This window comes from Lepidochelys kempii, chromosome 2 (genome assembly GCF_965140265.1).
Source record: "Lepidochelys kempii isolate rLepKem1 chromosome 2, rLepKem1.hap2, whole genome shotgun sequence".
NCBI classification, from domain to species: domain Eukaryota; kingdom Metazoa; phylum Chordata; order Testudines; family Cheloniidae; genus Lepidochelys; species Lepidochelys kempii.
The window spans coordinates 203,238,236-203,382,414 of record NC_133257.1 but is presented as its reverse complement, the minus strand read 5'-3'; the positions used below and the strand labels follow the sequence as shown (position 1 = coordinate 203,382,414).

The window sequence follows — 144,179 nt, the reverse complement described above, 5'->3', positions numbered from 1 at the left end:
GACCTTTCCGTTGCATTATTTTTATTAATTTATTTAGTTCACAGGCATAGAAATGTCCTGTCTGCAGATTACGCAGTCAGTCAAGGCTCTTTGACAACTATTTCTTCTTTATAAATTCATCCATATTCTATCTGCAGGAACAAGGGGCCAATTAGATTAGTCAGCAGCAAAATTCCCACTTACTTCCAGGGGTGTAGGATTGGTTCCAGGAGAAATGCAAAAACAGGCCCATGAGTACAAGGTCTCATAGCCTTACAGCTAACAATATGCCAAACATACTACAAAGTATAATTATATTGAAGATTTCAAAAGGTCTGGTGGTAAGTGTCTAATGTAGTATAGAAACTCTGCACAATCTATGCTTATACAATAGCCATTTCTGTTTTAGCTTCGATGTTCTATCCAGCCTGTACTCAATACTTTTTCCTTATGTGAGATACCGTGTTCAAAAGCAAATGATAGTGCTCAACTATAACAACTTTAGTGAAGAATAAACTTAAATAAAAGAAGTAAACATAGGCCAGGGATTTTTAAAATGATGCCTAATGCACCCAAATACATGGCCTAATTTTCCCTTTCCTTGCAGTCCATGGGACAGCTGGGTGCACAGAAGATCTGGAAATAAAGTAACTTATTTAGATGCCTGTGTAAGGACACAGATGCCTAACTTTAGACACCCAGTTTTGAAAATGTTGGCCTGTTTTTAATCATATTTGTAATTCCCCTTTAACTTAAAAATGAATGTATTAATCTCATTCAGAAGGAAATGTTTTGCTAGATTTAAATTAGAAAACAATTATGAACAGCACTGACTAAATACAGTAGAAACACTTACCCAACTCCGCTCCTAAATAGCAAGAAAAATAATAGGACAACAAAGAAAGTTACAATAATAAATACAGTCACTAAGTCCCATCAAACAACATGGAATTTAGCACATCAAAAGTAAAACCTTTACCTATTATTAATTATGACAGTAATTTCTATCTCACAACATTTCACATAGCAACTGTTACCAAGAAAATCTGCATTTTGTGTTAAAGGTGCATCATCGCATGTGCTCGAGCTGAAGCAAGAGTTGCTACAGTTGCACCTTCATCAGATGCTTAAAACTGTAATGCTCACTGTCCTGGTTACACATTTAAGATTTAAAAAGTTTTAACTGTTAAATATCACATATTATGCCTCCCTTAGAAAATATCTCCTTTGTGCATACCTACCATATATTTTGATGATGGAATTCATTAGTAAGTAGTACAATCAATGTTTGAGCTGCACTGTTCCTCCATTACTGATATTCACAACAGTGATGTCTTGGAGCATCTTTATTTCAGGATTGGTTTCAGAGTAGCAGCCGTGTTAGTCTGTATTTGCAAAAAGAAAAGGAGGACTTGTGGCACCTTAGAGACTAACAAATTTATTTGAGCATAAGCTTTCATGAGCTACAGCTCTCTTCATCGGATGCATTTATTTCAAGAGTTGGAGACCATGTACTGTCATGAGCCCATCTAATTCCATAGGATTATCAGTGTCAAAATCAGAAATCAGGTGTAAGATGGTGCAAGCTAGACTTCATGAAAGTTAGGCTCTCTTACACTCAATTTGAACCCCTTAGGCTCACACTGTCAGACCTATTTTCACCCCTTTACTGATATGTAAGGTACTCCAAAGAAGGTGAAAACAAGGGGTTATCTGCTTCAACTGACACCTTCTTACACACTCCTGTTAGTTGCTTTTCTTGCTAAACTTCTCTTTTCTGGCCTCATGTTGTGACTTAAAGCATATTAGACCAAATTCAGCATTGATGAATAAGGACGTTGTAAGTTGGTAAGCGGGAGTCCGTGGATGTGAGTCTCAGTAAATAAGTAAATCTAGAGGGAGTCATCATTGGTGTAACACTGAGCAAACCTCAAAACACTTAATATATTTATGCTTGTGAGGCACTCGGATAGTATGATGATGGGGCCTCAAAAGTACCTAGCTAGACAGACGGATGATGAAAAGCCAGAAGGTGTAAGTTACTCCAGTTTAGACTGATACCAACTCTCTAAATTTGGCCCTCAGTTCATGCAGATAAATAACTATTGGAATATATGTTTATGCAGTTAAATTCTGTTAGGCTTGTATTTTAAAATGTCATTGTTACTTTTTTTTAATGAAATTCCTGAGAAAATTTTTCTGGTTGTTAAGCAGTAACATAACTGTAGGTTACTATAGGCTTGTTTTCTGCTATGTGCACACCTCACATTATCTCTGTCGAATCTGGGTTCCTTTAGTTTTCCCCCTTACGTTTTCTTTAGATATATACACAAGGACTGAGGACTTGGCCCCCCCGTGTAAGTGTCATTCCATTGATTTCAGTGGAACATTCAGCGCAACATTGATTTACACGGGTCAAAGTTGAAATGTTGTTGTTGGCTATATATGTAGTCCTGTTTTAAGGTTGTGTGTGATGAGAGTAATCTGTGAATGGGTGCACAGTCGCTTTGCATTTGAGTTACACTGCATACCCCAAGACAGCTTCTCTTTATTTAGAGATGTTTCAACTATCTGGTTTTTCCACTAATTAGGCAGTTAAACAAAGCTTAAAGGAAAAGCTACAATTTTTTTTGTTTTTACTTAAATTTTTATTGTTGTTTTGCATGTTTGACAACAAGCCATCCATAATGCATACATAGTAACAGGATAAGTAATACTCCCAACAGTGCTAAGTTTGTCAGAAAAATAGTCTCCTCCCAAGGCTGATGTCAAAGCATGTACATAGACCAAAGAAAGATCTGCTACCTGCACAACTTTTGCAGAGTTCTCTAATAAAGCCCTCCTTAAAACAGGTTTCAGAGTAGCAGCCATGTTAGTCTGTATCCGCAAAAAGAAAAGGAGGACTTGTGGCACCTTATAGCCTAACAAATTTATTTGAGCATAAGCTTTCGTGAGCAGTCTCTTGGGGAAATTCTGCAGTGCTTATTCAGTCCTCTCTCTCAATCTAAATGCCCACTGGAAGGTTCTTTGAAAATCAGATCTAACTTTATTTAGGTGCATAGCTATGAATTTAGGTGCCTAACATTTAGACACCACGTTTGAAAATGCTGAGCTTCACACACCAGGATCAAAGAGAGAGACACTGATGATAGAAAAGACCTATTTAGATCTTCTTATCCAATCTTCTGCCAATGTCAAACTGTTAATAGCCTGATAAGAAGTTGTTAAGGAAACTATTAGCTAGTCATGGGTAGAAAGACAAAGTTCTGTCATGAATTAGAAGCCACTTAAGTGACAGAAAACAAAATGTAGAAATAGCCAACTTTCAATATGGAAGGAAGTGAATATGATTGAATTTATCATAAGTAAGTTCAAGTTGATGTGCACTGGAAGGAATAGTTTAAACTATTCATACATATTGCTGGGTTGTAGCCAATAAGGAAGAAATATCTAAGCATCATTGTGGACAAAATAGTCTATGATTAGAGATGATGGAATACCAGAAAAAATGACTTGTTGAACAATTGACAAGTAAAAGCAAATGTAGTCAAATAATTAATGTGATGAATAGTATTGGGCCAACTGTAACTACAGAGGTTTTACACCTTACTCTAGCCCGGGCCGCTACTGGAGATGGGCTAATGGTAGTAGTCTGATACAGTATGGCAATTTCTGTATCACTCTGTTCTCTATTGTATGTCATTTAATGCTTTCATGAAGTCCAGTTTTCAATTATTTCAGTAATGGAGATTTCCTTGGGAGCCTCTTCCATAGTCAAATAGATCTCACGGTTAGGAAACATTTCATGATATTCAGGCTAGATTTAACCAAACTACCTAAATCTCTTGAAACATCCATAATGTAAGTGGAAATCTCTCAAGGACATTCTTGTGTGATTTCTGTATTTCCTGCTGCTTTCTGAGCCCAAATCGCTGTGAAGACAGCCTTCCCCAGGGTGCCTTGGCAATTCTGCTTTACCCAGTTTAGAGACTGATTTTTACAGCAACTAAGAAGTGAGAAGGAAATGTGTCAGGGAGTAATCACAGGGGCCTGCTGAGCCTGTCACTCAGCTACTTACCATCTATAAGCCTAAGTAGGCACATGTCTCTTTGCCTAAGGAGTTTAAGTGGTCTATGGCTATGTGTGTGCAATGTGCTTCATGAATTGGTCCCCACACCTGAAACCTCCCATACTGAAGAGAGGTTATGCTGGTTTCATAAGTGTCTGTGTGGGAGGGAGGGGTCTGCCTTCACAGCCCACCTCCTGACCTGTTTCTCAATCACTTCCCATCCCTTAGAAATGGTCTATCAGCTGGAAAGATTGTACTCACTGAGCATTAGCCTTCCACCTGTCTTGCAGGAATAACAGCTTTCCTTTTGAGTCTGACTGTACCTTTATAGGCAGTGTCCTGAACTGGAGACTTTGTGGAGCCCCCTACCTCAGTGTGGGATCAGGAGGCATTGCGATCATATCCATTTTCTCCTGCAGCTTCTTGGCATGCGATGTACCTACTGTATTTGGCAGCTTGTGCTTCCAAAGCATATCAGCATGTTCTGGAGCATAGAGTTTTTAAAGTACAACATTAGCCCCACATGTCCCTTTTGGAAAAAGTGAGGGTCAGGTTAAGTAATCTTTGGATTTTAAGAACATAAGATTGGCCATACTGGGTCAGACCAGTGGTCCATCTAGCCCAGTGTCCTATCTTCCAACAGTGGCCAATGCCAGGGGCTTCAGAGGGAATGAACAGAACAGGTAATCATCAAGTGATCCATCTACTATCGCCCATTTCCAGTTTCTGGCAAACGGAAGCTAGGGACACTTCAGAGCACGGTTTTGCATCCCTGCCCATTCTGGCTAATAGCCATTGATGGACCTGTGCTTCATGAACTTATCTAGTTCTTTTTTGAACCCTGTTATAGTCTTGGCCTTCAAACTCTGGCAAAGAGTTCCACAGGTTGACCGTGAGTTGTTTGAAGAAATACTTCCTTTTGTTTGTTTTAAACCTGCTGCCTATTCATTTCATTTGGTGACCCCTAGTTCTTGTGTTTTGAGAAGGAATAAATAACATTTCCTTATTCACTTTCTCCACAGCAGTCATGATTTTATAGACCTCTATCATATCCCCCCATAGTTGTCTCTTTTCCAAGCTGAAAAGTCCCTGTCATTAAATTTCAAAAGTATTTGCTTATGAACGTTGAGTGGTTAGAGCTGATGGGTACCTTTTGGCTTCCTTCTGATTCCAGGTGGAGTTCTCCATGATGTGAGCCAACAGCTGCTGCCTGAATAGAAGGGAAAGGACTACTGCTCCAAAGGCTCTCAGGACTCTGCTGGGCTATGTACCTTCCAGTTGCAAGCCCATGTGCCCTCTGGGTCACCAGGTGGTCTGGCAGGCATTTTCAAATTCCACACTGTCCTCTAGGGCTAGCCAAGGCTTCATCTTCAAAGTTTGCAACCATTTGTCTGTCGGCCACTATACATTTGACACTAATACCTGAGGCAATTAGTACTCTTACAAACCAATGGTGAACTGCAGTTATAAACTGAGTTTAACATGTGCCAGGCACTGCTTCTATGAAATGTAAATAAGGTTTACAACAGCAATATTTTAGTGAATAGGGAAGGGAAATGGACTCTCTCTGCAGCTGAGCAGCTTGCATTATGGTTGAAAGTAAAGGAGGGCTCTGGATTTTTGTGTTTTCTTTGTTTTTGTTTTTTTTTCTCTGTGGCACTGGAAGATCAATTTCTTGGCCAGATGGAATACAGGAGAGAAGCTCACACTTCTATAATTCTCTTTCACAGACAGTGAGTTTGTAAAAGAATTATGGGTTTCTGTAAATTAGGATAAATAACCTCTCTGAACTACACTGTAGTTACATACAAAACCATAACATGTCCTCCAGCAATCTCTTTGCAGAGCTCTGGCCTACCTTGGAACTGCCAGTGATTGACTGAATGCTGTCACTGCTCAGAAGCATGGAAATAAATAGAAATACTTGTGAAATCTTCTAACAACAACAAAAAAGTTCATGACATTTCCCTCCATCCAACTCCTGACATATTTATCCTTCAAAAATACATTTGAAAAATATGGGAGTGATTCTCCACTCTGCTCTGCATTCTGTATACTATAGATTTTGTGCAGTTATGCTGTCAAGTAAATTACAGCAGTCTGTACAGCCTCCCGTCCTCTTTCTCTTTCAAGGAGACCTAATGACTGATGCCTCAGCAGGAAGTTGTGGTGATGCTGATTCTGTAGGTGGCACTTTCTTCTCTGAGTTCATCCTGAACCAATGCCCCAGGAACAGGGCCTGAATGTTTGATTCTATAGACATGTACTGGGAAGTGGTGTGGGGCTGCATGCCCCCAGTGGGAGTGCAAGCAGGTTTTGTTCTTTAAGTCTACACCATGTCTATGTGAGCTCCCGGCCACACAGAGTTTGGTGCAGCCACAGCTGGTGCTGCTAGCTGACAGCCTGTACACAGAGCAAAGCAACACTACTCAGTAGAACATGAAGACAGTCTGACCCTGCTGAAATGACAAAAGATTTTTAAGAAGACAAAATATACACTTAATAGCCACAGAAAGCTCCCAAGGCACGTTACAGACTATGCCTCATCCTGCAACTGGATCCACCTCTGGCCAAGTGTAGGATGGACCTGTCTATCAAGTACATTTCACCCAAACTCTATCTCCTGCAGCCATAGGTGTCTTGCTCACTGTGGGGCACAGGGGCATCATTAGCTATGGAGATGTGGGGAGCAATTGCCACCCCCTGCCTTTACCCCCTCCTTGCCTGCTGGTGCTGCAAAGTCTTCAGACCTGGAGGGGTTACTGTGGGGCAAGGTGGGCTGGGGCTCCTAACTGCTGCATTGTCAGTACTGGTCCCCTCTCCACAGTGGCAGACAGGAAGAAGTGGCGTTGGCCTGGAGCTGAGTGCAGAGTGAACTGGGTCCCAATCCCTGCCGCAGGCTGGCCATTGGTAAGACACTCCTGCTGGCCTTCTCTATTCCCTGGGAGAACACTGGCCTGCCACCTCCCTACCCTCCTCTGGGCTGGGATTGTCCTGCTTACCCCCATCGGAGCAGCCATGGCCCCCATGAAGGAGGTAGAAGTGGGGATGCTCAAACAACTTTGCCCCTCCCCCTGAATTTTTCTGAAATGATGCCCCATTTGTTACCAGATGGTCCCATTACTTTGGGGTATGCTCATTTATTAGGGTTACTCTTCCGGGCGGGGGGAGGTTCTGTAATTCTATTAATATACTGCTTATGTCACTTGTGTGTTCATATGGAGCTCTGCTTCTCCCTTCTGCAAGTCCCCTCCCAGTGTCCATCTTGTACTTGATAGACAGGTCCATCCTGCAGTACGTAGGTTCCTCCAGTCCTAGAACTAGATGAACACACACTAACAGAGCAAGTCTGAGTGGACTGGGTCAATCACCACTCTCAAGCTGATCCCCTTGTATGTTCCTGTACTCAATGGGCTGGGTTAAGCAGCACTTTCAAGCTGTCACCCTTATGTGCCCCTGGCCTCAATAGGCTGGGCTGAGCAGCACTTTCAGCTCCCCCCCTTATATGCCACAGGTTTAACACGTCCCTATCCCACCTTCACGGCGCAATTGTACTGGTAGTAACCCACCTGATGAGCAAACCCCACAGTATTTTTGGGCGCTACAGGGATCTTTAGCTTAGGTAAAAGAAGCGCTGATGCAGAGTAAATGGGGGAAGCTAAAAACACAAAAGAGTAAAGTTCAGAGAGAGAGAAGCAACCAGCTTAACCATAAAAGTTATTTATTGAATAATAGTGATAACTGCACAAGGAGAGCTAAACCAACATAACATACACATAACTACACAAGGAGAGCTAAACCAACATACATTATTAAAGGTTAATACCTGAGATAGAAAGGAAAACAGAGAGAGAGAGAGAGAAAGAAGGGGATCTCACCCACTCCATGAGGCTTGAACTGGTCGGGGTTCCCAGGTGATGGTGGTAGTTCAGGGTCCTGAGGGCAGGAGACAGGCAGAGGCCCCAACACGATCAGTCAGGAGAAGATGGAGTCCCAGTGGAACTGATCCATAGTTTGGATCTAAGCATCAGAACACTGACTGGAGGGTGAGTAGGGATTTTTGTAGAGAAAATACAATGGTTCAAGGGAGAACACTAGATTTGTTTATGGGTAAACTGATGACTCAAGGGTTTTCTTTAAGCTAGACAATAGGAGCTGATCACTCGTGGCTATGGGTGGTGTTTTCTTCCAGGGAGCTCACAATGCAACTAGGCTGCTTCAGTATTTTGGATATCAATCAAGGATTTATTACTAGAATTGGTCTGATAATTGCTGAGCTGGGTGTGCGCAGGCATAGGTTCATTAACATCTGGAGCAGAGATTCCCATGATGCAGTGCGTCCCTGCTTTTCTGATCCTAGAGTTCAGTGCGGTTCTCTGTTCTCCATTCTGTATGCAAATTGAGATGTCTCCCTGTCCCATGTTTCATGCAGATGAGACGAGGGGAGTTGTCTCTGTTTTCCATTCTGTGTGCTAATGGAGAGGTCTTAATCTTGTCACCCTTGTCAGGAGGGGTCTAGGTGTGTCTCCCACCCGCCCTTCATTGCTCTCTGCAAGCCTTTTCTCTTATTGGTTTTGGTTCAAGAAGAGACGGGTGGTGGGGGGTGTCTTTCATGAGTCAGACAGGCTAGATACTGTGCCCTGGTTCCCCAAAAACACAGAGCTGACTGGTATCACTGTTGGGGTGCCTTGTGTCCTTGGGGTACTCAGGAGAACTTGTGGAGCACAACTGTGCCTGATCCCTGTCGTGAGAGGGTAAGGAAGGGGAAGAATAGAGGGAAATGAGCAAGGGGGAGTAGACTGTTCCTAGAGACTAATCCACCCTTGCAAGCTCCAATCCCAACCCACCCTGAAATGCTGAAGGTGAATGGAGATGCTGTCACTTGAACAAGATGTAAAATAATGGTTCTGACCACTTGCGGTCATTAAAGCTACCACAAGCATTTTCATGACCCATAACTTAGCCATGGCTTCCTGGTTAAATTCCAACTGGTAATTATACTTTTACTCAGCTAGGAAACTGTTCAGGGAAGGGGCCATCTTGCTGTTCTAGATTTAATCTTATTTCTATTAATCCTGGAGACCCTTTCTTAACGCCATTGCATCTTATCAACATTCTTCCTGTGACTTTCTCCATTTAGGGCTTGTGTTCATAACACTGCCTTATGGTACATGTGCTCTGTAATAAAACTCTAATATTGTGGGCAGATTAGCTGTAGAATAATAAGCTTCATTACAGCTGGCCGTGACGCCAGCCTTTTGCTTTTATCAATGCATTAAGCGCTCTTCATCTGCAGTTATTACTTAAAAGAGGGCACAGCAGCAATACTGTAAGGTTGAGAAGGCACTTCCATTTATAATAAGCCTGTTCCTTTACATGTACTGTGATTCAGTCATGGCAGAGCTCACTGCAGAATCCGCCCCATTCACACAGGACTGTGCGCCGAAACCAAAGCTTTTGTTTTTAAAAATCACATAATTCCAGCCTTTTCTTTCTGTCAAGAGCCTATTAAAAATGGTCATCCAATGTAACGCAATGCACTGATGTCTGCAGACAGCTAGAAACAGTGTTGGGCCTGATTCAGTTACTCAGTTCCTGGACTCAAGACAAGGAGCGGGGTCATAAGAGAGCCATTCAACCCCTTGTGGTAGGCCCTCTGCATTGTTCTCAATGTTCTCAACAATGGAGCTCGCATCTGCTGCCTTAAAGCAGCTTTAAGTCCACATTGTGCTGCTGGACTTACCAATGGCTAAGGATCTAGCCCAGGGTCTCTGTAAGCACCCTTTCCCAGGTGCTTATATTTTTCTTATAACTTTGCTATCTTTCAGTTCTCTATTGAAGATCAGCGCTTTTAAAATGATCCTTTATGTTGATATTTCTTATGGATTTGGGGGTTAGTGGACCATTTGGGATGTTTGACTGTGAGTAAGGGGTGGTTTTTGTTTTGTTTTGTTTTGTTTTAAACCAGTGACCATTTTTTTACGTGTTTTTAAAACGAGCTGAAAGTTGACTTTTTAAAAGTCACTTCAAAGTTGCTATAAATGTAAGCCCTACTGGAAAGCCCATTGAAGTCAATGAAAGTCTGAGTTGGTATCAGGCCCTGATCCCTCAATGCTTAGTGCTTTTGGAGAAATTTGGAGTAGAATTAACAAACTTATAACACTTAGAAAACTGCACCTCTGAAACAGCTAATATGAACCACTGTTGGGAGCCCAAAGACTCATTACAACGATTTCCCAACCTGCTCTTAAAATCCTGGTTATGAGCCTAAATCTGATGCTAATTAGAATAATTGTATTTCTTTCATCTTGTCTTTTATTCCTGGGTCAAACAGTGTTGTCGTCAATTCTGGCAACAAACACTTTTCTTTCCAGAACACGTCTCTTATCCTGCAGTCTTTGGACAGCCTAAGAGCTGTGCCTTGTGCCAGTGTTACTGAAGCAAGATGCCCTTCATTTTTCAACCAGAGTTTGAGCGTATGCCAGTGTTACGTGCACAAATCTGATTTATGGCTTTAGCTAACTGAGTGCATGTGTTTCCATCAGACTTGACTTCAAATAGGTGTACAGATTGCCTGCCAAATATATTGGTGGGTTCATCACCAGCCTTGCCTATCATCACATGAAAACTCCTCCTGTTACAGAGCATGCTTGAGCTTAGAGTGAGTGGAGAGCCAGTGGGATTGAACCACTGACTTCAGGAGGCTTAATAGCAGGTTGTTTTTCTTCTGCAGCTCACTAGAGGATTTGGTTGTTGACTGACAATCCTGTTCCAACACAGGGTAACAATCTCTGGGTTTCTAAGACCTCTCTCTTTTTCTTTCTCTCTCCCTCTCTCATTTGGTCAGTTCTGACACTTAAAATATACCGTGTTTTCTGAAAGATTTCTACCAGTATGAAAGCAAGCCAGTGGCTCCAACTGGAAATTCCCCTGCAATTAGTCATCTATCCCAAAATGGAAGAAACTTTCAAAGTGTAACATTTGGGGTGGGGATGTTGAGGGCATTACTTGGGAGTGGTAGGTGACTGGATGGATGTAGAAGGGCAGGAGTCTAGGAGAAGGTATGAGAGTTTCTGACAGGAGCAAAAGACTTGGAGGAACTTATCCTGCGGGTAGAGGACTGTGGGGCACAGAAGAAGGGCATAAAACTGTGCTGTCTGGTCTCAGAATGGAAAGGATGTGTGAGGGGCAGGAAGAGAGGATGGATGGAGGCAGGAACAGGAGACTGGAACTTGGATGAAGGGGACTTGGTACTACCTTTAGGCCCTCCTGATTCTGGACTGCTCCAGGGACTGGAAGAGCACTGCAATGTAAACCCAGGGTACATGGGACTGGAGTCCGCAGGCTCAGTGTTTGTAAGCCTGGGTTTGAGCATCCACACTGAATAATGACATTAAGTTTAGAATTTCTCGACCTGTGCCTCACACCTGTGCTCACATGTCCACACCGCACTATGCAGACCTGAGTCACAAGCTTCCTAGCACTCTCTCCAGCTCTAGCCATTCTAGCCCTTTGTTCATGGTGCACTGTGGGAAAACTTGACTCTCCATCCTTTAGCACTTTACAAGAAGTTGTCTCAGTCTGCCAGCATTTCCAGCTGAGCCATGTTTGGGGCTACATGCTGCTGCCAGATGGAATGAGGAATATGGATAAGGCACCTTTCTGAAGAACTTGTCCTGCTTGGGCTTTCACACTTATTTCAGAGAATGGACAGAGCATCCATGAGATACTAGTGGATGTTTTTGTGGCATTTTCTGATCTACTGAAGGCGCCTCTCAGAGGCGGAGGAAGAGGAGGACAATGCAGACATGGCAGGCTGATGCTATTCTGAATCTCTGTATAGCTGCTGATGTCCCCTATCTAGCCTAGTGCTTCTGGAGCAGGGCCACAAGAACAGATTGGTGGGACCACAACCTCATGCAGACCTGGGATGAGCAGCTGTGGTTAAGGAACTTTCACATGAAGAAAGCTAGATTTCTGGAGCTTTGTGAGCAGCTTTCCCTGGCCCACCAGTGTCACAACACAAAGATGAGGTTGGCCATGCCAGCCCAGAAGTGGGTTGTTATAACCATCTCGAAGCTGGCTACCCCTGACAGCTTACAGGTCCATTGCTAACCAGTTTGGTGTTGGAAAGTTGACTGTTGTGACTGTAGCAGCAGAGGTTCCAGAGACAATCAGGAGTGATTTTATCCAAATATGGTGGGGATAAACAACAGCCCTGAAGCGATTGCTGGTTTTGAGAGAATGCGGTTTCCAAACTGTGCTGGAGCCATTGATGGGACTTGTGTGTCCGTAGTTTGCCCCCCTCCAGAAGCACACGAGTTTATAAATGGCAAGGTCACTACTCCATAGTTATGCCAGTGCTTGTGGACCCCAGAGGCCCATTTATGGATACCCATATGGGTTGCACTGGAAAAGTTCATGATGCCAGGGTTTTCCACTGATTGGGAGTTTACTGGCCCTATTCTCACCAGATGAGATAGTTATTCCATTTATGACCAAGCCTCACTGTTGTTCTAGGGGATCCCATGGACCCCTTTGGGCCTCGGCTTATGAAACCATATCCTGATCTCAGAGGCCCTGGCAAAAGAAGGTTCAATTACACTAGTAGGTGTAGAATGGTGGTTGAATGTGCATTTGACAGATTGAAATCCTGCTGGCGCTCTTTACAGAACTGTTTGGAGTCCAGTGTCATCAATAGCATCCACAGGATTGTGCTTTGCTATGTTCTTTGCAATCTCTGATTCCAAAGATGGGTCACTGGCCCTTGAGTGGCCCCATGACAATAATGAATGGCTGAACTGGTACAATCTGCCAGCAAGTATACCTGTCATAGCTGGAGAAAAATCTAGATGAGCAACAGACATCTGGAATGCTTTGTGCACCCATATTACGGTGCAAGGGAAGAGGGAGAAAGGGATGTTTATTACTGTAAAAGTTGCTGTACAAATACATGTATGCTACAAATGGTGTGTGTGTGGTTGTCATGAATTGTGAATGAGATGACTGCTTATACAATGGGTGGGGGAGGGTTGTGTGACATGAATTATGGCTTTTCATTATGGATTGATCTGAATAGATAGATTGTGTTTGGATGCAACTTTCTGGTTATACCTTATCATGGCTTTACCTTTATTCTTTGAACTACACATTATATGAAGTGATGGTAATACACTTCCGGATTGAAATAAAACCTTTATTTGTGAACATGGCTGTACAAATAAATAAAGAATTGTCAGGCAGGCCAGTTGCCATCAGACCACCAAAAGCAGTAGTTAAATAAAGTGCATAACACAAACGTTAGACTGTGAAATCAGTGCAAACAATTTCCCTACGTTTGCATGTCCCCTGCATCCCTGTTTCTGTGCCCTTTCTAGTGCATTTAGCTTAGACTTGGTGCCACTGCAGGGAGGTGGAAGACTGCATGGGGTACATTTAACCTGTTGAACTAGTGTTCGGTTCCAGTTGCATGGACCACCTACCTGTGCTATTGTCTAATGCGTTTCTGGTCTGCAGTGCATGGGACTCAGTATGTGGTGCAGCAGCCTGAACTCTTGTTGCCATTAGTGCAAGCTGCCTCTCAAACAGCTCCTTCTGCTGCACTCTACCTTCCTCCTACAAGCAACATTCCTGCTCCAGGAATTGCAATGCAAGTCTCTCCTCATATGCTGCAATTCTCTCCGGGTGCTCTAAAACCTCTCTGTGCCTTTCTACTGGCCAGGAATCCTTTTCCCAAAGACAAGGGCTGGTGGTTCTGTGCTGCTCTTTACGGCCTATGGTTTCTCAATCTTTTCAGGCATTCCACATTCTGGAGGTCAGATCAATCCCGGAGGTTCCTGCATGGCAAAGGGACCTTCTAGTCCAAGCTAGCCATGGCAAGCCAGCTGTGTAGGGCAAGAGGTTTTCAAGCTTATGATGACTGAGCAACACACCTACTGGGGGAGTGGGTGGATGATCTACAGAGAGAGGCCTTAAAAATATGCCCTTCTCTGAAATGTGACTACTTATCTGGAGCTATCAGCACCTGGAATTGGGTCAAAATGCAAGGGGGAATCAAAATGGATTACTCCCTCCCTATGGCTTATAAAACAGACCGTGCTGCCTACATCTACCTAAGGACTACACACAAACACACTCCATAATATAGACTTGCAAAGAACTGCATAGCCTGCATCCTTTCCTCCCCCCTTCTTCAACCCCCCCCCCAGCTTGTAATAAAAATTGCATTGGGTCATAAGCCAAAAATTCCTCCCATTCATGTATTATTAACAACACACATGGAGCCAAACATTTAATCAGTTTCCAAGTATTTCTGCTTCTGTGTCTGCTGCTGGTTCTGTGGTGGGCTGCTCCTTCAGGGTGGGGTCATCCAGGATGTGCTGCAGCTGCTCCTGTGGCAAAATTTCCTCTGGGACAGGTGTGAGCACCAGAGTCATTTTGGCAGCCTGATCCGGTGCCTATTGGCTCCCCTCTGGTGCTGTACTAGATTCTGGGGTCAGATGGTCGCCATCCTGACTGACCAGGCTGTCATGAACCGCTAGGGCCTCAGTGCTTGGCACAGTACCCAGCACCCAGTCAAATGCCGTGTAAAAGAGACAGGATGACAGGGAGTTCCCATCCAGGGCATTCCGATGGTCGCTCTTGAGCTGCTTAATCCACTCCCTGTGCTCGTCCCTAATGCGGCCAGCTTGTCCTCTAGTTCTTTGTACATGTTATTTCTAGTTCTCTTACTAATGTCAAACATCTTATTCGCCTGGCACCAGAGATTTGCCAGAATCTGACTGTGCTCCCGTAATCAAATATCTGCATGGTTGGCAAAGGACTTCTTTTTGTTAGTGCCCATGGGGCTAATGCAGGAGACAATTTGCTCTGGGTGCAGGACAGTGGTCAGAATAAAATGGAAGGGTTAAAGGTAGAGCAGCTGTACTTGACTCAGGGCGGTTGCTTCCATTTCCTGGGAGTTGATTTGCCACTCTTGGGATCGAAAGGATAGGATCACTAGGCCTAGGTCTGTGAGAGAGCATTGGTGGACTCTCAGGACCCAGGCCCAAGCTGCATCCATATTGCAACATGATGCATTTTGGCCCTGAGTCCCAGTGGGACTCAGGGTCTGACTCTCCCCATCCCACCTCACCCCCCCCCCCAGATGGGCCTTAGGACCTGGATCCTAAGGACTTACTGGTCCAAATCAGACAGCTTTTTGTTTAAACAGAAATAGGTGTTGGGCTTGAGCCTGAGCCTGGGTTTACATTGCAGTGTAGACATACCCTTAGATATCTCTGGTGACCTAAGTTATGGCAGCCTCTTCAAGCTGCCTATGGGGAGCAGCACTGCACAGAACCTCTTCAGCACTGTGTGCTGTGGCCCCAACCCTGGCAAGTCCCCTATGCCAGGGCTTTTCAAGGGGCTTTCAAGAGATTTAAAGCTCTGTCTGCAATGCTTGCACCAGAGAAATCCCATCATCCCCCTTGATGCACACTGGGCTTTTAGGGATCCTTTACCACACTCTAGCACTTTCATGTGGCATAAATAGGCTGGAGCAGAGTCAAGGATCGTAGAATTGAATATAGGTGTATATGAAATCTATATAAATACAATTAAGGAGAAAAAACCAGCAAAAATAAATGTGATGGACATGGCATAATAGCATGTAAAGGTAGAAAGCATGGTTACTAATCTATTCCACAGGTGAAGTCATCCTTAAAGACCCATTTCTCCCATGCTGCCAGCAAAAGTGAATCTAATTAAACGTCTTAAGTTATCTCTGTCCATTCCCCTCTTTCTCCTAAACACCATCTATCTTTCTGTTTGTCCTTAGACTCTGAGTTCTTGAGGGAAGAACCTTCCCTTTTTGAACATATGCAAGTTCTCGGCATATAATGGGAGCTACCACAAACAAATACTAAATAATAATGACTGGGGCTGGTCCAATTTTTAGTGTTGAAAGAATTTCGGCTGAAAAAAATACGTTTTAAGTTTAAATTGAATTTTTTTGGTAGGAAAATGTCAGTTCCAATTAAAAAAAATAAGTTTTTCGGCAGGAAATTTTGAAACCAAAAGTTGAAAACAATTTCCCCCATTCCGAAGGACATGGAAAAACCAAAATTTTCCCAACAACAAAATTGAAAATGAAGGGTTTTTTTTTTCTTTTTTTTCAAAATTTCTCATTAGAAAAATTTGCTTTTCTAAACCGCTGTAATTATACTACTTTGTATGAACCCCGTTGTATCACATGCCGCGGATAATATGCAAACTTACTGTTTGGATCCAATATGAAGCCCAAGGTACAGAAAATTGGCCTCTGCAGCTTGTGGTGGCGTTTACGGGGCAGAGAGCTAACTGATGGGAAGCTCTCCACTTTCTGGACACCCCTGCAACTCAGTGCCAAAGAATTAGTGGGGAAGGGGTCATAGCTTTTGCAGCAGGCTAGGTTTCTCTCTGGTTGAATCAGGGCAATTGTGGCTTTTCTGGCCCCCAATATTTTGTGCTGGATTGGGACCATCAACTGAAGTCTGGGCATAAAATAGGAAGTTGTTCTCATCTGGCCTGAGACAATAGTTATCCATCGTACCATCCATCGTACAGTCCATCCAAGTGCCAGTCACTATCTGTTTTATTAACTCCCATAAAGAACTTAGGTTTAGCTTCCTTTGAACTAAGCTGGGGTTTCATTTGATTTCAACTGCGTAGCCATCTCCGTGTAAAGATGAGGCAGGACTAGTTCCATGCCAAGAAGCAGCCCACCCTTGCTGGAGACAAGAAAACAAACATTTTAACAGTGTAATCAATCTTATGGAGCAGATGGATGTAGTAATTAGAGCAAAAACAATTTTGCCAAGACTATTAAAATTTCTCCAGTCTATCAGAAAGAGGGTGTTGCCACTGGTCAATAATTTTCTCATTATTGCAAAAACATTATTACTCGTTGACTAGTTTGTGGGAAATGGAAAAACTATTTTTGGCTTTCTGACTTTGTTTACAACAATGAGACTGAGACTTGCAACCCAAAGGCTTAAAAAAAGTATGCATTTTTCTTGAATTCAAGGTGTCTTAAGCCATAAAATAATGCAGTATTGGTAGAGTGTTTTTTTCATTGTGCTCCTCCGCATGCTGTTTGGATGCATATTACAAAACTTAAAACAAACTGTTGCCAACCAGTCAGCTTCACCCATTTTTCTCCCACTCATGCGCATTGATGAGATAAGTATCATAGCTAGGGGCCCAAATTTTTAAAAGGCCGGAAACCACTTCTACTTAGAAGCTGATATACCAGCTGAATAATGAACTGGCAAATCGTAATGAGACATGGGTGGAATTTTGGAATTAAAAAAATAAATTACACAAGGAAGAAAGATATATTAGGGCCCACAGTTATACAGGAGTATTATAGATTCCAGATATCCATTTATTTTGTATCATAATGACACTATGTAAATCCATCGTAAGCTCAAACCTTGAATATTGCACACAGGTATGGTCACCCCATCTCAAAAATAATATATTAGCATTGGAAACAGTAATATTAGAATTGGAAAAAGTACAGAGAAGGGCAGCAAAAATGATTAGGGGTATGGAACAGCTGCCATATGAGGAGAGATTAAAAAGACTGAGACTGTTCATCTTAGAAAAGAGAGGACTATGAGGGGGATATGAGAGAGGTCTATAAAATCATGAATAGTGTGGAGAAAATGAATAAGGAAGCATTGTTTACTCCTTCCCCTAACATAAAAACCAGGGGTCACCCAATGAAATTAATAGGCATCAAGTTTAAAACAAACAAAAGGAAGTACTTCTTCACACAACGCACAGTCAACCTGTGGAATTTGTTGCCAAGGAATGTTGTAAAGGCCAAAAATATAATTGGGTTCAAAAAAGAATTAGGTAAGTTCATGGGGGATAGGTCCATCAATGGTTATTAGCCAAGATGGTCAGGGATGCAACCCCATGCTCTGGGTGACCCTAAGCCTCCAACTGCCAGAAACTGGGACTGGACAACAGGGTATGGCTCATGCAATAATTGATTTTTTGTTCATTCCCTTTGAAGCATCTGGCACTGGCCACACTATCAGTAGACAGGATACTCAGTGAGATGGATCATTGGTTTGACCTAGTGTTGCTGTTCTTATTTATTTATATTTTCGTTTGTTTTTTCCCCTCCTCCTTACTTCATTCTGTTTCTTTTTCTGCCATCCTTCCAATTCCAATGAATTCCTTTCCATCTGTATGTGTTATTTCTATTGTGTTTTTGCTGTTTTATTATTGTATATTTCAATTTTTGTGCCTGTATACACGTGAAGTGGTACAAAGACATAAAGGATATGTATAACAGCAAGCATGTGGCCCGTGTGTTCTCCTTGTTAAGGGTGCTCATCCAGGTACTGTAGTGTCCTTGAGGTAATTTTAAGTGAGGGCAGCAATTTAAGATAACCTACCACAGTCCTCTCCTTCCTCAAACAATTTCCCACTCTGCAGTTACAATTCCGCACACTTTCAACTGCCTGGGGGAAAAAACAGATGAGCCCATTTATTTCTTGCATTTCAGCCTAACAAATCACCCAAGTGAGGCTCTGGCAGATCACAAGAAGGGGCAAATTCCAGACTGAGGGACCGCACCATTGGGAATTCCCTGCTGTCCACTGCTAGGAGTTCAATGACAGTGGCAGAGAGCAAGAGTATGCAAATAAACAGCAACTGCTACAGGGGTCTGCAGGGGACAGAGCAGGTGCCTCAACTAGCCAACCAATTCAGGGCTTCGTGTGTAGTGGACATATATGTATGTGTACTGCATATGGTAAACAGCCTGTTACCAGTGATGAAACAAATCAAATGTCATGGCTATGGCACAAGATGGCTATGACTTCAGAGCCATACAATATAACGCACCAGATTTGCGTGTGCTTGGTGCAGAACCAGAGGGACTGGGGCAAAGTGGCCTCAAGGCATTTTTGCACAGCCTTGATCCCAGGGCCAGTTAAGGACTAGGCCAGTCCCTGGCACGAGTTAGAACAGCGTGAAGGTTGCTCGAATTTTTCATTGGTTGCCCATGACCCTTACTGGGGCTATTCCAGCTGCTAAGGATCAGCTGAATGCGGCAGTGTCCTGGCCGCTCCCCTTTTCCCTAGATACAACTCCTGTGTTGGGAGATTAGAGGCGGTGGCTCAGTGCATATGGAACATGGAAAAAGGTGGAGAGATGTAGCTGAATCTTAATCCTTGTCAGTATAAGTACTAATTATTTGGATTACAGCAGCACATTTGCACCAGTGTTTTCTTTAAAGGGTTTATAACAGATGAAAGTTTGCTTTGAGTTGAAATATGGCATGCCAGGACTCAGAGCAGGTGCACAGTTTTGTTGCCATTCTTAGAAATGAATCATTTTGTCAATATTTTTTGTTGCTTTCAGAAAAAAATGCAGGTATGTAATTAAAATAGTTTCCAAAACAGAATGCAAAAAATACTTATTTACTCATTGAACAGTAACAGTTCTCTCTTTCAGGTAAACCACACATGGATTTACAGTTAGTACGAGGGACATGTTTATTAAATTGTAAATAGACTGCAATTCTTCCAAAGGAGAGAGATGGAATGGCACTAGCTTTTACAGTGCAGGGCACCCGAGAAATATCTACAGTAAACTGCAGTAGCCTGTCACATAAACTATAATATTACCATATTATTTCTTATCCAGTAGTCTGTATGTAATCAATCATTTAAAAGACTACATTCAACTAACGTTAAAGTTACGACACAGTGACTGTCCAGGGCCCATTTTAAGAGGGAGAGAGAAAAATGTAGCAGCTCTAGAACTGGTCTGTTTCTCTGACAATTTTCAAGAAAGAAAGCTCATTGTTTGAATCTGTTTTTCATTAACTAACTGAATGGTAGTTGTCAACAGGAAAGGGAAGGGGCTACCCTCTCCTCCCCAAATTTAGTTTGTTTGGGGTTTGTGGGCCAAAAAAGGGGGAAATGTTAACAAAAACAAAAGTTTTCATTTCAGCCCAAAAGCTATTCTTTGACGAAAAAATTCAGCCAGTTGTAGGTGGGAGCAGTCTCTCTAGCAGGGTTAGGAGGGCAGTTTTGAAAGGTATTCCTACATTTTGGTTTGACTAGGAGCATTTGCAGTGAAGAGTTGTAGGAATTGAAGTTCTGATGAACCTGCCTGTAGGAATGCAGGATTCTCTGTCCAAAAGCCTCTTTGTGTGTGTGTGTAAAGAAGCCTTGTTTGGTGTTGGAGTTGTCCTCCATCTTATTTTGTACCGTACTGAGTGTACTTGTGTTCTAAAAATGTCCTTTCCCCTCACAAATGTACCATGTAGAGATGTATCTACAGCTAGATGCTTTGTAACCATTTTCACAACTGCCAGCTGGTGCAACTTACAGCAGGCCCCAGGTTGCACAAACTCATGCCAGGATTGGGGCAAAGAATCAGGGAGCTGTAACTGGTTATTGGGTTTCAACCTCACCTCCTTTACCTTTCTGGGGCTGTCCTGGGAGTCTGGGAGGGAGGAGTGCCAGCTGGGTGAGTTTTAAGCAGGAGGCAGTGATAGACTCACATTCACAAGAGCAAGATGTTCTGGTTTAACTTGGATTTAAACTTGGAGAGTGGTCAGTTTGGATGAGCTATTACCAGCAGGAGAGTGAGTTTGTGTGTGTATGGGGGTGGGGGGGATGTGAGAAAACCTGGATTTGTGCTGGAAATGGCCCACCTTAATTATCATGCACATTGTAGGGAGAATGGTCACTTTGGATGAGCTATTACCAGCAGGATAGTGAGTTTGTGTGTGTGGTTTTTGGGAGGCGGGTGAGAGAACCTGGATTTGTGCAGGAAATGGCCCAACTTGATTATCATGCACATTGTGTAAAGAGTTGTCACTTTGGATGGGCTATTACCAGCAGGAGAGTGAATTTGTGTGGGGGGCTGGAGGGTGAGAAAACCTGGATTTGTGCTGGAAATGGCCCAACCTGATGATCACTTTAGATAAGCTATTACCAGCAGGACAGTGGGGTGGGAGGAGGTATTGTTTCATATTCTCTGTGTATATATAAAGTCTGCTGCTGTTTCCACGGTATGCATCCGATGAAGTGAGCTGTAGCTCACGAAAGCTCATGCTCAAATAAATTGGTTAGTCTCTAAGGTGCCACAAGTACTCCTTTTCTTTTTGCAAATACAGACTAACACGGCTGTTACTCTGAAACCTGTTATAATGTGATGATGTAACCCATGAAGGGCAATATTGTGCCTAGACTTGGTCAGATATACAGTGTAGGAGATGGTGGGAGAGACAGTTTCCTCCCCTGCTTGCACTCCTGAAAGGGCCTAGAACAATCTGCAATCAAAGACAGTGCAAAGCTGGTACCAGCCTATCCAAAATAAATGGGGAAGGAGCAGGGCAAGCAAAGGACTTAGGCCCCATTTCTGAGCCCCAGGTCCTAGAGCAGGCCGTAGCAGCGGTTGCACACTCCGCAGCAGAGCTCCAGAAAGGAGACACCAGCCTGTGCGCTTGTCTACATGTGGATGCTACATCAGATTAGTTTGTTTGCTCTGAGTGCAGTGAATTAACTGTAGTGAACTGAAGTACGACTACACCACTTTGTTACGTTGGATTAAAGTACTTTCCTCGTTACACATTGTGTAGTCCAAATCACTTTTTCTAGATCAGCCCCTACAGTAAACATGCCGGCCATGCAACGTGTTTGAATGTTAAACTCTCTAGTGCTGACGTCTTGAGCAAAGTGGGGGAAGATTCCTGGGGAAGAGGAAGAACAAGCTCTGGAAAGAGGGTTTGGAGGCGGCAACCGTGGCTGATGGTTGTGGGATTTGATACTGTAGGGAAAGAAAACTTCATAGCCTTACCTCTGTGGTACAAACAGCACTTTGAGCACGCTAGAGGACAGGGAAGAAGGTTAAAAGCTGAGCAGGCAGAGAAGATCCTAGCTCCACTCAACATGGCATCAGACAGTGGATAACCAGAAACAAGTGATTTAACCCCCCTCTTCCCCCATACAGTTGTATTTAATACAGAACATAATCCTGGTACAGCTCTGTGGTATTTTCAGGCTGGCTGCTAGTAGCGCTAACCTCCACTGCAGTTTCAGTATGGCTGTCCGCATGGGATTCTTGTACAATCTCTGAATCGGGTGCGTCGTACGGTTCTTGGCTGCCCAGAAAAACCTCCTTTTGTGTGGTCCCCATGATATGTGGGCCAAGTTCGCTTTCCATGAGAGTCAAGGGGGCTCGCTGGAAAACTGTCACTTGCAACAATGCAGTCCAGTTCCTCATAGTATGGGCCAGTAGTGGGATCATTACTGGAGGTCCTGTTCTCCTCCCATGTCTTCAAGTATTTCTGCCAGAGCTCCTTTGCTTGGACTCTGCACAGGCATGGCTCAGGGAGGGATCCTCATCTTCATTTGTTCTGACAGGGTTTTGTAGATGTCTGCATTACTGTGACTCTTCTGGAGATGAGATTGGATGTGCAGCTCTCCAGAGAGGGCAGTCAAGTCCGGGTCCATGCAGAAGCAAAGCACGCATATCTACTCTAATGGCTATGTGATTCCAGGTGTGTGAACTCATGGCTATGATTGACTGACTGCCAACACTTTATCAGCAATGTGACAAGAGTGCCCTGGAGCAGCTGAGACTATACAAGTACGGGCAGGCTGATACAGATGTGAAGCAGCGCAGTATGGGATAGTTGGAGGAGGACTGCCAGCAGTAGTGAGGAATAGGTTCACATAAATTCTGAAGTGAACAAACTCCCTGCAAAGTTCCTGTTCCAAGGGAGATTACTGACTGTGACCTAAGACACCAAATAACTGGCTTTAAAAAAAAGATTGAGTGCATGCAAGTTACTTTAAGATGAACAACCTGAAGTTACTCTGATGTAACAGCCCTGTGTAGAAAAGCCTTTAGTGTGTCTAATCTAATGACCCTTCCACTATGGGCATGTGAGGCATAGCATAATATTAAGTAAAATGATGCAGCGCAAAGTCTCTGCAATACTTGGACATACTAGGGTGTGTTGTATATGCTAAATAACCTTCAACACTGGATGATCGAGTAGGACCTTCTGGGCCCCTGACTTACAGTGACCGCTGTTAACTGTGGGAATTTCATAGCAGAAAGGAAGGTCGGTAGCAGTGTTTGATACTTGCCCAGTGTACAATCTTGGCATTAACTCAGAATTTCACTATCTAAATCAGGCTCTCCATTGAGTTGGGAGCTTTCCTTTCCCTTTGTCATGCCCTCCTAGTTCAAGAAAGAAATTCAGCAGAGAACCTTATTGAAAAACCCTTATTGTTTATAATTATTTCCTGCATCTTCTCTCAAAACTTAAAAAAGCAGCTCTTCAAACACAACTTTAGAAATCCCGTATGATAAGAAAGGGAGGCCTTAACTTGGTAATGAGCCTTCAGTATATGTGACTGTGAACACTGATTGACCAAAGCCATATTTGGAGCCTTTTTTTGTTACATCACAGCCATATAGCAAGTCCAAGGGCATGCACACCTGGGACTATATCACAAACATGTAAATCCTACCCTGTAGCATAGGGAAAAATGGGGGAAAAGGCAGTAATAATATTCCATTTTCTGTCCTCCTTTTTATTGCCTTTTTTTTTTTTTAAGTCAATGCTCAGCTTTTGCTTTGTAGCTAAAGCCCTTAGTTTTATCAATCTCCCTTCTCTCCGGCCTACTGTGTTTTGCAGGCATTTGGCCTTCTTTACAGCTTAATGTTATTCACAATAAACATTTTTCTTAGTACATTTTAATGATACAACATCCGAGCCATAGTTGTATCATTGCTAAGCTTTAAAGATCAACTTTAGTTCCAAAGCCCAACGGGACTGTTTCAGTGTTCCCAATTCATTTTCTTAATAGTACTTTGACCTTAAAGCAGCTCAGTTACTTGAAAGATACATCAGCTGGGTGGGAGGGGGGGGAGGACAAAGGTAATGGGGAAAAGGCAGTGCAGTTGTAAACAAGCACTTACAAAAGCAGCATACAGAAAACCCAAAAGGAGAATTTATTCACAATAGGAGGGAAAAGCAGTTTATAAACTTGATGGTATTTGCTCTTATCCTGCTATTATGAGGTGTGGTATCTGCTGTCTAAACCAGGACATTAGAAATACATACATAGTAATTTATAGAGTGCCAGGATATATGTTCCATAAACAACTGCCCCTCCCATCCCAACCACACCACAACATTTTAAATTATGCAGCCATACGCAGCCGTTACTGGTACACTTCACAGGCAGGTGAAGGCAGCTGATGTCACTCTTCACACTAATATGCTCAGGACCTGATTCTCCTCAGACTAAGTCAAGTCCATTGATTTAGCTAGTTATTCCTGATTTACACCAGTGAAAGGCCCTATCCACACTAGGGATTTGTCCTTATGCCAGCCAGCTGTGTAGGGATTTGAACTAGTAAAGCTTGCCCCTCCTTGAAACCAGGGGGAGCGCCACTGGTGCAAACAGTGGCTTCCTTGGTCTGCAGCTAGACTGATTGCTGGCTGCCAGTTGCTATCCACTCCCCTCAGTGACAGCACAATCAGGACCCTAAAGGGAGCACCAGGAGACCAGGAACGCACACATTCTTGTGTCTGACTCATTTTAAGCATGCAGAGCAAAAAAACCTGTTTTGCTATCTACCCTGTCTCTCCTTAAAGAATCTAATATTGTTATAGGGGGAAATTTTCACAGACACAAATGACTGACTGCCAGTTGTAGCTTGGCAAATTATAATGGGGGAAGATTTCCAAAGTTTTAGTTATTCTAGAACGATTACATTGAGTTTGCAAACTCATGTTAAAAATGGAACTCACTGGGGTTTTTGGACTTTTTGTTTTGTTAGGCTAATGAACTATGTAGTATTGTTCTTCAGCTGTGGAGTTTGATCTCACCTCCCCAGTACAGATCGTACAAGCCTAGGCATGAATTCAATGCCTATTAGTTATTACGGCTCTAACAACCACCTTATTAATGATCATTAAAACTGCTTTTGCCTAGTAAGGGATTGTTCTACACAAAGGCCATTTTTCCTATTTATTTTGTGACTAATGTTTATACCTTAGTGTAAGGAACAGTGTTAGCATAATTCAAGTACTATAAAATAAAACCAGCTGCATCCATTATACGTGCATTACTGCCAGGAATTGTACATATGTTTTTGCCTGATAGCCTCTTGACTCAATAATATCCTGCTATCTCTGCTGGGCAGGCAAGTTTTTAACCAAGAAAAGACAGGTTATGATTTTCATAATCAGACTGTGTTTCTTTTTAAAGTATGTTATCCAAATTCAAATTCTAAGAAGGTCATCTTAAAAAAGTGTTTGTGATTTTAACAATTGAAAAGAGTCATCTTCGAAGTGGTGGCAAGAAGGTACAACATGCACTTAGAGCAGAGATATTTCTTTAGGATATACACATAAGCAGACAAACCCTGCCATATCATACCATACAAACAATTTTAATTGTGTAGTTACAGTCAATAACCACTCCTAGTCAGAACATTTCTGCATAAAGAAAATTGTGATACACATATAAAAACAGCCAGCTGTAACAAAATAACTGGTGTTTTCATAGCAATAAACTCATAAAAAAGAAATACACCTTTATACAGAAAATTTATACAGCTGTAGCTTTAAAATTGATTGTAAACCAAAGGAAGACACATTGCAAACATCAATTATTTTCACATTAATTGCATAAGTTTCTAAGGTGATCTATTAGTTTTATTTACCTAAGCTTATTTGCATGATAGTAAAAATTGCATACAACAATAAGAGTGAAGCTTATAGTATGAATTGCTTGGATAACATAGAGCACTTTTTATAGGCAACTGTGTAAAGCACATTTTCTCTATTTAAAACTTTTAAGACACTTTGTTTTACTGCCCATCAAAATACATTTATAAATAGAAAAAAAAATCAGTATGATAACAAGAGAAGCAATATTACATTTAACGGAAACTTCCCCCAAAAAATTAATTACAACATGACGCTGCAGGATCTACAAATAAATAGACTAAATTGTGTTTCACATTTTCTTTTCATTTTTTTAAAATCATATAACAATGAGAATAGAAAAAAAATACAGTGACCTTTATTTCCAAAACAAAAACAAATCTGAATTACGGCAGTGCCATATAATACAAGGCATTTGTTGGCATATGTTATCTTTAAACTGCATTCCACAGTCTATAGTTCTTTTGTAACATACAATAGACCAAGAGTAACAAACTTTTCTTTTTTTAAATAAACGCGAGTTTCCAAAGACCAAGTGTGGAGTGTTACAGTAATAATTAAAAAAAAAAAAAAAAGAGAAAAACAAATCACAAAGGTTGTAATGCTTGTCTGAAGGCTCCAGAATCAAAATCACTGGTATCATGCTTATTGGGTACACCACAGTGTAGCCAGTGAACACAAATTAATATCAAACAATCCTCAACGCTTCATCTGTAGCTGCAAAGCAGTTTGTAAAACAGAGTAAAACATCTAGTGCAGTCTGCATTATTCTTTTCTTTTTCCCCCCAACTTTTGTGCAAGTTTTGGAAGATTCATTGACCAAACAATGAATGAGAGGTTTCTGACACAACGCAAGATGGAATTTTCGTTTCATTATTAAATACCAGTGGCACTGTTGAATGAAAATAATACTTTTTAGATCAGTCTTTCAATTCAGCATTAATCTCTGTGTTCCCTTCTACTGATAATTCTTCTTCTAGTTTCACTGAAAAAAGTGTGTTTGCATTTTTGTCTTGGATGCTATCTTCTAAATCCTTAAGCAACTCTTCCTCCTTGTATTCTGCAACATCCACCTCCAGCCCGGAATTGTCCTTCAGCTTCCCATGGTGCTTGAGATAATATCGCTGGTTCTGAAAGAACTTGATAATGGTGTACTTGGGTAGGTCAAGCTGAGCTGAGAGAGTCTGGATTGCTTCTTCGTCCGGATATAGGCCTACGTCTTGTATGAAACTCTGTAGGATTCCCAGGGCTTCAACAGAAATCTTTGTTCGTGGTCGGGGTTTCTGACGATTTTCATCCTCTGATTCAGCTGGTGATGCCACCGTTGGTTGCCTTGGTGGTAGTCTGGGACCTGGCTGCTGTTGCTGCTGCTGCTGTTGCTGCTGGAAGACAAAATAAATCATTTGGTAAATGTATTTTTGCTGATATTTTTATCCTACCCCCCAAATCCAGATATCGAAGTTAAAAAGAAAGGCCCTGGAGATTTGAAAAAAGACTTACTACTGCCCAGTGAGTCAGAATTAAAATACAAATTAGTTCCCCTCTCTGTGAACGGGTGGTGGGAGAAGGGGAGGAATATTGGTAAAATATTCAGGTCTGGTCTAGATTACGATTTGACGATATGGTGGTAGGACATGTTAGGTAACACTTTCTAACTAACATTTTAAGAGTCAAGTGCAGACGAGGCACGCTAACTTGAATGTCTGTTAAACTGGCAGAGTTAAAGCCTAGAGGTGGGCCTAGGATTTAACATGTTCGAGTCTACACTAGACTTGAAAATGTGTTCGCTAATATATTCTCTCTTATTCTGACATGGCATTTTAAAATCCTAGTCTAGACAAGGACAAAAAAATAAAAAAAAATAAATAATCAGGAGCTTGGAACTCCTCATTTCTAATCATCACCCTGACAGTACCTTTTTGTGTGACCTTGGGAAGGTCACTTAACCTGCCTGTGTTCCAATATCCCAACACACAAACTGGGAATAAACATACATACTTACCTCAATTGAGTTAATATTTATACAGTGCTAAGATACAAAATGCTAAATAAGTTGCGTTATTATTACTAGAAGTGAACATCCAGCATTCCAAAATGTCAAGCAATAAAATGACCCAGGATGTACATCACAGAGGAATATGGCAAAGCAAATCAGGATGTAAATAATTAACAAGAGTTTAAAATGAAGGTTTGGAAGCAAGGAATTCAAAGACATTTTAAAAAGGTGATGCACTGAGCCCTAGGGACAGAAATGTTTTTCTCATCACCGGCTGGAGCACAGCACATTATAAGATCATGTTTAAATCAAAAGTGAATTTGTTAGCTACTGCTTTGGCTGAGAATTATGTTCCTTTACAGCACAAAAAGAATGGTTTAATAAGATATTTTGGATCAGCAAATTTCTTGTCATATGGTGCAATTTAAATAAAGTAATACTTCTTGTCTTAAAAAGTGAACATTAGATAGATCTAGATTTTCTCTAATAGAATATTTTAATTGTTCTTATATAACGGTAAATTTAGATACAGACAGTGGCGAGCTGGAGCCAGCTCGCACAAACCGGTTGTTAACCCGCTTCCTTGCAGGGGGCGCTGAGGCTTTGATTGGCTCCGGCTGAGAAGTGATGTAATTCCTCCTCCGGCCGCCAGGGGCGCTGCGCTGCGGGATCCATGTGGGCTGCCGCCTGGCGCTAACCACAAGCCCTGTTGCTGTTGCTGCTCCCCCGACCCCTGGACCTGGGGCTCCCACTGCTGCCTGGTGGGTCCCCGGCTGTGTCCTGCTACCTGGGCTGTGTCCTGCTACTCGGGCTGCTCTGAGCCGCTCTCCCCATGAGTGCCTGCAGCCAGCCCCTGCCCTGTATCCAGCCAACCCGTCTCCAGCCATCCCCGCACCCCCTGCCCGCAGCCAACCCCTGCTGCACGCACCCCCTGCCACGCCCCTGCCCTGTCCACAGCCAGCCCCTCTCCAGCCACCCCCGCAACTCCTGCCCGCAGTCAGCCCCTGCCACACGCACCCCCTGCCCTGCCCGCAGTCAGCCCCTGCCGCACCCCCATCCTATATCCAGCCAGCCCCTGCCGCACGCACCCCCTGCCCTGTCTCTAGCCGGCCCCTGCCCTGCCCGCATCAGCCCTGCACCCCCTGCCGCACACACCCCCTGCCCTGTCTCCAGCCAGCCCATGCCGCACGCCCTACCCTGTCTCCGGCCAATCCCTGCCGCACGCACCCGCCCTGCCCAAAGCCAGCCCCTGCAGCACCCCCATGCCCCCCATCTCCAGTCAACCCATGCCGAACCCCCCTGCACCCTCCGCCCTGCCCTGCCCGCAGCCAGCCCCGCACCCTCCGCCCTGTCCTGCCTGCAGCCAGCCCCGCACCCTCCTGTCTCCAGTCAGCTCTGTACCCCCTGCCTCCAGCTAGCCCTGGCCCATGCCCTTGTCTGCAGCTGGCCCCACGTCCACTGGTGCCCTGCAGTTCCCAGGGCAGTAACCCTGCACACCTGCTTCAATGAGAAGGGCAGGGAGCAGCTGGGAGCCACAGATGTGCACACCGTAGGGTGACCAGACAGCAAGTGTGAAAAATCAGGACGGGGGGGGGGGTAATAGGAGCCTATATAAGAAAAAGACCCCAAAATCGGGACTGTCTCTATAAAATCAGGACATCTGGTCCCCCTAGCACATCCCCATGGAGTGGCGGAGACCCACACATGTGAAACGGAGCTCATTTCTAGTTCAGGTCCATCTTTTTAAAAAAGAACTTTAGGTAGTGTTAACATACACCCGTATCTTCCTGGACATGCCCAGCTTTTTGGTTCTTAAATTGCAGGAAAATACGGAGGTGTGGTAACCCTATTGGTACAAAAAATACATACTGTGGCACATCCCTTAAACCAGAACTTTTTATACGGAACCGATTGTTAAGATTTTGGCAGCTCATCACTGGATACAGATACTATAATTATGGCCCCAGTCCTGCTAATATTTATGCACATCAAGTAGTCCCATTCTTGACTTAAGTCCCAAATAGACGTATGCCCCTACTCAAAGTGCTTAACTTTATGCATGTGCTTAAGTCTTAGCAGGATTAGGGCTTTTCAGAGTTCACACATATATTAATTATACAATTGATGCATCTACAAACAATTACAGTATATAAAAAAATCCCTACCATACTGTAAATACAAATTCAAAATACCCAATCTTGCAACCCTTATTCACACAAGTAGTCAGACTGATACAGTGTAATGCAGCTACTCATGTGAGTAACATTTGGAAGATGAAGGACATAATTTTTATCAACAAAGCAAGCCAATCTGAGAAAGCAGCGTAATATTAGAATATTTATACCGTGCATAAGCTTTTCCTTTTATCCCCCTAAGAAGTAATGTTATTAAAAACAAATGCTGCTTTACTACTTAATACAGATATTTCTCTCTCTTTTTTGCTAAATCAAACAGTAAGTTTCCAGGCTTTCACAATTATTTTAGTACTCAATATCCTAAGGGATTGTCTTGTTCAGTTTGTTTTATCTTTAATACACACTCATGTTGTTTCTGGCTGCTGGATAACTCCATTCTTTGTAAATTTGTAAATATTTTTCCATATTGGTAATACAAGTGATCCACTAAGCCTCAGTGGAGGTTGGGAACTCTGAATGCTATGGGTATTTTCTGCCCTTTGGGGCAGCAGTTAAAGGCTGACCTCAGATCTTTGAGCTGACAAAGCTATTTAATTCCTTTTTGTTAAACAGACACATATTGGAACTATTCTACTACGTTTTGTGTGATAGTCTATCTGGTTCATGTGTTGGGATGCAGTGGAGCAGAGGGAAAACTACCTCCCCAGGTGAATACTGAGGCCTACCATGGCTAGTTCAATGAGCGTATCTTTTCTAAGTATATAGATAAGCTGTTTCTCGGTTATCTGGGAGTGGGTCCTGAAACCCTCTCCCTGACACATTTAACTCGTGCCAGCTCACCTGTGGAGCAGCACCCAGCCAAGGTCCAGTGGTCAGCAGGCCTGGTAAGAAAGCGCCTCTATGCTCTGCTTTCACAAGGGTGGTGGGAGAGGGGCTCTAAAGGAAAAACAAATAAACATTGACTCATCCCAAGTTTCAACTGGGAGTAAATGGGATGAGGAATTAGGTCTGGTCCCCCTCCCTCCATTTCTGCTTGAAGTGAACCATTGCTGCTGAGTATTTGAGTCTATGGTACTTGGATTTTAAAAGACACCACTTAAAAATATCAGTTCCTTCCACTTTGTAGGTTATGTAAGTATCACAACTGAACAGAGTAATGCCATCTTTCTAATTCTGACCTCTAACGAAACTACGTGAGCCTAGGTAAGGATGTCTAAGATAAGTAATCAATTATTCCTCCTCCAATCAGATACATTTGACCCATCAGGTCTATGTAAGTAAGTTTGTGTATGTTCACACTCTCCTTTTAATTGTGAAGGAAGATAGCAGTGCACTATTATCTTTTACTGAGAAACCTCTGTTTAGTCTGGCAGGAAGGAAAGAAACACTGATTTCCTTTGCTGCATTTAAAGCTTTATTTACTTAGTGCTATATTGGATTGGCCAAGGTAAACTAACCTGAATCTGCTCTGCTGGAACATGGATAATGTGGGAAGGTCTGTCACCATGGTGATGAACTGCATTGCTTTCTTGTTCATAAATGGCATCTCGTTCAGGCTGAGGAAGACTGAGGAACCTTCGGATCATTGAAAGATTCTCCCATAGGGTCCTGTTTTCTGGTGAGGGATCTTCCTTCCAACGTAACAGTTCACAAAGCCACCCCTTGAAGATAACATCAAAGTATCATTTAATAAGGGACAGATTTTACTCTCATTTACACTTCATTTGGAGTGAATGGGGTTTTACAGGGACAAACAAGGGCTGAATTTGTACTTTTACATTGCCTCATTTCCCTCCCCGCCACTTTTCTTTGTCAGAAATTACTTTCATTTTAAATTCTGGAGGCCTCTCCTGAAATCTAAAGTAAACACTAAATGTGTCAAGAGTCTGTTATGTTATTTTACTATCACAAAATAGGAATTTTTTGCATAACATGTTTTCAGTAGTTTCACATACTTGCTATATATTAAACAAACAAATTGATCAAGGCAGTATCCCTTACATACTCCAAATATATAGTTAGTGTTCTGTTTCATCTAACTCCAGTATGTTCTTTCTTCTGTTTATTTTCTTTTATGTAAGCCAATATCCATCTCAGGGTATTAAGAATGTATTTTAGTAGCTAGTAGATGTCGTCTTCTGGCTGCCGCGTCTTATTTCTCCCCCCCCCCCCCGAATTCTAGTATGATATTTTTTCTTATTCAGAGTAAAAATACTTCAAAAATATCTCGTCTGTAGTTCTGCCTCATGTAAATTGTTATGATAAAGGAGTTCTATAATGTCCTTTTAAAAGAAAGGAATCCTTTGAGTAGACATTAAGTTATATCTTCTTCCTCATTGCTACATACAGAGGTGGCTCTGCAGGTGAACTTACCCCATATGATAACTTTATCTATTTCAGATCCTTTCCCTTTAAAACAGACTTTAAAATCAGATTCACAAGTTTGTTTGATATTGTGGATTTAAAAGGGGATATGTTCATAGGTATGCACAGGAACATGCCCTTCACACCATTTCCAGATTATAGCAAATTGTCTAAGAATGCACCCACTCCAACTCAGACATGTTCTAGGCAAACAGACTAAATGTATGACAAAAGACTGTCCCATGAGAAATGTAGCAATTGCTAATTTGCTTCAAAGACAGACATACAGTTTTATCTTGAACATTTAGCAACTGGTTTCTTATGGTACCTTAAAATTAAATCTGGGGTACTTTCTGCCTTGGTATTTAATGTTTGAAAGGAATAGCGCAGACACCAACTGGCTAATATAGTGTGCAGCAACAAAACATTACAAGTACACCGGACCCTCGCTAGAACGCGCGTATATATAGCGCAAATTTGCATATAACGCGGTCGCAGCCATGGATCCCAAATGTAATTACTTTAATTGGAATTCATTTTAATGCGGTACCATGCATGGATCCCAAATCCAGTGTTCTAGCAAGGGTCTGGTGTATATAACGTTCACAATTCTTTTTTTAGCTCAAGGATTTTTTTTAAACTAGCTCTATAAAATTTTATTTCTTAATGTTGTAAGTAAGATAATGTGATATTTTATTAGACCAACAAATAATACATTCAGAAACCTTTAGACCCCTTCTTCACATACTCGTGGTTTACCCAGTTTACTATATTTTCTGTAGATACACTAACAATGGAAATTTAGATGTTCTTGGTGCCATACATACTTTGTCCAGAAGCTAATTTCAAAGTGTAGTTTTTAAAAAAACCATTAAAGAAGAGAAAACAGTAGAAGTAAGTGATTTAATTCATCCTGTGTTATTTGGAGGGCTGAAAATTTAAAATATATGGTCTTGGTCACAGGTGGCAGATTAAACAATGGATACGGAGGAAAACATATGGAAATAATGAAAAATAAATGCTTTAAATAAATATGGTGGTAACACAGTTGAGAAACCGAAAACTTAAATAGGGCCAAATCCAGATTTGTGGTGAACAGGTACTCTGGGTAGAGAAGATAATGTATTAGAAAACTGTCCTTTGTGGAAAAGATGGGATAGAAATCCAACCTATTGCTCAAAAGAGTGCTAGTGAGAGAGAACGGCTACTGTGGTGTCCAGTGTAACATAGGCTAAGAGATCTAGTCTAGGAATCTGATTAGGTAATGTAGCCAGCTCCTTAGCACATATGCGATGATGTCCACCACATGCTAGATGGGGTTGAAGACATTTCCTTTTTAAAGCAGCAGCAGCAAAGTGCACCTAGCTGTACATTTCTCCTGCCTGTCTTAAGGCATCATGCTGTATGGAGGTAGGTTAGTGCATGGACCACACATGCACTCAGCATGATGCCGCTCCTTCCAGTCTTCTGTGTATTTCATAGGCAGAGGGACAGTATTCTGCATTTTTTTAAATTATACAGCATCAGTTAAATTGATGGATAATGTAGGTTTTTTTTTAAAAAATTTCAAAATCCAATATTAATTAAAATTGTGAAATTTGTAATTAAAAACAATGAAAATTGTCTTTCAAATATTTGCAGCCTGCGATGCTTCCCACCCAAAATGTGTGGCATTGTGCTAGTGATCCTGAAGCAGAAAATGAAACTGACAAGTCTGTTTATATCATAGGAAACGAAAAAGAAAAAGAAACAAACTGCAGTTATCTAAGGTATAAGTAACAAAAGCAAAGACATTTGTTTTTTAGCCTGACACTGTCCATTAGAACCTGGGCATATGTGGTGAACATGTGGACCACAGATGTTCTTTAGGAAAGATTCATCACAATTATGCTGGCTTAACAAATATTTCAGAAAGAGAGCTTTGATTCACTTAAAATATTTTTTCCTCATATTGTCACTTCAGTGTTTCTATACATACTAGATTGATCCTTATTTTTATTAATTGCCCATGACTAACATAACATTTCCAGTAGTTTGCTATTAACCTTTGCCCTGAAATAATACCTCTAATTCCTTATCTAAAAATCATTTGATGAATTGTTAAGTTGAAGCGTGTCTCCTTAGCTTTCCAAGGAAATGCAGTGATTTTAAGAGACTGAAATCAGATGCTTCTTACAAACTATTTCAACCTGCAGCCATAGACTGCTATTCTAACAAAAGTGTCTATTTTTCCATTTTATTCTTCATGTATTTTAAAAGGAGCAGATAGACATTTTGTTGCAACATCTGTGTGGCAATATGGAAATAACCAATTTGTTTCTTCTAAAATTACAAGGGTAAAAATAATTTACTGGACTGATTTCTACTATGTATTTCTGAATACTTTTATAAAGCCTGATTTTATTAAGGTTTAAATGATGCAGGGGGTGAATCGGCACTAACAGAAGTTGTATGATCTAGCTCCCACAGGGGACCAAAATCACTGTTCCAACATCAGTTCTTTTAGACTAAAAAGTCATTAATATTGTACATATTTCCAGGTTCAGTGTTCTGTACCAGATACATGCCTCCATCACAAAATTCAACACACAGAGAGGATGTGAGAAATGATTTTATAATATTTAGAAAAACAATTGGATGGACTTTGAAAACAAAAGATGTCATGGTTTTGAATCTGTTTTTACTTGGAGCAAAACATGAACAGATGTAGTTAATGTAGCTTTTAAATTTAGAAATGAACCCAAAAGGGCCAAATTCTGCCCTTCTATGATAGTCTAAATCTGGAGTAATTTTATTGACTTTAATCAGGTTATTTCTTATTTACACCAGTATAACTTAGGGCAGAATTTGATTCACAGTTTTCATGTTTTATAGCTTCTCAAAATTATAGGACTATAAGATAATAGGCAAAAGACTTACTACTCAAATCAGATCACAACTGTTCTTTAGTGCACACAAAGCACAGTGAAGAAGCAGCAGCTTTTCAAAAATTAGGCCAATTCAAAAACAGCAAGCCTAAAAAACTAAAACATCCTTGGGAACAACCTAAACTTTAAACATAGTATGTTTGCCAGGCAATATTACACTGAATATAAAGAAGGTATAAGACAAAATATAAACATTTAGCTACATATAAATACACTTGTAGAACTTTCAGAATGTTACTACTTTTCAAACTGACAAAGTTTAATGTGACACCTTCTGTTCTAAAACCTTTGTTTCTATTCAAAATCACGCCTTTAGCTGCTATCAATCACTATGCTCTCCCTACTACTTAAAATACTAACATGGGCCCTGGATGAGCTGAAAATGCCATGCAGATGAATTCTGAGATAATATGTTCAAACCTGTTATATACAACACAAATCCTGTAAAGTTATGTATTGTAAACCTACATTTATTGAGAACTAAAAGTCTTAAATCCATCTGCCACAAAGGAAATACTGATATGCACTTTAGAGTAACCAAGAACCATCTGCAAAGGTCTTGCTACAGTAAGCAAAAAATTAAAGATGCTAAACCTAAATATTATTAAAAAAAAAAGTCTTCTGACTGACTTTTGGTTAGGATGTCATTAAAGAAACATAAGACATTAGAAAGCAGAGAAACTGCCAAACTATTGCAGGAAAAAAAGGAAAACACACGCAAAAAGATAACAACAAATGTTATAGTCCACAACATATACCATTGTATGCTTATTTTAAAGAAAAATTCAGCAGTTCTAATCTCAATAGCCCAGTGATGTATTTTTCTGAACATTTTAATTGTATCTGATTTAAATACAAATCCTGATCCTCACCCTTACTCTCACCTCCCACTTTCTAGCAAGACAATTTCTGATTTCCTCAGCACTTTCTTTTTTGAAGAAGTTGATACAAGTCAATTAAACATGGAATAGGTAAGCACCAATTCTTATTATACTCAAGAACGATTGCCTTTCTGCAACCAATCAACATTTGCTATGCAATTCCCTCCAGATCTGTGGCAGGGCTAGGAGGCTCACCTTATTTTTGACTGTGCCAAACGTAACCAGTCTAGAAGGAAAGGAATTCAGTAAAGAGCAACTAAACTTCTTTGTTTGGTAAATCTATTAATGGTAAAAGGAATAAAATGACAAATACTTCTTACTGTATTAACTATCAAGGAATCAAATATATATTAAAAAAAGATTAGCTCTAACTTGAATTCTAAATGGCAAAACATTTTATATCATGTATGCTAAGATATGAAGAAGGTTCTTTCATATATTACATGCAGGAGTATTTTGTTGCAATCTCTGGGGTATATACACTATAAAAATATATGGCATTAGAAGAAATCAGCCTAAACAGGGAGGTATTTGATACAAAAAACATTTTAGTGGAAAGCATGAATTACATTTCTGCATCCAGTATGAACAAGGATTAAGTACATTATCCATTAAACAGTACTTCTAAACTCAAAAAATTCAGTATTGTAGACTAAACTACAGTAGGCATTTTGAATGAGCACATTTTCAGCAATAACTATAAAGCTAGCAATTTATCATTCAGCAAATAATTTTCTACTTTTAAAAGAATCTGTAAGTGTTACTTATGCTAATGAAGACCGTTTTTAATCTGCCCACAAACATGCTAATAGAGGGCAATTTTTTTTATTTACAAAGCTGAAGGCACTCAAGTGTAATTTCATATCAATGTTCTATAAACTGGGTAAAATGGGCTCTTAATCGTCTGAGCCACCAAAATCCTTCACCTTTAACACAAAGGCTTAAAGACAGAACAATAGATGCAAACTGATGAACTAAACTTCTAAAACTGACTTTCTCCCTTCAAATTCATTCAACTTGCTTTACAAATCTCATCTTTGTTAAAATGGCTTTGTTCATTGCCATTGATACTTCCATTACTTTTGCAGCTATGAAGGCAGAACCCACGTATAGGAAGGAAGAAATACAGGGTGGAAAGCACTATCACAGTGAATGTCTGTTTTCCTCAGGCTTTAACTTGTGAGCTGTTCATTGTGCAGGAAGGTTGCTTTTGCAAAAAGAAGTCATAATACTTTGAACAATGAGATACATAATGGTGGCAAAGGAGTACTGAAAGCATTTTAAATTATTTACTATGTTAAAAGGGTGAAATGGTACTTTAAATACATCAAATTTCATCATCTGGGCCATTTTTTGGTGGCAAAGTGGTATTGATCTTTCCAAATGCTTAAAATTAACTATTTCCAGAAGGTCATTATTTGATTAAAGACATTAAAGTTGAGGGCAAGAAATGATGCACTTTGTCTTCTTTCCCATTCAAATAATCATGTAATTTAATCAGAACTATCCCTTCATGTCCTGTAATAAAAATGTTTGTCTTAAGATATTGTTCTTTACCTAACATATTAACCTTTAAATGTTATGAAGTTCTTAAGAATAATCTTTGCTAGAGAAGATTCTTCCATAATGTAATGAGAGAAATCCCAACATTTAAATTGATAAGGATAAATTTCCTCTGTACATTGATTATAAAATGCATTAAACCCTTCAACTATGATTTCTCAGTGTTCAACAGAACCTAGAAATTCAGAGTTCTGAATAACCAAATTTTACATACAGTATTTTGAAGCAAAAATGTACCAACTATTAAATATATTGCTCCGTTAATAAACATAGTAAAATGGAACTATAAACTTGAAGTTATATAAAAACATTTCAGTTGGCATTAATTTTGTATTTGAGAAATATTCTATTTTTACTAAAGAACATGTAGTAGTAAAAATTTAAGGTTCATCACAAATTCATTTTTGGGCTGAGGCCATTTAAATTTTACTTGTTACTGGGTGAAATCCTATGGGTTTATTCAGGACGTCACACTAGATGATCACACATGTTCCCTTATGGCCTTAAAATGCATGAATCTACTTTTGGAATTTCCTAAAATCTGAAAGCCTATTTCCAGATAGAAGCAGGCCTGGCTGTAGTCCTATTGATGGTTTGATGTGGAAGGAAAAGTCAGACCCAGTTGTCCCTTACCTAGGCTTTTCTCTGGTGTTCAGATCTAGGTTTTACTTGTCAAATAAGGTTACCTTTCTCTGGCAACTTTGTAGCAAGCAGGAATGGGAAAGAGCTCCTTCTCTTGAGATGGCTAGTTGGCTATGCTGGAGTAAGGAACACATGCTTGTCTTGTGTGTGTTGTCAGATATCACTTTATCGAGCTTCCTCTCACACAAGATTCCATCTAAGAATTTAAGGCTCAGAGGATTTAATTTGAATAATTGACTGCTGACCAAGCCTGTTTAAGCCTGGCCATTGAGTTAACTGCCCTGGCTTTCACTGCCAATCTATCCACCACTAATACAGTAGGGATGTTTTCTTTACTATTAACTTGTATTCACCCTGGTTTCCACTCCTTCCTAATGATTCTTTGATAGAGGAGTAGGAAATTGTTTTAGCTTTGGATGGGAGACATTCTGTATTTATCCTGCTCATCCTTTTACAGATGCATCTTGTTTCTGGCCATCACCTTTTCTCTCTAGTTTCAGACACGTTTTTGAGGATTCTCAGAAAGGGTTATTGTTATCCAAAGCTGATAGTTTCTCTTCTTCAAAGGACTGAGCTAGAGCTTGTGAAAGGAGAATTTGCAGGGATTTTTACTTTTGCCCTTTGGGGGACGGTAGGTGTCCCCATCAGAGGAGAGGTCACTTTTCTTGCATTTTAGGGGGCTTAGACCTGGAGCTGGGGGCAGACAGGGGTCCATCTGTGTGCTTTTTACTCTCCAAACTAAATTGAGAGGAAATGTAGATGAAATTCAAGAAACTGGGATGGCACACAGGGATTTTTATCTATAGAGGTGAATTGTACTAAAGGAAAGGTGGACTTTTGGACTAGCCTTGGAGACTCCTACTTGGTGAAGATGTTAATATTTGCAGTCTTGAGAGCAGAGGAAAATAGACCTTCCCTTGTGGAGGTCTCTCTGGAGGAGTACTAGCTAGTGTCGAGGGATAGAGAAGCCACAATAAGCCGTAAGCACGGCAAACCTCTTCCCTCGGCAAAGTGAAAGTCCATGAGCTGGAAGCCATCACGACAGAGCTCCCCTCCTGTGTCTCCTTAGAAGGTCTCCTCATAGACACAGCACATCTCGACTTTGGTTTGCTCTATTTGGCCTGCTCTGATAATTGGGGAACTAGGAGAGGAGCCTGGCAAGTAGTCCCTGTTTGAGAAATAAAGCCCCTGAAACTTTGGCTCCCAGAGAAAAAGCGTAGCAAAAATGATTTTGCTTGCTGTGACCCCCCATTCAGCTTTAGAAGATAGTCAAGGTGCAAGAGGCAGAAAAATCTGCTGTGAGGGCAGAAGGGGCAGGACCAAGTCCTGGAAACTCATGGACAAGCCTAAAACTAGTATAGCACTTAAGGAAGCATAATGTAACCGAAGTACCTCAGTTGGAGAGTGTGGTCAGGATCCAGAAATGCTCTGTATGAAAACAGGGAAATGTGGCTGCACAAGTACATAACCAGTAACACAAAGGGTTCATAATTTAAAAAAAACTGATTAAAACAAGTTCTCTTACAACTTGGCTTTTTGTTTAAATGTCTCAATGAGATCTAAAACAAACAAACTAAGTTTGAAGTTTCTAGGATCTTCAGTATATGAGTTATCCAAATTTGAACTACTATATTTTAGTCATCTATTCTCTCATACTATATATTACTCTGCCTGTACAGTCACTCCCTTCTTTCCTGTATCTACATACATTTGCAGCATTTGTTCCAGCACTGAATTTTCCAACTGGAACTGTACCCAAATAAATAAATATATATTTTTTTGCAATGCCAGCCTGTTAAGAAAATGACAGGTCATACCTCATGTTTTAGGCCTTTGTGGAAACAAATACATTTCACCTGCTGTTCAGCATGATTTACAAAGTTTGTTTAACGTAAAAAAGCATATATATGATCTTGTTGACTGTCCGTTTGTTTACCTTATGAACCCACTACAGCCACATCCTCCCTAGTATACTATACTTCTGGGCCACTTTTAATAGTATGTGTGGACAGGAGATGAGAATCCTCTTAGGGAGCATATAATATTGTCCTGGTCCCCTTTACAGGGGGATGCATTGTAAAGGCTGTCAAAGTTCTGTGTGAATTTGAATTAGATTTTTTTTAAGCTCTTATAAGAATAGATGAATAGGCATAAAATGCTTTCTAGAGAAACTAAGGTCTATTACATGAAGGGCAATGGGCTACTTGATTTTTTGGAAAATGGAAATAGGCAAACAGCTTTCATGACCAAAGTTTTCTAATACTGCACTAGCGTGTTTTTGCCAGTCAGAGCCTTTTTAATGAGTTTATTATTGTCTTTTCAAAGTTTATGAAATTGGTTTGTGTGTGTCTGCAAAATTCACAATTTATTCATTTCTGACTGCTGTTCTGTCATTCAGTAAATAGAGATTGCTCTTCAGTATATTATATGACCTCTATCGATCTAGCTGAACAAGAACTTCACGCTTCCTCTTGAGGGTAGGCCTTCAATATAGCAGGGATGAGAGGTGTCACCACAAGACCATCTTACAAATACAATTTTAAGAGAGACAACCTGAGGGTTTCTTCTCTGCTCTTTAGACTTTCTCCAATCCAAAAGAGGACTACCGCTGTTTCTTTGTTACATAAGCTGACTGATTCCTTTGCATCAGCTACTGGGATTTCCCCAACCCTAAATCAGGAAATTTGAAACTGATCATATGGAAGCGTTAATGGCATCTATGCACTTATTTTACAGTTTAACGGAATCACTAGAACACAGATTGGTTACTTATTCATTATTAACTCTTCAGTTGGACCAACGCAAAGTTTTCATGTTTTAGGATTTTTTTTAAAATGATCACTCCTGATAGTTCTGTCAAAAAGGTTGGTTTCTTTATTTATTAGATTGGCTTTTGTTGCCAGAGGATCAGCAAAAAGGGTGAGCCTGGATGTGATCAGCTGTGATTAAATAAATAAATAAATAAATAAATCAATATGTAGCTGTCAGTACAACAGATGGGAATTAGTATAAAAGAACTTATAGGGCTTGTCGGAAGAGAGGTAAACTTCAAAGATAAGGGATTCATTTTTTTCAGCTAGGGAAGGATGAAGAAATTGATGTTCCTGTTTCTCGAGGTATCATATTTAAATCTATTAACCAGTCACATCATCTTGCAGTTCTAATCGGTTACAGAACCCTCCCTGTGATGTGAAAAAACCCAGCTAACAGTGGTACATAAAGGTATTTTGTGAACCCTTTTTTCTGGCATACTTCAAAATAAAAATTTCCCCTCCAATCCCATGTGTGCATCTTTAACACCTGTCCACCAGAAACTTACAAAAAGGCCACCAACTTCAATTCATATTTGTATTTTTTTTAAAATAAAAATATATAATTTTTAACAAAATAAGGAAATGGAATATTAAAGTAGAAAATTCATTTATAGCCAGCAGGTGAGAAAGAAAAGAAAGAAACGGCATTTAATTAGCTAGCTGGCTATTGTCCTGATCCTGCAAGCTACTTTGTGCAGGCAGACCCCTGTGCTTACTTGGATCCACGATGAAATCAGGGTGAGCGATACCGGGGGCAAGGACCCAGCCTCATAGAGCAGGATCAAGGCCTAAAACTGTATCAGATATGTACCCTCCATATACACATGCACTTATGGGAGAAAAAATTCTGTGCCTAACTAAAAATGTAATTATTCAACTCGTTTTGTACTCAGCTATAAAAGTAATCTAAATTAAGAGCTGCCCCCAAACTTAGTTCCCTATCTCTCAGCCTCCTCCACTTTTCTTTTCCAACTATATTTTTCTTCACTTCAGTACAAATAGCAATGATAGGCACAAGCCCTAATCAAAAATATAATAAGCATTCTTTTGCAAACCTTATATAAAATGCAACTATATTCATATGTAAAAAGACAAAGAAAAAAAGGAAAAATAATAATGGATTGTAAAAAAAAAAAGGTAGGTGATGCTTTATTCTTCTTTCTTTTCCATCATTTTTTCTTCCACACATACAATACAAACGGCACTGTAAGCACCAACTACACGAGACAAAAAGGTGTTTAAAAATCAAAACAACAAAAAACAATTGCCAATTTGTTAATAAAGTCAGCCTTAGTCTGGTACATTACCCTTTACACTGTAGGGCTATAAAATGGGTCACTGGGTTTCACAGAAGGGTGACTGGAAAATACAACCCCACATCCCTTACATATACTGAAGAGAAGTTGCATGTAAAAGGGCCTGATTTCATGGCAATAGCACGGCTTCCCTCCATAGAACTGAAAAAAAAAACTACCAATATGCTTAGTGGCCCCTATATTTATTTTTCAAATGTGCCATGAATTTTTCTTTGGCTGCTAGACCTACAGTTGAGTTAACCAGGAGTCTTTAAACAGAAGGGGTCTGGCGATTTTTTCAAACCTTTTTACCACTAACAACTTACAAGTGAACAGCAAATGTTTATTATTAAGTTACTTATAGAGGTTGAACATTTGCTTCTTTGGAAAGGCCTTTGGTAAACAGACCTTGGGGACAGAAGAGCCACTTTCAAAAAATAACTCACATGTTCTTCTTAAAAAGAAAAAAAAAAAAACGCACAAAAAGCCCTAAAACGAAAAAAGGTTCATAATCCTTGTTTCTAGAAATTCATTCTTTCCTCATAGAAAAATGAACTACCATTTGAAGAATGAGTCCAGATCCCTACAATTTTCAAAAACATTTTAAACTACAACTTTCAGTTTGACTGGGATAATTTTCCGGTAAGTTACATCACCCCACAAAAAGAGCATATCCCAAAACATATTTCCATTCACCACTTGCCATATTCTTGACCCAAGTCTCAATTTTTTAAACAGCTCCATATATGCATATTTAAAATTAGACATTTAAATATTCCTGAACAAATTCCTTCTATATTCCCTTTTGGAACAGGGTATATTCAGTGGTTTTCAGTTTCTGAATAAATGGCACCTCATGCTATTAAAATATGACAACATCTCAGTTAAGATGATGAGGGTAAAAGTTGTAAGAAAGAAAACGTTTCTCCAACTTCTCCTCCAGGTTCTGCTGATATAGACATTTTACTACAGCCAAGGTCAGAGAACTTAGCAATGCCAGCTGTCTCAAGGCCCCTTAGAACCTCTTTAAAATGAAGATCTTAGGAGATGGTGAAGCTCCAAACAGATGAGAAGGCGACAGTGATGAGAACATATATCCCACATATGACAAGGAAAAGGCCTCTGCTTATCACATGGTGCCTGGGAGAGTGGTAAGCTGGGTCAAAAGTAAAATAAGGGGAAGGGTCTGTTCTCCTTCCTCCTGACTGGCCAAGGCAGGGAAAGCCTACGGGAACTGTCTCCCAATGTTTTCAAGTACTTTGCTTCTGTTTGGTGAACTCTAATAAAAGCCTGGAGGAAAGACTAATGCTTGGATCTTTATTTCCCTTCCCTAGCTAATGAAACTGCCTACCAGCTCACACTATCACTTCTGGATGTCTTCACAAATGCATCTTCCTCTAAGATTTCCTCCACTGAGTCACTTGTCCGGCGGTACTAAGCCAGGTTAGTTTCGTTCCTTATATTTATTTCCACCCAATGGCATTTATTTTGAGTTTCATGCAAAAGCGAATAGTTCCAGTGATGTCTGGTAATAAATCTTAAAATCAGGAGCAGCTAGGTGTCACCTGAAGCTGAACAAAGTGAATCTCTTTTCTTAGGCCAACTCCTTCCTCATATTAAATCAGGGTAGCAAATCATTAATTAAAGGTGAACCAAAAATGAAGTTACATTTGAGCCTTTCACAGCCTGTTTGTTTTTGTGTTTAATGTAGTTGGAGGAAGTTCCTGTATCTACAACATTCCCCATTACATACCAGAGACATTAATATCCTGATTCAGTAAGGTACTCAAGCATGTGCCTAACTCTAAGCATGTGAATAAGGACACTGAAGTTACTGATGTTTAAATACCTTGCTGAATTGGAGCCTAAAGCTTTAGAGAATTCTACTGAGGACCATTTAAGGTCTCATCGATTTTTAATTTGCCTCTCAAATACCACCCTGGTGTAACCTGAGAAGTCACAGAACATTATACTATACAGAATAAAGATGAGTTGATCACTGAATATCAATTTGGATAAATATTTGTGAACTGGGATTCCCCCTACACCTGCTGTGTCACTTGTGTTAGTCTATCCATTGGAATAGTTTGGATATGCTATATTCAAATTCTGAAATATGGGCAAGTTAAATTTGGAGGATAGCAAAAATATGCAATATGAAAATCTATTTAATTTAATTCAATTGAATTCAGATCAACAAAATTTTGTCCCCTTTCATTAGGACTAAGAATCCTACAATATTCTTTTCAGTGCTAACAATTTTTAGCTATACAGCTTATAAAGGACAGGAAATACAGATCTATACTCTCCAACCTCTGTTCGCTTTAATTTGGATCTGTCAATCCTCTATTAAATTGCTTCTCAAAATGCCATATAAAGGCCCAGCAAACATTATCACTTTCACAGAAATTCCTTCTTTGTATTAATATACTTGTACAATCAAATTTCTCAGTCTCAGAAATAAAATTCTCCCTGATAACTATTTTCCCCTCAAACGGTATAGAAAACAACAAGAGTTGGACAAACGCTCAGTTAATCTAGTACTTAGTCTAGCCCATTTCCAGGCATTATTGATTAGGATCACTAACGCCTTAACTTCTTTGCAGAATCTTTAATTATATTTGCATCTGACCTCAGTGTACCATTAATACTAGCTCACGAAGGCTTTTTCTGTTTTTTACCTCTTCCTGTTACAATAATATACTGTCTGCTTATTAACCTCTGTTTTTCCACGTCTACTACATGAAGGCCAAAAATCATTGATGCATGGTGAAAAGGGAGGTAACGAAACGGAGTGATCCAGAACACAGATACTCTTTCTGAAGTGAAGTGGGAGACTGCTCCGTCTTGCTTCTCACCTCTGATATGGATGCAGCACCAACCTATCAGATTATAAAATCAGCAGTGCCTCTGACTAGGGCTGTTCTCTCTCTACTGCCCTATGCAAGTGTGTCTAGCAGAATAGTAAGCAGAATGCCAGTCAGAGGCATTTTAGGAGGAGAGCTTCTACCCTGCTGAAATGGGGGAAGATTGTGTGAGTGCCAGCTAGAACAGAGGGTGCTTGTACAAAAGGAGTGGTGTATGCACCTCGGTTGGGGTGACTATTTTACAGGCAGGCTCGTGCATAGAGGTGGCAACAGGGGAGCAGAGAGAGAGATGGAAAGAGTTGGTGGTAAGGATGTGTGTGGAAGAGAAACAGGGGACATAGTAATGTGAAGGGGTAAGGGAGGGATAAAAGGACAGACATAACCAGGGGAATTAGTCAAGGATGACAACAGGGAAACAAAACAGAAGGTGAGGATGCAGAAAAAGAGGGAGAGATTAAGAAAATCTATCCTGCCAGAAACAGCACCTCTTGTCAGACAGCAGGTGCTGCCTCGGGAAGAGCTGATTTATGCATCTGGAAGTGTAGGAGCCAAAACACTTTACCTAAATAGGAAAAAATTAAAAATAAAGCAACTGAAAAAGGAGGGGGAAAGGGTGTCACCCTCATTTTTTGGCATGAAAAGACTTCCAGATTGCATTAATTTTTCATATATCTTCTGAGAATGAGAGGAGGATCTCTGGACCTTCTGTAGAAACCTTAAACAATTCAGTTTCTTTCCTGGTTATCTCTTCTCAGCTGAATCCTTCCTTACCCTCCCCTTTACGCCGCCACCAATTGAATTCTGAATTAGATATATGGCCAGAACCTCCAATAGTTCTTTGCTGGGGCTCTTCTGATGGATCCACTGGGCCAGATTCTTCATTAGTGCAGCCATTCTACACAACCCTCCTTGGGGTATTCTAGTCATAGAGATGGTAGATCCAGCCCTATGAGGATCATTCCACAGCTAAGAGATCTTTCAGTGACAGAGCCAGCATACAGGCTCCTTTGTCACTGTCCTTTCTTGCTATCAAGATGGGGAGCATGGCTGAAGAAAGGGGACATCGCTGAGACACCCACTGATTCCTAGCTATAGTTTCAGCCCTCCTGCTGCCATGAACAGCCTATATACATTAGAGCAGTCCTCCAGCTGTTCTACCTCAGCACAGAAGGACTTGCCATGCATGCAGTGCCCTGTGTTATGTGCACCTTGGCTGGCCCTAAGATTCTGGCTCATTGTGCCTCCAAGAAGTTCTCCTCCTCCACCTACCAATTGAGCTCATTTTGAATATTTTACTATTTGTACCACAGTTCCCACACTACCAAAATAACCACTCCACCACTAAATGACTGACAAAGGATATAGGATAAATGAACCTTTAATTCATGACAAATGTTCACCTACCATAGAAGCAGTGTCTAAATGAGAACAGACTTCATGCAAGTGGTATTATGTATAATACCACTCACCTTAAGAGAGCATGCCCATACATCTACCAGTCACAACTACCCAACGAGCCTACACAATTCCACTCCTGTCCATTACATAATTTTTCTTATTATAAGAATTGTTTCAACCCTTATAAATAAAAACTTCTCAAAATTACATAACAGGAACCCTAAATGGAAAAAAAATGCCAACAAAGTGATCTAGTTATAAGTAGACAGTTTAAAACTAATCTAACCATCATGAAAACTTTAAGTCAAAAAATTGACTGGAAAATTGGGTTATTGACAAAAAAAATTCTGCAGGTAGTTTTTTATTTCCTTGAAAATATTTGAGGTTTTTTCCATTTGATACTTGATTTTTTTCCCTTTGGGCAGTTTTTGGCCAAAAAAAATTAAGTTCCCAGTTGCCAATGAACAACATTTTAATTTTTTGCATTTTGGGATAAAAATTAGAATTTTATTTTTATCAAAATTGTGTTTTCTGACCAGCTCTATTTTTAGTTCACCTCAAAATCAAAACTAGAAATTTCCTAGCACATCATTTTTAAAACAGCACGTTAGTACCTTTTTTTTAAAAAAAAAAAAGGGAGCAGAGATAAAAAAGTAAGAAAGAACGAGATGAAAAGCAGTGAAAGCATATTCTTGTTTCATTTCTTTGTGTAAGCAAGGAGGATTTCCAATAAAAGTCCTGAGCAAATGACCTTCAGTAAAACAATCTTGCACAATTAGACAATGTCTCTGTTTTCCTATACAGACTTTGATTTCACCTTCTTTACAGTGAAAACCACACCTTAAAAAAAAAAAAAAAAAAAAGGAGAGGGAAGGAAACAACAAACAACAACAAAAAAGCCTGAAATTTTAGTTACACCACATGTGGTTTTCATTTGTAAAAAATGAACAAGCTGTTTGTGGTTAAACTGTCTAATCTGCTGTTATCAATCTAGCGCTGCATTCAAGATTTACAGGATACATCAGCTTCTGTGCCACATTAGCTGTAAAAGGGAGAAGGGTGGGAGGAAAAAGGAGGAGGAGAGAGTTTATCCTGAGGAATAATATTTCCAATGCAGCCACACTCACACTACATCTGGTTGTGCTGGTAGCGGCAGTTAAATTGAAATATTTCACAGCGTGTGTCAGAAACATGCAGAATGGTAATTATGACAGATCTGATTAAGCCTGAGTGCCACTAGCTCCCTGGCCAGCTCCGGTTGTGCAGGTGTGACCTTGTGCGTGCCTGCGTGTGTAAATAAAATTAATTACAAGCGAGAGGGCGAAGGCTTCAGTGACATCACAAAGCGGAGAAACTCCCAAGGGGGAGACCTAATGGAATATTTTCCCTCAGTCTAATAATACAGTTCATATTGACTTGAGGTAATTAGTGGGATCATTAAAGCAGTTTTCCCGGCGTATTTGGCTGCCTGATCAGATTAGTGAAAATGTTCTTCAGAACAAGCCCTGTGTGGTCTGCCAAAGGAGGAGGAAATAAAAAGCAACAAAGCATATTTTAGAATGATAAGCAGTGCTGGACTTTCAGTCCTGCAAAATGCTGTACTGATCTCTGGAGTCTAGAAATCCTACTGTCTTGACCCTTTCAATTCTTCCATACAACTTGCACATGCTCCTGCTTCGTACAGGCTAATTTCCACGAACACCTTCACTATTTAAAACTGGATAAAAGGCATCTTCACTGATCGTTTTAAAATGACTAGGTTCAATAATTGGAGGGGAACCACGAAAAACAAATATAAACAGAGCTTGATAAAAAATAGATTACATTGGTTTCAAAATTGGTAATATTTTGAGGTCATAATAGGCTTAGCGTAGCAAAAAAAGTTTTAAAAAAATAGGTCTTCCATTTTAACAGAACATAGAGCCCTGAACAAGAAATGGACCATTTGTTTAAAAACACTCTATTGAGCATGCTCTATCTTGCAAATGGAATATGCCAAGCTCTGTCACAGATGGCAGGCTTTGACAGTTCCCATCCGTAGTGTCGATACTCGACAGTTCAGCACAAGATCAGTGACATTCTGTCTCATTAGAGCCACGCTAATTATCACAGCTAGTTTCAGGGGAAACCATGTGTTGCAATGGTCAATTTGAAGGAGTCTGTGCATCAACAAACTGGTAATAAGGATCAGACACCTTATTATATGACAGCATGCTGCCTATGATCTGATTTACTGAATCAGAGGTAGTGAGGCAACAGTGAAGCCTGATGGGTTGTGGAACAGCGTGTACACAATGCATGTCTAAAACATGCTTCTAAAAAAGGAATTACACAAATATTATACATAAAGATTCCAAAACTGTGAAGTCATAATAATTAAGACTTTTTTCCTTTATCATGAAACCCTACTGAGATGGTTAAAATACCGTCAATTGACCTGATTGTCTGTAGTCAAATAAAATCAATTACTAAAAATGAGAACAGTAAAATTATGGACTATGCTAAACTATATTTCATCTGATACTTTGTTTTTTTCAATTGCAATAATGATGATGAACATTTCAGTGTCAGAAAACACTGCTCAATTTTTGGATAGGACTTTAGATCCTGCAAAATGTTGTCCACACATGACAATTTCTCTGTATACATCCACAGACCTAAATTCTAATTTTCAGACAAGGATTCCCTCCCCCCAGTACAGAGTCATTCAACTAGCCATTGTGCTTTGCTGCTGTTATTTTCATGCCAGTCTGAAAAAGGCTAATGGAGGGTTTTATCCTGTCAGGTGTGGCATGCCCTCAACTCCCACAGATCTCTACGGATCTCTTGCAGGACCTGGCTATGAAGGTGTTAAAGATTAACTCAGGAATAATGTATGACAGGTGTGCAACCCATTCCTCTAGAGAAGCTCTTCTTAGATCTTGTACATAATGTTTTCTGAAACGGGTGTAGATACTTAAAATTGGTTCAGGCTAATGTATTTGGATATGCGGTGGGATAGCTATTTTATAACACTATTTAAAATGCTTATTGCCTCATCCACACTGGACAGAGTCTTTTCATCTTCTTTATTTGTTGAAGGTATTGAGTGGTCCTAAAGAGCTATGGGGTGGTTAATCTAGTCCTTGTACATCATATTGAAATGCTTTCCATTCTCACATTATACATTTTCTTTGACATGAAAAAAATCAGTGTTGTTTGGTTCATTTTATTTATAAAGCTTTTCTAGGGCAACCAGCACCGCAGTATCAGAGCGCCTCAAACATTAAGGAGTTTATCCTCACAATATCCCTGTGATGTGAGGACTATTATTATCCCCATTTTACAGATGGGAATCGAAGCACTGAAACATCAAATGACTTGCCCAAGGTCACAAAAACATCCTGTGCTACAGCCAGGAACAGAACCAAAAACCCAGTTTAAAAGACAGTCAAGTTATTGCCCCATTTTGCTATTGCCTGCAGTCTCTCCAGAATGTTTTTTTTAAAGACCAGTCATTTCATGAAGTGCTTACTCTTACTTCTAAGAGGAAAGGTAGTGAAAGTTAGAGAATATGGGCAGAGGTAAAGTCCTGGGGACGTTTAGTACTATCTTTTGCTTCTGCTGTCAAACATAGAAATTTCACTCTCCATGACTCCGTTTAGAAAGAACCCTACGACTTGCAATGTGATATTTTGTGAAAAACAAATTGGCATTATCTGCCAAGTTTCACAGTTTCACTGAATGACACACGGTGTTATAGAGCAATTCTTCATCCCAGACAGAAGCCAATCACTCTTTCCCAGTTTGCACTTTCCCCCCTCCATTCCTGTTGATACCTGATCCTGTCCTGACTCCTGCAGCTCATGGCAAGACTACAACTGTCAGAGAAACCACACTGGGGCAGTCCAAAAAAGGAGACATGTTATATGAGGTGTTTATACTGCTAATATTTTCTACCTATAGAAGCAAAGATTTGAATGGAAACTTGTAATGAAGAAAGATGTAACAGTACATTTTATTTTTATCTAGTGTCTTTTATATGCAGTATCCCTACACACATCATCGAGAATCCATTGTAAGCTTAAGAAAAAAAAGTTCTTAAGCCAAGATTTAAAAACAGGAAATGGCAGTCACTCTGAAGGAGACAAAGAAGAGAATAAATTCCAGATAGATGGGATATGATAATTAAAAGATCAAATCCCACTCTGGAGACTCATTGTCTGCCCAAATCAGAGACCAAGGTTTAGCTGGGCAGAATGTGAATGGTGAAGGGATGGTGTCTTTTAATATATACTCAAAGAGCCCCCTCCTCCCCTTGCTCCCATACTATAACAGGGATGTCTCCAGATAATAAAAGGTTACCTTCCTATTAGAAAGTATTTGTGTGGGGAAAAGAACAGATCAAACATACAGCATTTATAAAACTGCTGGTTAAAAAGATAAAAGTGAGATAAACATCAATGTTTCACTATAAATCACTAGGTTTACAACATTAAAATTTCCAGTAAAAGCAAGGTTTTATATATACCTGAACTCTAATGGCCTATTCTGAAAATATTTGTGTCAGGAAAAGCATGGTATTTCCATGCCAAAAGCAATTTTAGTGCCATTGTTTAGCATTCCCTTCCCAAATTAACTCTTTCCAAATCCATGTGACAAAACCTAAAATTCAGTGTCTATTTCTATTTTTACCCTATACCATGTTCTTTGTTATGCATAGGTTAAAAACTGAGGGAGCTCTGAGTTGTCAAACGGAAGAAGTTGGACACTTCTGAAGAAATGCCACAGCACAAAATAATCACATTAGCAGGCAAGAATAGAATTTATAGTGTGTCCTTAACCACTGATTCACCTCAACGCTTATGCATGCAAACCGATCAATTTCAAAGGGGCTAACTGCCTAACCAACTGGAATGACAAACATAGACGGACAGGAAATTAGGCAACACAGTATAACATACTGCAAAAGAAATTGGTCAAAATGGTATCTGACTATATCTGATTTTCAGAAGTACATACAGTACTCTTACTTCCATTCCAAAATTAAATCTCTGAAATTAGAGCTCAACTCCCACCAATTTCAAGAGCAAGGTATTATTATTCAGTGGGAGCTTCTCAAAAGGAATGCCCAGAACCCTGCAGGATTGAGCCCACAGAACATTATCTCCCCCTTTATATTTATTCTTCCAGTAGTAAGGCATCAGATTTAGGAAGAACTAGGCAGACTAACAGCATTAAATTATGATATATTAGGCATTTACAGTAACTGAAAGCAATACTCAAAATAAAGTACTCATGTTACTCAGGTTTTCATAGTGTGTTTCCTGAATGCAAAAACCCCCTCTGAAAGTGAGCTGATTTTCACCAGACTGTTTTCCTCCCCATTTGACTTCAACATGTGCAGGTTACACCTTTTTAGGCAAGCCCATGTAACACCTCAGAATACAACAAACATCATGGAGGGCTATTAATGTCTCTTTGCTGGACATACAGCTTACGTCTCAGAGTTCTCGAGGGGGTCTGTGTGGAATAAAATTAGATTTCAACATCTGCCACCATAAGAAAAAAATTCATCTCTGGCTCCCATATGAAAACATTGTAACCAACGAACAGTTACTGAACCATGTTACCTTAATGATTATTACCCAAATCAACATTTTTTGAAACAATGAAATTAAAATTGTGCTTTCATAATTATTTGAATCAGATTATCATATTACAATTTTAATAAAATCTCAAAATGATTAAATCGGAAAAGTACTGTGTAGAGTGAAAATATATATGCAGAGGTTTCTTGTGTGTTTTGTTCTGACCTATTTTGGAGCTGGTCTGTTTAAATTTTAGCAAACAACGTGGTTAACCTCGCAAAAAGAACACAAATAGGCATATATCGTGTGTTCAAAATGTTTCTTATATTTGCATAGTGTTTTCTAAAGCTCTGCTTTTAGATCAGATATTATTGGGTAGTCTACTTAAAGTTTATTAGCCAGTCCAAACAATATAAAAAATTAACAGTTTTTGACTTTGAAATGATATGCTTTTTTCAGTTGGTTACAATTCAAAGAAATACAGGAAAGTTGCTATGACAGTTACAAAATTCTAAACCATTTAGATCCTCAGTATAAATGCACTGAATTTTTTTTTTAAAATAGTGTACATTTTTAATCTAATATTCACTGTTTAGATAATGCATTGATGGGTGCTAGAGAAAATTCTAAGATAAATAGAAGATATTGAAGTAAAACCTCAAAAATAAGAAAAAAGACAGACAACCCTCTCTACCTCCCTCCCAAATGTCTGATCATTTAATCTTACAAGCCAGATCGACCCATTTCTTCCAGGAGGCTTATGGACAGTCAAAAAAAATCACCAAAATATCACTGTTAAGAAATGAATATCACTCCCCTAAGCAACAGCAATGATATCACTATTATCACTCTAATCTCTCCCCCGCTCCCTTACTTTCTTGCCTTAGTTTGTATTGTAAATTCTGCTGAACTGGGATTCAGTCTTCATCTGTTTTGTAAACTGGCAGGCCCATGTATGGTCCTATATTTCCAGATTCCCTAATACAATACACTAGATATTCAGTTTTTACTTTAACCCTGCCTAAATATAGACTTCCTTAGTTTCTCTTTTAATAGGCACTTTTTTCTCCTCATGAGCTTAGGTTGTTGAGTAGCAGGTATCCACAAGGCTGTGGGGCTTGCATGGCCTAGAAGACTGCAGATATATTTCTGCTGAATAGAGCACTGGAGAACAATTAGCTTGTTGCAAAAGGTCTCTCCACTAAAGATTTGTCTTTACCTTTTTGTGGAACTGCTTGGAGAAGGAGAGGTCATGTAAATGAGATCCTCACCCCATGTACTGAGCGTCCCTATCTTACACAGTGAAGTTACTCCAGCTTGTGTACAGCATCAAGAGGTCAGAGAAAAGAACAAGTTCTGACCTTTGGCCATTTATCATCCCCCAACTAAACAAATATGTAATTTGCAAGAAGGATGGGAGAAGGAAAGAGTGTTCCTGCCCAATCCAGTCCACTGGAGAGTGATGGTTAAGTGGTATCCTGCCCTAGCTCTAAAGAAAAGAATGGAACCCAATATTCTTGGTGATGCTGGAGCAATGGAGCTCCAGTCACTTTTTGCTTACAGATGAGGGAGGATTTCGGTCTCAATAAATCCCTCTCCTTTGCGTAGCGGTCAAGCTTCATAATACAACTATAAGCTTAAAAGCTGCAGGCTTGATACACATAACTCCATTAAAATGTGTTAACAGGATGACTAACAGTCAACCACCCATTATGGAAGACCCACCTTTCAAGCTTCCTCAGTGCATCTCTGGATATTATTGCCATGATCCAATGTTTTACCATATTGGCAGTCCAGCTAGATAGAGCCTGTGACTCTGTCGCTGGAAGGGAATTATCTTGAGAGGCTGTTTTATATCTAAATTAACTTTATGCAGTCTGAAACAGGTGGGAAGTAACCTCCACAGTGGAAGGGGAAGAAGGTCAGGGCCACTATCTCTGATATATTTTGTACAAGTCAATTTTAAAGTAATGCAAATAAAAATAATACTGACTTTTTTGGTATCTACTGTTATTTCCTCTGGCCATCTGTGCATTTTTAAAAGCAAACATTGGAAGGGCTATCCTTCCTGAGTAGTTTGGAATATACAGATTTAAGCAAAAATACATGTAAATGTGAAAAGATTAAAAAAAAAACAAAAAAAAACCACACGGACTTGTATAGGAGAATCACACCATAATTCTGCTTATAATGCCAAAGAAGGCAGAGAGGTGAACAAAATGGACATTTCTCTTTAACACATAGTTTTGACATGTAAATAAAGACATCTGAAGAAGCACACAGGTTTGAAGCTGCTGTAACATTCTATCATAATTAGAAACGTTTCAAGAGCCCTGTAATTTCCAATAAAAAATTAGTTATTTCCGATATACCAGCCATGATTCATGACAGAATTTTACATTCCATGGGAGATTATAGTGGCCTGATGTATGACATAGTGAGTACAGTGCTAACAAACAATTCAATTTAATGTTTAAACAGCACTTGGTGTTTAGAATCCCACAATAAAAGAAATATTATTGTAGAAATTATCACTTTGACAGTGACTTGAAGGGTAGGCAGGCATCTATATACATTTTTTTTTTTTTTTTTTTTTTTACAGTCCACAGCTTGAGTTTAATCATTTTGATGTAACATTTCCAAAATATCCCTTGAAGTAATTCTTTACAACATATAACTTAGAAAAGAACATCCATTCTCTACAATGAAATGGAACAAGTCCAAAAGGCAAATATTTCCAAAGTCAAAGTTTAAAAATTCTGAAAGGAAAAAACACTGAAGGTCCACATAAACATTCATAAACCTGATCACATTTTATCAGCAGCTTAATGGGCACTGAAAGACAGCAACTCTCTCTCAGAACCAATTTTGGGCAGCTAAGAGAATACTTAATAATTTAGCAGACTTAAATACATTGGCAACCAGTGGTGCCTCTATTTCTTCTGTCAATGTTTTTTCCAGTGTTGGTGTTAATACGGTCTTCTTCTTTCCCATTTTACGTCTGACCGCCCTGAACTCTACTTGAGACTTGAGCACATTCTCACTTGAGTCTTGCTTTTGAGCACACTAATGAGCTTTCTTAAGACAAGTTACTTAGAATCATCATGCAGCAATCGTCTGAGACAAACATACTGACAAGAGTATCTTATTTGCTGGTCTTCCTTCCGTTGCATAAAAGTAACAGTTCTCTTGCACTAAACTTGATATTTTATTCAATTTTTAAGAACTTGTTATAAAAACACCTAATAGCAGAGGGTTAAAATTGAACACACATTTTTGTGTGTGTAAGTACTGTGTTTCATGAAGGTTATAATTTGTCTATCCAGGATTAATTTACATGGCTAGATATGTTACCCTTATTTCTTTTAAATTTGTAAATAATATTTCATAAAATAATTTGCCTTTTAGTTTGGAATTGTGGACTTCTGAAGCTCTAGGGTGACCATATGTCCCGGGACAGTCTCTTTTTTAAGCCTTGTCCCAGCCATCCCGACTTTTTTTCCGCAAAAGTTGGCAAGAGCAAACTGGACAAATGCCCACTTTTGTCAAAAAAGGTGGGGTGTGGAAGAACATGAGGGGGAGGGCGCAAGTGGAGATGCCAGCCCCGTGCAGGGGGGCAGGCAGGGCTCAGGGGAGCAGCGACGCCAGCCCCGGATGGGGAAGGGAGGCCAGGCTCAGGTCAGTGGTGCGGGTCAGCCCTATGCAGAGAGAGGGGCTCAGGCAAGCAGCTCGGGCCAGCCACATTCGGTGTCCCGTTTTCTCTTTGGGAAATATGGTCACCCTACTGTTTTGCTATTTTTGCATAACAAGCAAAACAAATGTATCTACATCCATACAGCTCCATTGTGTCCCTATTTCCTCAAAGCTCACTTCTGACACTTCTCTAGCTGATCCAATAGCTGCACTAACCACCCCCACAAAATCAAAACATCAAACTCTCTAGTTAAAACACCTGTTATTGCCAAAACTAGTCACCTGATCAACACTGCAGCAGTATAGCGCATAGAGCATTTACTCATTCACGGTCACTATGAATTTAAGAAGTTGACAATTTTGGCCCTCCAGGATCTAACCTTTGGGCAGACAACAAACCTATCTTACTGTTAGGGACAACGTCTTCGTCTTCTTTTTTCAATTCTGGCAAACAAAAGGTATCCTTTAGTTACCTTAGGACTCGGCAATAAATGTAAGTAGCTGTACTACTACATGTTGCTAACCCAACAAATAATTTAATTCATATAGAAAACCAATCACAAAGACTGTAAAAATCATATATAAAATGTAAGTTGTTGATAACTGGCGAGTCCCTACCTGGCTTTTGGTTGCTGCAACCTTTGCAAATAGTGCTTGAGACACTTTAGCTCTCTTCATTTCCTGCTGAATCTCATCATATATGGAAGCATTAATGTTCATGGTATTATTTTCTGGTTTTCCATTCCTCTCCGTTGCAACAGTAGCTGTTTTTACCTAGAAAATATTTTATGAGATTGTCATTTTTCATTATGAATGAGTGACTTTTCTCCTCAAGTAGTGTCTCTCTCCCTTGTATGCTTTTACTCAGTCCTACTCAGATTTCCTTTCATGATTCTCTCTTTCTTTTCAACCTTTCAGTATTTTAACATTATGAATTATCCATGGTTCAGGAAAATGGGCTTTAAGAAAATCCTGCACACCGGTACAGGTGAACGTACCCAAAATAAAATGGTCAGTCAGCTGACCATTATAAATTACATCAAACAAGTTAGGTGGAAACAGCCTCACAGAGACTTTTAAATCCTGAAATGAGTCTTTCCCCCACCCCCAAACAATTAAAGTAAAAATTATAACTGCAGTGTAAAAGGATCACCAATGAAATCAAAATGCAGACAGATATATCTTGATTGGTGACCAGTACAGTCAGTTGCATCATACAAATGTAATACAGTTGTCACTTTAGATTTAATCTTTATGTTTTTTCTTATGTTTATTTTTGTATCTTCTATGAAAAATCAGTTTACAACGCTGCACATTGAAATTCTCTACTCATCCATGAAATGGGAATAGGGAGGGCCTTCTCTAACTACCATAATGGCTAGTTAGTTGTACTTTACTTATGTACACCTAAACTGTTTTTCACACCACACCCCATCCCATCAAGGATACAGCACAATGTGCACCACCCCTCCGCAGAACAGGCAATGGCATTTCTCACCTGCAGATGTTCGGAGAAACGTGGGGGAAATCTGGCCTCACTACCTCAGGACAGCCTAGTTCCCTGAAGAGGTATGATGGTAATGCTTTTCTCTCCGTTGGCAGCCATAGCATAATGGGGTCACGGGCATTCAACTGAGGCCCTGAACCTGCCAGGTGATACATGCAGGCAAGGTGGACCTTTAGACCCCATAAAATCCCACTGAGGGTCAACGTAGCCACAAGGGGTCTGCTCAGATGAATCAACTTGCAGGGTCAGGACCAGAGTCTATATTATCTTGGGCTTTAAATTCCCCAAGGATGTGAAGGGAGATGATGATAGCATGATGAATAACTATAGCTCTAACCCCACTTTGCATGAGCTCTAAACTGCAGAGCCCCAAAAGGATGAGTCAAAGGGTTGGGGTAAGAGGGGGAATGCAATTTAGGTAACCCCCTTGCCCTCTGAACAAAAAAAGGACCAATTTTGTGGATAATCCATACTATACACCTTCCAGAATAGTCTGAGTATGTTCAAATATGGTCCATAAATTAAGAGTGCACATCAGCGCCGAGGATATGCCTATGAGGCTTCTCAGCAGCAGTGCAGGTATGCGCACATTAGTTGCAACAAGAGATGCCATTGCTAAACATCATGAGCCTTCATAACAGAAAAGCATGAATGTGGTTGTATTTGCCTTCTACTGTGAGGCATGAGTGCCTCCCAGTATGAACAGTGTCTGATATTAGTATGGATGCACAACTGAAAAAAAAAATGCAACTACCCCCCAGCCCTTTACAGTATATTGTGCACATTTTTATCACTAGAATTTAACTTGCACCTACAGGGTGACAGACTGAGATGCTAAGTGAGACACCAAGCTTGTGCTGACCTCACGTACAGTGATGATTTTCACCTATTGACTTTAAAGCAACTGCTGATCAGGCTGTGCTAATAACTGCTAAGAAAAACACTTGAGATGCCTGGCAATGGGCAGCATAAGCAGTAGCATTAACATTTATGCCTCATACTGCAGCATGAGAAAACCCATACCTTGTTCTCCCTGGGAGACATTCCCACTGAACTCGAACTGGGCAGAAAGAGTATAGGTATGTTCTGAGTAGCATGCAGCAAAGTTATGTGCGCACTATGGACTCTCTAACCTTTATAATTTTGAAATGTACTGAAAGGTTATCTACAACTGTGATCATGTTAAATGCATTATTGTAAGCAGCTGTCAAACTCATGCAAAAATCAGACTGAACTTTGAGACGAGAAAGCTAAAAGTGGACGGCTTTGTAGTCTAAGCATCTACACTGAAATACTGGGATTCCCTGGGACCATTAGTTCAAATCTCATCAAGGTTGTCATCATACTTCTGAGGCATGCAAAAATTCATGGGAGCGGTTGTGGAACAAAATAAAGAAGTCCTGCCTACTCTGCACGGTCATTAACGCTTCCATGACAGGTTTTTGTATGAGGACCAATTTGCCTCTGTGGCCTTGATCACAATTTCCACTGTTCTGCAGCGTGCTGGCTGGCTGCCACTCTAAAGGTGGCTACATAGTGCATTGGTGCTTTAGGATATTACCGCAGACACTACTCAATCAGTGCAGCGTACTGCCATAAAAGAACCCTCAGCAAAATCTGAGGGAAATATAGGATGTAGAGGGATACATGAATTAGTAAGGGTAAATGCTTAATACTACAGTGACAGGAGCTACTGAAAACCCTAATGCTAACAGACTGTGCCTATCTTTATGTTGATGCAGCACAATACTGACTATGGGCCTGATCCAAAGCCCACTGAAGTCCACGGAAAGACTTCTGTTGACTCCAGTGGACTTTATTCTCTATTATTCAGCACTTGATCCACTGACAGCTAAGTAAAATATTATATGAGCCCAAATTAATGTTCGGAGAAAGCAAACACGACACTTCTGGGTATAAAATGATCGATCTTTGGGGCTGGAGGGAAATTTTATCCCCCAACAACCCTCACCCCTCCAAACTTGCATAATGAGTCAAGTGCAAAAAATGTTCCCCTGGCTCCTTAACAATTTCTCTTGAAACATCAGATGTAGACTATGGCTGGATTAGATGGACCACTGGTTTGTCGAATACTAAGTAACACTGCCAATTAACCTTTTGGAAGATAGTCATTTAGAAAAATTATTTCATAATGTATATAGCAACCTTCTAGTCTAATCTTGAAGTGTGACATTCTATAAATCTATTCAGAAGAGAAAGGTTTCATTAGATTCAGCTCTTTTTTGAGATAAGCTTTTGTGCTGGAGTTGGACCTGAACTCAAGGCACAAACATTTTCATTCTGGGGGGGGGGAAATGTGATGTGTTGGGGAAGGGGAAGAGCATCTCCTTTGGAATAAGCTTTTATAAATTAACCACAACTTCCACTTAAAAAAAAAATCAAGATCAATTTAATGTCACTAAATATCAGCTAATCATTTTAAAATGGTAACCAAATTATGCTTACACTTGAGGGTGAAAAATATTTTACCTCAATGTTTAATATCACAAGACTATTCTCCTTCTCCCCCCACATTAGTCATTTCAAAAATATTTGGAAAAAAACTTCATCCTTCCCAACTAGTCTGCCCAGATAGATATCTCATCACATGAGATTGATTACAGTCATGAGAAGTTCTGGAATCATTCACTTTTCCCAAACAAAGCACAAGGTGTTGATGGAGTAACCACTCTGAACAGGTTTTCACAAATTATGAAGTCTTCCCCACCCCTCCCCCTCTTAGGCAAAAATCGAAACAAAAATCTTTTATGACACATTCTCATAAGTACTGTTTTAGCTTAGGGAGAAAACCCTTCTTTAATCCTGGTTTAGCTTTTAATATTACATCGTACATTAAAATTCATGAAGTAGTTCATTCCAGGCAAAACAAACTACTTTTCAGGTCTGCTCTGGAAATAGCACAGGAGGTATAATAAATGCAGTTGCTTTCAGAACTGCTTTTATCAGGACAAGGTTTACTACATCATTATTATAGTGGCGCCTGGAAGCAGAGCCCTAGTTAAGTGTCAGTGTTCCCATTAATTCTCTTCCATGGTGGTTTTCGTAGGGGTAGAGATATTAATTTAATATTTAATATTTTGTTCATTTTGATTTTAAGAAAAATGAAACTTGGCACAAAGATTGTCAATGTAAATCAGATCATTTTTTATTTAAAGATGGGCCAAAAAGTGTAAGTTTCACCAGTTGTTAAATGTGGCCTGATTTTTTTCTGGCATGCTTAGCACCCACAGGATGCACTGAAGTTAATGGAAGTAGAAAGTATCCCGTGCCTCCTGAAATGCAGGTCCAGCTTTCTCTAAACCAGAAAACCTGAGTCCTGTTCAGCCTTTCAAGTTTAAAGAGTGGGCTCAGAGAGACAAGGTGGGTGAGGTAATATCTTTTATTGGACCACCTTCTGCTGGTGGAAGAGACAAGCTTTAGAGCCTCACAGAGCTCTTCTTCAGGTCTGGAGAAGGAAACCGGAGTGTTCAAGGTAAGTATGAAGTGGGACAGATTAAGTGTAAAAAAACAGATGGCTAGTAGGTAGCAGGGGGTGTCACAAGTTGCTGTAATGGACCATAAACCCAGTGTCCCTGTTAAGTCCATGGTTTTTAGGGTGTAGTAGAGTTGTGAATTTAAGTTCTTAGGCTGGTCTTTTGAAGGCCCTGCAGGTTTTCCTTAAGGACAAGTTCTGTGAGAGGTCAGAGATTGACTGATCACTTCATGAAAAGTGTTCGTTAACCTGTCACAGAGCGTTTTAGTCTTTTTTGTGTGAGTTCATTAAAGAGCATAGTGATTGTCTGGTTTCACCCCATAGGGCTTGTCTTCACTGGCAATTAACAGCGCTGCAACTTTCTCACTCAGCGGGTGACAAAACACCCCCCCGAGCGCAGCAAGTTGCAGTGCTGTAAAGTGCTAGTGTAAACAATGCCTCAGCGCTGGGAGCTACGCCCCTCATGGAGGTAGTCTTTTTAAAGTGTTGTGAGAGCTCTCTTCCAGCGCTGTGCCGCGGCCACACAAGGCACGTTAAAGTGCTGTCGCGGTTGCCTGTGTAGACTAGTCCATAGTGGTTATTGGGGCATTTGATGCAAGCCTGGGAACTTAAATTCACAACTCGGTTGGACACTAAACACCATGGATTTAACAGAGACACTGGTTTTATGGCCCATTGCAACAACTTGTAACACACCCTTCTGCCTACTAACTCTCCATTCTCTTACCACTGCAGAGGTGTTAACTGCCCACTTCTTTTTAAATTGTCTCCTACAACGTGTGAACCCCTTATGCTTAATCTGTCCCATCTTGTATTTAGTTTGAACACAGTTTTCCTTCTCCAGACATGAAGAGCTCTGTGAATCTGGAAAGCTTGCCTCTTTCAACAAGAGAAGTTGTTCCATTAAAAAAAAATTACCTCATCAACTGTCTCTCTCTCATATCCTGAGACCAAAACAGCTACAACAATATTACAAACAAGAGTGGCCTTAGATTTTTGGTGCTCAAATTGAGACAGCTTGTGACCTGATTTTCACAAGTACGAAGGAATCGTAACTTCAGCTGAAATCCATAGGAGCTGGGAGTGCTCATCACATTCGGGGGGGGGGGGGGGGGGGAAGAGGGGGTGAATTAAATACAAAGGTTTCTCAAGTTAAGCACCCAAAACATTGAGTCACATAAAATCTGTGGGCGCGTTTGAAAATGCTGGCCTTGTAGATTATATTTTGTCCTTGATCTGTACTCCCTCAGTTTCACATATGCTGATGGAAGGGCAGTGTCTGACCAAAAAGGATCCCACCTGATTGACTGGAGGTTTTTCAGGCTCCCTTCTGCAACAGAGATTATTCAGTTTTGAGAGAGAAGTACCCACTCCCTAATGACTGCAGAGTGGCTCAAACAAACATTCTGCAAAGGAAAACCTGCAGCTCAGAACAGCCAGGCATATAGACACATCACAGTCAGCTGGGGTAGAAACTTATAGGGACTCTGGCCTGAAATTATCATGCTCCCACTCTCTCAGGCTGGCTCCCGTTTGGAAGCCAGCCTGTAAGAGGTAACAAAAAGGTCCTGAATCCTAGAGATCATTCTTTTAGGGGCACTAGGGAACAGGAATGAGGCAGCCACTCAAGATGCTCCAGTCCAAGGAAGGAAATGCCCCTACACACCATGACACTGATCAGGATGGAGAGTTCCACCCCAGCAAATCAGCAGCGAATGAAGTAAATCTACTGAAAATAATTAACAATGGCTGTTTCTTGCCACCCTTCCATGCCCCCATTTCCAGGCAACTTATTTCTTATTAGATGCTTATCCCTTAGGCTTGGATTAGAACTGCCCATCCCCCACATCTGAGATGGTGCAGGATTGTTTCTTCCACTGCTACTTTACAGCAATGCAACTGTCAGCACTTTGCCCAATGGGGTTGCACTCTCAGTAGGGCTTACTAAGTGACACTGTTATAGGAGAATATTAATTAATATCACCACCTGTATGAGCACAAGGTTCAACTTGCCACATCCTGGGGTGGAAGAACTCTCCAGTGCAAGCTCATACATGTGGTTTGCCTCCTTTGGTTCAGTCAGTCTACATGGCAGATAGCATCTGTAGCTTAAGACCCAGGTAATCTGCACAAGTCTGATGTTGAGTATTGGGGGATTTATTGATTGGAGGAGGAAGAGCAGGGGTAAGGGGCAGAAGAGCGCCTTACAGGTTTTCAAGGAAGAGGTGGAAACAATCCAGATACATTAGCTCAGTAGTAACTAGTGAGCATGCTGTTTGAGTGAGAAACTCAGCACAGCTCTTCCTAGCTCAGGGTTTGAACTTGGTCAGCTGTTGCATTACCATTAGAACACCAGGGTCCCGACTGGATTTTTGCATGCAATTTTGTGCACGATTCACACACCCAATGAGGCTGGCCACTAATGGTTAAGTCTGCTCTACTGTCTGCCTGCCAGTTGGCAACACAAGAGATCCTTTTCAGGATGTTTATTTTCACATCCGTCCCAAACAGATAAACTTTCAATTGCAAAATAAGCCTTCCTGTGTGGCATATTAGATCCCAATTTCATGGTTTCATATCTTAATTGTTTCAAATCTTACTGGTCTTAAAATTTAGTATCAAAATATGTTTGCTGTTGTATAAGTATGTTGTCATGCTACATGGTCTGTTTTGTCTTTAAACAATAATCCAAGACATCCATTGCTGAATGAGCAAAATATTAATTTTCTCATTGTATAGTGAACTTTGTTTTGCTAGACTATAACTTCTTATAAATATGCAATAGGTAGGATGTTATTAACTTCAGTGGGTTTTATTTAGTGACAAATAAAAACTAGACAAAAATTCTTCTGATGATAAATATTGAGGCCACTGCTATGATCCATCTAATAGAGGCATCATAATTCAAGCATTTACACTACTATGAACTATTTCCCCTACAATTTATAGGATTTATACTATTTTCCAGTGTAACTAACAAAGAGGAAATATATGTACTGATTATTTAGGACTTTTCATTTTTGAATTTAGGATTCAGGACATCCCTATATGGCTATGTATACTTACAGATGGGCAAACTGAGGCAGAGAATGAAAGTTACCCAAGAGGGAGTCAGTAGCAGCCAAAATCATAACTCAGACATTTCTGTCTTAGTCACTAGACTGTGTGTGTGTGTCTCTCAGGTAAAATCCTAGCATATTTTGTAGTACAACAAACAAAAATACTGCATTTAGGAAACAGTCTTCTTATCAGTTTTACAGGACACAAATATTAATCTGGGGGAGCCGCCTTACATTTATTTTTATTTTTTTTTAAACTGTGTGCTACTTCTACTTTGAACTGGCTGTTTTTAAATGACTTTTTTCCAGTAGGAATCAATGATGCACATCATGCTAGTATACTCAGTAACTAACTAAGCAAAGATAGATACTGAATATGGTTATAAGAATAACTTGGTCATTAATAGTACATGGTGTCTTCACAGAACCATATCTATTAACTTTTTGAAAGATAAAAAAATGCAAAAGAACGGCTTTAGAATACATTAGGTTGCTTATGTAGTTTAAATCAGAAAGCAAATTCAGAGTTAAGGCTGACCCTTTCTTTGACTCAACATTCTGCCTGTCAGTATTGCACTGAACCTGATTTCTTAGATCACCAAATGGTCCAAGACCACGGGAGACAGTGTGGCATGACCTTGGTATAAGGGGATAAGTTAAGAAGGAAGAGCCTGCCTTAACTGTTAATTAATTGGCTTCTAGGGGCAGGCAGGACTATTAAACCAAACTCAGATGTTATTTTAACAGTTATCTGTATTTAACTATTCTTCCACTAAAACATTACTATATAAATAGTGACCCTCATCCTTTATCTTTAATGGTATCTATAGGGGCCTTCACAGACTAAACTTCATTAATGACAACAAAAATAAACCAATGCACAGTCTGTTTTGTTCCGGTACAGAAATTTCCCTTTTTCATGCAATGCATTACAGCAGATCAGAAGCTACCTCCGTTCCATCCTTTTCTACAAATAATTTGTTATTAATCAGGATTTTTAGTATTCATTAGCTAAAGTTTTTACAAAAATATTCATTAAGTGTACTATATTCAAAATGCGTACAGCACACAGCAATCAGTTGTGTATGATCCTGATCAGTATTGTTACCCTTCAACAATCATTTACTCAAAGAGAATTCCCAGGACCCAAAGCCCTATTCAATATAATTATTTTGGTTTATGTATACAGCATAATGTTTCCCACAGATGCTTGTACAGTAGTGCACATTTGTGTGTGTGTGGCTATTCTAGCAGTGGTACAACTTTGAGCCAGAGCAACACAAAACCTTTCAGCAGAGATGCAATATTTTGTAATAATCTTTCAACAAAGACAGTTTTTCTTTTGCAGAGAAACCAGCACATTCCTATGGCCCAATCCTGTACTCCCCAAAACTACCATCAATTCCGTTCGACAGTTGCTGAGAATTCAAAATTAGGTCTCTGTTGCCTAGTCTGACAGACCCTCACATGAGGAGTACTTATTTGAGCAGGTGGTCCCACTGGATTTCAGAGAAGTGAGTAGCAGTTTTACTTGACTGAGGGTTGAGTAAAGACTTACGGATGTTGCCCTAGGGCCCCAATCTTTCAAAAAGATCCATGGAGGAAAGACACTTATGTCTACCTGGGAGTCACTGAAGGGACTCCATGTGGACATAAAGGTTAAGAGTGGTACAAATCACTGGAAAACTAGAAAAAATGTAAAAATGTTGATGTGAAGAGAAAATTTCAGGAATGTTTTAAGGAAATTTCCCCCCATTTTTTCAGCTACTTGAACCGATCTCTGTGTTAAGGACATCTGATCAGGTTCTTAATGAGGCAACACTACCGGCTCAGTGGTAGCACAGGAACCATGGGTCTGCTCCTGCTCCCACTGAAGTCAGTAGGACCAGGAGCGGACCCTAAATCGTTATAGTACCTATTTAAGCTGTTTGCATTAAATGCAGACCAATAATTACAAAAGAAATAGATAGCTGCAGCAGCACAGGAGCCAGCAAACAGAGCTGTAAACAGGGGAGTTTGAGTGGGAGTTCTGTTGGAGGAGAAGGACTTAAGTGAGAAGTCTATGACTGATACAGAGGCAGCAGTGGTAGCGACCCAAGCACTGGAAGACACAGTGAAGAGGACTGGATGTGGAAGCTGCGGCATGTACATGATCCTGGAGGGAGTACCTGAAAAGAGTTTCGTCTGCATGAAGTGCTGCCTGATAGAGCTGATGGAAGAAAAGATCCAAGGACTGGAGATGCAGGTGGAAACTCTGGTTGAGTTTAGAAGGGGGTTCAAGCAGATGATGGAGCAAAGACATGAGGAGGCTGAAGGAAAAAGTTCAGATTTGCAGATGGAAGCAGGGCCAAAGAACTCTAAGAGGATACTGCTGGGGGAGGAAAGTGGACATGTGACTAAGAGAACTAGGCAGAGGAAAAGATGGGCTAGTGAAGGAGAAACAGAGCTCCGGAACAGGTTTTCGGAGTTGGAAAATGAAGAAGCGTCACTGAAAGTAAGAGGGCAAGGAAGAAGAGAAGAGCAGCTAGTCCTCTAGGAAGAGGGGAAGAGTCAACGGAGATAACACCACCAAATGTGAGCCCCAGGAGGATACGGGATGGGTTGAAGAGGATTGCAAGGGACAACAGGAATCAAGAGGACTTGCAGCCAGAGGGAACAGGGGATAGACCAGAGAATTGCACCATCACCAGGTCTACGTGATTGGAGACTCCTTATCGAGAAGAATAGACAGGCCTATAACCAGAGCTGATCCAGAGAACAGAAGGGTGTGCTGTCTGCCGGGTGCTAAGATACGGGATATGGACCTGAGGCTAAAGAGTATCCTAACAGGAGCAGGAGAGAATCCGTCGATTATCCTTCACCTGGGAACAAATGATATGGCTAGATTCTTGCTGGAACATATCAAGGGACACTATGCCAGGCTGGGGAAGATGCTTAAGGAAATCAAGGCTCAGGTGATCTTCAGTGGGATTCTGGTCCTAGAGAAGGGCAAGAAAGGTGTGACAAGATTATGATGATCAACAGATGGCTCAGGCAGTGGTGCTAAAGGAGGGCTTTGGAATGTATGGCCACTGGGAAGCACTCATAGACAGAGGACTGTTCTTCTCGGGACGGACTTCACCTGAGTAGGGAGGGAAATAGACTTCTAGGATGGAGGCTGGCACAACTGAGCCAGAGAGCTTTAAATTAGGAATTTGGGGGAGATGGCTGGGAGATGTCCAAGTAATCTCCACGCTGGATTTTAACATTGAGAGGGAAGAAAACCAAGAAAGAAAGGATACAGCCGTAGGTAGTAGAATGGACATAAGGAGGAAGGGTAGTGTACATACCAATCTAATAGGTGATACTGGCGATAGAATGCCTGTGCCTAATCGGGTAAAGAATGTGAGTGAAGTCAAACGGCAAAAATTAAGATGTTTGTACACTAATGCGAGGAGCCTAGGTAACAAAATGGAGGAACTTGAGCTATTGGTGCCGGAAGTGAAACCAGATATTACAGGGATAACAGAAACATGGTGGAATAGTCGTCATGACTGGACTACAGGTATTGAAGGGTCTGTGCTGTTTAGGAAAGACAGAAATAAAGGCAAAGGTGGTGGAGTAGCATTGTATATCAATGATGAGGTAGACTGTAAAGAAATAAGAAGCGATGGAATGGATAAGACAGAGTCTGTCTGGGCAAAAATCACATTGGGGAAAAAAGCTACTAGAGCCTGTCCTGGGACAGTGCTTGGGGTGTACTATAGACCGCCGCGATCAGATTTGGGTAAGCATAGAGACCTCTAACGTTTTCAATGAAGTAAATACTAATGGGAACTGCGTGATCATGGTAGACTAACTTCCCAGATATAGACTGGAGGACAAGTGCTAGTAATAATAATAGGGCTCAGATTTTCCTGGATGCGATAGCTGATGGGTTCCTTCACCAAGTAGTTGCTGAACCAACAAGAGGGGATGCCATTTTAGATTTGGTTTTGGTGAGTAGTGAGGACCTCATAGAAGAAATGGTTGTAAGGGGCAACCTTGGTTCGAGCCATCATGAGCTAATTCAGTTCAAACTAAATGGCATGATAAACAAAAATAGATCTGTGACTAGGGTTTTTGAAATCAAAAACCCTAAACTTTAAAACATTAAGAAGATTAGTTAGGGTAGTGGATTGGACTGAAGAACTTGTGGATCTAAAGGCGGAGGAGGCTTGGAATTACTTCAAGTCAAGGCTGCAGAACCTATCAGAAGCCTGCATCCCAAGAAAGGGTAAAAAAACCTCACAGGCAGGGGTTGTAGACCAAGCTGGATGAGCAAACATCTCAGAGAGGTGATTAAGAAAAAGCAGAAAGCCTACAAGGAGTGGAAGATGGGAGGGATCAGCAAGGAAAGCTACTTTATTGAGATCAGAACATGTACAGATAAAATGAGAAAGGCCAAAAGCCATGAAGAGTTGGACCTTGCAAAGGGAATTAAAACCAATAGTAAAAGGTTCTATAGCCATATAAATAGGAAGAAAACAAAGAAAGAAGAAGTGGGACAGCTAAACACTGACGATGGAGTGGAGGTTAAGGATAATCTAGGCATGGGCCAATATCTAAACAAATACTTTGCCTCAGTCTTTCATGAGGCTAATGAGGAGTTTTGGGATAATGGTAGGATGACAAATGGGAATGAGGATATGGAGGTAGGTATTACCACATCCGAGGTAAAAGCCAAACTCGAACAGCTTAACATAGTTACTATTTTTAAGAAAGGGAAAAAAATGTGATCTGGGTAACTACAGGCCTGTTGGTTTGACATCTGTATTATGCAAGGTCTTGCAAAAAATTTTGAAGGAGAAAGTAGTTAAGGACATTGAGGTCAATGGTAATTGGAACAAACTACAACATCGTTTTACTAAAGGTAGATCGTGCCAAACCAACCTGATCTCCTTCTTTGAGAAGGTAACAGATTTTTTAAACAAAGAAAATGCAGTGGATCTAATTTACCTTGATTTCAGTAAGGCATCTGATACGGTTCCACATGGGGAATTATTAGCTAAATTGGAAAAGATGGGGGTTAACATGAAAATTGAAAGGTGGATAAGGAACTGGTTAAAGGGGAGACTACAACAGGTCATACTGAAAGGAGGTTACTAGTGGAGTTCCGCAGGGACTGGTTTTGGGACCAATCTTATTTAATCTTTTTATTACTGACCTTGGCACAAAAAGTGGGAATGTGCTAATAAAGTTTGCGGATGAAACAAAGCTGGGAGGTATGGCCAATACAGAGAGGGACTGGGATATCATACAGAAAGATCTGGGTGACCTTGTAAACTGGAGTAATAGGATGAAATTTAATAGTGAAAAGTGCAAGGTCATGCATTTAGGGATTAACAACAAGAATTTTTGTTATAAACCAGGAACAGAGGAGGAGAAGGACCTCAGGAGTATTGGTTGATCACAGCATGACTATGAGCCGCCAATGTGATATGGCTGTGAAAAAAGCTAATGCGGTCTTGCGATGCATCAGGCGAGGTATTTCCCGTAGAGATAAGGAGGTGTTAGTACAGTTATACAAGGCACTGGTGAGACCTCATTTGGAATAGTGTGCGCAGTTCTGGTTTCCCATATTTAAGAAGGATGAATTCAAACTGGAACAGGTACAGAGAAGGGCTACTAGGATGATCCAAGGAATGGAAAACCTGTCTTATGAAAGGAGACTCAAAGAGCTGGACTTATTTACCCTAACCAAAAGAAGGCTGAGGGGAGATAAGATTGCTCTCTATAAATATAATCAGAGGGATAAATACCAGGGAGGGAGAGGAATTATTTAAGCTCAGTACCAATGTGGACACAAGAACAAATGGACATAAACTGGCCATCAGGAAGTTTAGACTTGAAATTAGACAAAGTTTCTAACCATCAGAGGAGTGAAGTTCTGGAATAGCCTTCCAAGAGGAGCAGCGGGGGCAAAAGACATATCTGGCTTCAAGACTAAGCTTGATAAATTTATGGAGGGGATGGTATGATGGGATAGCCTAAATTAATTGCCAAAATGATCTTTGACTATTAGCGGTAAATATGCCCAAAGGCCTGTGATGGGATGTTAGATGGGGTGGGATCTGAGTTACTACAGAGAATTCTTTCCTGGGTGTCTGGCTGGTGAATCTTGCCCACATGCTCAGGGATTAGCTGATCGCCATATTTGGGGTCGGGAAGGAATTTTCCTCCAGGGCAGATTGGCAGAGGCCCTGGGGGTTTTTCACCTTCCACTGCAGCGTGGGGCACGGGTCACTTGCTGGAAGATTCTCTGCACCTTGAAGTCTTTAAACCACAAGTTGAGGACTTCAATAGCCCACACATAGATCAGGGGTTTGTTACAGGAGTGGATAGGTGAGATTCTGTGGCCTGCGCTGTGCAGGAGGTCAGACTAGATGATCATAATGGTTCCTTCTGACCTTAAAGTCTATGAGTCTGAGTCTAAATGGACCAAATCAAATCCATGATTCACAACTGGTACCACAAAAGTTACTCTTTGACTATGAATATATTACTAACACTACATTATTTTAAAGTTAGAGGAAAATATACTATTTCTGCTGTGATGTTAAGTAAAGATTTTTAACAAATAGAGTTTATTGTATTTTTCCTAAATTTAATTTGTGGTGTGCACTGAAGTTAATGATTTGACTAGGATTTTAACATAATTGTATTGAGAAGGCTTTTCTTTAAAAATAGAAGTTGTCAGGGGGACATTAAGGTGGCACATTAAGTGGACATTAAGCAGATCTGAAAGACTGAGAAAGTAGTTTACCTGTGGAGGACGGCTAGGCGGTGTGCTTATTAGAGGTGCTGGGCCCATAGCAGAGGCTGCATTCAAGCTCCTTTCCCTTTCGTCCTGGTAAATTCGATCTCGTTCAGCTTCTGGCAGCTGCAAGAAGTTCTGCATAGCCCGAAGGTTTACCAGTAAAGACTGTGAGGCGGTCTTGGGGTCCTCTTCCTTTCGGAGGATTTCTGAGAGCAAGCCCTGTAGCAAAAAAGAATGCTGAAGAGTTAGGTTGTGCAATCTTTTGTAAAACATGCTCTGCAAATCCTTTGCTAATCATTCCTTTTTCTTCTCCACTATGTTTAGAACACGAAGAGTCAAAGACATTCACACTGCATAGGAATATATTAATGACAATGTAGGTAGTGGAGAAGAGAGCCTCAATTGTATTCTTAATTTTATTAAGCATCTGCTTTACATACAACATAAACTGAATCTGCCTAATTGGTCTCCTTCCTTTTACTGGCTTAACTCACCATGAAATCTTTCACAGTCAGACAATTGCAAAAAGTTAAGAATAAATGAAATCCACATAGTACAGCAGCACTAGAGACTGTGTAGTTCTCATGCCAGGTAGACAAAGACTGCAGCGAAGCATCAGTTCAATCTGTAGTAATGGAAAGCCATTTCTAGAAACTCAAGCAGCACTTTGAAAATAAGTGATATTTGAAAACTAATCTGAGTGGATTAACAGATAACACTCCTAAAGCGCTACTTAATTGATTAAGGCCCATATTTATTACATGTCAGCATTCGCTACCCCCGTCCCCCAAATACCTGAAGGAAGAATCATAATCAATACTAAATGGAATATGAAGGCAATTACGCTGACAAAATGCACATTTTGGGGTGGGAAAAGAGGGTGTGTAGAAACAGTCTGGCACAGAGAATGTCTGTGCGCCTCTATAATTGCCTGACCCTTGGTTGCATCCTCCATTATTCACAAGAACTGGTACTCAACCCCCCAATTATCTGGGATGGGGAAAGAGGCAAATGCAAACCTACACTTAGAGCCCCAACCCCAAGGAATAATTTGGAGGACAAACCTCATGGAATTTTCTTCATCTCTACCCCACTTCTCCTGTGGGCTTTCTTGCAAATGGCGATGATCCAGTGCATAATTTTGTAGTTTCTACTCAAGAAGTGAGCCAGTATAACATAGCCGAGTTATAGGCAGAGGTCTTACGGGGAGGGCTGGAAATTAGTCTTTTTTAAAAATGGTTGGAGTCAAAATACACTTACTGTTGGCAATAATTTTCAACAATCATACTTATCTACCTATTTACTAGATCTCTGGATGCTAGAAAAATGACCCAGTGCTAAGAATACTAGTTAGCAATGGGCACCTCTAATTTTCCAGTAACTGTTCAGAAAGGTTTAACTGCTATTTGTAGGGTAGACAAAGCCATTTTCAGCACAGTTATAGAAAGTGTGTTTGAGATGTGCTTTTTGTAGCAGTGCTGAAAGGAGTATACACAGGGTAAAAAGCAACACATTTATAACACCAGTTAATTAGCCGGGGGGCCGGAAGAGAGAGCCACTGCTGACAACCATTATCAACAAGGGGTCATTTGACTGGAGAAGATGAATTTATGAAGAGATATGGATGACAAAATAGCAAGTCTTAGACTTGGTCTATAATAGGAAAGGTTTCTCAGTCTAGCTACAATCAGCAAACTCTCCCAATGCAGACAACTTAAAATGGCAAAAAAAGAATGATTTTGTTAATATAACTTATACCAGTTTCCCTGAACGAAATAAACTATAAGCTGGTTAAAAAAAAAAAAAAAAAAAAAAAAAGAGGAATACTTGTGGCACCTTAGATAAATTTGTTAGTCTCCAAGGTGTCACAAGTACACCTTGTTTATTTTTGCTGATACAGACTAACATGGCTACCACTCAGACCTATAAGCTGGGATAAACTCTAGGGCTTTTGTTGGTTAGAAATGTTATTTAAAAACCACACCCCAAAATCACATTATTATATTCACGAAAGTTTTAAGCGTATAACTGGCCTTCACCATAAACTGTGAAAACACTGAGTTGACATGAGAGGGGGGTTCTAACGAATTGAGCTGAAAGTTCTAGTACATACTGGAATACAGGTGACTACACAAGGTGCATTGACCGAATTGGGAAGTACTATAGCAGTACCTGCCTGCAATACATTGCTTTAGCTGGTACTGCTAGTCCTTCACTTTTCTAAGCACTAAAATTCAGCTAAAAATTGTATGACAAAATATAAACAGGTAAATCCCAATGAGCATACTGTACATCAAACCTAGCACCCTGTCGAACACTGACACTGACAGATTTACCATCCACTTATAACCAGATTTAAAGTGATTTGCCAAGATAAAATTTGTAGTGTGCTCTCCTGATATTATACTTCAGGCTGCAAGAAGACTGAAGCTGAACATGCAAAACTGCATTTAATCTGTCAGCCTGAAAGTCCCATTTCCCCCTCCAGTGGAAATGAATTTTCTTAAGACACCACCAAGCCTCATTTTAAAAAAAAGTTTACAAGTCATCACAAGTATAATTCATTAGTAATTACACAAAAATGTTCAATAAATATTATCAGTGCTTTCAAAAGCTAATTATGAATTCTTTAAAATGGGAGATAAATGAAAGTGTCTGCCAATATGAACAAAAACACTGCCTGTCTGGCCCCCAGTTTGTCTCCTCTTTGAACGTAATCACTGATTCAAATAGATTTTATCAGCCTTGTGGAACTTCAAAGCTCCCAGAAGAAAAATGTGATTTGTTGAAACCTCCCCAAAATATGCAGAACATCCTTGAGTGCTGTTTCCATTACACTGTGCTTAAATCACATGTCCAGGTGGAAGATTATTCGCAAGCTCCACCCACAAGTTTGGATTCCTGCCAAGTAAGTTACAAGCAGACACATTTATCTATGTCGCTCAGTAGCGAGAGGAGAGCTGTCATGATAGCGTAATAGCACCTTTTTACTTTTTACTCAGTAGCGATATGGATAGTGGGCTTTTTCCTTAAATTACACGATGAAGAATTATACGAACATAGTGGCAATTTCGGTTATACTTAAGCAGGCAAATTTTCCTCCACCACATAATTTACAGAACTCAAATTCAATAAAACATTACATGATGGTCCATTACTGTTATCAATTTTGAATAATCCATCTTCATTCTTCATTTTACTGGAAAATAAAGTGTGCCAAAGACCAAATGAAAAAAGGAAAAAAAGCCTAGCAAGGTGACTGGTATAAACTTCAGGTTTTAAAATGACAGTCTGCACTTTGCTGCACCCAAATGGTTTCCCTTTAAAACAGTAATTGCCCAGAATTAGTAGGTGCGTAGTCTTAAATATCCAGAAGCTTTCACATATTTTTGGTTGTACTCTACCATTTAAAAACTAAAAAGGCATAAACGAATGAATGGCACAAGAAAAGCTGATATTTTAAACAAAATATACATGGATTGAACGGAGGGGAGGAAGAGAAGGTATCCATCAAAAACATTCAGATATGTTCAGAAATCAAAAAATATTTTCTTTTTCTGAACAGAAAGTGACAATCTACATTCAGACATAGCAAAAGCAGCCAATCAAGCCTCTCTTTAGGCAAAGAGCTTTTGTAGGTGAGAACAATGTGCTTTGCAGTCACCTTGGTACAACAAAACCAGAGTTTAGGCAACGTATGTTATGGTCAAGTGTAAACAAACAAAAAGGCAATCCAAAGTTATGGTTTGAACCATAAGCATGACTAACAGCTTCTTGCTTGAAATGTACAAAGTACTCATTGCTGTTATATACACATGGTTCAACCTATGCCTTAAAGCGAAATATGTCAGGCTTGTTTATGGGAACCTAACCTTTGACTTGAACAACTTGTGTGTGTACAGCACTGCAAATCTACTGCATTTTTTGCAATATTTTTAAAATAAGACTATTGAAATGATTGTGCACTATTCACATTGACTACATGTGATTGGCTCTGGGTGGATACACTTTTCAAAAGGAAAAAAGCAGGGCAGACAGCCTCCCATCCATATACACAAGGTGTAACGTCTGTGCAGCTACCCTATGCCATTCCCTCTCCTTGCCCCCCAACATAAAGGGTATGGCCAAAGTGCATTGCACTCCAGCAACCCCTAGCAAGTAGGCAGCCCCTTCTGACTGTTATAGACCTGAGACTTCTCTAAAGTACTCCACCCCTGCAAGGTTCAGGGAACAACAACTGGCTGGCTCCTCTTCATCTCACCCTCCTCATCTGCGCCCAGTGAGGGATTGGGCTCAGCCTATGTATATCAATGGGATATTCTCACTATACAAATGTGTGTTATCTGCATGATGCATTGAATTTAGATGAAAAAAAGTCTGAATACAATCTATTCATTCATTTACAGCTCGTAACTGAAACACAGCTCGGTTTATTTTAGTGTGGCTATCCATGTGCATATATCTGGATAGCCACACTTGGGATGAAATTCACAGAAATTTTGGCTAAATGAACTTCGCATGGGGCACCACAAAGAGGGGCCAAGGGGATGTAATCTACGTCTCTCTCAGCCACTGGGCTAGAATGGCAACTGCTTCTTTTCACATTCCCTTCATAGGGGTTCCTAGCAGCAAAATCACTAGAATCTTAGGCTCACTGTGCACTGAAGCCCACCTTACAGGACAATTGGGAATGTTCAGCGACAGACTGGGGGTTCCACTCTCCTACGCTTCTTTAAATCAGAAAGGCAAATGATGTACTGCATATGTAAAGTATGCAAATTTTCACTCCGTTATAGCTTTCTCAACTATTCTCTTTTTACACTTGGCCAAACGTATTCTTAACTGAGAACTACATATGTACCAACACTGAAGTTTGAAAAAGAAGTTGTTTGATTATCCAAGAGAAAATTAAAAGCATCTGGTCAATTTCTGTATGTAAAAAAACGGCAACACTATCTTCTAAAAATAATGTTTAGATAGTTTAAAAAAAACCCTAGCAGATGTAATTTTACCAAATTCCTGTCTCCTATGGACTGGGACCTAGCACAAGCAGTTCTAATCTAAGAAGAATTTTTTCCTGAAAGAAAAATCCCCAGAAAAATGGAGCCAAGTGTTGACCAACCATTCAAGTAATTAGGAATTTCTTCTTTCCTAAGGCATATTTATAGCAGTATCACAATGTAATACTGACAGAATTAAAGGCTGTAAGATAAGAAGTGCTGACACCTACACCAGCACGTTTAACCAAAACCGAAGCCCATCTTGAACACCAGACTGTTATGCTGCATTACTCTCAGCGTATAAGTCATTTCCTTTTTTAACTTCTATACTGAAAATCAAATTTCTTCTCTCATCTGGGGCCATATCAGACCATCCGTTTTTACACAGAACTCCTAACTGATTTTGGTGAAGTCTTCTGCTTAAAAACTGATGGCATAATATGGTCCCTGGACTGTTTCAGAGAAAGGCTCAAAATATACCTATGACAGTTTTTAAACATGTCACAGTTAAGCCTGGGTTAGTTTTTAACTCAGAATTTAGTAGCTGGATTTAAACAAACATTTTCACTTTGCACTATTGAAAAATAAAAATAACTATTACATGTACATACACTGTATTCAGAAATAACCTCTGAAAGATGTAATGAATCAAAGTTCTTCCCCTAAGTCCAGTTAAAGGAGATATATTCTGAATACACTGATTAAAAATAAATATGCTTACCTATAAAATATGGGTTTATATACACTATGTAGACATTAAATGCAGCAGCAACCCTTAAACTTGTCTTTTTTACCTAAGGTAACTAGCTAAGGCCCCAGTCTTGCAAACTGTGTGTATGTGTGAAGAACCATTGACTTCAATTGGGCTTTGCAGGGGCACAAGGTAAGGCTTGCATATCTCTCTGCAATATTCGGGTCTAAGAAAGAAATAATGCAGATGCTGAGGGAACCTATCTTGTTCCCTACCTTTTCTATATCCAATACCATGCAATATTGTAAATACACAGATAACTTAACGGCAAGTATTTAATTAATTAGCTAAGGCAATTTGTAAGATTCCAAGGGCAACTACTGTTTGTTCACTCAAGCAAAGCTGGATGAATGTTTTGGGGTTTTTTTTTTGGGGGGGGGGGGAAGAGGGCGGAAGGGGGAGAAAGATTCCACCTCTTCTCATTTGACTTTTTAAAACAAGTTCACTTTGATGGTGTTTTCTCCCATTTTGGATCATTTGAGTATATCCTAATGAGTTTATTGGCAACAATATTCCTGGAAACAGTAAATTTTAAACAAATTCCTAATTTGAGAGAGTATTTGCACTGGAAACCTAATTCTAAGATTATACAAATCCAATCACAAAACAAAAATATACTGTACTATATGAGCTAGGTGTTCAATCAAAATTAACCAATTCCAACTTGAATTTCAAATATCAAATACTAAGAATGCATTCGTATACAATTTACAGACTAAAAATTGTGTGCAAAAATTAGCTAGCAAATTTTGGAAACACAAATAAACTATTTTTGAAGGGTGGAGGTCTCAAGCTGCTCATGCACGATTCAAACAGAAAGAGGCAAAAACTACTAAATAAATTGTTCTCTGAATTATTTGCTCAGCTTTACCCGTAGGCAAGATGGCAGCCCCAGACATCATAACTCGAAGCTATTATTTATTTCAATTGGAAATAGTGCCAATAATCAGAAATGTTAAATACTGCAAGTGTGTTAAGTAAAAGCACAACCAAAACCCACACATGCATATTTATTCACACACCTCAACTGACATAGCCTGATCCTACTCAGATACACTCGTCCCACTGAAATAAAGTGTAAAAGACCCAATCCTAAAAACCTCAACTACTGCTAAGGATCTAAGGATTCATGTTTAAGAAAAACTACAACTTTATACAGAAATCACAACATACAACACAGAAGCTATATTTTATCTCAGCTAAAGGAGTTCCTTTTCCTAATTTATAATGGTGGGAAATGGTGCATTGATATAAACCCAATATTAGTGAATTTAAAGTGTACTCTCTTTTTCTTTCTTAAATTATACAAGGAAAGTTAAATCAAAAGTTTCACAAAATGTACTTTACTCAGAACATAATTGTTAAATTACACACTGGTCAGATACCTTCCCACTAAGTTTTAAATTTTCAGAATTCCAAGCCAGTTTTTTTCATATTTCATATTAAGAATATTTTAGCCTGTTAAAATTATAATTTGTTTTGTTATGCTTATTAGATATATTGTCATTTCTTTCATAGTGTGTCTTCATTAAATTTCATGTGGCATGGCATTAAGTTAAAATCCTATAGAAGTTATAGCAGCATTAGCTTCTAAATCAAGTGTAAAAAGCTAACACATTAGTGTTGTATCAGCTTTGCTAGAGAAAGTTTTTACTGCATTTGACACCTGCAGTATACACTTTGGTCTGAACACTGGTACTCAGAAAAATTAAATGTTTTAATATGAAATTTAATTTTAAAAAGTAGACACATGGGAAGTGTGGGAGATCTAAAAATTAAAATCCAAATTGATATATAATAAAAAACAATTCTATACCTTTTAGTCGAGGTATGTTTAAAAATTTGGTAGTAGTCACAGAACAAATCTTATCAGGAAAAGAAAATAGTAACAGCCAGTTGGGTGCTGTGGAGGCTGAGTATAGCTAATGACAAAACAGAGAGTTTGAGAATACATTTGGGATATGGAGCAGCAGAGTCTGCAGTGTGTTGCAGTTAGTTTGTTCAGCATACACATATGCATGATGCGAGACAGAGACAGTGTTAATTGCACAGCTGCATCTTTACAACATAGAAAGGGATTCGGTGAGTGGCTTTGAGCTTGGCTCTGGGTAGAGCTGTTAGGTTTCTCTCCTTTTGGAAATTACTACACATCCAAGAATAGCATCTAGAACAAGAGAGGAACAATAAAAGCTGTTTAAGAATGGTGAGAATTTCCACACACTGTGGATAACTTAACGTTTAGACACAGATGTACTAGCACATGCCAGTACTGATGGCTCCTTCATAGGAGGAAAGTGGGGAGGAAATGAACAAGGTGAGAGATGGAAATGGTGGCAAATACTGAAAAGAACAGAATCTTGCATTAAAAAAAAAACAAAAAAAAAGTCTGACCTGAGTTCTGTTAAAAGCCACACGTGCAAATACTGCCTGTGAAATTCCTGCTCGTTTCAATTCATCACGCACCCACTGGTAGATTTCGGAAGACACCTCTGTGTTGGTTGACACCTGCTGCTCCAACGGCTTGTTCATGGATCTACTGACAGGAGGAGGGTGGTTCAAGTACTGTTGGTTTAAGGACTGCTGGGCTAGAAGTCTGTTCACTGCATACTGCTGGTTCAGCAACTGGGCCATTACCAGCTGCTGATTTACCAACTGAGGGCTAATAGGAGTTGATACAAGTCCAGGGTGCAGGTTTGGGAGTGGGGTCCGAACAGATGGCTGACTGCTATGAGAAAGCTGAACAGGGGATGGAGGCTGTTCAGCTGTGTTCCCTGGGACTGGTTGCTGACCAAAGTTGACATGGTTGGCACCTTGTTGGGATAGTTCAGAAAGACTATCCATTTCAACTAGAGTGAAAAACAAACATTTAGTTAGACAAAATACCAGTATAGATTAACTGAAAATAGTATTGCTCCTCTCTTTAGAAGAAGGCCTCTTAATTTAGGTTCTGGCTTACTGTATTGTAAGTCCCATAAGAAGTTTAATAGCAACACCATTCCTGTGTAACCTTACATTTCTGGCCTTCAAAGGATGGTGCAGTGAATTAAAAAGAAGAACACACACACATGCATGGCACACCAGACAGTAGTGTCTAGGATGAACTAGTGGGGATTCAGTAAAACCCTGTCTCATCTGGTCGAAGTATGGCGAGGGAGGATCCTTTCCTAAAGGCATGGACAAGGGGAATGTAAAAGCCACTAAATTAAAAAACAAACAACAAAAAGCATGTTTGCAGTGAGGATGCACAGTCATATGGGTCTAAAGCAGGGGTGGGGAACCTATGGCCGGCTAAACCCGCCCCGCCCCACCACAGGGCGGGAAGCACCGGCTCACCCCGCCCTGCCCCGGGAAGCACCGAGCCTCTGTGCCTCCGGGGACAGAGGAGTTGAACATTTTACAGTTCTCTAAAATAACCCTGTAAATTAAAAAGAAAAGGAGTACTTGTGGCACCTAAGAGACTAACAAATTTATTTGAGCATAAGCTTTCGTGAGCTACAGCTCACTTCATCGGATGCGACTCTGAAACCTGTAAATTAAATTGCTTTTTACTTGTGTGTGCCCCACAATTGATTTTTTCTGTGGGTCAATGGCCCGTGATAGAAAATAAGGTTCCCCACTCCTGGTCTAATACGTTGTCAATAACCAAGGGCCCAAAAATCAGGAAGCAAAAACTAGATAAAGGGAAGAGATGGAGTACAGGAGAGGGAATGGTGAGCAGTGCTACCCACCTCTAAAGGAATTCAGGGAGGCCCCTCCGTAAGCATGAACGTGCACAACTCTCAGTGCAGACATGCAAAGCCTAGTCATGGTTGTTACTGGGGAGCAGCCTCACTCTGGCATATGGACCCACTGACTGCTTGTGTTGCACCCATGAACTTTAACTCCTGCAGAATCTTCCCTACTATATCTACAGTTCCCAGATGGGACGGAGAAGGACAAACAATCTAGACATCCCTGTACCCTGCTGCTAATTCCTCGTTGCTGTATCAATCCTATGGCCTGTTAGAAACCAGAATAATTTATGTTAAATTATGCTGTTGGACCGTACTGGCATGCAGCATCAGGAGTGGACAAAGGCCACCTTCACCTTCCTCATTCCTGAGCTACTCTTCAGCCATGCTCAAGGATCTGGATGTGAGAGAGACTGGGGTAGGGAAGGAGGACAGGTTGCTTTATCTTATAGCCTCCCATGTATCATTGTTTCAGTGCTTGAAGCACAGCTAAACTTTTTTTTACTGGCACCTTCCCCAGACACTCCCTCTGAGCTAGTCACACCTTTTATTCTAACTTCCAGTGCCTCTGTGGACAATTTAGACTCCCTTACAGCTGAGCAGAGTGCATACATAGCACTGGAACAGTCCAGGTTATATTAAGACTCCTTTAGATTTTATTAAGAGGCCCCCTACCCCCATCCAACTTTTGGCCAACTTTGATCTGACAGGGCTCCTTTAAACCAGGTTTATTTGGAATAGATCTTTGTTCAAAATTTGTTTCATTTACTGGCAATATTTCTAAAAAGGCAAAAAATAAAAATATCAGTGTAAGGAACAAATCCCAGTTTATGAGAAGGGAGAAAAATATATATATACGATTTTCACATTAATATTCCTCATTAACAATTATTCAGCAGATCACCCTCCTGTCAGAGGGGAGTCTACAGGAAGAAATCGGTCCATGGATTCCCTCACACAGATTCCCCTCACACTGTCCTGTAAAATGCACAGGAAAGATGGGGGTTCTTCTACAAAGAGGCCCCATGCCTCCAAACTCTGGTGAGGACCCACAGCTTACTGTCATCATGGAGCCCCTCTCTAGTTTCACCAGCTACTAAGATTTTTGAGGAGATGTAGTGTGGACTTCGTGGCTGTATTCCCATTACCCCTGGCTTGCGTACTCTGTGGAGATGGCCAAACCCCGTTCTGTGCAGTGGGGAGATTGGCACAAGGATCAGGCCCATTGGCATCAGTATAAGTCTTTCCACAGATCTCAGTGGGCTTTGGATCAAGCCTTAACACAGAGGGGCAATACAGTTTTAGACTCTAAACTTACAGAAAAATCTGACATTGCTGAAGTTAACATTACACAGAAGCTACAAACAAGTTTAAGGAAAGCAGCCTTCTGTTTTCACTAACTGAAAGCAGAGATCAACCCAAGTGTGTCATTCACTTGGAACAGTAATTCAAGCAATTACCACAAAAGTGATGCATTGTCTTCATTACTGCCTTAAGCTATAAAAGGCAAGGAACCCGTTTTGGTAGATGAATGGTTTTGCTTTAAATACTAAAAGCTAGAACATGCTCAAAATTCAAACCAAATTAGACTCCGTTTTCTTCATTCCAAAAACAGTTTGAAAAATATTATGTAGAAGCTGATGTAAAATGCCCACATTTATATTAATTGATTTAAAAAAAACAAACTGTGAAAGACATTTATAAACACATTAAAGAATTAATATACCTCACCAACTAATTTATTATAATCCTATAATATACTTGTACACTATAGCCTTACTGTAATCAGAAAAAAACTTGTCCCAATAGCTATAACAAGGCCCTTGTCATAATGGACTGAAGTTACATCCCCAGAAGTTACAGCAAGATATAGTTCATTTGTTAATTCATAAAGCTTCTTGTAGGAGGAGAGTGATGGAGAGCAGACTAGAATTTGTTACAGTAACTACAGACTTGTTACTTTAAAATATAAATTTACCATTTTAGAAAAAAAATCCACAAATTCATAATCTTTCACAGTTCTACATAAAGCTTTTTAAAAAAATAAAAATAAATAAATTATTCTAGGCCGTGGTAGGTTTCAGATTTACAAAATGACAACTTTATATCTTATTCCAATTTCCTGCATGTCAGACAAGCCAAGTCAGTTTGGCTGGTTTAATAACAAATATTTATTGAAATTAATTCTCTCATTATATACATACTCCCCGCACCCTCATTAAAAAAAAAAGCATGCTACATTCATCTTGAAGAGCTCTAGCTTCTTATAGGACTGTGACAGACCTTGACACATGTGTAATGGTATATAGCCACCACCACTGCAACTTTTTTGCTTACCCATCATATCTTTTGCCTTCTTGAAATGTTTATACCACCTTCCAAATTCCTGACATTTTGCTGCTGAGACATTTGCATAGTAAGTGCTGTTCACAATGGAAGAAATCATACTCTGCATGAAAAGGGGGGGGGGGGGAAATCATCTGTAACACATAGCAGCACAAATTGAGAAAGAGAAATTATTTCAATTGTTGAAACCATAATATTTTTAGAGTCTGAGCACCATACTGCATTTTTAATCCTTTTGCCCAGAGCTTTAAATTTCTTTAAATCCATTAATCAAGCTTAAAATCATATACCAAATACATTGTAAATGAGAACAAAAAACAAATCCACTGAGAAAATACTAAAGTTATCAACTCTAAGAATCTTAGACTACTAGAGATGAGGTGTGGTTTCAACAGATTAAGAATTAAAATCCTAAATTCAGAAAGTGTCATTTATTAGTACTTCTACTGCTTTCAATTGAAATTGACCCATCCTAGGTCCACACAACACTGCTAAGGATATGCCCATTCCCTTCATGTCACCTGTGTGCAGCACAGAACCCAGAGAATCATGGGGGGAATTTTAATCCAGAATGAGGTCTTCTGAGCTGCAGAAGAGTGGTTTAAAGCAATGCTGCACAAGAGTGGACGCACTCTTCTTAACCAAACAAACTGTTCATAGGGAACAACTTTGAGAAACGCTCTCATTGTCAGCTTCAACTCTAGGTACTGTGCCATTAAGTGCTTAATTGTAGGACTGCACATTAATCATAAAATATACTAAAGAATTTCAGACATTTTAAAATTATTAAACTTAAGGATATATTTAGAAAGAAGTTGGTTAGATAGAAGGAGGTGCCAAATTTTAACCAAATAACCTTTCAATAAAGTGCTGTCTCACAAATCAAGATTGTTTTGCACACTGATGCACTGTTGCAAGTTAAAAATTACACTCAATATAGGCAATATATTTTTGTGATAGGATGTGTGATCAACAAAAAAAATCAGTGAGTACAATTCCAATAGACTGATGAATTTCAATAGTATTTAATGCGGAAAATAACTACTATTAGCATAACTAAAGGAATTGTCCAGCATATTTAGAACACAATGACTCTCTAGAAGACAAAGCCCTGATTATTAAGTTTCCTTTGCTGGCCTGCATAACACATTTCATTATATTTGTGCTATGGTGAAATCAACGTACAGCATGGGGCCTTTGTTATATGAATTGTAATAACCACTAGCAAAGCCAGTTTGGGGACAAAGGCAGTAAATATTCCTCTAAGTCTGTCTATTACAAACTATTCCTGATCTAACACACCCTGGTTATCTTGATTATTGATTCTACTGGAGTCCATTATAAGCATTCATTTTATAACATGCTGTTCAGTAATATGTGAATTTCTTAGATCCCAAAACAGTTATGCTGACATGTTAATAAGGCAAAATATGGAAACCCTTCTACAGAAGTCCTGTAATGAATGTATCAGACAATTACTACTGTATAGCCATCTTCACGTTTTTCCATAAACCACCACAAATATATAGTCTTTAAGTGCTTACTATTCCTTTACATTAACCCAGTATTTTTCAGGTGAACTAGAAATCTATTAAACAGTATAAGGAAATCTTGACAGATCACTATCTACAGCCTGAATCATCTAAAACTAACCTTAACTGAATCCAATTTCTATTTCCAGCACAATGACAATATCATTGATGTCGGATACTACTAAAATTGTGGTTTTAGGTTCCCTTACAGATCTGGCCACTCCCCCATGGGGACAGCTGGTGCACATGACAACATAAAAAAAAAAAATCATGAGTCACATCTGCAATACATATGAATAAATGAACTGGTTATTGTGCATGTAAAACCTGCAACATCGGCAACTTCACAGCCCACTTTGTGTGTGTACACGTGCATATTTTGCAGGTGAAATTTAGGTTTTAATTGTTGAAAATCTGGCTCATCTCTGATCTCGTCTCATCTCTCTTTTGCTAGGATACAAAAAATGTAATACTTTCAGTGTGCCTCCTGCTATTAAAGATGTCTGCCTAAGATTTGCTGTCCTCATCTCCACTTAAATGTCATTCAACTTCATCTCACAATGAAGTTATAATCCTGTGTTTATGACATCACAGTCTGTTACCAAAGAAATAGGATATCATCAGTTCAGCACTGTGACCTCACTGTAGGACCAAACAGAAGGAACTGATAGGCTGAGTGAAAACTCTTGTGTAAACAACATGGGTAAAATTCTGGTCCCTTTGAAGTTAATGGTAAAACTCCCATTGACTTCAATGAGACCACAATTTCACCTCACAATCTAAGGATTAGCAAGATTGGCAAGGGAAACCGTGAAAGACACGAACAATGTAGTTGTATCTAAAGTATTCCCAGTCTGAAAGTCCCTCTTTAACAGTGGGCTCTTCGAGAACATTTCACACAAATATGCAAACTACTGTGCTTCATTTGCTAATTCACTTAAGGCAACAGTTTTACAAATCTAGTAAAAATGTTCATATCTTGTTAATCCATCAAGTACCTTCACCAAACCTTTTCTTCACTGTTTCCATTCTTGATCTGCCTGTACCATTGTTTTCAGAAGTTCATGGTGTGTCTCTCTGTCTTAGAAGATATTCCCAACATTCTTGAGGGAACCAGAATCTTGATCTTAGGCATACTGAGGTTTCTCTCTCTCAACCACAGGCTACACTACATGCAAAAAGCCCTCAAACTTTGTTAGTGCCTTGTGTTCCTCCATGACCAAACAGTCCACAAGTATTAAACTAGATTGTCTCATGGTCCATGACTGGACCATTTAAAATTCCTTATCCAGATATATCCTATGTACAGCCTATAGCTGTAGATGCTTCCCAAGAATATGGAAGATGAGCTAGCACAACGTGCAGCCTGAATAAATCTCAGACATATTCAAATGCATCACAGTACTCACCCATGATCTGGCCACAGCTTTCACACTTTCTGTGAAAGAAAATTGATAAACCGTATAAGTTGGCCATAGATCTCAAAGTCTTAGAGAACCTCCCACAACCTTATCCTTCGGACCAAGTTGCTTTAGGATCCAAAGTGTCACACACACAAATACCACACACACACACCCTACAAGTACATGTACAGTACTTGCAGTTCTGTTTTGAGAGTCTGATGAAGAGCCGATCTGAAATGGTGCCACCTTGACAGAATCATAGAATATCAAGGTGGGAAGGGACCTCAGGAGGTCATCTAGTCCAAACCCCTGCTCAAAGCAGGACCATTCCCCAATTTTTGCCCCATATCCCTAAATGGCCCCCTTAAGGATTGAACTGACAACCCTGGGTTTAGCAGGCCAAAGCTCAAACACTGAGCTATCCCTCCCCCGCCAAGCCCCCACTACTCTGGAAGGATATCATCTGTTGCAGCCCGAGTTTTCTTTTTCAGCCAGATACATGGTTTACAGTTAGGTCTTCCGTAATTGTGGTGGAATAGGGCTAGAATTGGTTCTCAAGTTCAGCTTAGGTTTCCTTAGAACATAGTTTTAAAAACTGAATCTCATCCCCTCAAAAGGTTAAGTATCATAGATATGATAAATAGGCATGAGGTGCTCTCCAAGAAGTTTCAAGCACTCTCTAGAAAGTAAGTTTTTTATATGTCCATTGCTTTAAAAAAAAAAAAAAAGCCAGTGTCAGCCACCTTTTACATTATGATGTTGGAAGCCAATATATGATGTGTTTCACTAGGAAAGAGAAGGAATTTTATGTTTGATTCTCTCCGGTCATTTCAGCTGCCACAGTAGGTACTTTCTGTGAAGTATTCCTTCACTGTTTCCTGTAAGACTGCTCACCAACCAGGTAAAAAACTGGTCAGTTATGACTAAAAATGTATTGTTGTCCTTTTTGCAAAACAACAAAAACAATGTTAATCAGGTTAATTCAATCATCCAAACCAAAACTGTTCATGCTTTCCTGCCAAATCAACCAACCACAGCAAAATCTGTTATCAGTGATTGCTCAGCTTCCAGTCAAAAACACTTAAGCCCCACAGTCCCAAAACTTCCCCAATAATAACCTTAAAATTACTCTTACATAACAAGACTGAAGCACAGAAAACAACCTCATCAAAGGGTATTTGGGATGCAGTATTTGCACAGAACAAATACATGCTAACAGACTTAGTAGAGGGTTCCAGAGACAACAGTCCCCTTACAGCACTCTGAGCTAGATATTAAGGATTTTTTGGTATGAAATTTCCCCCTCAAAGTGGTATCATAACCAAAACTTATTTAGGCCTTTCTGATTGTTTAACTGAAGAGGGGTTTGGGGGGAAAGAAGCATTTATGAAACTGGTTCATCGGTGTTTAAAGCTTTCAAGCTCTATCAGTGGAGGGGGCAAGGGCTGCAACAACTTATTTACACAATTATCTAAATACGATTAAACAGCTGATGGACAAATATTAAACTGGAAAATGTATAGTCATTTCAGCTTAATGTAATCCTCTTTCTGTAAACACCCAAGATGATTTTTTTCCCAACCAGAACAGTCCTGACATCTCATAAGCCTAAGGGTGAATAGCAAGAGATTGTTTTTGATAGTTATAAATATTCAAAAGACATGCAGACCATCTGCTTTCATAATACAGGTAAAGCAAGACTGAAATGGTGACTGCTGTATAAAAATGGTTCTTTTAACAAAGTCTTCCTCTCCTCGCAAACTATAAAGACAGATGTCAAAAACTGTTTATATAGGGTAATCAGGAGCGTGCAAAATGTAATATTCCTTTTACACACACTGCTTGCTAAAGAGATTTTTTTTCTTTTTCTTCCCATCTGTGTGTTGCAACACATTTTTACAAGTTAAAAACATTTTTTCAAACAGAGATCCCATGAATACCCAAAAACATGCTATCTGGTTTCTGAATGCTAATTAATTTCAACTAAGGAATCTGCATTTTTTCTGTAGGAAGGAATGTATGCTTTTGAAATGGAGTACTGTAGCGATAGCAGACATTGCAGACTGAACACTGAACAACTTCAATTCTGCACGGTTTTGACACTGGCTATTTTGACAACCTTGTCTTGCATGTAATCTGCATCTGTTAAATTTGGTTTACCATAAATGGAGAACATATAATTCTCTCCCTTTTCAATGGAGTTTTATTTATGTTTTGCCATTTATCAAGCTCTTCAATATAAAGCCTTATAACAATGTAATGATTTTGTCAAGTGGAAAGTAAGAGGTCTTATCTTCCAAGCAGAATATGAAGAGAGCTGCCCATAAACCCCTACAGTCAATTTTCAGAATTGAAACACTAATCTTGACAGTAACCTTTTAATGTATTATATTAATGGCACAGAAGCATTAAGCACCTTTTTTATAATTCTCAATAAAACCAACATTTACTGAACAATCTGTCAAAGGACTGGCTCCAATTTTTTTTAAACCAAACTTTTAGAGTTCTATCTATTTTCACTTCCATAAATTCATCACTTTAGATACCTAGATATTTGGCAAGGCAGGATACTTTGCTACCACCACTATAATCTTCCTAACAAATATCCAAACTGTGAATCTCTGTTTCAGTCCCTAGATAAAGTTTAAATGGTGCTTAATTTAAGAACAGAGTACAGCTCTAGATTGGGGGCGGGGGGAATTAGAAGAGGAGGAACCATGCATATCTCAATGTAGAACTTTACCCAAAGGAACTTTATCATAAATAAAACTCACCAACAGTGGAGGACAGTAAGGAAGCTGCTTGAATTAATAAAATAATAGTGGTAGAAATCTCAAACAACATAGTCTGCACTCAGACTGAGATCTCAGAAGTTACTTTAAGTTCCTGTTTAAATATTATTTAATTAAAACTACAGTTGTGCATATAGGCCCCAATCAGGTAAATACATAGTCAGAGACAGTCCATGGCCCCAAGAGTTTACACATCATTGGAGATTATGCCATTCCACACACTTGGAAGATGCAATCTGGTACCTGATCTACTGACATACAGATAATAATTCTCTGACACTTAAACTAAAACCAGAATTACAAATGCAAAATATCTAGACACCATGAGTTGTTTTTAGGACATGGAATGTTAAAATGGGCTGGTTAACAAACACACATACACACCCCTTTAAGACTCTTTATTACCTTGAAATATGAGTGACATAGGAATTTGCTTTGTCATGCCCACTATAAATATGTTGAAGAAAAAAATCAGATGGACAGAGATACATTTCTGATGGTGAGAAGACTGTCTGTGCCTTTGTCAGTGCATATGGATGAAGATTTGACCCCGTACTGTTGCCAAGGTCATGAGAACTATGATGATCTGTAAAGCAAGTGCTGGTCATATTAATTAAAATTGCATAAAGGCGGTCCTAAAAATGATTAAAATGAGGCTTTCCAAAAACTAAAATACCATCCTTGCCCTTCACACACCTTCTACATCATAGAAGTAATTTAATTTAGACTAGCTCCTCCCCCTTTCCCACTGCTTCTAAAGGCTTTGTCTTCATACAGAGAGAACTGAAAATTGCCTCTATTATAATGAGGACTGCCACAACCTCTTATTTTGGTAAAAAAAAGAATCTGAAGTGTAGAATGAAAAATAAGAATGAACTACAGATTCTTGCATTGCTCTGTCATGTTGTAATGTGAAGATTGGAAATTTACATGACAGAGAAGCAATCTCCCACTCTCCTGATGGATATAAATAAAGCAGAAAAAAAAAGAGTCTGCTTTCCAAGATACCAGTCTCATATCCACAGTCGAAAGGCTCAACAATAAAATAAATCATTAAAAAATAAAAGGGTCGGTGGGAAATGCTAATTCACACATACCAATTCACAAGAAATGGGGAAACTGGAAATGGCAGAAATCCAAAGGACACTCACAGCCATTTTTGTGATTTTTGAGTATTAGTTTTTGGGTGCCTAACTTGAGTCCCCTTAAAGAGAGCTGATTTTCAAAAAGTGGTGAGTACCCACCCTTTGAAAGTCACCCCTTCCCTTTTAAAATGTCTCAAGCTGAGCATCCATAAATGGAGACACCAAAAGATCAGGAGTCAATCTTGAAATTATTGTCCACTACCTAAAGTCTGTACAAGGGCTTCCAGCAGCAAAGGCTTGAGATTTAAGTGCGCTGCTGACTAGACCCTTCCTGAAATCAACGTGGATAAAATCTGAAAATTACTAAAATAGTAGCAATAGGTTCCTAGCTTTCTCTCATTGAATGAAAATGGCCTTGTGTTTTCAGAAGTAGAGTCTACATTACTTCATCTGAGAATACTTGACTTCAGCGTTCACCTTCCAGTGACTGTAACTTAAACTTTTGAGTCTCTGGGCTGAGTCTTCCAGCAGGGCAACCCACAAAAAAGGAGGATATGGATAGTGAAAGGTGCTTGAGCTATTATCCATTTCAGATCAGCAACCCTGGCTCGCAAAGGCAACTTGGTTAAGCAATTAAGATTAAATTTGCTGTTTGCCTGCAGGGTGCTCTCAAGTCTTCAGGAATAAGAGGAAAAGAAGGGAACATAAACAGAAAATTGCAGGTGAAGGGTACTGAGAACATATCTATTGCTAGAGCTAGCAAACACTTGTACAAGCAGAAGACATGGGACACCTGATGTCAAAGTTGGGAGTCTCCACAGACTGTTCTGTTAAGACATGAAAAACTGAGCATTCCTTATCTTTATCTTTGCCTTATCCAATTCTCTTTTCCATTCAATCTTCTTGCTAGATGAACCGCATCCTCCTGTGACAGTTCTGTTCTTAGGAGGATAGGATACCTCTGACTTCCTAATTGACTTTTGAATTCCTGGTTCCATCTTTTTTTTTCTTCTTCCAGGTATGACATGACTAAGGTTTTATTGGTACAAATGATTAGTCAGAAAGGAGAGTCCTTTTGCAATTAGTTAATTAAAGACTGCTTTGAGTATCCAAAAACTGTATATTCCTTCCTGCAGAAAGACTTACTTTTCTCTCTACAGATTGAGAGCACATGAGCCCTGACCATCTGCTGTGGTAATTCTCCAGTTTGGTTCCAGTAAAGAGGCTCCTGAAAGTTGCACAATATTGTCCACCAAATTAAGAAAGATTTCCTTGCTAGGGATTATGACACGCTTTTTCAGCAAGTCCCTTCTCTGGTTCCACTGTTCTGCTAGGCAAAGCACCAGTTGTTTGGCATGAAGCTGAGCCCTAAGGCACAATGTCCAGACAAGAAGTCATCATACTCAGTATCATTAATGATGGTCTTGCAAAATTTATTTTGGTGTTCAGGATCAAATCTTTCTTTGATCTACTCTCCTATGTAAATAGAGTAGATTTTTAAAGCCAGAAGGGGCCATTATGATCATCTAATCTGGCTTCCAACATAAAGCTGTTCATAGAATTTCACTCAGCAATTTCTGAATCTATCCCAACAACTTGTGGTTAAACTACAGCATTATTTCTTTCTAACTTTCAGAAAGACCTCCAAATTTTAATTTTAAGACTTCAAGACATGGAAAATGTATAACATCTCTTGATAATCTGATCCACTGGTTAGCTACCTTCCTGTTAAAAATCTGTCTGATTTCCCAGTTTGAACTTTGCTGACTTCAATTTTCAGCCACTGGATATTGTTATGTCTTTGATGGCCAGAAAAAAAAGCCTTCTAGCATCTTATCTTCTCCCTGTGAAGTTACAGAGACTAAGTCACCTCTTAATCGTCTCTTCAAAAGTCTAAACAGATGCAATAAGAGACTAAAGGAGCTCATCCAAGCAATGTTTACCAGACCACCAATCCATTTTGCAGCTCTTCTCTCAACTATTTCCAATTTTTCACATCCTTTTAAAAGTATGCACACCAGAAGTAGACACAATATTCCAGTAGTGGTCTAACGGATACCGTATAAAAAGGTAACTTCACCTCCTTACTCCTGTAAGTAACTTGCTTGTTGATACATCCAAGCAGTCAAAGCAGGGACTGCTGCACTGTGTGTGTGTGTGTGTGTGTGTGTGTGTGTAAAATGGGACCCCCAGTCTCCCCATCCTCTGGGGGCACTCAGACCCAGCTGGTTGCTTCTCCCAGTCACATAGCCTTGCAGAAAATCTGTGGGGAGGAACCAGCCAGACTCTAGCCCATGGGAACAGTTGTAGAAGCAGCTGCAGAAGCAGGGACCTTTGGACATCCAGAGAAGTTTCTACAGAACTTTCTCTGCCCTGCCCTGATGGGCTATTTCCCCCAACTCTCCTTCTCTGTCTCTTCATCTCAATTTCACTCCTCATCTGCCCCTCAGACTCTCTTCCCCACTGCCCTGTCACCTGCCCACCCTTCCCTTCCATGTCCCCTCTCCTTTCAGCTTTCTTTCCATTTAGCTTAGCCCCTCTTAACTAAACCCACCTAGAAAAAAAAAGGTGGAACATGCCACCTCCCACCATCACACAGCTGATTCTGCTTGTGGCTTACACTCTTTCCATTCTCCACCCTGCGTGTCTGTCTTGTCTATTTAGAGTGTAAGCTCTGGGAAGGTAGGGATCATCTGCTATTCTGTGTTGGTACAGCTCCTAGCAAAATACAGGCCCCACCCGTGGCTGGATTTTCTTTTTTGGCACTACCCACAATAAACCTGATTATTAATCATGTTAGAGAGATAAGGTGTGTCAGATAATATCTTTGGCTGGTGAGAAGGACAAGCTTCCAATGTTACCCAGAGCTCTTCAAGTCTCTTCTCTGGGCAAGCTTGAAAGTTTGTTGCTCTCACCAACAGAAGTAGGTCCAATAAAAGACACTACCTCACTCACCTGGTCTCTGTACGGTCCTGGAACCAACACGGCTACAACAGCACTGCATACAATAATCATATTAGGCTTTTTTCCACAGCACCACATAAGGTGTTAGTGTTCAGTTTATCTAAAGTGACCCTAAATCAGACAATGCCCCATTCATCTAGTATATTTAGCTCTATTGAGGAAGAATGGGATGAATGACTCTGTCCTTTCCGCCAAAATGGACTCTAAAGTACACTAGGGTCTGAACAAGAGGAATCAAGCCCTTTTTGAAGTTTTCAATGAATCCGAGACTAAAATATTTAAAGCTCATTATCAAGTGCTAACTGATTTTGATGGATAAAATGAAGATTTCATTAAGCAGTTCTCTAGTAGAGCAAGTTACACATGATCTCTCCCCATGATGTTAGCTTTAGCAATGAGAGTTTAAAAAAAAAAAAAAAAAAAAAGAGTCCAGCTACCCTGGAAAGATCCAATATCCTGTCCAGTTTTGTAAACATTAAGACAAATGAGACAAATCTCATTGATTTTTGATAACTGCTTATCATAGTGATATGCATATTGATGATCTGTTGATTCAAAGAAATCCCTTGGCTCTGCTGCAACAATTACTTCCTGGAGAAAATCTACATTTTTAATTCCTTGTATACCATTAACTGATGGTTTGGGTTTCACCACACGTGTGGCTCCTTTTGTTTTTGTTGAACAAGAAATGGGGAATATACCCCTGAAAACTTCTGGAGTTCCTGGTACTGGAAAAGACATTTGAATGCACTGTAAGGTACATTCAGAAAACACACCTGAGAACAGAACTGTGTTTGGCCCATCTACTTTTAGAGGATATTTTGACACATGGGAACACACAGTTTTGGGAGAGGGATATAGTATTTTAAAAAAATGTATCTTAAAAAGACATACTTTTCCATGGCAAGCACTAGCCAGGTTGAGAGAGAGATTTATTCCTCCTCGCCCCAGAACAGATGTTAGTAGTGAGGGTCTCAGCAGAAGTTTCACTGTCCTTTCTCATCATTGAGTCCATTTTTTCTATTGATAATCTCCTTCAGAGCCACAAAATCTTTTAAAGAGATGGATCCTTTTTGGCAAACTAGGCCACATCAAGATCACACAAAAGCACATTACCCTACTCTGAGAAACAACTCTTCTCAAGCTTGTAATGTTTTGAGACTCTGGATATATTATGTTTAGAGTTAGGGAACTTGTCAGAATTAAGTATTCTCTAGACTCCTATATATGAGGAGAGCCTTTTATGTCTTCTTACCCTTGGGGGAAGACAGATTTCTTTAGCTTGTTTATTCCAAGATTTGGAGGGAGACAGGTCTCAGGCTGCTGCCAAGTGTTTGAGGTTTACTTACTGTGCTCAGGACTGAAAAACCTGTCCTCCGATAAATGCTGCAAGGCATCAAAGGAATTTGATACTTATTTTTCCATTGAGAAGTCATCCAAGGAAGTAGACAGACCTCACCCTTCCCCTAGCATTTATTTTGAGGAGACAAGGTGGGAAGTGAAGAGGAAACTATACATCACTTTTTTTTTTTTAAATGAAGCTTTGTAAGAGTTTGCTTACAGGTTTCAGAACCTTTAAAAAAATCCCCCCTCATCCTCTCAAATAATCCTCAGTGAGCATTCAAGTCAGAGTTGAGATCAATCTGACAAGGAAGGAAGTATTCGGTCTGTCAAAGCCAGAAGTGCTTATCTCTCTGTGTAGCCACTCAAGAAGTGGGTCTCACTGTGCTTTCATTCCTGTCAGGTGTAAAGGATTATTACGAGTCCAATTCCTTTTCTTCAAACAAGACTGTCACAACTTAGACCACCATCACAGAACTCTGCATAAAGGGCAGAGGATGCAGTTAATACACTTGGGTTAGTTGGGCACCTTTCTTCTATATGCTGGTAGCATTTCATAGGGGTGAAAAAAAAATCAGAAAAATGTGTCACAAACTGAGAAAAAACAGCCATGTCTATTTAAAGTCAGGGCAAAATGGACACCGTTAGTGCAGCAAAGACAAGAAACATCTGATGAATCAGATTCATCTGTCCACTTGCCTTTTAAAGAGGACTTAGGTTGGCTGTCCAGATAAGAGCTCTTTAATGGACAGAAGTGAACTTCATTTTAATTCCTAAACTGACACTTCACAATACACAAGTTTACCATATAATTTGGAAAAATTCTTTGCCACTGGCAACTTCCTGAGGAAAAGCAACACGAGGACCAGAAAGGCATTAGTGCGGCAGATGTAACTGACCTGCACAGGCAAAGAGAACGAGCAAGTCACACTGCTTGGCTCTAATCAGTGCTAGAATGTTTTTATATAAATTTTTTTTGAAGAGACATATACATAAGTGACATAAATGAATCAGAGACCATATATTTCTTCATTGTTAATGAAAGTCAGTTAAAAGTGTAGGAAGTGATAAAAAAATACTGTTAGTAATGTGTTTTACATAAGAACACAATATAGAAAGGGAAGCGCAATTAAATCTTAATGTGGACATTTTTTATTTTTAGTTTATCATCTGGTTTACATTTTGAGTGCCTTCACAGACAGTAAATTATGCTGGCATTTCTTAGGGAATAACTGCCATGTTAATTTAGTTTAATAAAATAACTGACATAGAAAAGGGGGGAAAACAAGCAAGAAGAGAGTCCCAACCCCCACTCCTTATCTTTAGTTAAGTATTCAACTGCTTTCTATATGAATTGTCCGTGGTCCAACTCCAGCGCCATGTAATAATACAATACATTACAACACAATACAATACAATCTTGGATTTCTGTAGCGCCCTTCATGCGAGCATCCCAGGGTGCTTTACAATCATTACGAGTTAAAATTAAAACTGAAGCACATACAATTCCTAATAGAATCATTTAAGAATGCTAAACAGAACAAACAACTTTTAAGTCTAGATTTAAAAGTCCCAACTGTCAGAGCGTTCCTTACTTCAATTGGCAATGAGTTCCAAAGCTAGAGAGCAAAGCGACTAAAGGCTCTCTTATGTTATGTTAAAGGATCTCTTATGTTGTTTATACTCTTATAGTACTCTACAATCAACCAGTTTCCAATACAATTTTTCTTTTATGTGTTATTTGCAAATCTTGTTTTAAAAGAAAACTGGGGAGTAGCTGGGGAATAACCCCCTAGCGTAAGTTAGAGAAAATCAGGGTTCACACTCAGACACATCTATAGACATAAAATGTCTTAAGTGGTGCATTAAGAAAGGATATAAGAAAGCATTTATAATAAATGTGCAATTCCTGAGCAGTGTATTATTTACTGGCACTAAATATGCTGCAAAGATATATATAAAGGACACTTTAAACACTAGTTATTGTATATGGCTTCTGTCAAGATCATCATTGCAGTGAAAGTGAAATAAAACAGAGTTCAGTTTTATAATGTATACAAGGCATCTTTTCTCTGAAATTAGCACCGTGTTCCTTATTTTACTCCTGCCACTTCCCTAAAACTTCAAGGCCATATTATGCAGACACCCTTCACGTGAGTACAGACTGAAAACCACACAAGTACAGACCAGAATTGGCCAGTACCTGGAGAATCGGAAGAAGCACAGAAACATCATCATCTGCCTGCAATCCACAGAACCTCCTCCTCTGAGTTTAGGGCTCTGCAGTGTCGGGGCCAGAGGTGAATAAAAGGCTGCTGCCTAGAATCTCAGCATTTATCTTCTGAGAGTCGGTTGCGCAAAGTATCATGCATTAGCTTGCACAAAAACATCCTTCCAAGATTGGAATCCCTAGCCCGAGCTGGAAGCAGATGCACGTGGGGGCCCCATGACAGTAGGTCCCTTCATTGCTGTACTAGCAGGGCCCTCTGAGGTCAGAGCCTATATTGATTTGGTAAGGAACACATGCCATCCCCAATCAGTCAGTGAGTAAACCCAGGAAAAGAAACTGATTCTTCTAGTCCAGTTCATGAATTTCCCTCCTGGAGGGAATGTTTTGAGCCTTAGTTATAATGTTTCAGGTATAAATATCTTTCTACCTCTTCACAGTAATCCTATTTTCCTTCTATTAAATGTTCAGGTCAGGAAATTGTTTTATATTATGTACAGAAACATCTAGACATGTTTTAAATCTTCAAAAAATAATATCTAAACAATGTTGAGAGTCTGATTTAAACTGGGGTGGGGGGGTAGAAAAACCCTTAGAAATTCTAATTAGAGAGGAGACTCTTTGTTCTCTACTTAAGTTGGGAAAGAGGCACCATAGCAGCAAAAGTTAAGGATGAAGTTAGTCTTAACACTGGAATTTTCTGGCATTTCTTAGTGAATGGTTTTCCCCTCCCCCGCCCCCCTTTTTTCCCTCCTGTGTGCCAATACTCATAGAAGATGCCAGATTGAAAGTACCAGAGACTGAAGATTATTTAAATGTACCCACAGAAAAGGTATAGCAGCATAGGGAATAGCAAGAAAAGCCTCATGCCATATCATGGATATTCTTAACTAATTACTTGTAAGAGTCACCTTGAGGAAAGTTCAGCCTCCATCCCCGTCCAGTCCAGAGATGCCAACCTTGGTCTGAGGCTTTTCGTGATGTTTATCAAAAAAACATTAGGGAGGTTGCTTGGACTTCTCCCCTGAACCCAGAAACTGGGACCTCTCCTCTAACCATACCGAACAGTACCTCTCCTCCCCACCTTTCTCATCTTTAGCCAAGGGAGAGAGAAGCCTGGGTCCTCAGGCTCCCATCCCTCATTGCACCACTGACTCCCACCCCCAAACAGGGAGAAGGGGAGGACTGTCCCCAGGGAAATGCCCTCGAGGACTGCAAAGCAGTATAAAATTACCTTGGCCAGTTCCAGGCCTGGACCTCCTTCCCAAGATGATCCTTCTGTTGCATCCACTCAACTGACGCTGCCTCCCCCGCAGACTTCAAAGTGAGGGTCTAATACGAGGCAAGCTGGGGTGATTGGCAGTAGGGCTTAGGATGCTGGATTCATTGCCTAAACCGGAGGCTGTGTGTTGGTGTTTTAATAGTCCCTTGCGGACCCTCCTGGCATGCTTTAAGCACCTCCAGCACATTAACGTAGTCCAGCAGGGTATACACAGGGCAGCTACAACGCAACACGCAGCCTGTGATTTAGGCGGTTAATTCAGCAGTGCCCCAACCCATTCAAATTTGTCACAGCTTGCCTCCTCTCAGACTGTCACTGTGCTGTCTGGGCACGTGCTGCAGGGATGGTGAAGAACATACTGTCTCTCTCACTCTCACCCCATGGCATTATTTGCTGGGTTTGTTGAACCCAAGTGGTTGTGAGTGACGCATACATTTTATATAAGTGTGTGTGTATGCTTGGAAAATTAGTAGATTTAAGCCTAGATAATGTAAAAATCAGGGGGGGTTATGAAAAATTAGGGATGGTCAGCATCTCTGCCAGGCCCTCGCCCCTCTGCAAAGGTTGTCACAGGAGTGCCATTCATGATGATGGCTTCTGTCACTGACACCTGTCCACTAAGAACTAGACTAAGAGCAGTACTCATTTCACCTAAACTACTGTATGCTGGTGTGCTGGTATTTGCAGTGTTGTTGTAGCTGTGCTGGTCCCAGGATATTAGAGAAGAGGTAGGTGAGATAATAGCTTTTATTGGACCAACTTCTGTTGGTGAAAGAGGCAAGCTTTTGAGCTACACAGAGCTGCTCTTCTAACTTTCAGGCATTACTGTCCTTGAAGCAAAAGGCTCTGTATCCCATTAAAAATACCTGAGCCATATAGATCAGTGTTTTTCAAACCGTGGGTCACGACCCAGTACTGGGTAGTGGCATGTAAAGTCGTGGGGTGCCTTGCTCTGGTCAGCACTGCAGACCGGGACGTTAAAAGCCCCGTCGGCGGTATTGCCCAGCTAAGACAGGCTACTGCCTACCTGTTCCGACACCACGCTGCGCCCTGGAAGTGGCCAGCAGTGGGTCCGGTTACTAGGCAGGGAGATCACAGGGGTATGCGTGCTGCCCCTGCCCTGAGCACTGGCTCTGCACTCACGCTGGCCGGAAACTGGCCAACGGGAACTGGAGGGGACAGTGCCTGTGGTGCTGACCAGGAGCTGCCAGAGGAAAGTCCATGCTCCAATCCTCTGCCCCAGCCCTGAGCCCCCCCAAAACCTGGAACCCCTTCCTGGACCCCAAACCCCTCAGCCCCAGCCCAGAGCCTTCACCCCCAGTCCAGAGCCCTCATTCCAACCCCCTGCCCCAGCCCAGAGCCCCCTCCCTGAACACCCTGAACCCCACAGCCCTCACCCCTGCACCCTAGCCCTCCGCCCTGAGGCCCTCACACACCCCAGACCCTCATCCCCAGCTCCGTTGGGTCGCAGGCAAACAATTTCCTTCAACTGGATCCCCAGAAAAAAAGGTTTGAAAACCATTGATATAGATGACAGAAAAGGTTATATCAATTAAAAAAAACAACAACAACATTTATCAATATTAACTTTCAAGGTAAAATGAAAGTTAACACTTTAAAATTTTTTAACAAAAAAAACCAAACACAGATACCAAGTCAACATGTATAAATACACTTAAATTGTTCTAAAAGTCAGTTTTCCCCTCACTAACCTGCCAAAACCTGTGTCCAGGCCCTCAAGGTTCTGTGTTTCCCCTACAATAATCGAGGGCATCTTTAAAAAAAATCTAGAGCAATGTAAAGAATGCGGCTCCCTGTTCTGCTTTAGATATTAGTGATACCATTAACTGTTGCAAAAGAAACAGAAATCTTTAGGTCTAGCAGGTAAAATTAAAAAAGGGGGAAAACCCACCTTTTAGTTCATTATTAAAAATAATTTTAGTGTACACAAACACGCATTATGGTAAACCCAAATCCTGGTCCCATTGAAGTCAAAAGCAAAACTTTACAATTGTTCAGTGGCCCAGAATATAGTGGTTAATTATTACAAAAAGTTTTTCAACTGGGAAAAAAAAAAAGTTCTGTGTTCACTTTTAGTTTCATACAAAAGGGACCTTTTTAATATGGACTATTGTTTACCAAGATGGCCAGAACGTCTACCAGTTTAAGATACTCAATTCCTGTCCCTACTGAATGTAATATCTTCGTAGCTATACAATAATTTGGCATTTAGGTAGCTGAATATTGTTGGGCAGCGTTCTGCTGCCAGGTATTTGAGTAAAAGAACTCTTAAGGAAGAGCTGCTTAGCTCTCTTGGTCTTCCTAAGGGAAGGAAGAAAAGAAGTTGCTTTCTTTCTTCCTCCGCCCCCCAGCCTTGGAAGAAGCTGGATTCCACTGCTCCAACCCCTTCAATGGAGAGGGGGATAGGAACCTGCAGCTCTGCCCCCTCTCGCCTTGTCTACTGCAGGGCAAGAGAGAGACAAGATCCCTGGTGAATTTGGAGGCAGGCCTATTGGATATCCCTCTGAAGGCTGGAGATAGAAGGGAGAGGATCAGCTAGCCACAACCTGAAATTGTCAGGCATTGAGATTGAGGGTGAAGTCATCCAGAAAACCACAAAAGAACGTTGACCAGAGAACTTCTAAGGTCTGATAACAACTCAGTGCAATCATTTCTCCCCAAAAGTAACAAACTGTAAACATTTTGCCATACTATATATATTTGGGTTGAGAACAACATGAAGGAGGCAGCACAATAATACACTGATACTTCGTGGAAAATCAGAGTTCTGAAGTGGGCAAGATGTGAGGCATTTGCTAATCTAAGAAAAGACTATTTAATGCATTTCCTAGTCATTGCAGTCCCAGATCCTGCAAAATGATCTGGGTAAGCAGAGCTTGGCACCTGTGCCAAGTCCTGCTAACCCTGCATGGACACAGGGGTCTGCCCACGTGGAACAGTTTGCAGGTTCTGGGCCTGATATTTGAACAAAAGGGAAATGTGTTTTTATATACACATATTATGTTTGTGTAAAGTATATACAATATGTATAGGCACAATACAGGACAGTGATATAGTAGAAAGGTTTGATCAAAATGCATTTGGGGCAACTGCATTAATCCCAGTAGTGAAGCTATTAAAACCCTTTGTACCATTCTGCATATGCCACATATTTTACAAAAATACAACTTTGGAAATGCTTCCAAATTTGTGTGGGTTTGTTTTTCCTTTTTGTTTGTTTTTGTTTCCTTGCACCTAAAAAGTCAGTCAGTCTCAGTTCCAGGAGAGAAACTAGAAAGGTTTCTGTGGAAAAAAAGAAAAGAAAAGAAAAAACAAAAACCCATGTAAACAATACATGTCCTAAATAATATTACTATGTATAAAAATATCATGACACATGAAGAGATCCCAGATGCTTCCAAAGCTAGAAGCAAGTGCAGCTTGTTCACTGCAAAACTGGTAATTCCCTTTTTCTAATGATATAAAGCTCCTTTATTAAAAACCTGAAAGGCTGTGAGATATCAGGCCTTAACTCTAACATGGATACCAGGACTAGATATTGCCTATCCTGATCTGTAGGCCCGTGTAATCTGAAGGTCTGGGAAACAGAGAAGACAATTCCATGTTTGGAAAAAACAGAAGCACTCTCTCTTTTCCCCAACTATTTCTATAGCTGGTTGATATAACAACATAATTCAAAAGGGCAACGGTTGGTGACTGTTTGAATAGTTTCAGAGGTTTAAAATGCTAGTAGTAGTCCCAGAGGAAACTGATTAGTTGGCAGGGCTCAGGTAAGGTGATTGGGGTGCATGACAAAATGTCCTTTGTCACATAGCCATTGCTGCTATGGGTGGGTGCTTTGTACAGAAACATTTTCAAAGTCATGTTCAAATACTAATCGCTATAAACACCTCTATTGGGTAGGAAATTAATTATCCCCATCACACAAAAGGAAAACTAAACTAAATGTAAGTGACATGCTCAAATACCCAACAACATACAATGAGAGTCGCAAAACTATTGAGAGAACTCAGGAGTTCCTGTTTCCCAGATCTAGACTCAGGCCACTAGCCCATGTCACCACTCTAATATATCGGCTTATATGAGAAAGAAAACGGGGGTGGCGAGTGAAAAAGTTATGAAAGCCTGGTAAGTCAAACATGAAAAGTTTCTTGCATAGCATCTACATATTCTGCTAGTCTGTGGTAATTAGAGAGATGAGGTGACTGAGCTAACATCTTTAACTGGACCAGCCTTTGTTGGTGAAAGACTCTTCAAGCTTGTCTGTCTCACCAACAAAAGCTGGTCCAAAAAAAAAAAAAAAAAAAAAAAGTTCTCACCTTGCCTTTTTAACATCTTGGGACCAACACAGCTACAACAACTCTGGATAGTCTATGGTAGTGACATTCACTAACCTAGGGAACAGCATGCAAACATCCAGTGGCTTGCAATTCACCATCTGAAATTAGTAGCTATTCTTTTCGCTTGCCTGCTTGCGGCCAGAATTTGAGAACAATCTCTGAACTCTTACGTTTTTAATTGAATGGTAATTTAGGCTCACATGCTAGCTCCAATCCACCCACAGGACGTGATTTATGTCAATGAAAATTCCTTACAATCAAGGCCAGCATAGTAAGTGAAACTTGGCCTTAGGGGAAGTGGGGAAAAACAGGAGTAAGGCACAACATTCTCAAAAACAAGACAGTTACAGTAACCTTGGAAGAGAGATGCATTCCACCCTTTTCACGAAAACAGCAGTGTTACAATGGCATTTTGCTAGAGAAATGCAGGAGGAAGGTATGAAGAAGCAAGAAGACAACACGTTATACCTAGATGCCATGAGACACCAATTGTAGCAAATGATCAAGAAAATCAATGGCAAAATAGAAAAAAGATAGTAAAAGGAGGAGGAAAAGAGTCAAGAAATAGAGCCTAATAATTTAGGGTCAAACTGCTTCACAAATACAGTTTACATTTGCCTACAGATCATCAACAGTCCATAACTACATCAACATTTTCCTACAAAATATAGTTGGTTTGCTTTTGCAGCAGAGAACTGTTAGTATTCTGAATGAAATTATATGCAAACACTCATGATCAACTGACTGAAGTAAACAAGTTTTAGTTAGGGACATCACTCTTTCTAGCTTTCCACTCTCAAACGATACATTGGCAATGCTGCACATACACAAAACCACTTTACATACCGTATGAAAAACTCTTCCATACCGATGCAAAAAGGGTATTGGTAAGGATAGTCTGACAGACAAAAATCTGACTATCCTTGGGTTATTTTTCTGTTTTTAATAAACTAGATGACTGTGTTAAGAAGTTATAGTTAGGTGTCTATATCTAGCTGATCCCAGGAGAGAGGATGTCTCTAAGCTTTTTAACGCACTCTTATTTCTGATCTCTAGACTGCAAATGCATCTGTTTCGGAGCACTCCCAATTAATTTAAGAAACACAGTTAATGTCCCAATATTGCTCATAAACCAGTGTCTCCCACATGAGAGTAATATACAATTAATTATATCTGTCTGAACATTTAAACCATTTTTTGATAATTTAAGGAGAGATGGGCAGGTCAAAGTTTTTAGATACCATGATCCAAAGCTTACTCAAAGGAATGGAAAGATTCACATGGAATTTTAAAAGCGCAGATCCGAACTCCATTAAAGCTGATTTTTTTCCAGATTCATATTTTTAAACTTTATAATGGAATAAAAAAAACGGATTGTTTTCAATCTTTGCAACCCAAACATTGCACCACTGAGCTAGAGCAAGAGGTAATGAAATAAAATCTGCTATAAAACAAAACTAGCAGACATCTCTTTCCCCAAGCTGAAAGAAACGCAAACACTAAAAAATCATAAGGAAAGTTAAGGTTTTGCAATTCTTTGTTTTAATAATTCCAACTGTTTTTGTTGTGGACTTATATTTTAAATAGGATTTGTTTTACATGGCATTATCCCTTTAAATCACTGTTACTCAGGGACACTGAATTTGCTACATTATTTAGTTGAAGGAAGTATTTATATACAGTTTTCCACCAAAATGTTAATGTTGAATCTAAAGATATTCCTTTCTAAGTCTGCTTTACTCTACATTATATTGTTGCATCATATGTACATATGTGGACAAGTTGCAACAAGACAATATGCCAAAATGTAAATTAAATCTTGTCTCCAGACAATTTACTTGCTTTCTATCGGTATCAAATAAAAAAATAAAGCTGGTGAACCAAAGTGGAGCGAATCCTAAATTATCTGCAGTCTCCATGAGCCATCAGCGCAAGAACGCGCATGCTTGTACAGTAGGTATGAACAAGATAGCTTTGCAAACATATTACTAGAATGGTTTGCAACCAGTGAAGATAATTTTGATTTCCACTCTGAAAATTCCTGTATCAGAACCATATCATTGAAGACAATCTAACCACAGGAAAAATAGTGATGGGAAAACAGTCTTAGCTAATATGTATATCTAGCAGATATATAATATCTTGTCTAAATAAACTAAGGGCCCTGCTTCTGAAAGACTCCAGTATTGTGAGAAAGGGAAGTAAATACTTTTTAAAATAATCTGACTTCCTTTCTCCCCCACCATGACCAGTATCACTGATTTATAAACAGAATTTCTGTCTGAAGTCAACTTCAGCACAGCAAAATACCTTTGAAAAATCTGAAGGGAGAAATAAATCCGTTGTTCCTACCTCATCATCACTGGGCACAATACAGTAAAGAAAAATAAATTCTCCTTCAAGACAATTTAAATCAATGACAAAAGAACAACATAAAGCAGCCTCATGGTAAGAAGCAGTTCAGTGTTTAGCAATGGGGAATATACGATTTCATCCTTGTTAGATGTATTTTGGTTAGTTCTAATAAATGACTGATTTTCTTTTGGTTGTTTGTAATGACAACACATCATCTAAGGAGCTTCATTCTTTTTTTCCCCTCCACTCATTCAGTACGGTAAATAGACTGTCTAGTTTTATGAATTAGCATTTAAAACTGGTGTGGGTTATGCAACAAGCATTCAATTTCAGTAGTACTTTTGACAGCAGTAAGTAAAGAGCCTTTTAATAACTTCAACACGTGCTTGAAAAAAGTAGTTACATGAAAGCAGTTCAAAGCCTGAAGACAAAAACCAGTAAAAATCCAGTTTGGTATGAGACAATTCTAGTGCACCTAGTGCAGTGTAAACTGCCTTTCACATTTTCCCCAAGGGCAAATACTGTAAGACTATATCTGAAATGAATCAAGCATATTTAAAAAGATCACAAATTGGTGAAATGAATGTGTATTTTTGGCAGATTCACTTCAGATACTACTTGCTACAGTCTATAGAAATCTCTAATCTCACATCAGTGTCGCCTACAGTGCTTCATTATTTGTTACATGTTATGCTAAGTACCTGTGAAAGGGGACATTCCTTGGCCAATGAACTCTGGTTCATATCCTTCAGTAAGTCCTTGAGAGCATTTCTTACTGTTGTGTGAGACCACTGTTCAGGAGGCAAGTCTTCTAGTTTAGGGCAACTATTTGAGACATAGATTAGAAAAGGGATTATTACAAGATTGCATCCTGCTGCAGAACATTCCTTTAAGACAGACAGATTTCATTTTGCGCATCAAGCAGATGCATCTGGAGATTGCTCTCGGTCTCCTGATTGTTCCGATTAGTTAATTACTTTATACAACACATCTGCTGTATTGATGCATGAATTATACATCAGCTGCATGTGGCGACTATTTTTTCATGTTACTTCTACCTTCCTGCTCTGATGCGCTTGGTAAAACAATTTAAGGTGTAATGCTTTCTCACAACTGATCATGAAAAGCATTAATATATTAACCAACCATTTTTTTCTTTTTTTGTTACTGTGAAATTTAAGAACCTAGACAGCAACAATAAGTGTGAGCAAGTCATTCTTTTACAAAATGCACACAGATGGTACTGTTCATGATATGCAAAAATATTTTTCTCTTAAGTAAACTTTATGTAAAATGCCTTCTTGTAATGCATCATTTAATTGACTAAAATGCAATATACTTTTAATGAGATATCCAGAGAAATGTGTATCAGAGCTATACGCATGAAAGTTTTCTACAACAGCATGTTGTAACTTAAAATTATAACCACCAAAAAGGAATGTAGATAAGCTTTTAAACTTTGAGCACACAGCACAGTGGGAATCAAATACAAGCTATATTAACCCTAACAGTGGACAAATAGCAGTCCATGTCCTAGGACTGGTATGTGTCACTCACCTGTGTAACTGGATTTTCAGCGTGACCACATGATACACATCTTGCAGCATGTCTGCTACTGTAGCATCAGGGGCATCTGTCACATAGGAGAGTGGAACTGGATTCCACTTCCCAACCTGGATTAGCCCTGTGCCAGACAGAGAAATTATTTAATAAATGTACCTTACAAGGCTTTGAAAAATACCTGTGATTTTAAGCAGTGCCACTGTCCTGGATTCCATGCTCATTTATTTGAAGACCAGCACAAAAAAACCCTGCAAGTTAGCTCTCCATGCTATGAAATTATGTAAATGCATTACAGTAAATGATTAAAAATACCTTCCGAATATACTGTCAAGTTTCTCAGAGTTCAATAAGACAATCAATCATACACACACATTATATAGGATTTTATAATGCAAGACCTCAGTACTAAAAGTACTTCACAATCCACAAAACCCATCAGTAACAGAATAAAAGAAACAGAGCTAGATATTTAGTCATAAACGCAAGTTGACTCTCAACAGTCCATCTGCTCAAATATGCTTTACACTTCCTTGTGGATCCTCAGTGGAGCAGATTATTAAGGTCAATAAGCATACTAATGATTCAGTTGAAGTCATTTTTTTTAAATTATAATCTACCTCAACATTCCATGAGCAAAGCATATGCTAACTAAATAAAAATACATTAAGCAAAAATTTAAAAAGAAACAATAATAATTGCACTGCATTCCTGAAAAATTTTCTACATTTTCCCCCATAAAGTAAACAGTACAGTTTAGCAATCATATTTACCTTTCGCTTGGGCAGCAGAGCTATGAGAATATCCAAGTGATAGCAATGCCATTTCAATCAGTTGGTTGAATAGCATGTCCTTCCTTACCAACACAAATTCTGCATGCTCCTCCTTACAGTCATACTCAATGGAATTTTCATAATGTTCTACTACACAAAAAACTGGAAGCATAGTTCCTATTAAAAAAAGTAAAATATACAGTATTAACTGGTGTTATTGTAGGGATAAGGAAGAAATCTACAGCGTTACATGGCTAAAAGCCTTATAAACTGGCAGATGAATATCTAGGGGTATTCTGTATTTATGAAAAACACCACTCCCTCCCCACACAAAAAAGAGTTATTTAAAATAAATATTTCCATAAAAGGTATGAATGCAAATATAACCCTACTACTACTTCATCTGCTACCGAACAGAGAATTACCTGCCTGCAGAAATAAATAATAAGGCTGACAGAAGAGAAGTAAGTTGGTTGTCTCTGTCCTGTCTGATTTGTTGTGAGTAGCATGCAGCGTGAGAACCTAAATACATACTGCAGATGTCTTCAGAGTAAGCCATTTTAATGGCATCTCCATAATGTTGTTCATTAACGTTAAAACTTTCCTAATTGTGCCAAAAATATTCAGCTACCTTTGATTTAAAAATTTCACCTTTGGTCTTTTGTTAAACCTCCATGCTAATAAACAGTACAAGAAAACAAAGCAAAACTTACTGCTAACTGATGCTGTATTCATTTTCTGGATGTAACCAGACCACTACTAAACTGCAATTCCAAGACTTGTATCTTTAAGAAACAGTAATAATAATTTTAATCCAGTTTTAAATTTACCTGCAGTTGACACATTTTTTGTCATATGTATTTTGCTACTTCACACCATATATTTCTACACTTACTGTAGATATCATTTGTATGCCCAAAAGTCATTTTCTTGTTTTTGTTACTAATTTTTTTTTTGGGGGGGAGGGGGGTTTGAAGACAAAATGCTTCCCCACACCTTTTGCTTAATTCAGTGCAATCTACTAGACCATGACCAGAAGATTAACAGAGAGCCCAGCAACACTTACTGCTGGAAAGAAGCATTCTTCTGGAAGTCAGAATTGTGGATTTCTTTAAAACTGTATTTATTTTATACAAAATAGCAGGGTACTACAAAAAGACCTTGGAACTGCAGCCCCAATCCTGTTCTTAGTGAAGTCAATAGCAAAATTCCCATTGGCTTGAGACGTGCAGAATCAGGCTCCTTAATGACAGGAAGCAAAAGGGTTAAAAAGCAGATGCACAAGAACTGGCTTATGGCAGATTGCCAGCGGGGTATCATTTTTAGTATAAATGATGACAAGGGTTACTTTAACAGGGCACCCAGGATCTCCAATTAGTCCTGCGATGTTAATGCCTCTGTGAGCACTGCCCTCTAGACTTATAGGGTATGTCTACACTGCAATTAAACAACCACGGCTGGCCCATGTCAGCTGGCTTTCTAACCTGCAAAGGTGTATAAAAGATACCATAATTGAAAAAATAATTTATTGCTGATGATATATGCTTTAAAACCCCTTTGTTCATTTGTACTCCTCTCTGTAACAAAAGATTATAATAAAAAGATAATATGCTTAAAAGGTATTACACACACACACACACACACACACCCCCCCCACATCTGCAATAAGCTGTTCACCAGAGAGTCAGTCTCTGGGAAACAAATCCCTTCAGGCTCATTTGGAAAAGCTCACAAACTCAGTCCGGTTTGCCCAATAGGCTCAGCATGAAAGACAAGACAAAATGCTTGCCAATATTTATGTAGTTGGGGGAGGGGGGGAGGGGTTCTGTTGTTCTTGTTTTTAAATCACAGAATAGGACAAGTCAGGAAGACCAGAGCAAAAATAGCATATGTAAACTGGCAATTTCTTCACTGGTTTTAATTGCACTTTGGAGAGAGAGAGATTGATTTCCAAAAACAGAAAAACCCCACACAAACTTCACTTGGGAGTGGGTTTTCCCCAGCTCTCACAGTTCAAGTTTGACCTGATAGAAAGTTTCACTGTTAAATATCTGAAGGCAAAATCTACATCAAGCTTTATTTTCATGTGAAATACATAACTCTGTTTCAAAAACAACAAAGGCAGGGAGTGAAATACTGCATTTGGTTTCTTAATTTCCCCCCTACCTCCAGTAGGCTACAAAAATTAGACTATAAACACACATGCACTGATATTTCATTTTATGTACAAATGTCCCATAAGTTACAGCACTCCTAAAAATGTGCTACTTGAAACAAAACAGTAGGACCTCTTGACCAGATTTCGATGCAAGTTGTAGATATCAAAGGTGTATCCTGGTAGTGTGACACAGGTATCATCTGAATACAAATCAAGCTGCTAAACCTTCTAGCGACTGTCACTTATGTCCTTCTGCTAATTGAAAAACATTATGCAGAAGAGCACAATCTTAGCTGGCTGATCACTCTTGCTAGTATTTGGCAAGAAATTCAAGTGCAGCAACTTTATAACCTTCTAGTATTAAAGGGGAGAGCACTGGTCAGTGCTAAAAAAACCAACATGATTTAGACCTGAAGGCAGCGTTAGAGCTTTTGCTGAAGGTTTATGAGTCTGTGTAAACAGCACGTCTGCCATAAGGAGCAGTGAAGTCTGTAGAATCCTTGTCTAAAACTGTCCTGGCATTAAAGTTTGCTGTGCAAATATCACATAATACCAGAGACAGCTGAAATCTCCTATTTAGGAATTTATGGAACTTATATGTTTGCAGGCGTCAGAAAGTCCTTTTTATATAGCCCCAGTGCTTCACAGTACAATATTAATGCACTCTGTTTGAAAAGCCATAATAAATTATATTTTTAATGCTCTTACCCTGGCTTTCTTAAGATGCATACATTCTTGGCAAACAATCAATAAATAGGGTAATCATGAGCAGAGGCCAAAGAATTTGCTGAAGTGCTGTTTTTCCATTTTAATAGATAAAGATCTAACAATACGGACTGCTGTGTCTGTTCATTTCAGGATCAATATATTCTTTGTTTTCGCCAAACCGAGGAAAAAATAAATGATTGTATGATAAATGTTACGCATCAGACACAATGAAATTCCACTGCCTTCTAACATTACGTGTTTAATGGTGTTGGCTGCATTTTACACTTTGCTTAGCAAATGCAAGAAAAATCTGAATTATAAACATATAGCAATTATACTGAGAAAAAGTAGAGGTAATTTTAAAACAAATGCCAAACACATACAGCATGTTTTGATTTAAATTAGCAAGTCTGTAGTACACAGTCAAAAAGATATATTTTGATATACAAGATTAATATATTATGGTGAATTTTGAAGTATTTTAATACAAACAAAAGCCACACACCCCCCAATCAATGATTCTAAATGTGCCTTTTCCTTGTGAGAATGCCTAATTACAGCAAACCAGCCACTAAAAAAATATGATGCCCAAGATGTTCATTGTTCAATAATGAATTTTACTTAAGAAAATAAACTGTAAAGATTGACATCATAAATGACTTTTCCAGTGTGATACCTAAAGATTTAAAAACTTTCTTCAAACAACTTGCAACTGTTACTGAAATCCTGTTGACTTTTCCAAGCTTGGATTATCACTAAGAGCAAAGGCAAGAATTAGGTTTTTAGGATTTTGTGTACCTTTCTACATATTTCAGTGCTGCTTCGCAAAACAAACTAACCAGAGAGTTTATTACATTAACTGTCTTTCAGGGAAGAATCTGGTCTAATGAGGACAACTAAAATTAAGACAGTCTTTACCTTAACAAAAATAAGACTCCACCCTGGAAAGCAAGATGCTCCACCCAAACATGAAGCATACATTTCCCAAATGTGATTTACATCAGAATTGGGAATAAAATATTTTTAGAATGGTGATTCAGCACTGAAATATAAATGAAGTCTGTGAAAAGTATGTTTCCCCACGTAAATGGCAATGCATATATTAATATAATTAATATTTCTCCGATGCAGAATTATTAAAAGTGTTACCTTTTCTAATATTTGTTTTCATCAGGTGTCCAGAGTGTTTTAAAGGCACTCCTTGCATTTTAGTTCCTGTACTTCCAAGTCTTCCTCTTCCTAATGGGCTCCCATTCTGTTCCAAGCGCGCAATTTTGGCTGGTGGACCCTTCGGATCGCTTACATTGTTAGACATTTCTGAATGTTCTTTCCCCTGAGTTGCCTCGTTCAAATGATCCATACTCAGTCCCGCCTCTAAAGATCACCTGCCATGATTTAAAAAAATATATATATGTTGTACAAATGTGCGTATGTGTATGTAGACAGTTAACACATGTACAGGGATACATATGTATTGTAAGCTCGCAATTAATAAGTAAATGAATATTTTAAAATAAGAGAAGATGGCTTAAAAACAGTAATACATTTATCCTCAGAAAATGTTCCCATTCTCCAAAGATTGAACGATTTGGTGAAAAAAATGCCACCTACAGAACACAAACAATGATGTGCAGCCTAGGTAGTCATATTCTATCTTGAATTCTTAAGAATGAGAATTAAATAGGTGAAGGTGATTACTAAGTTACATACTCCAATCTATCCAATGCTACAAACCTCACAAGTGTTTGTTGTAAATCATGAATGCTTTTATTTAAGCACCACCACCATGAAAGTGCTTTCTCTCTCCTAGTTAATAAATGCAACTACAACAATGAAACTTTAGGTAAACATGCAACAGATTTATTAGCAACACGAAATATTGTGCATTTAGATCTTTTTCCTAGAAATATGAACCTCAATTGCCTTGTAATTTCTGATCAGGTGGGGTTTTGTTTGTTGGTTTTGCATTCTTCCAGGCTGTTTTATATTACAAATTATCAACTTTTGAAAACTTAAAATATACATATGAAAATTAAGATGTAATCAAGTTTTAAATGTTAGGTCAAATATGGGATCTTTTAAAAGTCAAAACAAACTAAAAGAAGGTTGAAACATCTCTAAATATCACAAGGGTCTCATGTTGAAAAACCACAATTCCTGTGGAACTTCAGAAACCCTCCAACACAGAGACACCTCTGCCAGTGTAAAATTGTATTGATACAGGTATCTGAAGTAAAAAAATAGAAGTAATTTCAACAATATCAAATTAAGAAAATGGTTATTTTAGGACGTTTGTATTTCTTTTCAAAAACTTGTTTTTTAAAAACAAACACATTCCAGCTAAATGACTGGATCATTAAAATCCCTAGACTAAAACACAGAGTAAGTTTGTGATTTTAGTTAAATACATACATACATACATACGTACGTACGTACACACACACACACACACACACAGAAACCTATTTTATCAACTATAAAACAATCAGTTACTGAAAATCGATACGTATCTGGTAGTGGTTTTATTCTGGATTACCATTCTAGTTATATTAGGGTCTACCACCTTTTTCTGAGTGAGAAAGGTATGGTCACGCTGTCAATTATATTATGTATATAATTGAATCACAAAGAACAGGTGACTAGACATTCATTTATGAACTAGTATTTACATTACTGAGTACAAACACTAACACTAGGGGAGTCATATTTAGAAAGACTTGCATGAATCTGATAATTGCTACTATCTTTCAGTTACCTAGTAATTCAACGCATTTTGTACATTTTTCATTGCAAAGCTATTTAAGTCTGGATTTCTTGGGAGATATCATATATTACAAAGATAATTCTGTAAACAATTTATCCTGTTTGAACACAGGCTGCTTCATCCTACATAGCCAAGAAAAAGAATCTGTGTTAATCTGGATGTTTACTAGCAACCTAAAGAATGCCAACTGAATAACTGTAAAGTTTAGAAAATAATGGTTATTTATCCTTAAGCTGTAGGGTGACATGCTGAGAACCGATGGTTTACCATTGATCGTGGTCCCATCTGTTTTTGGTTATGAGTCTCATTAAACAATAAATGTGACTATTTTAACCACTTTTTTTTTTAAAAAATCAAGGTTACTTTATCATTACATTAACTGCAGTCTAACCAAAAACTGCAGACTCAAATCATTGATATCTACCAATGTTTCCTTACAACGCTGCTTTATTATAAAGCTGCTATTCTGAAACTAACTTCTTGAGAATAAGAGGATTCACTTAAATAAAGCCTTACAGAAGAAAATCCCTGTCACTTCTGGCACAACTTAAAAAGTACATTACAACTCCAAGATTATTGCTACAAAAAAGTATCCAGTCATCATGAATAGAATAGTACATCATATACAATGAATAAAAATGATAGATCATAATCTAGTTAGTGTACGGATTGCTACCAAAACACCAAATAGGTCATTCTAATTTGGCCTTAGAATACCCACCCATAGGCATCCTTTAATCACTTAGTCATCTTGTAAAAAGCTTTACATTACAAAGCAAAATTACATGCACATAAAACACCTAATTTACTCATTTCAACTCCATGCCCAAGGCTAAAGTTCACTGAAACCTCAGTTTGGAATAGCGATGAGCAAGGATCAGCATGGCCTGCCCAGAATGACAGCACTTTGGAGTAACTATTATCTCTACAGATGCAGGCAGAGAGTTGATTCGGGTTTCATATTTAGACCTCCTTTACTTTAGCTACAAGTTTCCATCCTAGACATTATATAAGGTCGCAGTTTCAACGTACCGTTTCAAAAAGATCACACATGGACACACCAACTAATTTCTTAATTAATTCATTGTAATAGTCCCTGTAATCAGTATTATTTTATTTCTTTAACTCCTCATGAATTAGCCCCCTCCCCTTTTCATCTTCCCTCCTCTTCCCGCTCCCCAATAAAACCCCATAATCACATTTGAAACAGGCGCTGCTCTTATCCATTCCATATGGCTGTCACAATCCAGGCCAAGCTTTCACTGTGACCTTTTAAAGAGACAAAGAAGCAAAGTACTATCTAGAAACAGAAACACTGCAGTTTTCTGAGTGAAATTAGCAAAACCGACCCGAAACTCACCACTTCAAAACTTGACAGCATATAAATAACAAAAACAAAGGAGGTTTCCTTTGCAGCCCGAGCTCTTGAAGAGGAAGAAGTTCAAGACTGATGTTGTCTAAGTCCTTAAAAAAAAAAAAAAACCTAACCCCCCCGCAAAAAAACAAAACAAAAACCACCCTACACTCCCCCCCTCCAAAAGCCAGCAGTCCTGAAGGCTACTTCCCCTGAAATGCTATTATTTTCCTTTTTTTTTGGTTTTGTTTTGTTATTTTCCTCTATGCAGGGGAGGGGCAAAAATAAATGGCGAGAAACAGAGTAGCCATGAGCAAAAACGGCAATGGACAAAAATATTAAATATCTTTTAGGAAAGCAGTTTTCAAGGTTTTGAAAGGGAAGAAGGAAGTGAATCTCAAAATTGAACAGATAAGTGTAATGCTAAAAATAAATTTGAAAAACGAAAGTAGTAGATTTAAATGGAAGGGGTGACTTGAGTCTAGCTATTCTTTCAAAAATAATATCAATGCGGACAAGAGCAAGTGGGGGGTGGAAAGAGAGGAAGCTTTTCTATCCAGGGTGAAGAGCAGAAAGTCTACTTCTAGGCTGTCACTTACACTATTATTCTCCAACAAGCATACAGAAGAACAGCGCGCACACAAAAATCAATCTGTTTCTCTCCCCCCAAAACCACCACCAGCCCCCAAACTTTCTGCATGAATTTGTAGTGGGGGTAGAGGGGGGTGTAGAGAAAACAGCAGGAAAAGGCACTAAAATGCCACTTTTAATTTCGCCTTCCCGGTCCGTTCAAAGAAAACACACAACAAAATAAAGAGAGGACCTGTCTCTTCTCATTTACCCGGGGCTGTTGCGAGAGAGAGAGAGAGAGAAAGAGGAGGAGGAAGGAAACGCACACACAACAAGACACTACCACCACCAAAAGTAGAGAGATTTCACTCCCACCGAGTCCACCAACGAGTGTGTGTGATTATTTCAAAATAAAAATGAACAAAAGAGTGATTAAAAAAAAAAAACCCAGACAACTCCACGGAGAGTTACTGCAAATGGCAAAGGAAAAACTGGAAAAACAAAGGTTGCAAAGGATAAAAAAATAAAAAATCCTGGCTTTGATGCTTGTTTCCCCCTGGCTCGCTATTTATTTAGGCCGGTTTGGTGGCTGTGGCTGGATGTTACGTGTGTGTGTGTGTGTGTGTGTGTGTGTCCCCGGACGAAGCTGCTTCGCTTTGCTCCCCCCCCCAACCCCCTCTGTGTTTCTGTCCCCATTAAATTATTAGTTGACTCATCACTCCTCCTCCTCCTCCTGCTGCCGCCGCCGCCGTCCCCTGCTCAGAGCCTCCTCTCCTCCAGCGCTTTCTGCTGCTGCCGCCGCGGCGGCGGCGGCAGCTTCTTCTTCCTCCTCCTCATTTTAATACAACAACCACCACCGAGGCCAGCCGGCTTTTTGCAGACCGAGACAAGGGGGGACGCAGCCTCCCTGCTGCTGCCCGGAGCCCTTCCCCGGCGGCCCCGGATCATCCGACGCGTCCTGGGAGAGAGAGAGAGAGAGAAAGTGGCAGAGGCGGAGGAGGAGGAGGAGGAGGAGGAGGCGGCGGCAGTAGAGGGAGGGAGGGAGGAGGGTGAGCGGAGGAGGAGGACAGCGAGCAGGGGTGGAAATGGGAACCGGAGCGAGAAGCGGGATGGGGGGGGGGGTTGGAAACCAGAGACCCAAAGAGGTGAGTGGGGGAGAGGGGTGGGGGAAAAGGGGGGGGGGAGAAGAGAGGGAAAGTGGTGCGATTTCCGGCCTAGGGCGCGCAGGAATTTGTAATCAGCTTGATTAGGGTGAGGCGGCTCTGCGTTGATTAGACACAATAGCCAGAATAAGAGGGGGCCGCGCGCGGCGCAGGCAGAGCGGAGCGGGCGCGCCTGCGAACCACCTTCCTTGCGCGGCAGGAAGGACGCGGCCCAACCAGACCGGGGGAGGGGGGGATTTGAGCAATATCCAGGCAACCTGCCAAGATGTGCGTAATAATCAGCACCCTCCCTCCCCTGCCCGGCCGCCCAGTAGCCAACCCGGGGCGAGGGACGGGACTCCGGGGGACTGCGCACCGGAACCCCGGGGAGAGGGGACGGGGTGGTGCAGGTGAGGCTGCGCCGGCTACCAAGCCGGTCAGCCGCAGGGGCAGCCGCCAGCGGGCGGAGGCTTCGCCAGGGGAAGCGTGCGTAGGGCTGGAGCGTTGAGCAGACCTCGCGAGGGGCGGGAAAGAGGCAGGGTGGAGAGCTGCAGCCTGGAAAGCAGGTGCATGATGCATGGTGCACACAAGGAGCAGGCAGATAACAAATCAGGCTGGACAGAGTCCAGCGTAGGTGACCCCCTTGGGGGGGGGGCAGGGGACCCTTATTTCCCTGCTACCTCGAGTGAAAAAGCTTTTGTTCCTAACAAGAGCCATGGAACAAACTGTAAATAATAATTAATGAAGTTACTGGCTATATAGTTACTCAAGTTACCAGGCGAGTAAAGGGGAATGCTCTGTCTCTGACTTCTAATATTGCTTCACTTTACTCAAGGTTTTCCCAACCCCTGGAAAAGTGAACAAGAAATATGCTCTTCCCCGAAGTAGTTGCAGTTGGAAGCAGACCACAGAAGAAACAGAACTCGCCTACCAAGACACCTAACAATGCAAATGGAAAGAAAGATTCTCTTTTATATTATGCGAGATGGAAGAGATGGACAAGCCACACTTTAAAAGACCACAGTACAGAGACAGGAGGTGGGACTAAACAGAGTACCTATTCAAGTTGTACATAGAACCATAGTCACTTGCATGAGAATCTACTACTGTACACTTTTACAGCAAGGATGATGGTGATGGACATATGTAACAAAATAAGAAATAGACATAATTAAACAACCCTGTATCACAGATATTATAATAAAATTACAATACATTGAAATAATATAACCCTGATCAAAAAGCAATGCAATACAGTTGTAGCTATCTACAGTCTATAAAATAAGGTCCAAAGCCCACCCAGTGAAATGCAAAGAATAGCAAACTACTGAAACTGTTAAAGTATTCACAAAATAAATGGGTATATGTAAAGCTAAATAGATAATTTTCCCATGATTCATTGGGGGAAGACCATACTGACTTGATAGACTTGAAAGCAACAAGTTTGCACAAGCTATGAGAGAACAGGAAAATTAAACTCATTTATTGATAAAGTGCACAAGTTTAGACACACTGTAAAAGAAAGAAAAGCTATATTAGAAGCAGAAGAAAAAGTTTAATTGATACATGAAAATATGTACCCAAATTGGAGAAACAGTACTTCAGGATAACAACTTGGGGGGAAAAAATGTATTAAAAAAGAGGCAGAGAAGCTGTAATAACTTTAAATTTACTTTTTAAAGTAGGCAACAGGGAGTTAATAACATAAAATGCAAACTACAATAATATAATTTCTGAACAAAGAAAATACAAATCGATAAATGCTGTGAAGAGTAAAGGTATCACCACATATATGTTACTATAACAAAAGCAGAGCATCAAACGTAGGTAAGCTGACATCTACTGAAATAAGTGCAAGCAACATACAGGGCATGCAGGAAAAGAAAATGATAATAGGATGAAATACATAAAATATTTATCATATTCAGCAATGCACAAAATAGATTATAATCACAGAAGCAGAGAAATGCAATGCTTGAAAATGAATGTATTATATAATATTCAAAGATGTGAAAGTGGAATACTTGTGAAACACAAAGTTGTACACATTGTATGTGTTTCATAAGGTTATTAAAATTATTACTGAGTGCATACTGGAAAAAAAGGGAAAACAACAAGAATCATGCTTTACAAAGAAAAAAGAGAAAATGTAGAGGATACTTTCTATAATAGATGATCAAGGGATAACTATCTTTTCCAACCAGATAGAATGTTTTGGGTAAAGATTTCATCTTTGAATGACTAAATAAAATTCAAACTAACACTTTAAAAATCTAATTTAAATAGTTGAACCTAAACTTTGAGGAAATAGTGGAGAACATCTACACTGGATTAGTTCTCACCTTTTCAAAATAGCCTTTGTGGCACTAAAGTTTAGGAGATGAAAAAAGACTGACCACTGGAGTAGACTAAAGAAAAGAGGAAGATGCTGAAAAATGAGAACTTCAAGTGACATCACATGTATCTGTTGCTTGCATATGATCAAGAATAAGGAAAGTGCAGAACTTAGGGAAAGAGAGGTGTAGTTTAATACATAGCTATTAAAAATTCTTGGAACAAGGATTAGGGCTATAACACCTTGTAAATTGATCACCAGATAATATTAAGACAAAATTAAAATCTGTTTTACATTTGCCTCAGTATTACAATACATATATGAAAAAGAACTTAAAATGCTCAAGTTAAAAAAATAAAAAATGATTCATCCTAAAGCACCAAGAGTAAATTAAAAGATTGGGGAGATAAAAATCTGATAATATTTGAGCACAGAGGCCTAAATGATATTGTTATGGACACTTACAAACACTGACAAATACTCTGTTAATTATATGATCATGCATATGCGTCTTGGGCTTGAGATAAATTGTTATGAAAAATAACTGCTGTGAAATTGCATATATGTACATATACCCTATAAACACCACACCACACTAATAAATTTCATTATTGTGTATCACCTACCCCTGTTAACGCACTTATTGCAGGCTCTGAACATTGACTAATGTAAAACTTTGCTTAGAATGGAAAGCAAAAATTGATAGTTATTCCTATATTTGTATATCTGAAAAATTAAATTTCTCATCAAAAATAGCAAACTCAGTTGAAATTTTATTTCACTGGTTTATGATACTGATATCAGATTTTTGTAGTGAAAGGCAAAAAATGCTAACATTTTGTAAAAATGTGTAATTGTAGACTGACCATTATGCCAATAGATGCTCAAGTATATCAACTTTTTAATATTATAATGTCCCAGTGGAGGATGTTATTTTTATTTATTAAAAGGAAAGAGATAAATAGATAAAGAAACAGAAGATATGTAAATACCCTGGAATGTATGCAGTCAATAGTTTAAATATCTGATAATGGCACTTTTCAAATTAGTTGCATGTCAAGTGAAGCCAAATACTTATATTAAAGCTGCCTCATTATAGTAATCAGAAGTAAATATTTTGAATTAGACTGTGTCTTCCCAAAACTGTATATGGACACAAAGAAAGTTTGTATCCAGTTTTTGAACTCGGGGAGGAGGTGACTCGCTAGGTATCAGTCAGTGCCTCTGTCAGTATCTGGGTTACAGAACGAATGCCTGTAGGGTGGAGCGTTGCCACAGTGCTTTCTAAGGACTCTGTTCTGATCTTCTTGTGTTCAGAGTAAGTTTGTATATCTCTGGACATTGTGGGTCAAAGCTGGGAAGTTGGTAGGATGGCTGGTGTTTAAAGCAAACAGGAGAAGACCTGGAAGCATCACAAAACTGGCACTAGAGACTGCACATTTAGTTTCATCAGATTTTTGTCCAGATCTGGCTGAGGTTGGATTTTCCACCTTTGCATTTCTGACAACTATCAGGCTACTAGTGTGACTCAAGTAATGGCCTGTGTTGGAGTTGGTGCAGAGAGGCTGCACTGCAGCAGGCATCTGTAGGGAAATTCTGGCTGGTTCCCAGAGTGTTACATCAGAATGGCAGCTCCTCTGTTTCAAGAGGTGAAGTGTGCACTCTTCCATGCTTGGTCAGTTCTGCTGCTCAGTGTGGGAAGAGAGAATACTAAGTCCTGGCTTTCAGGAAGCTAGCGTCCATGGTCACTAGAAGGGAGCAGTGGCTCCCCTCTTGCAGAAGCTTGTACTTAATGCTGCTCAGAGGTAAAGGGAGCATGGGGTGGGAAGGTCCTTGCACTTCCCTTCACACTGCCCCTTGTGCCCCTGTGCAGAGCTGGGCAACATTCAAGTCGAGGCATATTTTATACCTTTATTTAACACGTGCCCAAGTCTGGCGGTTTAATGCAGAGTGGACTTCCTAGTTACTTCTCCACTGGACGTAACCCTGAATTGCATATTAGAAATGATCACTCACTGTCTGAAACTACAGTCCAAATAGCATACCTAACCTGACTGTCACAAGCACAGATTACATATCATACGTTTGATCAATACATATGGCAACATTTTGGAGTTAGAGTTGCAGCATTTGATGACATCTCTCTCAATGAAGTGAAAAGTGTATACTAAACTTGCATTTTGATCAAAATCTGTCCCAGTCTGGGCAGTGTGTCTGTCAAAAAGTAAGAGCGCTATGGGTTTCGTTTCACCGAGAAGCATACCACAAAATGCTGCTGTCCCGTCTCATTTTTATGTGTTCTTTCACATGATGGTCTGAAAGTTACATAAAATGAATATTTAACTTAACTACAGTTTAATACAGACTAATGTAATTGCTTATTAATTGAAGTAAATTATCCTTACCATATCTGTCAGAGGTAAAACTACATATGATGCACTCATTAGTTTATGGACTCAGAATCCCCAAGAAAATATCAGGTATCTACATAATGTCCCACAGTGCTGTATTTTACATTTGGATGTCTCAGTTAGCTTACAGTGTAGAAAATCACATACAGGCAGACATCTCCCTATCGACTACATACCTAAGGAGGCTTGTGTTTATTCCTGCAAATGTTTTCTGCAATATATTTCATTCAAGAAATGTTCTTTTGATAAAATGGATAAGATTATGCAAATGCAGTTTAGGGCTAAAACAAGCTCTTTTTAGCCATACCATCATCCCTTTCCAAATATGCACTAGATAGGTATGTTTCTGTTTTAACTGTGATAATTGTATGATTGGGGAAAACACATACTTTAGTTGATATGACCTGGCTGATCATTTAGGTTTGCCTCTAGCTGCCACGAGTCACATCGAGGCTAATTACTGGGAGAAAATTATGGTATAAGTACAACAAAAATATTACATGTTGATAATATTAAGAGTAGGGATTGAATGGCTAAAGAGATTGATAATATAGAGTCTTTCACCTTTAGGTTGCCAATCCAAATCCAAGTTGGTTGCAATGTTAATGGACAGGTGTCCACATCACAAAAACCATCACAACAGTTAGTACTAATTGCCAGTCTTGTTGGCAGTCTCAAGCAGAGAAATCTTGGACTGAATGGGGACATGGAAACTACACACCTTAAAAGTGGTCCCACGATGAGATGATGCTCTTTGTTGGAGCAGTGTGGGAAAGCTTACCTTGCTGCTGCCCAATCTGTACCCGTTGTGTAGACAAACAGAGTTCATTCCCTAAGTCAGTATAGCTACTTTCACAAACACTAATATATATATATAAGAATGTTTTTATGGCATTGGGTTTGCAAAGGGTGAACCACATTTTAAAAGACAGCCCCATAGATTATCTCTTCTCTCATTCATGATTGCACAGACCACCTTCCCACCAATTCACACTCATAACTTCCCTGTGGCAACTACAGTAATTGCTTACATGGAAATCTGTAATAAGAAATTATTTCATATATTCTTTTAATGCAATTTAAAAGCTGGAAGCAAAGAGGAAAGCCAACATCATATGATCTGCCAATTCTTCTAGCTCGCAAACAAGTGTTCCACAGATCACCAGTAACCCTCAGGTCACAGTTTGAAAGGCTCTGGTTTAAGGTAGCATTTTCAAAATACATCTGTGGGAAAAATACTTAATGTTGAGGGGTGCTCTCTGTTAAAACTCCGATTTTCCCAGACACTAGATAATTAGTAGGCAAGGGATGGGGGCAGAGGGTTGGAATTGCAAACAATTATGTCAAAGGACTTGGCTAATAAGCAGTGTTATTATAGGGACATGTTCAAGAGGCACCTGTATTCATTTTTGGAGCTTGTTGGGATGCTGAAAACATTGTACTGAATATTATAGAAGAGCTTAATATTACAGATGTAAGTGACTAACGGCAAACAAAAAAATTCTAAGATCTTTTTATTTACTGAAGTCAGAGTTAAACTGATATTTCCAAACTACTTTGCAACACAGTCGAGTGTTGTTTTTTCAGACAAACTACTGAATTTCTTTCTTGATCTTAAGTAAACATTGAGCTAATAAAGAAAGAGGCTTCCAAGCAACACAGAAGTTTAATCCAACACTTTTGAGTAGAAATGAGATTTTCACACAGTCCAAGCAAAGCTGCATATTACAATGCAAAACAGCCCCTGCCATTGCAGTTATCACTACACAAGGACCATTCAAGTACTATTAGCAAGACTTTTGATGCTTACTCTGATGAGTTCCAACAGCAGAAATTTGGTATGCAATAGCCTGCTTTATCAACAGGACAAAACAATCATTCTTTTTTCAGCTCTTACAGTACTAATAATTCACTTCCTCAAAAATCTACTGATAATTCTTGTGGGCTGGAAACAGGGAAGAGTTTAGGTTTAAGAAAATGGTTAGAACTGATTGATGACTTGAACTATGTCAAACTTTCATTATGAAACCCAAAACCACATGCAATGTCCTGGTTTCAAATTTCGTTAACTCACAACTCTGCCCAGGTTCTGCCACACTTTTTCTAAGGTTCAAAAAGGTTAAGTGAAACAGCATACCTAATTTTGACCCAAATGTGGACAGGGGTCAATATTGGATTGGATCTAAAAACCCTGCAAAATATGTGGTTTTGGGGCAAACAAAGTGAAACTTGGGGGGTTGTGCTGAATTTGCTTTGAATTTTGGAGTTTGCTCCAATCCAGAGCTCAGAAGATCCCACAAAAACAAAATTTGAAGAAAAAAAGTTCACAGAAAATGAAATAGTTTTGCAAAGCTCCACTGGCAAACTAACAATGACCACACACCATACCTAGCAATATGGATGTGCTAAAATAAAGGGTATTCTAGCATATCCAGTGCCACTATAATACATTTCATTTGTAGAAGCACACAGGAACATGATACAAAAGCAATCAAGCAACTTAACACTAAAGCAAACAACCTCAAAATGACAGGTTTCAGAGGAACAGCCGTGTTAGTCTGTATTCGCAAAAAGAAAAGGAGGACTTGTGGCACCTTAGAGACTAACCAATTTATTTGAGCATGAGCTTTCGTGAGCTACAGCTCACTTCATCAGATGTTTACTTTCTATCCCTGTTAACTTCCAGAACACACTGGAATATTTGACTTAGTTGAATAAAAACCAGAAAGAATAACTATAATAATGGAATCAGAATACTAGGTCAATAATCAAAGAAACAAGGTTTTAGAATACTTTTAATGTTTTACCTCACCAATTTAGTGCTTCCTAGTTCCTGGTAACAATTATAGCATAGCCTTTGTTGAGTAATTAATTCAGGTAATGAATACCTGACCTGAACAGAAATTCATCTGAGTGAGTAATTAGAGATGGGATCCCACCAAAAAATGGGTAATTTTTAGGATCCTTGGTTAGAAGTCAGGTATAGATGGGACATTTATATGTACTTAAGGCCTCAGCACAAGAAAAGATATGAATAAAACATATTCCCGTAAGTGTAGTACAATACAATACAGTAATATAATATTTTGGGGAAATCAATTTATATTTTAGTTGATATCTTTACAGTTCTTTGAAGAAATGTGGGGTAAACTGCTGTGTGTGCATGAACTTTCGCCATCAAGCATCATTGTTATAAAATTAATATTCATTTGATTATTTCTTTTCAGTGTCAATGTTCAATTCCTTCCATAGTACACAGTGATATATAGCATTTGTTTTCTGTTCAGCTTTTTAAAATCTTCATGATTTTTCCCACTTATAAAGATAGTTAGCACCTTCATTAGAAGTTGTGAAATATGTTACTCAAGAAAGATACAGAGGGTACTTTTTGTGTTATCTTCCAGTTCATTATAATTTTTTAAGTATATAGATGCGGAATTTCCCTGTGCCATACCTGAGAGATGTGCAGTTTCAAATGTGGGTGGAACCAGGTAAGGAAAGATGCTTTTTCATTTGGACATAACCTTTCAAACAATATAAGATTGGTGTAAATTACTGCAGGCACAGAGAAATAACTTCAGGACCAAGTTACCCCTGTTTTACATAGCTTTTTATTAGGATGTGGGAGGAATATGGATATGGGAGGAATATGACTTCTGTGTCACCCAGTACATTGCACAGTGTAGAATATAGAATATTTGTTTCTGAAATACAGATCATCTTCATATACAAGCACACACCAATGTACTACCATCAGTAAACTGTGCTTTAAAACAATAGTCACTCAACACCAAAATTTAAGTTTCCTTTTATATCATTTTTTGTTAAAAATAGCTTTTAGGGGAAAAGCACACAATATTTTTCCATTCTTTCAATTGCTACCATTTTGTTGCCATTGTCAGAATGCAGTAAAGGGTTATGTCTTTTCTGTTTTATTTAGAGGTGTGTAAATCTTTCCATGCACGAGAGGAATGTTACCTGCAGTCCATATTGGACTTTTCAAAATAAGGAATAAAAAGAATCTGCTGTACTACCAAATGAGTGAAAGAAATTTAATTAACACCTCTGAAGTGTATGCCTATTTAACTATCATAACAATATGCGTGTTTGTGTATGTATATATACATACACAAACACTGCTAGATTCTGTCCTTTTGAACCTATGTCACCTTACTGAAGGCCATGGGTATAGATGAGGGCAGAATTTGGCTTATTCAATTTAACATATCATCTTGACACACAATTTTAAGATTAAATGACAGTGTGTAATTTATTACTATTTAAAATGCTAGTTTCATGAGAGGATAATTTAACCCCAGAGTCAGTGCAGAAACCCCTGCAGTCAAACAAATTAAGAACAATAAGTTAAGAACAGGAAAAAATGAGTTTATGCTAAGAAAAAATACAAAGATGCATGAAAAGCAGTATGCTATGTTTAACTATACATAAGAGACAGGTGTCACAAAAACAAACAAAAAAAATCATGAAGTCAAAACGAAACTTTAACTCACCAATTTCCATCTGTTAAATCTGAATCTATGCATAATTGATTATCCATGACTGGTAAGTTCTTCTTTTCCTAGCCTAACATTCCACTAAAGTAAACAGTTTTTGAAAAACAGTAAGGACAGAATAAAGATTTTTTTAAAATGAAAAATTACATATCAGTTAATGATATAGCCGACCTGTGTTTGAGAATTTTAATCATGTGAATATTAAATATTAATAACCTAATATGTTATTGTTACAGTATGGTTACAAGCTTCTCCATGCTTAAGGAAAGAGGAAAAAGTAGGAATATGTAACGGGGAGGGGGGAAGAGAGAAGATACAGAAAGATGAGAAGCAGAGTCATAAGGAAAATGTGTCAACAATAAACAAGAGGAAATGAGAAAGAAGGAAAAGATGAAGGTGGAAACTAATCTCTGTGTGTCATTATGACTGCCAGAGTACTGGCAAAGCAGCAGCATCCTTTTATTTCAATTTTAATCATTTCTGAATTTTAATACCCTGTTCCTTTTGTAATTCTCCTGGCATTCCCCATATGCATCCATCCCAGCCAAAACACCAGTGTAAATTAAATGGCACACAACCACACTACTCATGTAGCTTTCCAAAAAGAACCAATCTGGTGACCAAAAGCAGAAAAGGTATGTCTACCTTGTGTCCCTGTGGATGGGTAGCCAATTAACTGACTTACTGTTCCCCACTTTCTTTAATTTTGAAAAGAAATGCAGTGGTTAAGTAACCTAGTAATACAGAATCATTGAATAAATAAATAAATAAAGCAAGCCAGTAGTAATACAATAATCAGTGACCATCAGGGCCTGGAAAAATGAGTTTGCTCTCACTGGCACTAAGGAGCATCACATGATTATTTAATTACAGCTCTAATTTTTGTCTCGTGGATGGCAACATATCAACAATTAATAGGGCAAATAGAGGAGACTGCATTTTTAAAGAGACAGAACCTATAAAATACTGCTTGGAAATTCAGTATGTCAAACAGTAAAATGCTGCTTGAGGAATGTCTTTGTGTCACACAAATAGCTGTTTAACTATGTAACACATATATTAAAAATATCAACTCTGCTAGTATAACTTTATTAGGTGGTATCTGAAAGCATTTTTCAGAATAGTCAAAAATAATAAGCCTGTTTCTCACAGGATAAATCACCCAAAAGCAGCATTTAATGGAATCACAAGTCCAATAAATGAAAATATTGTTATAAAATGAACACATCCTTTATTTTAAAAAAGTACTACAGTATTCTGCAGTGATTATAGTCTTCTGTAAGCCAAATTAAATATTACATCTGCAGTGGGACAGAATGACTTCAATAGGAGAATTTCTTTCATAGAGTACTGAATTAGGTTCAATAGCAATACTGCCATGGCTGGGTCTATTCATGAAAAATGCTGTACCGTTGGTCTTGTTTTTAATCATAAAAAACATATCTGTTATCTAAGCACCCACTTTTGCTCTCAGTTACACATATACAGTTCCCATTATGCCTGATCCTGTAAGTAATCTCAGTGCAAAACAACCATTGGCAACTATGCTGAGTTCTGTATATGGAACACTTACATTATTATGATCACAATAATCAGTGTAACCTGGACACACACTGGAGGGGGAAAACTAGCACTAGGTAAATATATTATTTTGCTTATGATGGTCATTTTCTATAGCATCTGGCAGTCCAAATCACTGGTCACAAATATTTATTATATAGAATGTATTTCAGACAATAATAGTAGTTAAGAGCTAATGCTGGAAAAGAAGATTCTAAATGTCATGTCATATACGTTAAAAAAAAACAAAAAAACACCTACCGTACTAGAATTAAATTATTTTTATAGTCTGGCTACTCAATATGCAATGAAGATATATATATTTTTTAAGTTCTAAAAAAATGCCTGTAAGGATATTTGATTTGAATGGGCAAAGATGTATATGAATTGTTTCCATGTACAAGACTGGGAAAGAAAATAAAACTGGTAAAAAACAATTTTTAAGTATTACTTAAATAAAAGAAAGTGTTCATAAAAAGAAATGAAATGACCTGTTCCTACAGAAAAATTTGTGAAGTTGAGTTGTTTTGACTGAAGTCTTGAAAATTCTGGATTGAAGATCTGAATCTATAATCTTAAAAGAAGGTTGGCAAGCAAGAGCCTGCATTTAAGAGTATCTATCATTCTCTTTATGCGATATGTAATGTACAGATAACATGTCTCACAAAGACTGTAATTAAATGTCTAGTGCACTAGTAATGCTAATAAGCATACAGTATTTATATTACAATGAATCCTTAAACTAAAACTGTCATTTTAAAACTTTTAAGATATTTTTAATTGTTCTTGGAACCTTTTATACCAATCAAGAAAAACCCACCTATGAACAAAAACATTCATAGTTAAAATAAACTTTCCACTATTATTCCCCATATACAAATCTATTGGTTTAAATTTTAATTACAAACCTTTTAAACTCAAGTTGAAATTTCACTTGTTTTTGTTTGCTGTTGCTATTTGCTGCATACATGTGTGTATATATACATACACTAGTACTGCATGAAATACTATATATAGAGAATTTGAAATATTGAAATGTATTCTGTTCAAAACTTATTTTTCATTGTAAGTGGTTTCATTTATCTGGCCATCAAGAACAGACAAATTCAATATACACTAGTTTCGGATGGGCATATGAAAGATACTCTAAACTGTAAGTAAAATCTTTCAGTTTGGGTCCCAGAACAACATCACTGCTTTGCACTTATACAGTCTAATGTTTTTCATCCAAATATATCAGAGTGCTATGCAAATAGAAACAACGTAACTAAGTAAGCCTTACAACACCCGTCGGACAGGTAGGGAAAATAAGGCAGATGATACGCAGTAAGAACCTTATTTGGAAAAATGCTGAGCACCTATAATTTCCAGTGATTGCAGCTGAAGTTGTGAGCGCTCAGTTCATGTGAAAATCAGGCCCTAATAGTGGCATTTTCAAAAGCACCTAGGTACGTAACTCCCATTGTCTAGGCACTGTAAGTGATTTGTCCAAGAACACACTTTGAGTGAGTAGCAGAGATGTGAATAGAACCCAGGAATCTTGACATCCATTCTGCCACTCTGTCTACCAGGAAAGGATTAAGGGGTAATCCTTAAAATATGGTCCCCATAGCCAGATATGTCCCCACTGCTGCAGTGACACAATACACAAATGATTGCTGATAGTCAGCTACTTGTTGCCAAAGCAAGAGCCTGAGTGAAGCAGATGTACTTTGGGTTTAAAGGCCCTCCCTGAGTGCCTCAGGTCATGTCAAAATATGAGCAAAGGGGAAAGTCCAACTCAGCTGGTGTAAGGTACATACTGCTGTCTGTCTGAGAGGAACAATTTTTGTGGATTTATGGCCACATAATCTTAATCCACCTATGCATTTAATGAAAGAATCATTGACACAGATGAAGAGGGCTTATTTCATGAATCAGTGTTATCAAAGCAGAGTTGCTGCAAAACAACTGAAAGGGTATAAATAGGCCAATATAAAAAAGAAATGTTACACTATCATATCTCACCCTGAATATTTATATGTAGACAGACAATCTGTATCAGAATAACTGATCTCAGAAAAAGTATTTTTAAAACAAACAGTAAAGGGTACAGTTGCCATATATTCTATAATACTAAACAATGTGTGTTAATATTTTGTTCACACCGTATACATTAGACCTGATAGTGATCTCTTACCAGTTATATACAAATGTAGCGCCATACAGAGTTAGTCCTGATTTTCAACAGAGTTACTCCTGATTTTCATCAACGTGAGTGAGAGGAGAATTAAGCCCAGCAAGTTTAAAGAGAGATATTTACTATTCAGAACAGCATTTAAGAATGAGAGGTATGTTATCATACCAGACTAATTTTAAGGGGAATCACTTGTATAACTTATGACAGGTTTCAGAGTAACAGCAGTGTTAGTCTGTATTTGCAAAAAGAAAAGGAGTACTTGTGGCACCTTAGAGACTAACCTGTAGCTCACAAAAGCCTATGCTCAAATAAATTGGTTAGTCTCTAAGGTGCCACAAGTACTCCTTTTCTTTTTGTATAACTTATCTGATTCATATGCTATATATGGCCATAACCTACCCTTAAATCTTTGTTCAGAACTTCATCTAATGTTACGGAGATCTGTACACCCTGACGGAGGGCTTGCAGAACCATTAAAAAGTCAACATTTGCCAACCAGTAAACGGATGTTACCTATATCCGATATGAAAGGACAGTAACTGTGGGTAAACACCTACTTTTTAAAAGGCTTGCATCCTTTATGTTGTAACAGTTACAAACTGTGGTACAATGGTGAGAATTAGAGTTGTTAGTACCATACATATGGAAGAGGACATATACCTTTAATTTAATATTAAATGTAGTAAATTTCTAACTTATTTTGAACAAAGGGGGCCTTGGTGGCAAAGATTAGATGCAGAACCTCCTGATAGTTAATTTAATGTATTCTCTTCAAGGTGTAAGCTGTTTTTACTAACGTTATCTACAGGTTAGCAGTCAGGTAATGAAACAAAGATTAAAAATAACATAATGGGATTCTCTCAGGTAGGAAACAGACTTTTTAAGAAGTTGCAAAATTTAAGTAGAAGTACTACAAGCTCTTATTTTACAATCAAACTGGAATATAGGTTGTTTTGATTTTTTTAAATAACGTACAGCAACTTTGTAACAACTAAACTTTAAAAATGCATTAGATTGCATAGTGAAAGAGCTGCAGAACATTTTTCATCATACACACATCCGTGCTTTCAGTTATTAATAAAATGCTTCTGCCCTTATTTGCAGTTGCCTGAATATACAATCTAAGTGGCTCGGTAGGCATATATTCTTAAGGAATGATGTTTTCACTGTTTGAAACACAACCCAAGAACGCTAGGCAAAACTGAATACTGTGTCTTTAAAACTGGCTTCTGCATGCCACAGAAAGCAATATGGAATCATCTTTCTTTAAAGTTCCTTGTGGTGTGGAATGATAACAAAACTTTTCTTTTTCAAACAAGGAAGAGTCAGCTGCCATGGATAACACCGCAGGTAGATATTAAAATGGAGACAGAACCATTATTTAGTAGCGACAGGAATATAAATACATGCACTAACCTATAAACTGGTATTTACTTCAGGAAAGTAAGTAATATTTTCCCTCTGATTGCTGTGCTGTCAGTTTAATGCAGCATAAATAAACAGTAGGTGCATGATAGCTTTAAGTAGAAAGTGTTCACTCCACAAGAGGAGCAGATTACTAAAGCCTGATGCCCATAATGGCAAAAACAGAACTTCCATTTAACCAGAAAAATATGTTCTCTCATACTAAATGATTAGTAGCATTCCTATTAAATCAGGTTTCAGAGTAGCAGCCGTGTTAGTCTGTATCCGCAAAAAGAAAAGGAGTACTTGTGGCACCTTAGAGATTAACAAATTTATTTGAGCATAAGCTTTCGTGAGCTACAGCTCACTTTTTGTCAAAATTCTATGAAAAATGCCATGCAAACAACTTTACCAAAAACATTCATTTTAGGAGCCCTAAATTGGAATAATTAAAAAAGTAAAAAACGCTTTCCTGTAATTTTATCATCCCACTCTAAATGACAACTTCGTATCATCATCCTAGTATAACAAAAAAAATTAAAATGATGTATGGAACTGTCTATACTTTCAGTTTTTTTCTCCTTGTATTCCGTGACTGAAAAATCAAAGTTTCCTCTTTGGAAAAGCAATGATTTCTAAGGAGATTGTACATACACTCTACATCTATTAACATAAATTAAAAGGAACTAAAATGTTCCACTTATATTTATAACTGTTCTAAAAGGAAAGTTTGTGGGTTTACTAGATACTTAATAAATATATCTAGAGAAAGTAATGGCAGGTATGCATAAAAGGGTTATAAAATTCTGCAGTAGTATCTATGCTAAAATAGAATAGACCTTAGAAACATGACTGAAATATTTTTTTTAAAAAAAAATCACATTTCCCCCATTTTTAATAGAGAGATTTAAGTAGTCCGGAATATTGTGTTATCTTGAACAACAATTTCTCTGTAGTCCAGATGCAAAATGTTAATATATTTATCAATCTGTTAAGAAGATTACTAAATTTTATTAATTTGTCTCCCTCCCGCAATACAACTAGAAAGCATAACAAGGATTTCAAATTAATTTTATGGTATTCAGTTAAAAAAAATCTGGCAAACAGCTGTATTTCAACAAATGTATTCCTTGACTGTAATAAAATTTTCCTCTAATTTAAAACATCAAATTAGATTTTTAAAAAAAAATAATGCAGAACTTTAATTGAAGACTGCAAAAATTGAAGTCATATGCATTTAATCCCTTCTCCAACCAAAAATATCAATGTAATATAAGTTGTAGTTATCCATGACTTGACTACATGAAAGAGAGACACTTCTGTGATTTGAAAGGGCACACCTGCCTACATCCCTTTGGGATTTTATATTAGAGAATTACTATTGAACTTTGAAGACAGTACACTGTATTTAGTTTAGTACTATCTGTAACCAAAGGATCTCTATAATAATAAGGGACAGGTGCTTATCAGCTGACCTTATGGGCCTACATTGCAAACCATAACCTGTTAAGATAAAAATGATTACTACAAGCTTTGGCTAAATTGGGAGATTCTCTCTTTCTTCCTATTCTGCAAATCAACATGTACCATTAATGAATCACAGGCTGACTTTACCTGCTTTATATTTCTTTCTCAGAAATAAGCAGTATCTAAGGACTTATCCTTGTTGAAAGAACAGGAGAAGAGAAGGAGGAACTCTTTTGGTAGTAACTTTGCTATTTAATGATTCAAGAGCAAAGAAACTAACTTTTAAAAAATGCATGAACAAAAAGCATTCCACTTAAATATTTTTGTCCCAGTAAACTAATTTTGCATACAAAGAACTATTATTTATTACACATTTGCACTTGTAGGGAAAAGGAGGAATGCACTGATTCGAGAAAAAAAAAAACTATACAGGCTTTTTGGAGACTTCCCTCTTGTTTTTCCCTTGTTTTTCTTAGATTACTGTTTTTTCCTGGGGAAAGAGGAATTCCTTGGAGTCAGTTGTTTCTTTTTCATTGCTGTTTGTACTGAAGAGTGGGTACAACTGTAGACAATGATTTTATTTTTGTTATAGAGCTTTATAATGTATGTGGGCTATCCATTTACATGTATATACACAAACATGTATGCATACATATGCGGTCTTTTTATGTTCACTTTTTACTATACATGATTACATATTTTTGTGTATCATATTATTTCCACTTGATAAGTGAGATATTAATAAAATCTGAAACAGGAAATGTGTATATATAAAGTGTATAAATAATATACACACTGCAAGTGTATATGATACAAATTATAGATACTGTACTGTATTCAAGCCTTTACACAGTACACAGTTTCAACTTTCTTTTTTAAATAATGCACGAGAGTTAATGTCTTTATATCTGATGACTGCTTTAAACTTGGAGATAGGGAAATATAATCCTTGTATTAACTAACGTTGCAATTTTACACTATTTGTAACCTTTTCTAACAATGTGAGAAAAACAGAGTAAATATATTAAATTTGTTTCACAACAGATGCTTAGGTTGTTAATATTTAAGATGCTTATTCATGCTATTCCTGTCTGCACATTTGTCAAAAACGTAAGCTCGAATGCTAATGTTTGCCAGCAGACTGGAGCAGACAGATATATACCAAATGATATACCAATGTACTATACCAAAATGATATAAAGTAGAAATAAAGGACTGCTGCTAAATCATAAACCTCTGTTACTAGATCACATGCCTTAACCTTAAGAGTTCTTGAATCTGAAATTATGAATTATTTTCATAGGAAAATTACACTAGGTTTGTCTGAATAAAACTGATTGTTGGTGTTTGCCGATATTTTTTACCCATTTTGGGTAAAAAGATGGTGTAAAATATTTTAGCAAAGTTTTCAATGCTCTAAGGGTTTCTCCCTCAGTAACACAAGCACTTTAAATTTCTGGGACTGGCAGAGCAAAACTTGGAAACTTGTAGGTGTCTGTCAGTAGTTCTTCTCACTGGAACTAATAAAAGATTTCGACAAAATTATGATTTTCTGTTTGTCTTTTTTTAAAAAAATATCCAAGGCATATATTTGTACTTGAATTATTTTCCTTTGAACTAAATGCCCCTCATACATATTGTAAAATGACGTTTGAAAGGCGGCTCGGGGGCTTTTAAACAGTGGCACTATCTTGGTGGGACGCTTTGGTTAATGTACTTAAAACTATCAACTTATGAGGATTTTCCAATGTATGTTTGGATCGCTGCTTGGAATTAAATATTCTGTTTCCTTTTGGATCCTTCGCTGCTGCTTCAAGGGCCCAACCAGTTCTAAAGTGGAAAACGCCAGGGGAGGGACCTCCAGCGGAGAGGAGATAGCGTACCTGTGCTTACAGTGCCTCCTCACCCCTAAGGTCACAGGCACGCCAGCTGCCACGGTGCGTGCTGCGAGAAACGTTTCCCTCTCAGAGATCACTGCCAAACTTGATCTCCTTCGCGTTTCTCTTCCTCCCCCCTTGCAGCCTCGCAAGACGATCCTCAGCAACTTTGCGTTTCAGGTTAAACACGTCGGCCAAGTACCCCCCAGCCCAGCCCAGCCCAAACACGTTTATCAAACGCATCTTTTACAGCGCTCCCAATCCAGGCAACCTGTCGCCAAGGCGGCTGGCCGGTGTTACACCGGCACCCTCCCGTGCTCAGCACGCTGGGGGTGGGGGGAGAAGTTTCCCAAACTTTCCGGGAACTTGCCTTTGTCAAGTGGCTGCTGCAGGGCCAGCGGCTCCGGCTCTGCCCCTCGGCAGGGGTTCAGCAGCAGCCGGAGCCCAGGCGGGACAACCCCCCAGGGTTTATGGCATGCAGCTCTGCCAAGGCGGCAGGTGTGTGGAGCGCCGGCGCTGCTCGGGGAAGGGGTTTCCCCCTCCTGGCCTCCCCCCACTTTTCCAACCCCACAATGTGATTATTAATACGAGAACCGGGGCGCGCTAGAGACTGGGGGGGGGGGCGGAGAAGGAGGAAAAAGAGACCGACTCACTCACGAGAGCGCAGCGGGCGACACCTTCAGCTTCCCAGGCGGCGGCGAAGTTAATCGCGCTGAAGTTCAAGTTGTCTGTTCACCCATCGGGAGCGGGCGTCTAGAGGAAGGAGACGCGGAGTCGGCAGCGGGGGGGAGCAGGCTGCTCAGGAGGAGCCCGGGCTGGCAGCAGGGCAGCAAGGTACCAACGCGGGGGACCGGCGTGTGCCCGGCTCCCTCTCTGTGGCGGAGCCCTTGGGCGGGGAAGGACGCCGGGCGCAGGCTCCAGCGGGCGAGCCTCGGCCGGGGGTGGCTCTGCTGCACCCGTGCGCCGTGTCTCGCCGCCTCTCTCCCCCTGGCGGACGCTGCTTCGCGCCTGTGCCGGAGCCGAGCCGAGCCGCCGCCGCCGCCGCGGCTGCTGCCCTCCCCGGGTGCGCGGCGGCAGCAGCAGCAGCAAGCGGCAGCAGAGCCGGGCTAGGGAGGGGGAGGCTGAGCGCCGGCGTAGAGCGGAGCCGGGAGCCGCCGCCGCCGCCGGAGCCGGGTGTGCGTCTGGCGCTCGCTCTTTCCCCCCTTCTGCTTGCCCTTGTTTTTGGGGCTGAGTTGGTGAGAGTGGTTTGTGTGCGCGCGTGTCTCTGCCCCCTCACCCCGGCTCGCGGTGGAGGAGGAAGTCAGGTGAGAGACACAAATCCCCTCCCAGCCCTTGTGCGATGGGTAGGAGCTAATCACTGTTGTTGTTGGGCTGCTGCTGCTGGTGGTGGTGGTTTTTAATGCTATTATCTTTCCTCCCCTCCCCTCCACTCCCGGAGAGCAGCGCCCCTCGCAGGAGCACCGGGCTGATAACCCCCCCCCCCCCGGCACGCAACTCTTGAACCTCCCCCGCTCTTTCCTCCCTCCCACCTCCACTTTCTCCCTCCTGCTCGTTTATTTCAATATTTATACCCCACATGCTTGGCTGTCAGCTGCTGCCCGCTTCAAGCGAGTGAAAGGATGAGCGAGCAGGCCAGTTTCCGAAAGGGATCTGACAAAGGTGATCAATATTTTAAGGGTCAGATCGTCAAGTGGGACCGGAGAAGAGGGAAAGGCACGGGGCTCCCTCTCTCTTTCCAGATGGGCCGTGTATGCGCGCCTGTGCCCCGGCCGCTGAGACCCTTGGGTGGGGAGAGAACAAGCTGGCGCAGATAAAGTTAATGGAAAGTGTGTGCATGGGGAAGTGGCTCTGAAATCTGTATTGAGTATGACAGCAGGCAGCCCGTATTTGCTTTAGATAAGGGGAGCAGGGATGTGCTGGATTTTTTTGTTTGTTTTTTTGCAAGCATTCCACGTCTCAGGCTCATGCCGTGAACTGCACGGTGTCAGTTTGCAACTAGCCACGCTGGAGTCACTCAGTGTGTGTTTTTTAGACGCTGCCCTTAATTCTGTGGTCCTTTCATACGATGTTTTATGTCGCACAAAGTGCCTTTAAATAATTATATTTCTGATTTTTCTTCATTAGTGTTAACTGCCGCTTGGAGAGACTTTTTAGATCTTCAGTCCTTCCTTAGCTGATGCACAGTTTGTAAGTAAAGTTCCTGGAAAGTGAATCTGGCAGTGAATTCAATTTTTCCTGAAAGCTGAGATTGTTTCTTTTCCTCTAGGAGCTTGTGAAGAGAGAACACTGGGGATTCTGAATGCCAATCCAGTCACAATCTGTATTTTCAGTCTGTGGCAGATTTGATCTCTCAGCTCCTGGAACAAATAAACAAAACTCCTCTAGACAACTTTATATGTTTTTGAAATAGGAGCTCTTGACATTGTTAAGCTGATACACCTTTCTTTAATAAGCCAGTGCTACACTATTGTATTTATTGGCATAAAGCTGCCACTTTGTAACACCATTTTTGAATAATCATTAATCCACAGGGAATCCATGAAGCCCAAAGGTTACATTATAGTAATAATATAATAATTAATAATATTGATCTTGCCAGCAGGGAGAACTCTTTTAGGTAGTTACTACCAGACACTCCCATTCATACAAGACATAGTGGGGCAAATTCATCCCTGGCGTAACTTCATTTGACTTCAGTGGAGTTGCGACAGGGATGAATTTGCCCTACTATCTCAACCTTGAAATAATGTCCCTCCCTTTCCCAAGAGTATCTAATGCTGAAGTCTCTGACCAGTTCTGGCCTTTCCATCTGAGAATAATATCTAGTTTTGTTAGAAAAATTCAAACTTCTCTACCTGTGACTATGCTACCCGAACAGTTTTAGACCTGTTAACAATTTCTTGGAGTGGCAGTTCATTTTCTGATCTTTAGGAATTACAGGGAAATATAATGAGCATTAAAGCGAAGAGCACTTCACACATGCCCATTCAAACACTTCTTGGAGATGCCTACCAGATGAGCTCCTCGCATTCAGTGTGTGGCACATTTCCTTTTGTCAAATAAATGTCTTCTTTGCATACATCAACCACTTTTGACTCAATGGTCAGTGGTTATTAATAATAATACAGTATTTCACTTCTTCAAAGTAGTGATAAATAATTAATCCTTGACTCCCCAGTAAAGTATTTCAGTAAGTGATATTATCCCCAATTTACAGGTAGGAAAATTTAAAAAGAAAAAAAAAAGAAAAAGAAAGATTAAGCGATTTGCCTGAGGCCACACATTGAATCAGATGTAGAGACAGGAGTTAGTGGTTCCTAATCCTGTATTTAGACAACACTGCCTCCTAAAGACCCAAAAATGCCTCATGGAAAACATTGCTCTAAGAGAGAGTTCTAGAATTATATGTATATAATCTTTTTTGTTGTTTTAGAAATAGAGGTATTTGCATAAAAACCAAAGGATTTTATTCCACACATGATAAGTACTTAGCTTTTCAATAAACACGGTGATATCTGATTTTTGCAACAGGCCCCAAATTCCGTAACGAGATAATTATCTCTGGAAACAAGAAAATGCTTGACGACAAAAATACAGAAATGGGCGCTATAAAGGGAACAGAATTGCTGCCAGAGCCTCCACTTTTGTGAACATGGATCTCAAAGTTCAGTTTGGTCATGTGTGGATGTGAAAAGGGCTTGCAGATTAGTACTTCAGTAGCTCATAGTCAGTGGTTAACAAACAGGCTGCCCTTTGTGTGAGACTGTATATTTTTGAGGGGGGTTATTCAACCTGGATTCAAAATACAGAAAGAGCTCCGTAGTGATCCTGTTACCCAAAAAGAGAAAACCTAAGTGGGGAAAACAAAACCCAAACTACACTTGATTTGGTTCTGAAAGAAAGGGTTGAAATGCAATGGAAGATTACTCCATGTTGGATTATTTTCAACAATATAATGGCTGTTGATTGCAGTACAATATTATGACTAGCATGATATTGCTAACCTGTAGGCCATAAGAGGCATGTACTGACTTTAACTATATAATAGGTTAGTGCTCCTTCAATATTTTCAACATCAAATGATTAGGATGTTTCAGAACACTGAAAAACATACAAGTTACCACTATTACGTACTTGAATGTTATGCTTTGTAACATTATGCAGTGAGTTTCACAGAGCTTTCATTCACGTCAATGAAACAAGAACATATCACATGCTTTTTGGCTGTGCCATGTTGCCGAGACTGTGGCATCACACTGCTATCTTACGGTATGACAGAGCACAGATGGCATGCCTGAAAAGCAGGTGTACAATATAACTTTCTTTTCACTGACAAACTGAAATTTCCTCTCACAGTATGTATAAGCAGTGTCCATCCTTGTGTTTGCTTGCTCTTATGATACAAGAACGAACAGAAAGTTCTACTCATTTTGCTCATCCCTGAAATCTGGAGTTTCAAAGGACACTGCAAATGAGTGTTCATATATATATTTATCAGTTTATTAATGTTGAGAGCTATGTTTTATCTTTTGAAATGTCAGAGTGATGATTTGAGGGAAATGGGAGCAGTTCTGTTTTAAGTAACATGAATGGTATTGGAATAAGATTCTCTGTTACAGATTAAAATGGTATATGAATCATATAGTAATCCATTCATTAGTTTATGGATTCAGAGTCTTCCAGGGAGTGTCACAAATCCATATGATACCCCTGAGTGTTAGATTTTTTCATATAGTTTTGAAAGATGTGTAAAAATATATATATTCAGAGAGCTTCCTATTGACCATCCATCTGAAGGGAATTGTGGATATAAATTATTCAAGCTAATGTTGGCATTAACTTAACAAAAAATACTGCTGTCTAGATCTTAATGTGTCAGACAGTGTAATGCAAAGCACTGTTTTTGCCAACTGCACCCATTTTTGGTCAAACCACGCCCCTTCTTGGGTGCTGATATGACAAATCTGGAGGACACACTCATCCAGAGACTTCTTTTTGTGTAAGAGAAACCACCAGGTCCTCAGTGAAGAGGCTGTTGTTAGGTGCTTAAAGGAACATATAAATAAAACAAGTGTTGATCTGACAGTAGTATCTGGTCATAAGTATCTACATAGACTTTAGGAGCAGTAAAATATTTTTTTCACTGTCAGGAAACTGAAATGAGACAATCAAAAGCAGAAGAAATATTTCACTAATGTGTAAATATACTCGAGATACATGCTGAATGCTGGATGATAAAGAAGGCTAAATTGTGCCCAGCGCTACAGCTGTTCAATGAAGTGTAACTCGGGTCCAAGTGCTGCCCTACAGTATTGCTAAGCAAATATCTCTCAATGACAAAACCTTTCAGTAATGTACAAGCTGATCCTGAATCTGATTAATTCTTTGAATCATTCCCAAGCAATTTGGGCCTAATACAAATATGGTTCTTTTCGCAGCTTCTAGCATGTGAGTAAGGCAATAGCAGTGAAATACTTGCTCAAGAAATCTAACACTTTTTGATTCCTTGCTTTCACTGTGATTTGATCTAAACTCAGCACACCAAAAACTGAAAATAACATATTTGAGCTTTTTCCCTGGCATCTAAAAATAAATGGCTGCTCTTGTTGTTTTGGACATGTTTTAGGGCTGCTGAAATAGTGCAAAAATATTATTCAATACCAACGCTCCCCCGTACCTGTTTTGGTAGCTTAATGAAGTGGTAAGACCATAACCACTCCCAGTAGCTCAAAGTATTGAACAGATACAGAGCACACTGGAATTGACCCTACAGGTACAGTTCAAAGGACCACTATCTATTTTAGCGTAACCTTCTTTGACAGGTCTATATGATCTAATAAATATTAGAATTTCTGCATTCTTTCTTCCTATTAGAGCATTAGTAGAAGGGAATTCAGGGACTCCTCCTGAATGAGATTACAGCTTTCACTGTTGTCTTCTTACTATACTGCAATCTCCTGGAGTGATCACGCTGGCCTGTTATCTTCTGAAGTGGGGATGATGGATGCTAACTGCAGCTGGAATTATGTCTTTCTGGAAAAAGAACAGGAGTACTTGTGGCAGCTTAGAGACTAACAAATTTATTTCAGCATAAACTTTCGTGGACTACAGCGCACTTCATCTGATGCATGCAGTGGAAAATACAGTAGGACACAGTTGGCAACGGGCTTTGTTGCAAGGATAGGTTCCTGGGTAGTGTTTTTGTTGTGTGGTTGCTTGTGAGTATTTGCTTCAGTTGGGGGAGCTGTCTGTAAGCAAGGACTGGCCTGTCTCCCAAGATCTGTGATAGTGATGGGTCATCCTTCAGGATAGGTTGTAGAGTACCCAGTAGTCACCTACTACAGGACAGGCCCAACAAAGAAAGTAACAGAATGCCACTAGCCGTCACCTTCAGCCCCAACTAAAACCTCTCCAGCACATCATCAAGGATCTATAACCTATCCTTGCAACAAAGCCCGTTGCCAACTGTGTCCACATATCTATTTAGGGGACACTAGCATAGGGCCTCATCACATCAGCCACACTATCAGAGGCTAGTTCACCTGTACATCTATTAGTGTGATATATGCCATCATGAGCCAGCAATGCCCCTCTGCCATGTATATTGGCCAAACTGGACAGTCTCTACGTAAAAGAATAAATGGACACAAATCAGACGTCAAGAATTATAACATTCAAAAACCAATCAGAGAACACTTCAATCTCTCTGGTCACTCGATTACAGACCTAAAAGTCGCAATATTACAACAAAAAAAACTTCAGAAACAGACTCCAACGAGAGACTGCTGAATTGGAATTAATTTGCAAACTGGACACCATTAACTTAAGCTTGAATAAAGACTGGGAGTGTATGTGTCATTACTCAAAGTAAAACGATTTCTCCATGTTTATTTTTCCCCCTATTGTTTCTCACACGTTCTTGTCAACTGCTGGAAATGACCCATCTTGATTATCACTACAAAAGGTTTTTTTTCCTTTCCTGCTGGTAATAGCTCACCTTAACTGATCACTCTCGTTATAGTGTGCATGGTAACACCCATTGTTTCATGTTCTCTGTGTATATAAAATCGTCCTACTGTATTTTCCATTGTATGCATCCGATGAAGTGATGCAGCCCATGAAAGCTTATGCTCAAATAAATTTGTTAGTCTCTAAGGTGCCACAAGTACTCCTGTTCGTTTTGCAGATACAGACTAATATGGCTGCTACTCTGAAACCTGTCTTTCTGGAAGACATTCAGTGAGATCTCTAACATTTTCCAGTAAGAAGGTCAATTATCCTCCTTCCAAATGGACTGAGTTTCCACTAATCATTCTTTTCTGAGAAAACCACATTTCCTTTCCTTGATTCTGTACATCGCCTTTGTCCATTCAACAGCCCTAAACAATAACCTTCTTCTGGTCAACATCTCCACTACAGAAGATGCTTTTGATTCTCTTAGAAAGACAGTCACATCAAATAGACTGCCTCCTAAATCTTCTGCTGTATCGAAAAGAGGATAGATCCACCTGCTGCAGATGCATAAGCAAAGAGCATTGAACTCCTATTCATTTTTCCTGACTGCCTCCTCAGTCTGCTATCAGTTTGAATCTTTTGTGACGGGTATGGGTTAAGAAGTTGTGCTGATGTGTTTGTGTAATCTTCCTTCCCTCTCTCCCCTTGGTGTCTGATCTGTCTTAGCTGCTTTTGTTAAGATGTTCTATCACCTCTAGCGATAGACTGCCAGATTAAATCAGTAGAGGAGAAACTAAATGACTGGGTTCCCTTTACAAACTTACGTCATGTAGCATAAATACAGGTTTTACATTTATGCAAATTAAATAAATCACATGATTCTACTAAAACAAATAAAATAAATCACGTTTCCACTTTTTGTTGAAATATTTATATATTTCTCATCTGATGCTTAACTCATATAGATAATGCTAGTCTGAATATGTAACTAGAAGGCACAAGGTGTGTCACTAGAATTTCATAACTGGGTTTGGAAGAGGAGAAGAAATACTGGAAAATCAGCTTCTCTCTCACTTACATGCTAAGTCCTGAGCACATGAATGGCTCTCCACCCAATAAGTGGTGACATCTTAAACACTGTAACAGTACTGGGAGTTGGCTAGAGAACCCTCGTTAGGGGTTACTTGAGGTCACACACCTAATCACTGGCAGAGTTCAACTAAAACCCAAGACTCAACTGCCCAGGGGACCATACTGCCTCCGACTGAGTCATAAATCACTGATTGATGGCATTTAAACTGTATTATGGCAGCTTAAATATTCATATGAATTTAGAAAAATGGTGGTTAATAAAAGGATGTAAACCTACATTATTTAGGGTTTTTTTTAAAGTATAAAACCTCTGCATACAGAAATACAAGACACTTTATTGAGAAGAATAAAAACAGACAGCTTGAGCTGTAAACAGAAATTTCATCAACAAAGATTTACTTTTCTTTGTTCCTGGACTCTGCTAGATAGAGCATTAGAAGAGAGAAGAAACTGGTGCAAGATATACATTCCCCATTAGAAGGTTTAAAGCAAACATATCTGAGCCTAGAAAATGTAGTCAGCAAGACCTTTCTGTAGATTTTCAGTCAGGCAGTGGGAAGAAATTAATCACAATGTCAAAATAAACATTTTACTCATCAATATTGTGAAGTGATAATAGGGGATTTAACACCATTTTTCATATAATGGCATACATTAATTGTCAGCATTTTTAGTGTGGGGGCCCTTAGCTCCACAACTTGCTTCCCAGCCATTGGTCTACCACATCTTGAGTTTATTGACCCATAAGATGAGCTAGGCATATGTCATAAATATAAAGGGAAGGGTAAACACGATGAAATCCCTTCTGGCCAGAGGAAAAACCCTTTCACCTGTAAAGGGTTAAGAAGCTAAAGTAACCTTGCTGGAACCTGACCAAAATGACCAATGAGGAGACAAGATACTTTCAAAGCTGGGGGGGGGGGGCGGGGGGGAACAAAGGGTCCTGTCTGTCTGTGTGATGCTTTTGCCAGGACCAGAGCAGGAATGCAGGTCAGAACTCCTGTAAAGAGTTAGTAAGCAATCTAGTTAGATATGCGTTAGATTCTGTTTTGTTTAAATGGCTGATCAAATAAGTTGTGCTGAATGGGATGTATATTCCTCTTTTTGTGTCTTTTTGTAACTTAAGGTTTTGCAGAGAGGGATTCTCTATGTTTTGAATCTGACGACTCTGTAAGGTATTTACCATCCTGATTTTACAGAGGTGATTCTTTTACTTTTTCTTTAATTAAAATTCTTTTTCATTGTTCTTAAGATCCAAGGGTTTGGGTCTGTGTTCACCTATGCAAATTGGTGAGGATTTTTATCAAGCCTTCCCCAGGAAAGGGGTGTAGTGCTTGTGGGGCTATTTCGGGGGGAGGGGCGGGAGATGTTTCCAAATGGGCACTTCCCCTGTTATTTTTGTTAGACACTTTGGTGATGGCAGCATAAGGTCCAAGGACAAAAGGTAAAACAGTTTGTACCTTGGGGAAGTTTTAACCTAAGCTGGTAAAAATAAGCTTAGGGGGTCTTTCATGCAGGTCCCCACATCTGTACCCTAGAGTTCAGAGTGGGGAAGGAAACTTGACAGCATATAATTATGGTATGGCATGTGTAGTGTAATGATTAATGATAAATGAGTCTTTCAATATCGACATTGATCAAATTTATGTATATACATTTTAAATGTTCAGCATGCAAAGACTACATGATGGGTACATTCCTAAATTAATGAAATGAAGGGAGAGAGATTGATTAATACAAAGATGCCTCAGTCAATATTTACATCTGTCAATAAATCTTAAAAGTCAACATTTGTTTATTCATATAACAATTACATACTATTTTATTTAATACTTGCTAGTAACAGTTCTGTTTTTCTATAGAGTTTCTGAAACTTAACAATATCATTCACATGAAGCTCTCCAAAGCCATTTTTGAGCCATCTACCCACCCTTCCAACTAGTTTCTTTCTGTCCCAAGAGTTGGGCTCCATGAGTCCTGAATTCTCTGAGCTGACCATTAATGCAGTAGGTATCACTTAAGGGGGAGGAGGTATCACTCCAGATTTCCCATAAAATGTAGGGGGGGGGTGTGTGTTAAGAATAAACATATCGTACCTGGCCAATGTAACTGTTTGGGTGTCGTGTGCATTTATTTGTTTATTTTATTTACTTTATCACCGTTTGAACTGGTGGAACAACTTGAGTTTAACTAATGGGGCTTACCTGTAGGCTTTTTATTTATTGGTTCTTCAAAGAACCTCCCATGTTTTCCTGCTAAAACTAAATAAAATAAATATTTGTTTAAAAAATTGTCAAACTGTTCTTTACGAAGTTACGTGTGACTTTGTAAAATGCTGCAGAGTCAAAAGACAGTAGTGTACCCTGCCCAAGTATGCCCCATGATTTTTGTGTTTCTTTCATATATGAAAATCAAAACAATTGACTTGATTTTGACTATATGTGTTATGCCATCAATTGTTTAATTTTATTTGGGGTATCCCAAGAACAGCACCAGAGAACGGGTCAAACTGTGAAATGTTGAAAATGAAAATTCTTGATTTGCTGACATTTTAGATTGTGATGAGCTAGCAAGGCAAGACCCTCATCTTGATTTAGGTACAGGTGGATAGCATGCCTAGAATTCTGGTTCAATAAAAAATAAAGTTAAAGATATATAGCTATATATAAGCCTATAAACTGCAAAGTTGATAAGGCTTTATTGAAATTTAAAATTCGTAAGATTCCAAACATGGCAGTTCTTTTAAAATGCACCTACCCCACTCTATGGGTACAGATTTGTCCTGTCCACAGTGCATCTGGTCAGTTCTGCTGCACAGGGGCAGGGACGGAAGAATACATAGATCCTGTGGAGGGTGACTACAGTGCTTTGCAGCAGCTCTCTACACTATATCAGTGAGAGAAAGAGCAAGCTGGGGGAAGGGTAGGGCTGGTTTATTATGGACTCATCTTACTTCCATCCCCAACCCCAAGTGACAGGGCAGGAGAGGAGGTTAGTATAGCCATTCCCCTTCCGCTTTGCATCCTGCAGTTGAGAACATTCTAAATCCCGTGGACTCTCACCAGCAAACTAGCTGATTATCCCAGCTATGAACTGGAATACAGATTTTGTCCGTAATTAGCACCTGTAGTATAATCAACTCCATATGATTCTGGGAAATCTGAACTCCAGATTTTCTGGTTTCTCTAAAGACAACTACTCTAAACAAAGGGAACGAAAATAAGGGTTTAGAACAGACTCTTTCTTAGCCTTGTTCATGGCAGCTGTGACATCCCTCATTTGCCGACAAACTGGGAAGACCTGAAGCTCAGATTTCTCAGGATCTTAAGATTTTTTAATGTAACGAGTTTTAAAACAATGGCGATCTATGTAAACTTTTGGGCTCTTTGTTCTACTTCACAGACTATAAT

General features: G+C 39.5%; 1 protein-coding gene and 2 long non-coding RNA genes across 13 annotated transcripts; 2 read left to right on the top strand and 1 right to left on the bottom strand.

Annotated features, from left to right (window-relative positions):
* Nucleotides 1–25,498: 25,498 nt before the first annotated feature.
* SATB1 (SATB homeobox 1) lies at nucleotides 25,499–133,460 on the bottom strand. Of its 11 annotated transcripts, XM_073333527.1 has the most exons (14): nucleotides 113,271–114,950; nucleotides 113,110–113,179; nucleotides 110,296–110,531; nucleotides 106,281–106,457; nucleotides 105,505–105,631; nucleotides 104,649–104,772; nucleotides 82,597–82,708; nucleotides 78,920–79,374; nucleotides 70,784–70,996; nucleotides 56,559–56,714; nucleotides 36,295–36,378; nucleotides 31,385–31,588; nucleotides 30,768–30,863; nucleotides 25,499–27,178 (listed from the first exon to the last, which is right to left on the bottom strand). In XM_073333527.1, the coding sequence occupies exons 3-14, from the start codon at nucleotides 110,504–110,506 to the stop codon at nucleotides 26,717–26,719; spliced, it is 2,421 nt and encodes an 806-aa protein (XP_073189628.1). In that variant the 5' UTR covers nucleotides 110,507–110,531; nucleotides 113,110–113,179; nucleotides 113,271–114,950; the 3' UTR covers nucleotides 25,499–26,716. The 11 variants fall into 11 exon arrangements, with proteins under 11 accessions (XP_073189628.1, XP_073189629.1, XP_073189630.1 ...); XM_073333528.1 differs by lacking the exons at nucleotides 113,110–113,179; nucleotides 113,271–114,950 and adding an exon at nucleotides 133,377–133,460; XM_073333529.1 differs by lacking the exons at nucleotides 113,110–113,179; nucleotides 113,271–114,950 and adding an exon at nucleotides 133,381–133,405.
* LOC140907472 (uncharacterized) lies at nucleotides 114,878–115,957 on the top strand. Its single transcript, XR_012157503.1, has 2 exons — nucleotides 114,878–114,979; nucleotides 115,812–115,957. It is a non-coding gene; the product is annotated as an uncharacterized lncRNA (long non-coding RNA).
* A 206-nt stretch (nucleotides 133,461–133,666) lies between the features above and the next one.
* Nucleotides 133,667–135,219, top strand: LOC140907473 (uncharacterized). The gene is made up of 3 exons (XR_012157504.1): nucleotides 133,667–134,027; nucleotides 134,848–134,910; nucleotides 134,990–135,219. It is a non-coding gene; the product is annotated as an uncharacterized lncRNA (long non-coding RNA).
* Nucleotides 135,220–144,179: the final 8,960 nt, after the last annotated feature.

Excerpts from the sequence above, each read along its gene's own strand:
- SATB1 (XM_073333528.1), bottom strand. The coding sequence starts at position 110,506 with ATGGATCATTTGAACGAGGCAACTCAGGGGAAAGAACATTCAGAAATG. Across the intron at positions 106,458-110,295 it reads GAAAACAAATATTAGAAAAG|GAACTATGCTTCCAGTTTTT; the intron begins GTAACACTTTTA and ends TTTTTTTAATAG. Across the intron at positions 27,179-30,767 it reads GGCTGGGTGCTGCTCCACAG|CAGCAACAGCAGCAGCAGCA; the intron begins GTGAGCTGGCAC and ends TTTGTCTTCCAG.